Consider the following 138,710-nt stretch of genomic DNA (forward strand, 5'->3'; position numbering starts at 1 on the left):
TTATGCTTGTTAAGATTTTGTACTTTGCCAGTAAATGTCTTTATTGTGATATCAACTCTTCTCCTGTGCATCATTGGGTTGTCAAATGTATGTTTGTTATGCGTGTGTGTAAGCAAAACACGGATATATTTAAATGGCCAAACAGGTTTGAAAACTACAGAGCCATGAAATGCAAATATACAGTAAGATTAAAATCAGAATTTGCCTCACTGGCAAAACAAAAATAATTAATGGATACTCACAGATACTGGGAAGTGGTAGTTGCAAGTGATCAGGCAGTAAAGCAAAAATTAAAGGGTTATTTATGTAAAAAAACAAAGAAAAAACATTTTAATTCACTCCTGATAATTTAGCAAAGCAGATCCACTGCAATGACACAATATCTTTTCTATTCAAATGTTGCTAAACCAAATAAAAACCAAATGGTTGCCTCCCCTACAGTGGAACCGTGGACTCAGTGTTCCCAACTAATACACGTTTAGGTAATAACACAATTACACTCGAGTCAAGCAGGACCCGATCTTGTGATAGCCACTCTTGTCCTCTGGGGGGCAGCAGTGCTTCCTCTCAAAAGTTGAAACAAGCAGTAGAAGAAGAGACGCACAGAAGAAGAAGCGAGAAAGCAGCAGCAGCAGAAGAAGAAGAAGAAGAGGCTCACTCTCAGTTCCTGTTTACATACAGTAATGTTGTCAATATGAAACTGTAGAGAAGTGAGTGAACTCGGTGAAAGAGGGAGGAGGTCGCGGGGATGTGAGCTCCTGCTCCCACTGTCAAGTCCACACGAAGATGGACGAGATCAGGTCAGCACCTCCATTTCTCCACACTTGTTTATAACGGTGTGTTCTAATTGTTCTCCTTTTAAAGGGTCGTTCATGTTCTGGGGATCAAAATATAGGTTTGCTTGTTAGTTTGTCTACACAGCCTGCTAAACATGTACTCGCATCTCTCAAACTACTACATGCTGACAGGCTGTCAAACCAACAGAAATGTATAATAGCCTATATTGTACGAATAAATATAGTGTACTTTAATGGAAATGATATAAATGTCAATACTGTATGGACATGAATCGAGCACTCAAAATGTACAGAAACTGAGCAGCATGAGTAGATGTGAATGTATGAATAATTCTATTGCAAGAATCATAAAATGCAACATATACAAATAATAACACTTAAAGTTAGATTCATATTTGAGATGAATTGTTCTAGGTTGAAGTTCTTTCCATTTCAATCAGAACCTGAATATTAGTTCACACCATTGTGTTTTAACCGCAGGATCAGTTTCAGTTTCACCTCAGTCCTTGAGCAGATTATTACTGACATCTTGTGACTCTCTCTGTGTGTGTGTGTGTGTGTGTGTGTGTGTGTGTGTGTGTGTGTGTGTGTGTGTGTGTGTGTGTGTGTGTGTGTGTGTGTGTGTGTGTGTGTGTGTGTGTGTGTGTGTGTGTTGTTGTTGGTTTGTTGTGCCTATTTTTATTGACTTGTGAGTGAATCAGTTGCTTCTTATAGGTGCTATAGATGGACTTGATGACTTTATTTACTACAAAATGATAAAGTTTGACTCGCATTGTTTGTTGTTGAGTGTGGTGTAGAGGAGATTTAATGATAAAGGTTTTTCTAAGCCAATGCCAATCTTTATCACTATAAAGTGTGTAAAAGTGTTAACCAATTCACTAAACCTAACCAAACCTAAGTGTGGTGGAACAGGACTCTTGCTGTGCTACCCTTCTTTGGTAAAACTATAAACGTCTAAAAAACAAAGTCATTAAAACACAAATTAAGTTGATATTAAAATTGAAGCATGTCATTCTAGTTGGTCCAGTGTTATTTTTTCTATGTCTGATTATATTCATCTGTCGATCTCTGAGTCCACTGTGTGTCATATTAAAGAAACTTCAGTGTTTAATTTCTTTCATTTTATTGTCCACCACAGTCCTTTGTTGGCCAACCAACACCAAGAGGCGCCGGACCTTCTGTCTCCAAACCTGAGGCCGAGACACCAGGAACTTATCCCAACACCATGTGGACCAGTGAGATGCTCTTCCCTTGTTATCCCAGTACCAAAGCTCAGGTTCACTTTTATTTGCACAGAGTTACTGTTATGATAAATCACAGTGCAAAAAGTGTGACAGAAAAGTTTGATGATCCAAAAAAAATCCAAATGATTATTACTGCTCCAACTTAAAAAAAAAGCATTATCCCTAAAACATTACATTTAACCAAATTAATAATAATTGGAAACCTTCCATGGGAATTAACGGGAATTATCTATCAAAATTGAAGGTTGGGAACTTAAATACAGTTGAATGTTAATGCTATTCCTCTATCACAGGCACATGCAGGGCTATTGAGGTGTGTCATCTCATGACAAAAATGTTTCTATTTGTGTATGACAGTTTCTTTAAATTATCCAAGATTTCCAGTGAATTATCAGTCATTCCCATAAATTCCCATAATTTCCATACTGTAGAAAGTTTCCAATTTGGAATACTTCCAAAACTCCCCAACTAACGTTTCCTAGAGAGTTTATGGAAAAGGGGTGTCCAAACTTCTTTTTAATGAGGGCCAGATTTGATAATGTGAAGATTCCCAGGGGTCAAAGGTAATTTATTTATTTATTTTTTAAACACTGAACATTAAATACAAATGTACAGTTTCATTATAATTTTATTTTCATGGCCGGGAACAACTCCTTACCAGCTTACCAGTTTATGGGGGTGACACTAGACCAGGGCTGAAGTGTACACAATCTGATTGAGGGCCGTGATTGGCCCGCAGGCCAGACTTTGGACATACTTGCTATAACCAGTTAAAGCTTAACCCTAACCTTAACCTAACCACATTACACAATGGCCCTTAACTTACCATTTCCTCAGAAATTAGGTTCTGCCTCATTAGGTCCAGGTTTTGGTCTCCATTTTGATCTTTGTTTATGCCAGGAAAAGTCAAAAGAGGTAACAAATACAAGTACACACACACACACACACACACACACACACACACACACAGAGTGGCAGTAATGAAGCTGTTTTGTGTGCAGTACTTGTGTAAATGATGTGCTGTTCATCTGTCTTTTACTCATCCAGATTCATCAGGAAGATTAACACAGTCAGGCAGCTCTTCAGTGAGCGCTCGATTGCGTCCACATTCTCAATGTTGAAACTTGATCACATGAGACTAAAATAATGATTTAAAAAAACATGATTGTGACATCCAGGTCAACATCTAGCAGTAGAATCCAGACTTTTTAATGTGCGTCCTCTTGGTGTTGCCAGCTGTCATGCTGCTGTGTGAAGCTGTTTTAGTTTCACCCTCAGGTCGATCACAGGTTTTTTCATCATCATAATTGTTGTCTTACAGATAAAGCCCTGGTCGGAGCTGTCATGTCTGGTGAAGCTCTACTTCTGCTTCACCATCGCGTCTCTGCTGGCGCTGCTGGGCGTCACTGTGACCAGCATCTACAAGCAGCGCACGCACACAGACGAGTCGGAAGAGGACGACTTCACCGTGTCCCTCATCCAGCTGGTGGGAATACGTGAGTTCCTCTATACTTGCAGCAGGGCCACAGGTTTACGAGTTTCCTTGTGAAGAAAACTGTGATGAAATGATCACAGTGTAGACACATGCAGAGGAAACTTCTGGCGATTCATGAACTAACTTCCTCATTTCCTACTAACATGAAGTAACTATCTAATCAAGACTCACATTTCTGGACACATCTTATTTGTTTCCAGGTTTTTTGACTTATAGTTATAGTTATAGTTTATAGTTAAACCTAAAGCTATCACTACGATTTCTAGATTATTTCTAGATTCATAATTTGGTCTATAAAAAATGTTTCATGCATTAGTTCACAAAACAAGTTCCTAGAGTTTGAGCTGTTGTCCTCATTTCTCTTCTTCAGTTCAGGTTTCTTCATGTGAAAATGCCATTAACTATTATGTTTAAACACTATTATCAGGTTTAATCATTATTTGAAATGTACCCTCTTTTGCTGCAAAAGAAACATTCATATATATATACACACACACACATATATACGGATACCCTAAAGGGACATGGAGGAAAAAAATAAAGGGACATGACAGGAAAAAAAATAAAAATAAAAAATGTTTGCGTTATCTCGCAAAGTTTTGCCAATGCCTCCTCACCGCAGCCCTCAAGAGTTATGGCTGTCAAATCTCCTAACACTGTAACAGTCCCACAGGTACTACATATATATAGATAATACATATATTGTATATTGTATAGATACCGATTTATTTATAGTATTGAAAGAATTTATAAAATTGTGGGTATGGATGTGTGGAGAGAGAGAAGCGGAGCTGAGCGCAGACGGCGGCAGAAACAGCCGAGTTCATTTGTTTTCTACGGAGCTCCTAAAGCGACATGGCTCGCTTGGATCGCGGCTCGACCAAACCTTCCACAGTATCCTGATGTCGATGAGAGTGTTTCACTGATAACTGTGGGATTCTGGACAAACTGTTACCTGGGACTTTGGTGTTGGCTGATCGCGGCTTTGATCAGTGTGGGACTTATGTGCGCCGAGGTAAACATCCCTGCCGTCACAAAAGGACGCTGTCAGCTGGATGCAAGAAATGTGGAGAGCACAAGAAAAACTGTATTTAAACATTATTTTGTCAGATAAAGTACAGATTCACATGGTGTTACCATGCAAGGATGAAGACACGGCATCTCTTGATAAGATTGTGTCTGTATGTTGTGCTCTGACAAACATGAGCCCTAGTGTTATGCTGAAATAAATGTGCATTAAATACAGCCATAAGTGTCTGTTGCATGTGAGCTTCCCACTCACAGTTCGTTCTGGAAGGACGGAGATACGTTGTTGTTTGCGTAAATAGTCTGTTTATTGTCGGCAATAACGTAAACGAATGAACTCGGCTGTTTCTGCCGCCGTCTGCACTCCGCTCCGCTTCTCTCTCTCCACACCTCCATACCCAGAATTTTATCAATTCTTTCAATACTATAAATAAATCAGTATCTTTACAATATATAATATATGTATTATCTATGTATATGTAGTACTTGTGGGACTGTTACAGTGTTAGGAGATTTGACAGCCATAACCCTTGAGGGCTGCGGTGAGGAGGCATTGGCAAAACTTTGCGAGAAAACGCAAACTTTTGCGAGATAACGCAAACTTTTGCAAGATAACACATTCCTCCATGTCCCTTTAGGGGCTCCATATATTATATACACACTCCTGATCAAAATTTTAAGACCACTTGAAAATGTCACACAGTAATCTTTTGTTTTCCCCGTGAAAATGAGAATAATGGGGGACCCAATTCCAGTCAAAATAATCGCAATTACATAATTAAATAGTTAAAGATGTTGCGACAAATGGAGTGCAGTGTGAGGCCCATCGTGAGATGATTTCACATTCAGACGCACAGAGGTTGACAGATTGAAAAGATGAAAATGAACACGTGATGATTGTGTGCCTCTGTCTCCTGCAGTGTTCTGCATCTACTACATCAGCCGCGGCGTCCTGCAGGAGAACAGACAAGAGCTGGTGGCGTTTGTGCTCACTGTGTCAGTCGTCATGATCCGATCGGTGGTCAACTTTGTCGTGCTGGGGTCACAGAGCAAACAGGAGCTGCTGGTAGGTCGCCCTCTCGTGGACAGTTGTGAAAAAAGTATTTACGGTGTTGTGTCGGTGATTAAGTTTATGATCATTTAAAACACAAATACAAACAATGGCCTAGACAATGATGTTAAATCACTGTAGACACATTCTTAAAGTTATTGAAATCTTCTGCAATACCCTTTTTTTAAATTGGTTGGATAAATTCTGAATAGACTCAACTGAAAAAAAGCACAAAAAGTTATTTCTTAACTGTTGTTAGTTATGGATCAACGACACAAACCTGAATCACAGAAATAACATATTAATAAGAGAACAAGAGTTAAAATTAAAATCTAAAATTCAGTCATTATATTCAAATTCTTAACTCTTAGCTCTGGGAGCACATGTTAAATTAGTGTTGAATAATTCCTTAATTCATGCAGTTCAGTTGGCACACTGTTTCACAAGTGAAGCCACAGTTACACTATTTCTCAACACTTGGTCCTGAGGACTCACTTCCTGCTCCAACACACCTGACTCACATGCCAGCTCATCAGTGAGCTCCGTAGAAGCCTGATAACAAGCCATTTATTTCAAAGGAATCTTGTAAAACAAGCAGGACAATGAGTCAGAGTGATAAGGATTGAGGAAACCCTGCTTTACAGCAGCAGAACATTTATTTATTTTTATTTATTATTTATATAACAGTGACACATATGAGTCTTAAACAGCTTCGATGAAAAAAACCCCAAACATTTTTGTAGACATTCTGTTACTGATCCTCAAAGGTTGTGATGTGGACTTTGAACAGCAGCAGAAGACCACACCCAACACTTTATGCGATCCACATAAACAAGTTTGTACACTGAGATCACCTTATTTTTATTTTTATAATATAATATTTCTAATCATAAGAAAAGGTAAAATGACTTCTGTGTGTTTTAGAGACATTTTAAGAATGTGAAGCACTTTTTTTTCAGAGCAAAATATTCTTCCTCCCTGTTAGAAACCTTTCCACCACATGGTGTCACTGTTGGATGGAAGGAGGGAGGGATGGATGGATGTTTGATGGATGATGGAAACATGTATGGTTGGATGGATGGATGGATGGTTGGATGACCTGAGTCATGTTTTTGTGTCGCAGGTCCGTTTTGCCTGCATCATGTGTCTGGGCGTGGTACATGTGTTCTGCACGTCGCTGCTCATCCTGAGGCCCAACATGATGGCGTTCCGTGTGGGCGGTGCCTTGGAGAGGCTTCAGGAGCAGTACTTCTTACTCAACCTGTGTTTCTCCATGGTGACCTTTGACCTGCAGGCTCAGGTATGTTTGCATTGGCCAATTACTTTTGTTCCTTTGATTTGTTTCTTTTTTTGACACTAATTCTTTGCACTTCTGGTCCGAACTATTTACTTAGAGGGCTAGGGTTAGTTTAGGTTTAGTGCACTAAATTAACTAACCTTTTATTTACCTTTAACTGACCTTTGATGCTGCTGTGTGGCTTTATTTGTCAGACTGATGTCGTATTGTTCTGATAATGAACCACAGAATAAATAAAGGTGGACACAGTCTTCCAGTTTGCTAGTTGAGGCCAACCAAGAATAAAAATGGAATGTAAACACCTGGGGTGACTCCACTGTTGGAAGCAAATGTCACCAATGCTTAACCATGTCGGTAAATGGTCTTAATGAAAAGGATTTTTTAGGTCTTCAACAGAACGTCAGTTTGATAAACGATGCTCCATTTAGTCGAATGACAAGTCACAACGCATCAGTGTGAATCTGTGACTCGTTGCAGGTGACGTCTGTTCAACGTCTGTTTGAAAAACCTGGCAACAACCAAATCACAAATCTCTTCAATACAGGGATCACATTCTTATGGGTCAAGTCACAAACTCAATTAGCCTCAAAGGGCTTTTCAGTCAGTACAGAGAGTGACACCTTCTCTTAGACCCTCTGTCCTTAGCCCTTCTGACCTTATACTCTCTGTCCCTAGACCCTCTCTCCTTAGACCCTTTGTCTTTAGACTGTCTCTCCTTAGACCCTATGTCCTTAGACGGTCTCTCCTAAGACCCTCTGTCCTTAGATCTTCTGACCTTAGACCCTCTGTCCTTAGACCTTCACATCCAGTGAGGAAAAAATCCACAAAAACACTTGTACAGGGGTAGAGGGGGCCACAGAGGGGGATTCCTCTCCCAGGACGGACAGATACAGTTTGTGTCACATGGTTGAAATCACGTCTCGTTGCCACTTGGTTTTACCTGGTTCTATCAGATAATAGATCAAATTATGTTAGCACCTGTGTTTTTCAGACACAAAAATCAACTGTCAGATTGGAAAATGCCTCTGATGTCTGAGAGGGAGGCTTTGAACAGGCCTCGGAAAACATGTCAGGACCTGAAATGTCATGATCGTGAAAAGAAAAATCTATGTGAGCAAGGTTTTCACATCTGTGTGTGTGTCTGTCTCTCTATGCATGTATTTACCTCTGTGTTTGTGAGTGGACAGACACTGACTGAACCGCTGACTGACTCTGTCAATAATGTGTTTCAGTTGTGTCTGTGCATCCTGATCCTGACGTCAGATTCAACCATGTCTGCTCACAACTCCATCATCCTGGGTGTGGGAGTCGTCTGGGCCTGTCTGACCGCGGCTGTAGGCGCAGTCGCAGTGAGTTTGCCACCAGTGCCCTAAATATTCTGTAGGAGAACTGGTTAACAGCTCAGGGTGCACATAGCCACAGGCCAAAAACAGGATGTGGTTGTTTTTCAGGTCTTGAAGGAAGCCAAGGTCCTGGTTTGGGTCTTCATGGTGCAGAACCTTCCTCAAGTAGCCTTCTTTGTGTATCTAATGTATACGGTGAGTGCAGAATATGTTTTTCAGATTTATCTTCAGTGTGTGAGGACGGTGACAGTGCCAGCTGAAAAGGTTTCCAGAACCTTGACATCACAGGATCTAGACTCAAACGCCTTTATTTATTTGTTGTCATAAGGGGAAAAATTACCTAAAAAAAAAGCATCCAAAAAGCAGCATGTCATGGGATCTTTAAAATGTCCAACAAGGATTTAAACGTCAAGCACACAGTCCGTTTTACTTCATGTCCTGTGATTAAACTGTTCCTCAAGACGTTGGTGAATATGACTTCAAATTAGTGACAGTTTTTAAACACACACACAAAAATAGAAAATCTCGCAGGAACAAGTGAAAGTCTCGTAGTGACCAAAGCAAACAACATACAGAAAAATTATTGTTGTGGAGACTTCATTAGAGTGAAGTTGAAAAGATTTAGTTGGGCATCCTCTGTCATTCTGCCTGTGAATCTCAGAGTTATGGTATATCTTAGGTTAGACCAAACTTTTTTTTTAAAAAAAAAGGTCAGATTTTGCACGAAATAGTGTAGTATGACATTGAGGTCGACGACATAGTATAGTATGATGTTTTGTCACATTTTGGGCTAACAAAAAAATTTCAAGAAAATGTATCGCTTTTGGACGACATAGTATAAAATGATGTCTTTGTTCATTTTGGACCAAACTTTTTTTTTCAAAAAAAAGGTCAGATTTTGCACGAAATAGTGTAGTATGACATTGAGGTCGACGACATAGTATAGTATGATGTTTTGTCACATTTTGGGCTAACAAAAAAATTTCAAGAAAATGTATCGCTTTTGGACGACATAGTATAAAATGATGTTTTTGTTCATTTTGGACCAAACTTTTTTTTTCAAAAAAATTGTCCGATTTTGCACGAAATAGTGTAGTATGATACTGAGGTGGACGACATGGTATAGTATGAAGTTTTGACACATTTTGGGCTAAAAAAAAAATTTCAAGAAAATTTACCGATTTTGGACGACAGTATAGTATGACGTTTTTTCAAATTTTGGACCAAATTTGTTTTTTCAAAAAATTGTCCGATTTTGGACTAAATAGTGTAGTATGATATTGAGGTGGACGTTTTGACACATTTTGGGCAAAAAAAAATTTTCAAGAAAATTTACCGATTTTGGACGACATAGTATAGTATGACGTTTTTGTCAAATTTTGGACCAACATTTTTTTTTCCAAAAAATTGTCAGACTTTGGACGAAATAGTGTAGTATGATATTGAGGTCGACGACATAGTATAGTATGACGTTTTGACACATTTTGGGCTAAAAAAGAAATGTCAAGAAAATTTACCGATTTTGGACGACATAGTATAGTATGACATTTTTGTCAAATTTTGGACCAAAATATTATTTTCAAAAAAATGGTCAGATTTTGGCCGAAATAGTGTAGTATGATATTGAGGTCGACGACATAGTATAGTATGACGTTTTGACACATTTTGGGCTAAAAAAGAAAAGTCAAGAAAATTTACCGATTTTGGACGACATAGTATAGTATGATGTTTTTGTTAAATTTTGGACCAAAATTATTTTTTTCAAAAAATTTGTCAGATTTTGTACGAAATAGTGCGGTATGACATTGAGGCCAACAACATAGAATAGTATGACGTTTTGGTCACATTTTGGGGTAAAAAAAAAATGTCAAGAAAATTTACTGAATTTGGACGACATAGTATAGTATGATGTTTTTGTTAAATTTTGGACCAAATGATTTTTCAAAAAGTTGTCAGATTTTGGACGAAATAGTGTAGTATGACATTGAGGTCGACGACATAGTATAGTATGACGTTTTGGTCAAATTTTGGGCTAAAGAAATTTTTCAAAAAAAATATCAGATTTTGGACGACATAGTATAGTATGACGTTTTTGTAAATGTTTGGACCAAAATCTTTTTTCCTAAAAAATTGGTCATATTTTGGACGAAATAGTGTAGCATGACATTGAGGTCAACAACATAGTAGAGTATGACGTTTTGGTCACATTTTGGGCTAAAAAAAAAATTCCAAGAAAATTTACCGATTTTGGACGACATAGTTTAGTATGATGTTTTTGTTAATTTTGGACCAAACTTTTTTTTTCACGAAATAGTGTAGTATGACATTGAGGTTGACGACATAGTATAGTATGATGTTTTGTCACATTTTAGGCTAACAAAAACATTTCAAGAAAATTTACCGATTTTGGACGACATAGTATAGCGTGACGTTTTTGTCAAATTTTGGACCAACATTTATTTTTCAAAAAAAAGGTCAGATTTTGCACGAAATAGTGTAGTATGACATTGAGGTCTACGACATAGTATAGTATGATGTTTTGTCACATTTTGGGCTAAAAAAAAGAATTCCAAGAAAATTTACCGATATTGGACGACATAGTATAGTATGATGTTTTTTTTTTAATTTTGGACCAAACTTTTTTTTTCAAAAAAATTGTCAGATTTTGGACGCAATAGTGTAGTATGATATTGAGGTGGACGACATAGTATAGTATGATGTTTTGTCACATTTTGGGCTAACAAAAACATTTCAAGAAAATTTACCGATTTTGGACAACATAGTATAGTATGACGTTTTTGTCAAATTTTGGACCAACATTTATTTTTCAAAAAAATGGTCAGATTTTGGACGGAATAGTGTAGTATGACATTGAGGTCGACGACATAGTATAGTATGATGTTTTGTCACATTTTGGGCTAACAAAAACATTTCAAGAAAATTTACCGATTTTGAACGACATAGTATAGTATGACGTTTTGGTCAAATTTTGGACCAACATTTATTTTTCCAAAAAATGGTCAGATTTTGCACGAAATAGTGTATGTAGTATGAGATAGAGGTCAACGACATGTTTAGCTCAGATGGTAGAGCACCCAACCTACCCCATGTGTTGAGGCTAAAGTCCTTGCTATAAATGACCTGGTTCAAATCCCACACCAAGCCTTTTTTCCTGCATGTTGTTCCCCACCTTTCTGCCTCCTGTCTCTCTCCACTATACTATCAGTTAAAAAGGCAAATAAACTATTGCCCAATCTTGGACGACATAGTATAGTATGACATTTTTGTCAAATTTTGGACCAAAATATTATTTTCAAAAAAAGGGTCAGATTTTGGACGAAATAGTGTAGTATGATATTGAGGTCGACGACATAGTATAGTATGACGTTTTGACACATTTTGGGCTAAAAAAGAAATGTCAAGAAAATTTACCGATTTTGGACGACATAGTATAGTATGACATTTTTGTCAAATTTTGGACCAAAATATTATTTTCAAAAAAATGGTCAGATTTTGGCCGAAATAGTGTAGCATGACATTGAGGTCGACGACATAGTATAGTATGACGTTTTGGTCACATTTTGGGCTAAAATAAAAATTCCAAGAAAATTTACCGATTTTGGACAACATAGTATAGTATGACGTTTTTGTCAAATTTGGACCAAAATCTTTTTTCCTAAAAAATTGGTCAGATTTTGGACGAAATAGTGTAGCATGACATTGAGGTCAACAACATAGTATAGTATGACGTTTTGGTCACATTTTGGGGTAAAAAAAAAATGTCAAGAAAATTTACCGATTTTGGACGACATATGATGTTTTTGTTAAATTTTGGACAAAATGATTTTTCAAAAAAGTTGTCAGATTTTGTACGAAATAGTGTAGCATGACATTGAGGTCAACAACATAGTATAGTATGACGTTTTGGTCACATTTTGGGCTAAAAAAAAAATTCCAAGAAAATTTACCGATTTTGGACGACATAGTATAGTATGATGTTTTTGTTAATTTTGGACCAAACTTTTTTTTCAAAAAAATTGTCAGATTTTGCAGGAAATAGTGTAGTATGATATTGAGGTGGACGACATAGTATAGTATGATGTTTTGTCACATTTTGGCCTAACAAAAACATTTCAAGAAAATGTACCGATTTTGGACAACATAGTATAGTATGACGTTTTTGTCAAATTTTGGACCAACATTTATTTTTCAAAAAAATTGTCAGATTTTGGACGCAATAGTGTAGTATGATATTGAGGTCGACGACATAGTATAGTATGACGTTTTGACACATTTTGGGCTAAAAAAGAAATGTCAAGAAAATTTACCGATTTTGGACGACATCGTATAGTATGACATTTTTGTCAAATTTTGGACCAAAATATTATTTTCAAAAAAATGGTCAGATTTTGGCCGAAATAGTGTAGTATGATATTGAGGTCAACGACATAGTATAGTATGACGTTTTGACACATTTTGGGCTAAAACAAAAATTTCAAGAAAATTTACCGAATTTGGACGACATAGTATAGTATGATGTTTTTGTTAAATTTTGGACCAAATGATTTTTTCAAAAAAGTTGTCAGATTTTGGACGAAATAGTGTAGTATGACATTGAGGTCGATGACATAGTATAGTATGACGTTTTGGTCACATTTTGGGCAAAATAAATTTTCCCAAAAAATTATCCGATTTTGGACCACATAGTATAGTATGACGTTTTTGTAAAATTTTGGACCAAAATCTTTTTTCCTAAAAAATTGGTCAGATTTAGGCCGAAATAGTGTAGTATGATATTGAGGTCGACGACATAGTATAGTATGACGTTTTGACACATTTTGGGCTAAAACAAAAATTTCAAGAAAATTTACCGAATTTGGACGACATAGTATAGTATGATGTTTTTGTTAAATTTTGGACCAAATGATTTTTTCAAAAAAGTTGTCAGATTTTGGACGAAATAGTGTAGTATGACATTGAGGTCGATGACATAGTATAGTATGACGTTTTGGTCACATTTTGGGCAAAATAAATTTTCCCAAAAAATTATCCGATTTTGGACCACATAGTATAGTATGACGTTTTTGTCAAATTTTGGACCAAAATCTTTTCTCCTAAAAAATTGGTCAGATTTTGGCCGAAATAGTGTAGTATGATATTGAGGTCGACGACATAGTATAGTATGACGTTTTGACACATTTTGGGCTAAAAAAAAAATTTCAAGAAAATTTACCGAATTTGGACGACATAGTATAGTATGACGTTTTTGTAAAATTTTGGACCAAAATCTTTTTTCCTAAAAAATTGGTCAGATTTTGGACGAAATAGTGTAGCATGACATTGAGGTCAACAACATAGTTTAGTATGACGTTTTGGTCACATTTTGGGCTAAAAAAAAAATTCCAAGAAAATTTACCGATTTTGAACAACATAGTATAGTATGACGTTTTTGTCAAATTTTGGACCAACATTTATTTTTCAAAAAAATTGTCAGATTTTGGACGCAATAGTGTAGTATGATATTGAGGTCGACGACATAGTATAGTATGACGTTTTGACACATTTTGGGCTAAAACAGAAATGGCAAGAAAATTTAACTGATTTTGGACGACATAGTATAGTATGACGTTTTTGTAAAATTTTGGACCAAAATCTTTTTTCCTAAAAAATTGGTCAGATTTTGGACGAAATAGTGTAGCATGACATTGAGGTCAACAACATAGTATAGTATGACGTTTTGGTCACATTTTGGGCTAAAAAAAAAATGTCAAGAAAATTTACTGAATTTGGACGACATATGATGTTTTTGTTAAATTTTGGACAAAATGATTTTTCAAAAAAGTTGTCAGATTTTGTACGAAATAGTGTAGCATGACATTGAGGTCAACAACATAGTATAGTATGACGTTTTGGTCACATTTTGGGCTAAAAAAAAAATTCCAAGAAAATTTACCGATTTTGGACGACATAGTATAGTATGACGTTTTTGTCAAATTTTGGACCAACATTTATTTTTCAAAAAAATTGTCAGATTTTGGACGCAATAGTGTAGTATGATATTGAGGTCGACGACATAGTATAGTATGACGTTTTGACACATTTTGGACTAAAAAAGAAATTGCAAGAAAATTTACCGATTTTGGACGACATAGTATAGTATGATGTTTTTGTAAAATTTTGGACCAAAATCTTTTTTCTTTTTGGTCAGATTTTGGCCGAAATAGTGTTGTATGATATTGAGGTCGACGACATAGTATAGTATGACGTTTTGACACATTTTGGGCTAAAAAAAAATTTCAAGAAAATTTACCGAATTTGGACGACATAGTATAGTATGATGTTTTTGTTAAATTTTGGACTTAATGATTTTTTCAAAAAAGTTGTCAGATTTTGTACGAAATAGTGTAGTATGACATTGAGGTCGACGACATAGTATAGTATGACGTTTTGGTCACATTTTGGGCAAAATAAATTTTTCAAAAAAATTATCAGATTTTGGACAACATAGTATAGTATGACGTTTTTGTAAAATTTTGGACCAAAATATTTTTTCCTAAAAAATTGGTCAGATTTTGTACGAAATAGTGTAGCATGACATTGAGGTCAACAACATAGTATAGTATGACGTTTTGGTCACATTTTGGGCTAAAAAAAAAATTCCAAGAAAATTTACCAATTTTGGACAACATAGTATAGTATGACGTTTTTGTCAAATTTTGGACCAACATTTATTTTTCAAAAAAATTGTCAGATTTTGGACGCAATAGTGTATGTAGTATGAGATAGAGGTAGACGACATGTTTAGCTCAGATGGTAGAGCACCCAACCTACCCCATGTGTTGAGGCTAAAGTCCTTGCTATAAACGTACCTGGTCCAAATCCCACACCAAGCCTTTTTTCCTGCATGTTGTTCCCCACCTTTCTGCCTCCTGTCTCTCTCCACTATACTATCAGTTAAAAAGGCAAATAAACTATTGCCCACTTTTGGACGACATAGTATAGTATGATGTTTTTGTTAAATTTTGGACCAAATGATTTTTTCAAAAAAGTTGTCAGATTTTGGACGAAATAGTGTAGTATGACATTGAGGTCGACGACATAGTATAGTATGACGTTTTGGTCACATTTTGGACCAAAATCTTTTTTCCTAAAAAATTGGTCAGATTTTGGACGAAATAGTGAAGCATGACATTGAGGTCGACGACATAGTATACTATGACTTTTTGACACATTTTGGGCTAAAAAAACAATTTCAAGAAAATTTACCGAATTTGGACGACATAGTATAGTATGATGTTTTTGTTAAATTTTGGACCAAATGATTTTTTCAAAAAAGTTGTCAGATTTTGGACGAAATAGTGTAGTATGACATTGAGGTCAACAACATAGTATAGTATGACGTTTTGGTCACATTTCGGGGTAAAAAAAAAATGTCAAGAAAATTTACTGAATTTGGACGGCATATGATGTTTTTGTTAAATTTTGGACAAAATGATTTTGCAAAAAAGTTGTCAGATTTTGGACGAAATAGTGTAGCATGACATTGAGGTCAACAACATAGTATAGTATGACGTTTTGGTCACATTTTGGGCTAAAAAATAATTCCAAGAAAATTTACCGATTTTGGACGACCTAGTATAGTATGATGTTTTTGTTAATTTTGGACCAAACTTTTTTTTTCAAAAAAATTGTCCGATTTTGCACGAAATAGTGTAGTATGATATTGAGGTGGACGACATAGTATAGTATGATGTTTTGTCACATTTTGGGCTAACAAAAACATTTCAAGAAAATGTACCGATTTTGGACAACATAGTAGAGTATGACGTTTTTGTCAAATTTTGGACCAACATTTATTTTTCAAAAAAATGGTCAGATTTTGGACGCAATAGTGTAGTATGACATTGAAGTCGACGACATAGTATAGTATGACGTTTTGACACATTTTGGGCTAAAAAAAAATGTCAAGAAAATTTACCGATTTTAGACGACATAGTATAGTATGACGTTTTGGTCACATTTTGGACAAAAAAAAATGTTTTGTTAAATTTTCCAATTTTGGACGACATAGTAGACCATGACGTTTTTGTCAGATTTTGGACCAAAATTAAAAAAAAAAAAAAAAAAAAAAAAAAAAAAAAAGGTCAGATTTTGGACAAAAAAGTCTAGTATGAGATTGAGTTCAACAACATAGTATAGTATGACGTTTTGGTCACATTTTGGGCAAATCTTTTTTTTTTTTTTCGATTTTGGACGACATAGTATACTATGAAGTTTTTGTCAAATTTTGGACCAAAACATTTTTACCAAAGAATTGTCAAATTTTGGACGACATAGTATATAGTATGACATTTTTGATCAATTTTGGACCAAAAAACTTTTTTACAAAAAATTGCAAATTTTGGACAACACAATATAGTGACGTTTTTGCAAAATGTTGGATGTTTTTATTTAATTACAGGTGATAACGCAGTGGTTTCATGACAGCATCTACACGCAGGAGGCAGCTGCAATCACCGGAGCTCTGATTTCACTAGTGATTAAAGTGGTTTTATTCTGGGGCCTCATCAGACTCGTGCACAGCTTTGGTCAAGGCCTGAGGGAGAGAAGTGAGTTGATGTCACCACTTTTTCCTTTTCTTTCGTTTGGAAATTTTTACTCTTGTGGTCAGTAAGAAGTGTGCTATGTTGAGGCATTATATAGCATAGCATTAATATTAAATTGTATTTGCATCAAACCTGATAGTTTGAGCCAAGATTGTTACAGTACATTATTTATCAACTTCAGTTTTGAAAATTCCCAGAATTTCGCAATGTGATGACAAAACAAGCATCATGCAGAGAAAAAGATACACCTTTACTACTTACAGTGACTGGAAAAGCAGCTGAATATCATAATTTTTGTTGTACATTTTACTTACCTTTTTCCCCTCCCTCCACAGTGTTTGCATCCAGCAAGTGATAAAACACCCTGGTGGTGAAGGAGCAAGGACACAGCTGCACGCCGAGGGCCTAATATCAAACATCAGCTCATGGTTTTGATGGCAGATAATCCAGATATCTGTTTTTTGCACTGAATGATCATTAGGTTGAATTTAAATTAACTAACATCTGTTCTGTCACTGTGCCTGTTGTATGTGAAGTGCCACAAATAACACTTTCCTATCAAACTACATGAAATGACTTTTTTAGCTTGGACTATTTAAATGTATAAATGCCAAAGTTGCTTTTTATTTTAAAATTGCAAAACCTTAACTTAAATCTCGTCTAAAATCTAAACACTGGAAACATTTTTAATGATTTTTTTTGTACTTAACATTCTGCTGCACCTTTATCAACTCTTTTTAATACATGTTTGTTTGTTTTTTAAATAAAACTTTAAAAACAAGAATGGGGTTTTGATTTGAAAAGACACGAAAACAGCCAACATGAAGGACCTGAGGGCCGTTATGAAACACTCGCTCACATGGACAGATACCAATTTTCTCTGTTTATTAAAGTGCTCTGGAAAGAAAAATAACAGGATTCATATTAGAAACTTTAACAAACTCAGTGATACAAAAGTCAAGTGTTAAGAGACAGAATTACAAAAGTGAAAAGCACTTCGAGAGAAGAGTTGATGGTTCTTCATAGAAAAGAGAAACCAAAACTATCTGTTGGCAGCGTCTATCGTTGAGACATTGACGTTTTCCTTTCGTTCAAACATCTGTAAACTCGACTTTATGAATAGCTTTGGCTTCATTTGAATAATCTCGCACTTGACCATGCTCGCTGTAAAAGTACTGACCGAAAATCGAGTTCTGGGATCAAAACTGATGGTTAAAAAAAAAAGAAAGAAAAAAAAGTTTCTCCATCAGTGAAGAATTCACAACTGAGGATCTTATTCATGGAACAAAAACAAAAAAAGTGACCAATATTTTCAGCAATGATAGATTGTAAACTGGTTAATAAAACATCACTCTTATGTACAAACTCAGAGTTAAAGGAATGAGAGCTGCTTTCACAGCTCGGTTGGTCCTCGCGAGTTAAAACAGGTTGTTGCGATTGTCATCTGTTCACCCCGACACATTGTGTTAAACCAGCTCACGATACACTCATGTATATGTATATATATTTACACATCGACGTTATATGTAAGACAGGCCTTCTTCAGATATTCAGCAAAGGCTGCGCAGCAGCAAGTCGTTGCAAAGGAAACTCCAAAGTCATCAGCGTAGACATGGATCATCTCATCCACACTCAACAGACACAGGTCAATAAAAAGTACACAGCACAGACACACAGCTATCTTAGCAGTCTTTAAGAGGACTTTAAAAAAATGTTTTTTTTTTTTTTTTTTTAATCATCATCATCAGATGCATTCACGACACCATAACTGCAGGACAGACGGACAAGAGAAGAGACTACCACACTTTTCAGACAGAAACTTTGTAGTGGAAAAAAAAGAACGCACAAATGTGTGATTTAAAAACTACCGCGATGTAAACCGTGAAAAATAACATCTCTATACATTAATGATACCAGTGTTTAAGGCACAGTCTGTACAGTTGGGCCACAAATTGGCAAATGTCATTCACTGACTGCATCAAACTGGATTTTCCTGATTTGATGGACAAACATTTCTTGTTGTTTTTACGAAATATAACAAGAAATGTTATTGTTTGTGTAATAAAGTGGTAAATGTGTCCCACAGATTAGAAAGTAAGAGAACAGACTGCGCTTTAGCGATTACTGTCATCAATAAACATGTTTTAGTCCAAGATCGTTCCCAACTGTTGAATTTACTTTTGAGTGCGAGTCAAACAACTGCATTTGTGTGAAAAACTGCATTTCCTTGTGCAGTTTTTCACAGCACAGACTCAGAAAACGGAGACGACCCTGGAGCAACAGTAATGCCAAACTCCATTCAAAAAAATCCACCATTTCGAATCAGTTTATATCTGAACGGTTGCTAATGTGGAGGATATTGACAGATTCTGTGTTAATGCAGAATTTTTCCAAACATACACTTTAGTGTATGTAGAAAGACTTTCATTGGGCTCAGCGTTCAGAAATGTAAACTGTGGAGGCCCAAAATGTTCAGTAACTAAATTACATCATCGTAATTATGGTACATAATGGTATTATTTGTGTTATTATTAGCATTTTAAATACCAACCTGTTTTTTTAACCAAACTGAGTTAGTTAACTGGTTAATATTTGTAAAACTTAATATACCACAATAAAAATTAAATTAAACTGTTACAACAGTAATGATTAAAATCCTAGTGATTTCACTAAACGTTTTCATAATTTTCCTTTTTCAAGACAGATTTATTTCTGCTAAAGTAACAACATAAAAAGCAGTAATTTACCATAATATTCAACGGTCTTATTTGAATACATGATGGATAATGATTGGGCTTTTTTTCTGTTTTCAACCGGTTTTTTTTAAATCAAGTTTGGTGAGCCTTTCAATACAATGAAAAACAAAACGGCACAGAGCGTGGTCAAGTTAAAACCGAGACTATGGAGTCACCAAGTGCGAGGAAAAGACCTCGGAGGACGCGGAACGCGCCTCAGTACTCCTCGTCCTCTGAGCTGAGGTAGTTCTGCTTTTTCCTCACGTTCCAGTGCAAACACTGGGCCAGGCTCTCGAACCAGTCGTTGACCGGGTCCCGAAAACAGATAGAAGGAACGGGGAAGCAGGAAGTGGTGATGGTAATGCTGTGAAAGGGATGAGAAGGAGACAAAAAAAAGGGTTTCATAATTCAGAGACAAAAGCCTGAGTGAGGAAAGAAAAGGGCCAGGTGTTTGTAATCACAGAGGACAAGAGAGGAGGTGATGACATAAGATGTTGTAACAGAACTTCCCCCTGAGACAACACTGGGTGTTTGTTGAGAACGACTTCAATAACTCGAACTGACAGGTCGTCTTATTTCAGGAACGAGGAAGGGGATTATCTTTGGGCGAGTTACATAAAGGAAGAAGCACAATCTGGCACAAAGGACACTTGGATTCAAGCCATTTAAGCAGGTTGATAAGGTTACATAACAAAGGTGCTGAGCCACCTCTACTTATTACCCACGATTCACTTTGCTTTCTTTGTTGTTACGTGTTGTTGTTGGTGTACGTGGACAAACCTGTCACCGTGGCAGATCTCTTGTCTCTTTCTTCCATCGAACGACACCCACGCCGTGTTTCTGGCGTCACACGACAGCTTAATCTAACAACAACAACAACATAAAGACAAGAAAATTAGATATTTCGACATTTTTGTGCCCTCACAACTTGACTAATCGTAATGAAGCGTTTGCAAAGTGGCTTGTGAAAGAAGACGACGTGTCAAGAGTCATTGACGTCTGAACAGACCACGTCGCTGACGCGTCACGCTGTAAATACCTTCAGCTCCACACCAGCCGGCACCACGATGGGTCTGAAGGAGAGCGAGTGAGGGCAGATGGGGGTGATCATGATGGCGGGGACGTTGGGATGAATCATGGAAGCTCCAGCTGCCACAGCGTACGCTGTACTTCCTGTAGGTGTAGACACTATCACACCTGAGGACACACACACACACACACACAGAGACGTCACTTTAAACTCAGAAACAAAAAAAAAAATACAGTTAAACAATTAATATATCGATTTTTTTGTGACAACTTCATTGTCTTGTTAGATTAAGTTCAATTTGGTTTGATTCACTCACTTTTAACATAGGTTATCATTTTTAAAATACAAATCAGTGTGCTTATTATCAGACACAGACAGAGAAAGAGTAGATAAAGAAACATATTTGACGTTGGAAATATAAAGAGAAGTCTCTCCGGCAGACTCTGGTGCCTTACTTTGGCGGGTTACAGAAATATGAAAAAACAGAGAGAAGCTTTAGCTCTTCATTGCAATGTACAAAAAACTAAATGAAGGTAAAAAATTTAACACACAGCAGGAATAAGAGCAAACTGAGAAAAATGGAATATATTCTGAGTGAAGGTTCTCAGTGCTCCAGGTCACTGTATCTTCAGTAGTTAGCTGTAGGTAACGAGACTTGCTTTAGTTAAGGCTTTCACCTCTCGTCCAGGAGGTTTGGTCGTTTACTCTCTGATCCAGTTTCAGGTTTATTACTTTCACTCGAGTCGAGGTGTGAATGAGGATCGTCAAGAGTCTCCTGTGAGACCCAGTCTGTTCCGCCCGTAACGACGACAGACACGAGAAACCGCCGACTGTGCACAATTAGTACGAGCAGAGAAAAAGTAAAGGACTGATGCGTAATGTTCTGAAATAAATGCCCCGAGTGAGTTTGTCATGTGGGTATTACTCAAACACACTGTGCTCTCCTGACCACAGTCACTGAGCTAAAACAAGAAAGCTTAACCTCTGTGGTCATGGCTGTCAAGAAAGGAACAGCACAGCAGCTTCATCAGACTCATTAAAAGACGGACATTGATCATCTCATTTATAGCAATAGCAAAGTACAAATAGACAGATGTATATGTATGTATGTTGTATGTCTGCTCCTGGTCTCTTTCTTCTGTCTCTACCTCTCCCCCCTTTCTGTCCCCCATCTTCCCCATCCGGTCGACGCAGACACTGCACATCTTTGAGTCTGGTTCTGTCAGAGATTTCTTCTTCTGTTAAAAGGGAGTTTTTTCTCTCCACTGATGCCTAGTGTTTGCTTATTGTGTGAATTGTTGAGTTTCTCTGCTCTGTATGATGTTGTCTGTGTACAGTGCCTTGAGATAATGTATGTTATGATTTGGCACTATATGAATTGAATTGAATATGTATGTTTTTCTTGTTTCTTTTATTACATCCAAATATTAACACAGAGAAAGAGACGGAAAGAGTGAGACGAGATGCTGACTTCGGATGATGTTATTGCTATGCTACTTTGGTCAATGATCTGTTGTATATCTGTCTGAAATAGCATTATTTGTCCGGGCTGCATCAAAGGAACTTCTTGTTTCTTCAACTGAGTGTTGAAGCATCTCTGTTGGCTGAGCATGCATTTTCAATATCGGGCAATCACATTCACGAGAAGCCACAAATCACCATGCGATAAAAGCCCTACCTAACACCCAGGCTTATATTTAGCAGTAGAATCCACAACTGAAACCTGCTGAAAAATGCACTGTGGGAATGATGTCACCCCAGACACGAAAATAAAACAACTGCTAATACTGAGAAACACACAGAGAGTTGTGTGGGGCTGATAGGCTTAATCAGCAGTGTGTGAACAGACATTTATTGATATAAAAAGATATGCACTGCACCTTTAACTCTAACAGTCTAAATACTGATTAACCACATCTGACATGGAGGTGTCACGCGTCCTCTAATACCACTCGCATGTTTGACATTCTTAAAAACAAACAGCACATTTTTCCTCATCTCTGAACTGAACTCACCATCTCCCTGTACTGTGGTTATGAGGTGTCCGTCCAGGAAGAGGTCAACATTGGAGAGATAAGACGAGGGTCCTCTGTCCACCACCACCTCATTTAGTACCTGAAACACACAGAGAAAACAGGTTTCAATAACAGAACATGTCATAAACCACAAACCATGTTTCCACACAAACATGTTTTAAAACATTCCTGCCACTCACTAGCAACTTTTTCTTTTTAAAGGATCAACCTGTTTTACCTACTCGCTAATGCAAAACATCATGCAAGCCAAACACATGGCAGCAACTCAAGCTAGTCACGTAGACGCATGAGTTCAAACATCAGTATCAGCGTAAAGAACAAGGTTGATTTAAGTGACTTTGAATGTGGTGTGTGTTGTCCCATTGTGAGTATTTCAGAAACTGTTCACCTGCAGGGATTTTCACACACAACCATCTCCAGCGTTTATAGAGAATGGTCAAAAAAGAAAAACTATCCAGTGAGCTTCAGTCCTTCAATAAGTGTCATCAGTACCTAATAAAATTCTGGTGAGTGTGTTTAACAATGCACACTGTAATTATACACAAAGATGTACAGTACTGTGCAGAAGTCTTAGGCCACCATTAGAGGTGTTGTTTTAGCAATGCTATAACAACAATAGAGGATAATTATTTCTATTTCACTTTACTGGAACACATCCAGAAAATAGCATCCTCTACATGAGTCTACAGTATTTAGCATGATCTACCCTTACACTTGAACAATAAAACATCTCTGTTAATACTGGAGTGGAACCTTAATTCATGTTACTGGTAAATCCTGTGTTTGTCCTACTATTTCATTTAAGGAAATATCTGCTGTAAAAAACGTCTATTTTACCAGGTTTAATCAAGACATGCTTGAGCATCACATACCCATGTTGCATGAGTTAAACTCATTGACAGCTCACTAATATATAAGACCAGCACATCACTTCATTCCAAATTCCAATGATCACAGAATTTGACAGACAGAAAAAACAACAGAGCTGGTGGTACCTTTGCACAGTACTGTATGTTGACAGAAAAAAAGAGACTCGTAAAGCTCTAGTCTAACCTACATACCAGGTGACACCGCCGTTGATTTATGTTTACAGTTGTGTGCACCTTGAACAGACATCTGTGTAAAAAGTCATTATTATTATTATTTTTATTATGACCTCTGCCCAGGGGACGTTATGTTTTATGTTTCAACTCCAGGGTTGGTTAGCATCCAACAAGATGAAAGAAAACATAGCAATCTTTCCGAGCGTGAAAGAATAATTTGGGTAACATGAGACTGGTAGGTGTCTAAGAGACATTAAATGTGCTCGCATGCAAGGTAATCAGTCACGTCATTAAAACAGGTTTGTAGAAGCCAAGAAGACATAAAGGTAAAGAACAAGTGAAAGCTGCACTCACTGTGCTCTGTCACAACATGAGAAACCTGTTTGCTGTCGTGATTGATCAATTCATGTCTCAGTATTGGTTTAAGACACTACCTGATACTGCATGGCCTTTTGGTTGCTTTCATTGTCCCCATTGGTCAGGATGATACCCTCTTCATCCACTAGTCTGGCTTTCTTCTCCCTGTTCTCTTTAAGCACTCGGACTTTCAAGCGACTTCGCAGCACAATGGCAGCATTTCCTAGTGACAACACATATGTAAAATATGTAAATTATAATAATAAGACAAAACAGGAGCACAGCAATACAGACACACATGGGAAACAGGTTAGAGAATGTTCACTGTTCACCATACCTTCAATAATTTGAGTAACCTGAGACTGGTAGGTGTCAAATTTAAAAGGAGTCAAGAAGCCCAGGGAGCCCAGGTGGAAGGCCATAACTGGTGGAACGCTCTCCTTAAAATATGAAATGAGAGAAAGATTTGTTGCTGTATACTGTTCAATCTTAAACAACAAAAAAACATGGGATATTTACAAAGTGACAACAGCTGAATACCTGGAAGAGCGAAGATGCATACAGCAATGTTCCATCTCCACCAAGACAGATGATGAAGTCGACACGATTTGAGATGTCATCAAGATCTAAAAGAGAACAAAAAACATGATATTGTATAAAAATGTTTTTAATGTATATATATATATATGTGTGTGTGTGTGTGTGTGTGTGTGTGTACACTAATGAGTCACTATAAACATAAGTGACTGATTTACCTTCTCTGAAAGTGCAGAATTTCTTGGTAATGGCCCCAAAGTTTTCATCTGCTGATATGGCTGGGTCATCCAGAACTTTCTTTTCTACATAAACAATCATGTCTTTCACCTTTCAATACAAAATGATACAAGGTTAGAAATTGCAAATATATATTTTTAAATATAAATACATTCAAAAAATATGAGCAGAATCAAGTCTTAGTTACACAAATGGGAAAAGAGATTATTGGTTCGAGGTACACTGGTTTGAAGGTGTACCTAATAAAATCAGGTTATCAAAAGCACTCAAATGTTGTCATAAACTCCAAACAACCCCTCCCCCTCTGGAATGGTGTGAACAGTCAATCAGCTGTGTGACAATAGTAGGACAGCTGAAGGAGTATCTCATATCCTCCCATGTATAGTTTCAGCATGAGTGTGTAAAGGAGTTTGACCTGATTGCAACAAGGAGGTCATTAGCTTGATCCCTCATCAGCTTCCCACCCACAACCACAACCGCTTAAGTCCACTCTTGGTCGTACCTCTGAGAGAAACATGCAGAGCTCTTTGAAAGGCTGAAACAGGCTGGCATCTCGGATCTTCTTGATGACAAGGACACTTTTTGGTGGCTTGTTCCATGTCAGTCGCTGACTGGCGGGGTCCTGAAAGTGCCTGGATACACAAAAACACAACTTTCATGTTTTTGAGGGCAAAACAAACTCAACAGTCCCCAGTCAAGGATTCCAAAACAAAACAAAAAATGCTAAATTACAGTTAGATAGGGTAGATCCCACTGAAACGAGGACCTAAGCATGAAGCCTCAGAACTCTGGTGATGTAAGGTCTGTAAACGAACGGTTTATCATAACCACAACTGCTAAGTACATATCCAATTAGAGACACCAGCTTAAAGTCCAGCTCTGTTGTCACATAGTGTACTGAACTGCCGACCCCCGCGAGTCGTCTGCAGGGCTTTCACCTTAACTCATGTCACAGACAGTTTAATATCAATAGCACTAGTAAAACAAAGACATACATCAAGATAAAAATGTGAGCAAGAGCAAAACGCAAAAGTCAGCTCTTAAAGCCCATGGGCATCCTGTGGCAGCAAACAAGGAGCCACGAGTTGTGACAGCAAATGTTCTCAGAGTAAAAATGCCACAAAACCACTCTCTCTTGACTTGTGTTAGTTTCAGCTCAGTCTTACAATCGGCATTAAGAAGTGGATGATTGTACTACAGACGGAGTCTGCTTCTCGTACAAGGCTTTGTTTGTGTGATATAATTAAGGCTTGAAAGCAGCCATTTTCGAAACACTTCATTCAAACATTTTAGCATTAGCTCAGTGTCAGTATTAGTGGGTGTCATGATAATAGAATCTGTATTTGAACTACGTTCAACTACCTACTAAAAGGTACAATTTGGTCAGTAAATCAAAAATGAAAGACTATTTGTAAATGTTTTAGATTTTTTCATCCTTACTATAAGCATATATATTTGTAAATACATTTTCATGACATGACATGAATCAGACAGATACATATATATATACGTATATATATATATATATATATATATACATATATGTGTATATATATATATATACGTATATGTATGTGTATATATATATATACACATATATATATACACACATACATATATATATATATACATATATACATATTTATATGTATACATATACAAACAAAAGAGGAAAAAGTGCTCTTATTGCAAAAAAAATAAAAATAAATCCACGACAGACTGACTGACTTGCATCAAAATCCTGGTATCTGCCCCAAAAGAAAAATTCAGTATTGGTCAGGATCTAAATGTCAGGACGTATCCCTCAGAGCTGAAAGTGAAGGTTCCAATCGGCATTCAGCAATTCTCTAATTTTAAATGTGACATCATATAAAGTGAAATTAAAGCTCCACACTCCACACAAAACACTCCTGCTATGACTTTGCAATAATCTATAATGGGTCTCAAATTATGTTTACACTCTCACACACTCAAAGCCAGTTCAACTCGATGGCCGTAATGACAGTTTCAAGTGTAAAAGCAGCAGAGTCAGTTTCATTGAGATTGAATGCAACAAGTCATTTGACTCAAATGACTGACATCAGAAAACAAGTGAATGGGTTAGAATCGCTGTTCTGTTTTGTTTTCTCAACAAATAGCCTGAATCTGTGCCATATACAGTATATTGCAGTAATGGCAGTCACCACCTGTCATCCATGTATGAACCAATCTGCTGCTGTTGCTGTGGTTGTTGGTGGAATATAAATATTAAAATTATCAGACAAACCTCATGGCAATTACTTGTCAGCACCAGAAATTAATCCTTCTCTTTCAATCCTAACATGACCTACATAGTATAATAACGAGACTGTGCGGGTTTACACTCCACCTGAGGACCTGAATGTATCTCGCCTAACAGGTTAACAGAAAAAACCTACAGTCCAGAAAGATCATGACTCAGATAAACATCATACGTGGACATAAAACTCCAAGCAAACAAATAACACAAGAAAGAAGAACAATCAGAACATCTCCTGTTCCTCTTTTTGTTCACTCTCCAAGTATCAACTCACCAAAACTCTATATATATACTGTACATGAGAACCAAAACACATCACTGCCATCGCAAAATGAAGTGGGAATATTGCCACAGATGATTCACAATAGCAATATTTTTTGGTATCAGGTTGCATTTATGTTCATCCCTGTGGCAGGGGATGAACTTTTTTTTTTTTTTTAAGTTGCCAAACAAAACATATCCGACATTAAGTGAAACAGAATGACCCAAAGACAGACAAATACTAGGAGAAAACGAAACTGTGTGAGGCCGGGGACACAAATACAGGAGACAAAGCAGAATGTCATTAGCTTGTGAAACAGCAACGAGCTGTGATCTATTCAGGAACATTTTATACTCAGAGCATATATATATAAGTTAGGTCACCATTAGGATTTGTTGATTCAGCAATGCTGTACTGCCCACACAGTATAATTAAGTGTCAATCGCTTTGTTGGAACAAATCCAGAAAATATGAAACTCATTGACTAACATATAAGACCAACTTTCAGTCACATCATTCCAAATGGCAATGATCACAGAATCTAACAGACATAGAAACAACAAAGCTAAGCCTTTTTCACAGTATTGTACATTTTCTATATAGTATCTTAATTTAAAATGAAAAGACAAGGAAAAAAACTTGTTGGCAGTGATCCATGCACTGCCTGCAAACCGGCAGTTAATATTTTACCCATTAAACACTTCCTGTGCTGGCAAAGACTCAAGGAAGATGATAGACAATTTTTCTCACCATTTCCACACTTTGTTGTCGTCCTGCAATTGGCACTGGTTGAACTTCATGACTGTGTACATGTACAAAGAATGCCGGCTCAGGTCAAATCAGCTGGAGAACGACACTCTGTTCATTCTACCTCTAACAAATTTCTCAAACACAGCTCATTGTAGAGCAGCTGCAGCAACAGAGAACGATGGCTTCTTGCATTCAAGTGGAGAGTGAGCAGGCAGCTGTGTGACAGGCAGACAGAGGCAGAAGCAGAGGCAGAGGCAGAAGCAGAAGCCGAGGCAGAGGCAGAGGCAGAGGCAGAGGCAGAGGCAGAGGCAGAGGCAGAGGCAGAGGCAGAGGCAGAGCAGAGTGTGTGACGCCGTCAGCCTCCAGTGTCAGCTACAGTAACATCCCCTCCAGCTGGAGTCACTGTTCTAGTCAAGACTAAACCTTCCTGGTGAAGACCGCTGCTGAATAAAAGCTCTCACTCGACTTAAGGTGACTTCATCTCAGCCCCCGCCCACTCCACTGAGCTGACCACGCCCAGTCCACAAAACAACTTTCCTCATTGGACAGGACAAGTGTGACTTCTCAGAACAACAACAGTGACACACCTGTTTCTAAAACTGGCATATCCATTGTAATGACAGGTATTGTCGCGAGTTAAGTTTTGTTCCAAAATATAGAGGAAAATATATCTTCTGACTTTGCCACCTCACAGGGAAATGTGATACTAATCACCATGTCAACTTTGAATGATTAAAAATATCACAAAGTGTTTAAAAATGAGGTTTCATATGGGGCTCATCTCATGGAGCTCTCAAGCCCAATTCAAAAGTGTTGGAGCAGATGCAGTTACTCATGAGTGAACAGTAAACTGCTGATGTAGTACATTAATGTTATTTTGATCATGCTTAACATTTCCAGTTTTTTATCTTTACCTCATACTGTAATTATTTACTCTTAATGTGTAAAAAGGAGAGACTCGTCGTTTGCTTTAAATGTACTTAAGGTTTGGTATCTCTCCTTTACACTCTAATAAATGAATAATCTGAATGTCTGAATGTGAAACCATAAAAGGAGTAACCCTTCATGTCATTTTGTGAACAATATTATCAAGGATGGGAAAATGCAGGAGGAGGAAGTAAAATTACGTCATGAATTACGGGACTACAACATGATCTGATTGACTTTCTTAATGTTGCATCACAGTCACCATAAGGAAATAAACATACCTGCTTTTTTTAAATGCAGATTAGTTTTGAGAAGAAACTCTAAATTGTTTTGAAGTATTCCTCTTTATCGAGAAGCTGTAGAAGATTCTCCTGTGTGTATATGGAATGGTGTAACATTGAAATACTTTTGTCTTGCAAGAGGAAAAGTGTGCCATAAAGCAGTGGTTCCCAAACTCTTTATATGGGGCTCCAGTAGCTGATGTCATGCAATCTCATCTTTGAACCAAAACACCACCATTTTGGCAGGAAGTGCTGGGTTTATGTCAGGCAACTCGACTCTTCACAGGATGTTTTCATTAAAAAAAATTACGATGGTGGACAGCTGTCATATGCCAGGAAGTAAAGACAGTCGTGGACAGGCTAACGGAAGAACATTTTACCGATTCACCAAAGGATCGATTGCGAGGATCTGATATATTAAATCTGTCAGGTTAGAATAGGATAGATAAAATAGAGGCAATAGGCCTGCAATCCAACAACACAAGTATATTTGCACCTTCCATAGAGCTCTTCCTCGTACCCTTTATGAAGACAGCCTGGTTTAACTACTTTAAAACCTGTTTAGCAGCTTTACGGGACTATAGGAGTAAAAAGGTCTGTGATCTGACAAAGTTTTAACAAGATGTAGATATAGATGTAGACGTGTTTGAGCAGGTGGAGACATAACAGCAACATGAACTCCGTCTGTCTATGACCTAATCCAATCCAGCATATTTACAACTGTTTATCAAGCAACAATTGATCAATTATTAACCATGAGTAAATTAATCAACAACTATTTTGATCGTCAATAAATCTATTTGTTTTTATTATTTAGTTGGCAATCCATGGACAAAACAAACAATGGATTCATTGAAAAATAATCTACATATTAGTTGATAGTGGAAAAAATAAATAAAGCTATGGCCATAAAGTTATGGCCATAGCTGCAACAATTTAATCCCCATGTACCTAAGGGATGGATTATGTTGCCAAGTAATTTCATGAAAAACAATTATTTATTTGAAGTTATTAAATGTATTAATCAAACAAAATGATTAAGAAAATAGTCATCAGATTATTTATGATGACAAAATGTGTTGATTCATGGAATAACGCTCTAATTGCAGTACGAGTCAATTGTGTATGGTGGTTTATTAAAAACATAGCTACAAAAAGTGTAAATACATGTTGTTTGTACATAAGATCTCTTAAGTCACTGTCTGTAATCACCCTCCAAATAAACCCATTGGTGAAAATTCTTCTTGTGATCAAGAAATTCTGAACTTTGTCCAACTTACATTACAGTGTTTGGATTCTGGAGCATGCATGCCTTTGGGCCAAATGTGGTCACAGGGGTTGGTCCATGAAGTGACTGAGTCATCCTGAAACAATCCACAAAATGACAAACATTCAGGTTTAACATACAGAAAATGCTTTAAGTATTCAATTTACAGCTGTTTCCTAAATGAAAAAAAAAACACATTTTGAGTCAAGTTTCTGGTCAAATAATTTCACATTCATTCATCATGTTCTTGTTTATGAAAAGGTGAAAAGTGATTGACAAATTTGTAAACACGTCACAGCTGGTACATGATGTGTTCACATTCTAGGAGATTCTGAAGTGTTTCCACCAGTCAAACCAGCCTGGGGCCAAATTCTGGAGGAGAATACATTTCAAAATTGTTGTTAAGTAACACCAAAGCATTGTAAAACCAGGACAAACCCAGTGTCAGTAAAATACTGACACAAAACATTTACCATTTAATAACCATTAGCATGAACACATCAGGTGTCTAGAGTTGATGTCAGGCTGCTCTCTGCTCTCTGCTCAGTGACACTGAACTGTCGAAGAAACCAAAATGGTTGCCTCTCACTACAGAGGCTTCTGCAGTGCATCACATCACTAGGCCGACAAATCCTCTTACATGTCTGATTCTGCAAATTCACCATCTGCTGTTACCTGGTGCTTAAATCTGCATTAGTCAACATTTTCATATCAATGTGACAGGGGTTGCTCATGGTAACAACAGGAAATTATCACAAACACTGACAATTGGTTTTCAACCTTTTTAAGCTGATTATCTTGGTATTAGTCACACAATCAGAGACAAAAATCCACAGTTCTGACAATGGCTGGAGGAAAATGCTGGCCAACACTTCAGTTATGACACAAATAGATGCATGTTGTGTGACAATGTCATCAGTAATTTTACCAATATCATTACTTTAAATTTAACATTATTGGTTACTGTTATCATGGATATCCAAATACGAGAACATACCCAGAGTAAATGTGACCTGGGAATTTTCATGACTAAATTATTTTTATTTAAGTTTAGTTTAATTTTTAATATTTCTTCTCTGAATCTCTGATTTAACTAAGCAAATGTACATTCATGTAAACTCCTAAGCACCTTTCAACCAAAAGAACCAACTTCCCTGTTGGAAAATACCTGTTTTTTTTTTTGTTTTTTTTAAGAAACTCTTCAGACCTCACCAGCTTCCTGTTCTGATTGATTGAAAAAGGAGAACTTTGGCAAATGTCCAAAAAGGAGAAGTTTCATTAACAAATGAGGGAAATCTACATTTTAAAAAGGTCTGTTTTTGGGCATGCATTTCATCATGTTCTACATATGCAACCTCTGATGCTTTATGGACACACTTAAGACAGACCACTCTCGTTTCACTTCTATATGAAAGAAACCTCACCACTGTTGCCTAAACACACAAACTCAGCCCTTGTAACACAAAAAGTGAACAAACACTTCAGGCCATTTCAGCTTCTACTTCCTTGAAGTAACTGCTGTGGGTATTGTGTGCCATTGTTGACACATTTTTAGAAATGACTGGAGTGGTGCAACGCTTATGTAACAATGCTGATTCAAGCATTTCTCAAGCAGCAGGTGTTCTCAAAAACCAAAGAGGGGGTTATTATGCAGTGGCTATTAACACGGTTACCCTTTGATACCAGGCCGTGGTTGAATTCTTCTGAATTCCTTCTTCCATCTCTTATTTTGTCAAGTGAGTGGTGGTGAAGTGTTACTTAAATTATTCAGTCACAAATAATGTAAAACTGGACTGTACCCTAAACAGTAACTCTGAAATATGTACACAGACATCCATATTTTACACAGGGGGGAGAAATTCGGTCAATATCAACAAGGATTTGGCTGAAGGCTGATTCTAAATGCGCCAGTGAGGCCACCAATCATCTGCAAATACCTACATTTTTAGGAATATAAAGAATATAAAGTGATTCAAACAGCATTTCATAAAGGAGTGACATACTAACTTAAAGTTATCTGGTTAATATTGTCTTTTGACTCCAAATAAAGGAAGTGAACAGGTCACCAGGTGCAGGCCTGGATGTTGTGCACCCACCTGTACTCAGAGGAGCTGCTGACAGAGGAGGTACTCAAGCTGCGGGTCTTCCTGCGTCGAGCCAGGCTGCGGCGGGCGACCTCTCCTCTGTCATAGGTGGTGCAGCGGTATGGGGTTTTTTCCACACGCCCCTCCTCTCCACCCTCCATCTCAGACAGCCAGGCTGCACATAGAAAGATAGTGCACATCAATCATTCATGAAGCTGAAATTAAATAATAGGAGCCCAGTAATCGTCAACAGTCCTTTTACATAAATGACATCTATTATTAAACAGACTCACATAAAGCAACACACTGACAGCTCTGATACAATCACTTCGACTTTGTGGAAATTAAGCACGCCCCCCCCCCCCCCCCTCCGACTGCAAAAGTCAGTCGATAATTCGGCACTTGTTTGATCAACCATTTCACACATATTATGCTCATTTGTAACTGAAACACCCGTGTAATAGCTGTGACATACCACATAAACACAACAGTGTGGGTGTAAATATTCAACAAGTATCAGTATTTCTGCAAAGTTATGACAAAAATATTTTGTTATGTGCGAAACAATAAATTGCTGGAGTTGTAATATTTTTTTTTTTTTTTTGCTTCAAGTAAAGTGTAATAAGTCTCCCATATCACGTGAGGTTAGTTAAGGTGACTAGCTGAATTAATTACCTATAATGTATGTATGTAACTATATGCTAGCTACGTGTACAACTAACGTTACCACAGAGGCTAAAAGTCGTAAAACAAGAAGCTTTGGGTTTTTTTTTTTAAAGAAAAATAAGCAATTCTCGAAAGTCAAATGACACGGTATAACACGGTAGTTACAATTCGACCTGGTTCGTCTGCGGCGCCGGGAATCCACAAAATCAACTGTGAGCTAAGAGTTAGCAAGCTAAGCCACTAGTTTGTCGTAGTTATGACAAAGCGTTAATCTCATCCACTTGGCACAAAGTGTGAGTTACCCACGGTTTTACACGAGATGACACGAATGTGCTGCAGTCAGACCGCCGCGGCCGTAGGTGGGTCAGTGTGACGCCGTCCATTCACCGCAACAACAGCAGCTACAGCTTCGACTTTAGCACCGCCACCGAGAGCTGTCAACACTTCCTGACTGGCACTCAGCGACCAATCAAAGACTCGCTCCTCTCTGACGTCATGTTGGACGACCTCACCAGACTGATCAGAACAAAGAAAAACAAACGTGAATTATTAGCAGTTTTAAAGCTCACTATCAGACATTCTAAAAGATACAGTGACATACTTATTAATGAAGACTAGGTCATGTAAACATCTTCACCAATTAGATACATACAAGATAGTGTGTGTGTGTGTGTGTAATACAGTATATCTGAGACAGATACATAACTGTAATCACATGTATTTAATAAGAGTAAAAAAGTAAAAGTCATAAATGAACAGCTGCCACATGTGATTCTATCTCATGTTCACAGCTGTTTCTCATATGTAATTATTGGGTGGATTAATTCAAGTGTTGTGATTGGTTGGAATGACGAGTCACCATTAATTTGTCCCTGTCCCTCATTCTTTAGTAACATTATTTACTTTGTGACATAATAGGTGATAACTATGACTTTCTCCCTCTTTAATCAAAGGCCAACAATCTGATCAGCGGTTTATGTTTATACCATGCACATGTTGCATATTTTTCTGTGATCTTGAAAAAGCGAGCTCCATGAGCCGAGGCAATTTAATCATTTTCCATTTTGTTGGAACGACAGTGACGTAAGTGCTTTCGGCTGATTGACTGCAGTGGAACTGGTTTTGCTCAAAGTTCTCTCCTTAAGTTGCAGTGGTGCATAATAATGATGTCTCACCGGAGGCAGAAGTCAATCATAATCTCAGATCTCACACTCCACTTCAGATTCAAGTGGCCTCTGTTAGAACAGTGCAGTAAAACCTGCCTTTCCTGCTCTGACCCTTAGACCGAGAACGACCTTTGGTCCAAATTCAAACTCCAACTTCAATGCTCCCTGTGATTTTAAATGTAGAATAAAGGACATGTGTGAGTGTGAGAGTGAACGGTTGTTTGTCTCTATGTATCGCTCTGATGGACTGGTGACCTGTCCAGGGTGTGACCTCACCCATCGCCCTGTGTCAACTGGAATTGGCACCCGCGCCTGAGTGTCCAATTTACCCATTCCCCTAATCTGCATGTTTTAGGGCTGTGGGACTAAACCTGAGAACCTGGAGAAAAGGAGAAAACTAATTAACTTATAAAATAATGTCCCATTATTGCTGTCTTGTTCTTCTTCTGGTGTTATTTGTTGGTGTTAACATGGTTGTTTGATGCCACTCACTCACACACACACACCATCCTGACTAGTTTTCACATGTAAAGAAGATTTTAACCCCATTGTGACTTCATGGTAAAATTAAGGTTAAAATGTGTCCACTAGGGGGCAATATAGACGGTGAAACGTTAGCAAACAAATGCATTGAACTGATATACACTAACACTAATGCTCCATATCTGCTGTAAACATGTCCACCATTTAAGAAGTAGATACATCCTCACAATATCTGCTCTTAAAAGAACACTCTACTGTGTTTATTTACACCCAGTGTAAACATGGATGGATATTCAACATGGCTGTCTTCAAACACACACACGCACGTGCACGCAGAAACACACAGTAAATTAATGCACAGAGGAGTCAGGCTGATTCAACAGTGGATAAGAAATTGTTTATTTGACTTAAACATAATTACAAGGAAACCAAAACAGTCTGCAACATTCTAGCTTCAGTGGGAACCGCTATAAGTGAATCACACTCAACACAGTAGGTCATCTCAAACTGCTTTTTATTACATCTTAAATAACAGTACATTTTAATATAGTTTCTATCTTGCATCCAGCTTTCGGTTGTACACTGACTGACATTAAAATTAAATACAAAAGGTGAAAAGGGAACAGTGGGGGTGCAGAGCTCTACAGTTATTTGATGGAGAAAGAGAAAAGGAAAGGGAATTTAATAAATTTTTAATATTTTTTATTTCATTTTATTTTTTGCCAACTCCAGGCCTAACGCACAATTACAGCACATTTTTTGTACAGAATGTCGCAGAGAAAAAAAACAAGAATGGAAAAAATGTCACTACTGCTAAAGAAAGAGCGTCTCTGTTTACAAGAAGGGAACAACAGAAAATTCTGCCATTCAGATGCTGCATTTTTTTGTATTTTTTAATAAAGGACAGAAAAAAACCTGTTATAAAATGTTTTTCTTGTAAGTGGAATTTTGTTTGCTACAGTAGGAATGACAATTTATTTGTTCCATTGGAGATCGTGTGTATGTTTAGGTGAATGGATGTATGTATGTATGCATGTGTGTACAATTTTAAACATTTACGTTACTTCTTAATTAGTGGAATCCCTCCCAAGTATGGACCAAGTAACCATTAATGTTGCAGGGTTTGCTTCTCAAGTGCATAGCTTTGACATTGTAGTTGAATCATGTATGCACAGAGTAGCCAAAAAGAAAAAGAAAAAAGAAAGACAAAGAAAAATATAAATACCATTGTATTGATATATTCAACAGGTTATTTTCTTAAAGAAAAACATCAAAGGACTTAATTCCATATGCACCTTTTTAAGCAATTCTACAGCATGCGATTCTAAGAGATAACCCACCCATGGCAGACAACCAAAATCTTTTTTTTTCGTTTTTAACTTAAAAAGTTTCAATATCATTATTTTCAAACATTGATTTATACAACATGTCATTCACAGAGTAGTAACTGCATTTCCAAGCACGGAATGGGCACCTCTGTTATAAGAGAAACGTCCGGATCGCAAACCGGGACGAAAGTGGAGGTAACTCCCTACCCGACCAAAATCACATCACCGGTCCCAACCACGGGCAACAGAAAACCAGGGAAAAGAAAAAGTAAATTAAAAGGAGAAAAAAAAAACTAGTAAAAAGAGGGCAGGGTGGATTATGATCCGCTGGGTTAATCTTCATTTAATTATTCTACACTGTCGCCAGACAAAAAGGTGTAAGAATGGTTAAAATGATTTGGTATTTTTTTGTTTTTGTTTGTTTTTTTTCGTTTTAAAAACGAGCATTCATTATCATAAACAGCATGTGCTTGGTTAGTTAACTTTTTTTTCTTTAGACATTATTCTATATATGCAAAGTTTAATTTTTGTGCAAACAAAGATTTGTGGACTACACTGGAGGAAAAAAAAGAAGAAAAACAGTAAAAGTATCATGGGACTAAATATACAGCAGGGCCAGAAGTGGCTTGAGGACTCCCTGTTGAAGCTCAACTCTCTCACTTTGTTCTCCAGTGGGATAAAGCTGGATTTAAAATGACATGATCTGGAGGTTCTTTTAGTTTTTCCACTTAAAAACATTCTCTAAAATGTGTAAAGACTAGGAAATAAAACAAAGCTTTGATCCTCATTTTAAACATTAAACTGACAAGTTTGCTGATCTAATTCTCTTTCACTAGAAAAAAAACCAAAATAAAAATAATGAAAACAACAGAAACAAAAATAGACATGGGCCAAAAAGTTAGATCACTGTCATGTTATAACCTTCACTCACACCTGTGATTCATGAGGATGTTTGCTTGGTGGTGGTGGTGGTGGCAGCGGTGTGTTTTTTTTCCCTCTCTTTTTCACTTACTACAATACCAGACCATGGTCATGGGAGGAACGCACAATTTTCCCCTCTGCTCTGTTTGGAAACCACCAATTCTTCCGAGCTTTTTTTGTTCCCCTCTCAAATGTTTTTGTAGCTGAATGAGTGACAGACAATTGTGCTCTTTTAAATGAGAGAGAGAGAGAGAGAGAGAGAGAAAGAGAGAGAAAGAGAGAGATAGAGAGAGAGATTTTTTTGCCCTTGATATTTCTTTAAGGGGGGTGGGGGTGGGTGGGGGGGGGTTTGGAGTCAGTATCATGGTGTTTTTTGAAAAGATTGGATATGCAATAAAATTTAACAATGTGATGTTGGAATGGTCTTCCACTCAATTTTGGAGTCCGGATGCCATCTGGAGGAAAAATAAAAGAACAAACAAACAAAAGACATTGTTACGGGTGCAAATATTCACATGTACTTATTTCTTAATGGTTAAGATAATAATAAAAAACATCATCACTCAAGTCTAGGATTTGACATGAAATTCATATGTCATATGTACATTCATCATTGACCCCCAGATGGCAGTAAATGCAAACTCTAGCCGAGGCTCCATGCTGGGATGAAAGTGGTGATGAGGTGGTCACTGGAAAACATTCCTCTCCGCTCATTTACCTTCAGACTCTAGTTCCAGATCTTGAGGAAGCTGTCCCAGGACCCTGTTGCCACTGCCATGCCGTCATCGGTCACACCCAAGCAGCTCACCCGGTTATCATGACCAGCCAGGACACCTGCACATCAGACAGCAGAGGCTCAGACACAGCAACCACCCTGCTGGCATGACCCATATCACATACTAGCTTATGTAATTAGCAATATCGACTGGTATTTTTGGCAATATCACCCAGCTGTAACTAGATATTAGGGAAAAAAAGATTACAATTCCAAATGGCTACACATTAGGGACATATCTATGGAAATCTGTGCTCACTCCTATCATGTGAAACATGTGGGAAAGGTTAAGTTTCAACATTTCAAATAACACCTGCAGAGTGTATGGACAATTATTGCACACTTGTATTGATGCTATGTGCTCATAATTAATATTACATGGAGCATTTGTGCTTAAGTGTGTGTGTGTGTGTGTGTGTCTGTGTTGTATTTCAAATGGCCTGCCTCAATTGTGGGCCGCCTCTGATCCCTATCCCACTATGTCAATATCTGTAAAGTATTCATGCCTCCACAGGGGCTCGTCACTGCAGGAGCAGGTGACGCTTGCTGCTCTCCCAGATGTACATGCCTTTTATACACAAGCTTATGCTCTTCTAGTGTCAGAGAGGACTAACTAACAATACTCGGATAAAAAACAAAACAAACAATTATCAATATCAAATCACTTGTGTCATAATGGAACTCTGGAGACGCCGTTTCCCTGAACAGGTGTTAATGATTTTGCAGCTTGTCAGGCAAACAAGATACCATCTATCAAAAATGTTTATACAACGCATCAAACACAAAATCATGTGAACATATGTGTATTCCACTGTTGGCCTTTAGTAAAGAGCAAGTGTATAGATTTGTGTGCGGCACAATAAGAGGCCTAATTATGCTGTAAGCTCAACTAAAGCTAGAACATGAAAATATTGCGGGACAGGCGACCACGATAGGAACTGAAAGGAAGATTATTGTCTTAATTTTGCCCATTTATGAACCAACAGGGGGGAAAGGGACATTTTTAATCCCATTCTACTTTGAAAAAACTGCTTTAACTGTAATTGTTTTCTGTGGGAGTAGTTTGAAAATGACCACCAGGTGATGCTGCAAACATCAGGACACCTCAGCATCACAGGACGTTTCATTGGGACTGTGAGTAAACGGGAACATTTAAATCCCAGCCACATGTTCTAGATTGAACTGGTCTAAACCCTGATGTTTCTCTTTGACCATCACAATCCTTACAGATACATTTTTTTTTTTAGCTCTAGACACACTGCGTTGAGACATGTGAAGCTTCCGCGCATAGTAGTTGTCCTATTCACGTCTACATCACACTCATGGAGTTTTGCAGCTCCGTCAGTGTTTAGCCTTCCAGCGGCTTATGTGTATTCTGTAGTATATACACAATCTTGAAAGACTTAACCATCTTTACCCAATTTGTGATAATCCGGTCACTTTTCACAACTTTGGAAATGTCTGGTTGCCTTAATTTAGTCTCTGCCAGGAAATTGATTAACCAATCATATAACCATCCAAATACAGATGTATGCAACAAAAATCTGTGGTTACTTCACACAGCAAGGAATACTTTCAAATACACTGGAAATGCACACACTGTATGAGCCTGTGTCTCACACCTGTTAGCGAAAAATGTGAAAAATCTATTTTTATTTTTTTTTACATCGTCCAAACAAATAAATCCTATGTAAAATGTATTAATCGCCCAGCCCTACTTCACTTCCATATTCACTGTGTTACTGTTTTAAAACAAGATGGGGAATTACAAAACAAACCCATTGAAATGTTAACTACTAAACTATAATGCAAGGATAAGAACTTAAAGATAGGATTTCTTTCCTTCAAACCGTCATTGCAATTTCCATCTAGCGTAAAACAATTAAATTGCAACATTTGTGATTAGCTAATTGCGTTGTTTCACAGACATTGAAACTAGACATGGGCAGATAACCGTTTATAAAACACCAAGGTATTAAAAAATAGTCAAACAGTTAGTTTGCATCATTGAGTAACAGAATCCCTCCCCTACAAGTTAGTCAGCTGTGTTTTCAGTGATATGATGGCTGAAGGCAGTGACAGGGCTTTTGGACTGTCACTGCCTGTCTTGACTTGTATATTGGTAGAATCTCAGACCATGCCTTGCTGAAACTCGGATGAAGGATCACTTTTGTTGACCATTTTGAAGCAAATAAGATGTTTTCAGGCCAGGTAATCAAAGAGCTAAAAGTATTACCACTGTCACTTTGCTAATGAACCCAAAACCTTTTCTTTTAATTGCACCCAGTCTCCACCGCATGTTTTTGATGCTTCTAGTGTGCATTAGGCACAATTACGCCCTCAAAAAAAGGAATCTTGAAATTGCCTGTATGAAGTAGCATGGATATATCAGCCAGGGTAGTGCGTTTCTTCAGCTGAGCTCTTCACACCTGCACAGTGCCTTACCTGCACGGTCAGCCTTCAAAGTGTCCCACACGTTGCAGTTGAAGTCGTCGTAGCCGGCCAGCAGTAGGCGGCCACTCTTGGAGAATGCCACAGAGGTGATTCCGCAGATGATGTTGTCATGTGAGTAAACCATGAGCTCTTGGTCAGCACGCAGGTCAAACAGCCGGCAGGTAGCGTCGTCTGAGCCCGTGGCAAAGGCATTGCCATTGGGGAAGAACTAAAATAAAAGGTCAAAAGAGTCTTTCAGTTGCCAATACACGCCTTTATATAGTAATAGTGATTGAAACTGTTTCTAGTATGAACATGTATTTATATATTAGCAGAAATGTATGATTTATGTTACTCTGAAATGGCTCATCTATGCAGGAAGCCGCTTTAACAGATAAACATTTTAATATATGTAACGATCACCAACACCAGACTTGTAGAAGCTGCCTCTTTATTTGCACTTAGCTTAAAAACTTGTGACTACACTTGATCTTGCCCTAAAGGACGCAGCTGCTCTGACACACTTGACTTAGATTAGATTAATGTCTAGCAACATGATACTAAGTATACAACATAAAAGGGAGTGAGTGTGTGTGTGTGTGTGTGTGTGTGTGTGTATGTGTGTGTGTATGTGTGTGTGTGTGTGTATGTGTGTGTATGTGTGTGTGTGTGTGTGTGTGTGTGTGGCCTTACGCAGATGGCGTTGATGTCTGACTCATGGCCAGTGAAGGTCTGTCGGCACATTCCTTCTCTGATGTCCCAGAGCTTGGCTGAGGCATCGCAAGCTCCAGACACAAACAGCCTGGTGTCAGGTGCCAGAGAGAGACTCATGACATCACCGGTGTGACCAGCAAATGTAGTTGTCTGCTGACCAGTCTCAATGTCCCACAGAGCACTGCAAGAAAACAGAACCATCATCATGCAGTTACAGCTGTTATAATACAAAAGACCTGAATCGTCGTCATCGAGGAAAGAGATACTGGTGGCTGAGTGAAGTGCACATAATACTAAAAGTTGATTCCACAAGTGTGATATAAGTTAGTCCAGAGTCACATATGTAATGTCAACCTTTTAATGCTATTTCAAAAGAGTAATTGTGTGGTCGTGTATCCAACTGAGCTAGGTGCAGTTTCATAACTCACCAGGTGGTGTCTCCAGAGCTGGTGACAATCTGGTTGTCATCCAGGAAGCGACAGCAAGACAGGTAACCTGTGAGGAATCAAACATATTGACTTAATAACTCATTCATTACCTATTCCACACTGAGGGGTGTACCAGTTCCATTTCCTTACCATATGCATAGAGAAAAAAAACATTCCAAGAAAATTCAGCACCTCTGAGAAGGCTGTCTGTCTAAATGTGTGATGAATGGACCAGCTTACTGTCGGTAACAGGAAAAGAAATGTGTCTAATGGGTCATGACTTGTTTCCATGGCTCATCCTTTACTGGCTGGCAGAGTGCATGTACCCCTCCCTATAGTGAGGGAACTAGAACGAAAACGCTGACACACTTCCTGCATCATGTGACACTGATCAGATGAATGCTCCTCGTCTACACTTTCATTACTTTGAGCTGGGATATTGCTCGATCATCTCCCGTTTTTGGTTTTTCCTTCTTTACAGACAGACAACATCGGACTTGATGTGAAAATAATTAAGGTGACAAGCGCATTTGGATAACACAAACAAAGGATTTACTGCACTTATTAATATAATTGCTAAAATTTGACTGGTTATCAGTATCAGGGTTAATAATTACATAAATGCAAAATACTCTCTACAGTTCAGGTAAAGTGTCCCATCAGTCTGTGACAAGTGAAATTATCTCAGAGTTTCAAACAAATTCATATACACAACACTAAACTCCTCTCATCCTAAATACATTTTTTGTGTAAAGCAGCAAACACAATGGAACCTTATGTTTAGTATTTTCCCATTAATTCTCTCAGAGAATTCTCTAGAGAACTCCATATTGCTAAATGGAGGATTTATACAAGGGTGATTTTTTTTGTTGCTGCTCATTAAGAGCACACATTTGTTTAAATGTGTTACTATAGTTACATTTACACCTGCCATCCAGATTACTCTGGAGTTTCAGAGCCCCTGCATTGGAAAACTTCAACTGGACGTTCAGCTGCTGGCCTTCTCTTAGTTTGCACACTGAGAAGTGGAGTTTTGGTTTGAACTGGCTCAAACAGACACCTTCAGGACCCATGATGCAGTGTTTCACAGTCACTTCCTGACTGGTACGGGATAACTCCAAACAATCCACTTCCTGTTTACGCGAGAATACACATACCGACGGTAATGTGATGTGCATTTTAAGGTATGTTGTTGTAGATGGGGACTTATTCTGATACTAAGCTAAAAAATGTAGTTTTGACAGAGACTGTATGTTTAAAGTAATGTATGAATACAAATAAATCTTACAGCTTACAGAGTACTTTAAGAACAAATTCTAACAACTGATAGGTCGTTCTGATCATCGAAAAAATCCTGGGACTGACGGGTAAAGGGGACCATGCTAAGCAATATGTCCAGCTTACCTGTGTGCCCAGCCAGCTCACGGCTGACACGCACATTCCCCTCACGGGTCTTCAGGTTGTAGATGGAGCAGATGTTGTCCAGGCCTCCACAGGCCACGTAGTTCCCAGAGGGGGCATAGGCGCACGTCATCACCCAGGAGGAGCGCAACGGGATGGCGTGGACCTGTATGAGAGGAGGAAGATTTAATATTAGATAGTATGCAGTGACAGATGGAAGAGAGAGAGAGAGAGAGAGAGAGAGAGAGAGAGGGGAGGGGAGTGACAAAGTCTGTCGACAATATTAACTTAACCTTTCAAGGGCACAAAGCCAACTATAAATAGCATTACTTGGCGCCTTCAAACTCTTGCAAATTGTTTTATAGTGAACACAGCATTTTGTCAATAGAAATGAACCCAGCTGCCCAGGGTGTAAGATTTAATTTCAACTCTGTTAAATCTATTTTAATGCCAATATTTGCTTTAAGTTCAATTTCTTTATTAATTATAACTTGGGAATATTATTGTTCAAAGTGTCACCCAAAGGTAACTCAAACCTGTGGCTGATTACAACACCTGCCATAAGTACAGGTACCTTTTTCTTACAAAAACATAGTATAACACCACACAAATGACAGGACATTGAGCTATGTTTATTTTCTTTACCTTGTTTGTGGTGTAGCTGTCCCAAATAATGAGTTTGCCATCCTGGGAGGCACTGACCAAAAGCCTAATAAAAAAAGAAAGACAAGGATGTTCAAACCAAAGAACACTTTTAAATGACCAGTCCCCCAACTTTCATTTCAGCTTGACCAGCAGACTAATAAGTAAAGAGGACTGAAACATGCAAGTCATGAATGGCTAATACCCACTAAACAATATAATTTTTATAGATGTTTTATAATGATTCTATACTTCTGTATATCTATTTTCAGGCTGTCGACATCCCAGTATAACACAGGATAGGCCACACTAATCCTAAAAACAAATGATTCAGAGAGATGAGTGATTCATTTGTCTGTAATTATAATAAACTATTAGTGTTTTTCAAGATCATTTATTCACTTTCAATATTTTATGTACACAAAAGCAGCCAACAAATGCAGCATGCAGAGAGGACTCTTGGGTACCTCTGTGGCTATGCTATCTGGGTGACTCCAATAAGAGTAACCACAGTGATAGTCCCAATGCACACAGGAAAAAGAGTGAACACACCAAGGCCTGGTGGGACTAAATCTTAACTACCAGACTGGCAGGAACGCACTTACATGTGCACACTCTCTCCACCACATCAGGCCAGAAGGGTTTGTGTTTTCTTTCAAAACTAGAAAATTGTCCCAACTTCAGAAACAATACAGGTGCACATGTGTGCATCAGCTACAAGTCTACAATGATACACTTTGAGCTGCTTATTTTCTTAAATAATAGAACCATACATTTTGATTATGAAAAACACTTTTACAGTGAGACATGAGTTATTAAATTTGTTTTAAATATCACACAGCCACTAATGTTCTTTCTTCAACTAATGGAAAACCATTACATTGAAATGTTTTCTCATGGCCATCACCATCAGACTTAGACAAGATAGATCAAAATGCCATTTTGTAGGTAGTTTAATACATTCCCCAACTTCTGACAAAAAGAACGAGCTGATAAAAACAGAGCTATATACAACCGAGAGGAGGATGATGAGGTGACAAAGCAGTTTGCACTAGCCTCTCTATGGACTGACATTCACCAGCACCTGAGTGATTAAGTTGCTGGTTGCTGAGGAGAGGGGTGTGTACAACTCCAGGGAAAACGGACGTTTAGGTGAGGAGTGCTACTTCATCTGCTTCATCAGCCTCAACACAGCACTAACAAAGGCTGACTCCATTTTGAGTATTTTCCCTACCCACATACCCCACCCCCAATGCACACAAACACCGCAGACAGACACACAACACAGTAGACACACTACAAGAAGAGTGGATGATAAAGGCCCAATATACTTTAAACAACTCATTGCCTGTTGTGCATGAACACAAATATACCAGTGTGGAATTGTTGGAACACTGGGCAAATGTAAATCTGACAGATCGATGTACACACATGTATGAAAAGGGTTTTATGACAAAAAGAGTGAGCTATTGTGGAATGTCATGATTTGACAAGGACCCTCAGGGAAAATAAACGCAAAATAGGGCAAAGATGAATGAAATTACCTCGAGTCAGTGCCCCAGTGCATGGCATAGATTTTAGCCAGATGCCCCCTCAGTGTCCGTCTAGTGCGCATCTGAATTCGGCCAACAGGGTCAATGTTAGCTGTGATCTAAACAAGGTTAAGACGGGGGGAAACGGAGACCATCAAAATTAGTTTGCACTTAGATTTCATCTTTGTATTATTTTAAAACAAATCATAGTTGAACATTAAACAGTGATAAGCCAATATCATGGCATGAACATTATTTCTTACCTGAGACAGGGTAGCATCCGCACACGCTTTCCTGGCATCCTGTAACAAAACAACCCAGTTAAATCTGATAACATCTGTGATTTAACTACACTTTCGGAAAACCAGAAACTGCAAGTGCAACCAATACACTGAATTAAGTGAACAATGCCCCCATGAAAAACCATCATTGATGGGGGTCAACGGTCATTTAACACCTCAATATCACTATACAGTGGCACAACAGTATGGAGGATTCTTATATGGTTGCATATCACCATGATGTTGATGAGAATTTTGCACAGACATTAGCAGGTGATGATATTGCACGATATTGCAGCAGTGTTTTGTTGTGAAGATTGGTTGGATTTTGTGAATATTATTAGCAGTGTCACTGGATATAAAATGTGTATTGGATTTATATCTCTAAATATTTAACATTGACAAACTGTTTTATGTGGCTTATCAACAATGACAATCAATTCTAATATGTGCTGCGCCTTTATAATGACAGATGTAGCACCAATATCATCAGAATGATAGCTTCTCAGTGAAAGTGGTTTTCAACGCAGATGTGAAATAGTATAAAAGTTACTTAACAAAAATACTTATTTGTTAACTAGTGGGAAAAACAGAATAGCAAACAAGCAGACCTGAGGTCAGTGAAGGACTTACTCTGATCTGGTTCTTGAGCTGCTCAGCCTCCTGGCGTAGCTGATCCAGTTCACTCATTTTCCTCTGCTATTGGTGTGCTTCGCTCCGCCGCCTTGACTCTTGCTGATCTGAAGACAAGAAATGGAATGCTCAAGTTAAACACAAATGCACAAAATGTATGAACAAATAGCTCATATAGACATATTTTTACAATGAATGATGGAGAACTAATTACATGAAAGCCACTTGGCCAATTGTAAAGATACCATACCCTCCAGCTTTCATGATAATTTGACAACCATGCCTAATTCAACAAAATGCAGCTGTGGATCACATACTGTCACCTTAATCTAATATGTAGGTTCACAATAAGTCAGAGAATTGGAGTAGTCCGACACTTTCTTGACAGCTCTAGACTTGTCCTTGCCAGCTCGAAACTGTTACCTAGCAACAAGCACTAGGACAGCTACTTTAAGCTTAAGATATCAATTTTGAGGAAGATGTTGATTTAGTTTTCACTCTCGAACAGAAGCAAACCCTTGCTTAAATATCTTGCTAGGCTAAGCAGCTGATAAGCATTCCTCAACAGTCTAGGGAAAAATTAATGATAAAACATTTAAGAAAAATATACTCCACTAACAACAGACCAAAATAAACCACCTATTGATCGTCAAATTCAGGCAAGTATTAAGATTCCAGATATGATGAAAGCCGAGACGCAGAACAAGAAGCCAACTTTGGTTCCCTTGTACAACTGGAACCCCAAGGAGCTCAGCTGGGCAGTGTCTGCTGAAACTATCAATGCCCTGGCCTCTGGACTCTAAACTCTCCTCCAATGTCATTCTGTAATCCTGGGACACAGTTGATTCAGCTCCTACAGCAAAATCCGGTTAAGACAAAACCTGCTGATGATCCTAAAAGCAGTGGCTTTCCCGCTGACCCCAATCCTCTGGTTGACGCTCTTAGTCCAGACACTTTCACTCTCCCAACACAGAAGGCAAATTATACTTCAAAATTGTACTGGAACAATTATGATGTTTGGGTTTTGGGGCCCTGAAGCATCCTCGACACTGGATAAGCGTGTAGTTTGTAACGTCACCACTGCTTTAAGTGTCAAAATAAATCACATCGCTTCAGCAGGTAAAACTTTCCACGGCAACGGTGAACAACAGGATGATAATAATAATTTCATAGACCACATCCTGTTCAGTAAATTGAGGAATTGTCGTCCGTTTATGATTTCTCTTTTCAAATAGACATGGACAATTTAACCCTAACAATTTGTTTTACAGCTACATGAAAAAACTGAACAGCGCTGTTTTTTTTAATGTCAAATCCAGTATTAATACGGCAAACGAAGCTTACCTCCCTGTTTCTCTAGATTTCGGTATAGGTCCTCTGTCCTGAGGAGTGTCAAGACCTTCTGAATGAATACCTTATCCTTCAAGCGCCTGACATCCCTGTAGCTACCTGTCATCTGATTGGCCAGTGCTGATAAATGGGTCTGCATCTCAGCAAGGCGTCTTACCCTCATAATCTTGGTGATAAAAACGTCTCATGGTAATATCACAAGCTAATTCTCGTCTTCTCTGTAACAGCCCTCTGTGTAAAAGACAATTAAATGCTAACACAGACGGCCAGCTGATTTTACCAAACATACTGTAATTAAACATCAGAACATTTGTACATGTTAAGGGATTTTTAAAAATAAAAAATAGACATTTAACAATTCGGGAAGACAGATGGGTATAATTTTTTATCACAAAAGCCGTTATCAATTTCTTTCTCAATTTGTGTTTTTTCCTCATTTAAACTAAAAATGAAAGTGTTTCTGAAAGACATAACTGCATTGTGCAGACACCATTAAGCTCACCATAGGGATGGTGGTGCATGGGCATAAAAGTAGACTGCATTCATCAAATATAGTTCTTGACATTAAGGCATTGCTGGCGACTTTGCTTTGAATATCTATGAACATTGTTGTAATCAGTTCTTGAATGAGCTTTGCATTGTGTTGGACAAAGGTTGACAGAGCCACCGATCCTGCTTCTCTCACATATTTGCACCTTGTGTAGAGTTTTACAATGTCTGAGGAATGATGGGGTGGTGTCTGTGGTGTCTGCATTGCATTGCGAATGTTCACGGGCTACGGGGATTAAATATTTGGAAAAATAAAAATAATAAAGTAACTGGATTTTTTTTTATGACTTATGACTGGTGTTACTCAACAATTTGAGCTCCTTCAGTGCCCTCTTGTCTTGAGTTGTCTTTTGCTGTAAGAAATAATTAAAAAAAATAATGTAATACATAATTTGAGTTATGTGATGGAAGGCCATCACCACCAGGGCTGCAACTAATAATTATTATTATTTTAATACTCAATCCGTACATTTTTGTTTGGTCCATAAAGTGTCAGAAAATATTGAAAATCATTGATCAATTTCCCAAACCTCAAAATTATTGTGTCCACAATGTCAAGTTCTGATTAGCCTGAACCCGAGTGCAATTGTAGCCTTTGAGGTAAAAAAATAACCAAATATAATCAACTCAGTTACTGGGCAATTACCAGTTCACTTGGTTTGGGTGGACATCACTATTAAATGGATCAAATAACTTATACAACAACTGAATGGAATGCAGCATTTGTGAAATCAGAAAGACTCCAGGCAAACTCCATAAAAGCCTAAAATGAGAATGAAACATCTATATAACTCTACGGCACCCAGTTCCACTTTCACAGGTTTTGACAAAGTGATCCCCACATTATATTGATCAATTCAGTCCCATTATACCAACTGTGATTTGATGTATACACTGCCCGACCAAAAGAACTTGCATACTCAGTTACATATTTTGTTTAGTACCTAATGTACTAGCCAGCTGGGGCAGAGTTATGATCTGAGGTTGTTTTACTTGATCAGGTCCAGGTTCAGCAATGTTACAAACATTAGGTCAATGGACTACATTAATATACTGAATGAGCAAGTTTTTCAGTGCATATTCCAAGATAATAATCAGGATGAATGAGGCTCAAATTGCAAGAGTCCAGATAATCTTAACCCATTGACAGTCTTTGGGATGTGCTGCAGTAGATCCAACATCCAGCTCCACCATAAACTCATTATCTCTGTGAAAATCTACAGCTAAAAACAATACATTTTGTCACAAGTAGTTTAGATACAAGTATTTGAATCGTAGACTCATTTCTGATGTGGTGTAGTACCCGTCAATGGTTAGTAAACCAGCTTTCCAACTATAATTTGAATTTGATTATTTATAAATCAATAATGGGTCAGTGTAAAAAAACACACTAATATATTAACTTAAATCAAGTCACATTTAGTTACTTCTTTAAAAAAAACGTCATAAATCATTGACAAAAGCAATATACTGGCATCTTTCCATGGCTCTGCTGCAGCAATGTTCACTTCTCTTGTTTTAGGGATGTTTGTCGTCACTGTGGTTCAAACAAATTAAACAAGCTCAAATGGAATGAGGTCAGGAGATCAATGCAGCCCATCAGGAACATTCCAGTGTTACGCGTTTAAAATATTCCTTAAATGGTCTTTTCCAACCGCTTTGTGTCAGCTCATTACAAATCTTTGTCTTTTACCAAATGAATCAAAAACCCTTGGCCTCTACCATGCAAATATTCTGACCAATTGAAAATGGATGAAGAATGAATTAATAACTGACAAACATAAAATAAAGCAATCCACTTTCACTGGAGATTAGTAATAGAGGTGCGATTCAGAGGACTATTTTTCTCTTGTGCTGGTGGTGTGGGTGTTGAAACCACTGGCAGCCCAACAGATAGAGCCTCGACTTCACTGCCTTCTCTTTCTGCCAGCTATTTTTAGAGAGGTGGTGGGGGAGGAGGAGGAGAAAGAGGAGGGGGAAGCAGACTTCACATTTTCCAGCCACTCCTATCAGCTCCGACATCTCAAGCACAACACAGTCAGGAGAGAGGAAGTGTAATTCGACTCCACACAAATGCACTTCATTGGTATTTCTCCTTTCTATATGATCATGTAGTCACCATTCATTATCACACCATCTAGACTTGTAAATGTGTAATCAGAAAATATTTCATTTTTATTTTTAGATGTCAGAAAGTAAGAATATAACTGGCACATAAGAAATGTTAGTAGACCAAACTGTAACTGAAATGAAAGTGCCATTTAAATAATTGTATTAAATATTACAAACTAAATGAATGAAAGGTGAAACAAAGGCTATTGGACAGCAGGTGCAAAGGCATATAATGTATAAATTGACAGAATGGTCTGGTGGGGTTGGGCAGCAGATTTATGGGAGAAAATGAGACTCCACCCTTATGACATAAGGAGTCAAGGTAGGTATTGAGATGTTCTGTGAACAAGAGGATAGAGACTAGGGAGGGAGGCTGGAGGACAGAGCCAGATTAAACTAATGAGAGTGAACAAGCAGAGGACAATTGGGAGAGGAGCTGCTAATTAACCCCTTGGTGAAGGAGAGCCAGGCTCTATAAGCTTCCCAGCATGAATTATGGCACAGGAGGCCTACTTATTTCTTGCTGGGTTTATTGAAAATAAATATTAAAAAGTGATATTTTCTTTAGAACAGCATAAAGGGGAACAAGTGTTTTAAGTATAAAAAACAGCCTACAATAAAGGACCACCTTTCTGAAATGCATCACTTTTTTTAATCAAATGTAATGGTGACCAATGACCATCTCTGAGGTTGAGGGTTTGTTGCAGTTGCACAAATATGGTGGGTTTGTCATTTTTATACCTTCGCAGGAGGCACAACCTAATAAATACTTTACAACAGAGGCAACATTATTATCAGAAAATTGTTATGGTTTTTGAGATAATGTATGTTGCGATTTAGCACTATAAAAATGAATTTTATTTAATTTATACTGTAATTTTCCACTCCACACACGATACTACAAGTCAAGTCGTGACTCTTGTCTATCTGTAGGACATGTTCAGGTGAACAGGATAAAACATTGAGACTAAATATAGGATTCATGATTACTTTTTTATATAGTGCACAGGAATCATCACTACATTAGGGCTGAATACAATTTTTTGGGCTTCAAAGCTTTGGTGTAATTACCTGCAGGTAGTCAAAGTAAAACACTGAAGTGGGCTGTCAAAGTCTTTGTAAATAATAAGAAACATGTGAATACCAGTCCATTAAAAAACCTGCATCTTGTAGCCATACTAGCCCTGAAAAATTTCTACTCCTGCATCCGTTATGTGATGAGAATGCTCATGATTGTGTGCAAGAGATTTGCAAACACACAACAAATTACAAACAAATTGCTACAAAGACTTCAGTTTGCGTCCATCAACGTTTTTAAGGCATCTCGACATGGTCAAGATGACCTATTGAATTTCAAACTCAGCATTAAGTCACATGGCTGTTGCTGCCAGGTGGGATGGTCTGCTCATCTACTGCGATTTTCATCCAAAACCCATCTATAGGGTTAACAGAGAATGGTCCACAAAATAGACTATATCCAGTGAGCAGCACTTCTTAGAGCAAAAGCCTTGTTGATGCCAGAGGTAAGGCAAGATGTGAAATTCAAGAAAACACAAACTCAACAATTACTCACAACAAAAATGCACAACAAATCAAACCTTAAAGCAGATGGGTTACAGCAGACCTTACAGGGTGCCACTCCTATCATCTGAGAAACAGAAACTAAAGGCCACATTATACTTCTCCGACTGCGTAATGCGTTATCCGACTGCGTCACCACGGAGACGCCTCGAGCCTTTAACTTCTGCGTCGTGGTGACGGACATGCGCTGCAATTTCCCGCCTGATCAGTAGGGGTCACTGCGCAAGGTTGTTGTGCTTCTGGCTACAGTGAGCAATAGTGTCCGAGAGAAAGAGAAAGAAAGACTGTGGTTGTTGAAACAGTGGCCGTTTCTCACTTTTCTGTGTCACGAAACGCAGTTTTAAGATAATTTGAGGTGAGAAATTGGCCATTTAGAGTCTAAACACGTGCTGTGTGTATTAAGATATGACGTATTTATAGTTTGGCAGCGACGTTGTCGGCGGGGATGAGCTCCGCCTCTGTGGACGCTCGGGTGCGCACTGTGAGCCGGCACAGAGCAGCGTTATCTCGGCCTGTTCTGAGGACCAATCGCAGCTCTTGCCGTCTCCGTTGTCCTTTGATGGAGTGACAGACACTTAAAAAAATTTTCGGGCAGTCGGAGACGACGCAGAGGCTCTTCGACAGGCTCTACGTCGACGCAGAGGCTCAACGTCGACGCAGAGTCTCTGCTTAACCTACGCAGAGCACTTTACGCAGGAGTATAAATTGGGCTTTAGGCTCAAGTCACTTTGCAGGCACTTGCTATGATTGGACAATAAAAGAGTGAATAAATGTTTTGACAAACATTAAGATGACAATTATGTAGTGTATTTTGTGTAAATGACATGACAGCATGTATACAATCCTGCCATGTATCAAAAGATCAGGTTGTTCAGTTGCGGTGATCAAATGGTGTGGGGGATATTTCATGGCACACATTGAGCTCCTTTGTACCTAATGACAATCATTTAAATGCCACAGCCTACGTGAGTATAGTTGATAATCGTGTTATCTCTTGTGACCAGAACCTCCTGATTTGTACTTCCGACAGGAAAATGTGCCATGTCATAAAGCTCAAAAATCCCTAACTGGTTTCCTGAACATGACAAGGAGTGGACTGTATTCAAGTGGCCGCCAGTCACCAGATCTCACTCTGATAGAGCACTTTTAGGATGTGGTGGAATGAGAGATGGGCATAATAGTTAGAGTTGTGCATCTTCACTAGCTTAACGATTCACTTTGATTACAATTACCTGGCCAACGATTCAATATCAAGGTGCATCATGATGTAATGCACACAACTATGTTTACAGCCTATTTGTTAGCCGCTTGAAACTCACACGATGACTGTCCACTCATGTTTTCCTTTACTTGAGAGACATAGTGCTCCTCTATACGAAGTTTGAAACTAGCCACTGTTGATGCTAGCTCTCTCAACTGGAATTTTGATGTGCTGTCACTGCATAAATGCCAAAATCATCCGGTCTACATCTTTAAAATTATTATTTAACACCCCTACTTGGATATGCAGGCAACACATCAGAAGCAATTGCGTGATACCAACGTTATTACAGACAAAAATGTCTGAGGACTTAACTCAATTATTTAATGCCACAAAGAATTCAGGCAGTTCCAAAAGCAAAAGGAGGTCCAACCCGGTTTAAGCACAGTGTACCCAATACAGTGGCCAATGAGTGTACCCACAAGTGCTCAGCAGTGGGACACGGACAGTCGTGTATTAAGTTAGTATTTGAAAGGCGGGGAAGAGATGGCTGGGTTAATAATTTACGCCCTCCTGCTTGGACACCAGCTGCCACACCCCTTGCCTTCTTGAGGTTTGCATCCTTCTAACTCACTTCTCTATCAAGCCCTGTATTCTCGTGCTTCTGAGTGCCTTTTAGCTTGTGGCCAATTTCCCGCTCATGGAAAAGTACAGTATGAGTGGTACAGCAGGATATGGAGGGGACTGGTCTTTATTGCTAGTCTACCAGTAGCTGGCTGTGTAGTGACTTGACTATTGATCATCTGTGTCAGCATGCTGCCCCCACTTTAATACAAGCATAAAGTCTCTCTAGGCAGGCGTTTCCTTTTTAAGGGTGTTTCCCTAGCTGTACTTGTCTTCTCTCTTCCCGTTGTCAAAACATTCAGCGGATGTGGCGACAGTACACACACTTTACAAATACACTTGCTCTGTGGTTTCTGCTACAACCATTGCACTTACCAGAGTCCATCCAGGCTATGTGCAATTGGCTGCATTACAGTGAGATACACAGGGGATCCTGACAGGGAGGATCATGTTAGAAGACAAATGTAAGGACAAAAAAAACAAAGACAGAGATGGGGTTGGCACATCGCACAAAATTGGGTCAAACAAATTTACATTAGGCCACACTCATACAGGTGAGTGCATCTTGCTAAATATACTGAAGACGCCACCAACTTTGTTTAGCTACTGCTGTGCACTACCGAGTGAAAGAGGGAACCAATAGGTAAGAAACGGACCTGACACTTAAAGTGTTTATGCATATTACATGGTAGAAGTTTTTTTAGGGGGTGTAAAGTATGTTAAAAATGTGCTAATGGTCTCAAGTATAAGTGACTGTATATAAGTACTATAATAATAAAGAAATAATAGCATGAGCTTCAGTTCTGTGCTCAGAAATGTGTTGATGAACGCGAGCATTGCCAGATATCCAGAGATGACCTGATTCAAAGATATCTTGATGCTCACCGTTTTTGTACCTGGTTTCATTTTTAAACCATCCATTGCAACTAGACTGAAAATGCAGACAGTATTTAAGTATGTGGCTGTAATCACAAAACAAAATGTATAAAACAAATACAAATCTGTTAAATAATGAACCAATCTTATGCCCTCGCTAAGGAAAGGAGGAGAAACTGCACTAGCAAAGGCAAAGTAGCTGGATCATGTCAAAGCTCAAAAAGCTTGGTGCAAGAAAGTCTAGGGGATGTTATTTTCCAATGTCATTTATTTACATGATCACACATGTTGCACCTTGGTCAATATCAGGTGTAATCGCAGGTAGCAGTAAAATCCCTTTTCCTGGGTTTACACTGGAACTATACTTACATGTCTCAATACAAATGGGATGGCTTTTAAAAAAGCACTATGCCTGGAGAAAAGCAACCTTATTTCTTCCTCTTCTATCCATCCATCTTTCCAGGAGAAGAGCACTCTTTGCAATATTTACAAGGGTTCCACCAGTGTGCTCTCTCCATCCCACTGAGTGAGGCAAATCTCTTTTTGCCTCAGCATCTCCCGCCATGTTAGACCACTAGTGACAACGTAACCACAGAGTTTATTCATATACCAAGTTGTTGGTCAATCAAAGAAATGTCAACTTCACAACTAATAGTAACCTGCCCTGAGCCAAATCTCAAGGCTCTAATGACAAATTCTCCTGGCTTAATGGTGAGTTTTGAAAAACAAACAAACAAAAAAAAAAACAACAGTGATTCAATAAAAACAACACATGCTAATACAATTCCTGTTAAAATGATTAACTTGTGTTCATATATTTGAACTGTTTTATAATATATTTAGATTTTTTTTTGCCAAATGATACTGTGAGAGAAAATAGTGTGAGTGTTTTCCCCCTTTTTGGTCGAGTCGATTGGTGGAGGTCCATCTAAGTGCTGTGGGGAAGTGGTGCATGTTAAATGAAGCTGAAACACAACCAGGTCACAAGGACGGCGGGAACAAGGGGGCTGATGATGCGGCAAGAGAGGACAGAAGGGTATTGCTCCTGGACATTTCTTAAAAGCCTCATTCCAGTCTCACTCACTTTGTCATTCTCTTCAACAAATACATCCACTATGTGGTCTTACTCTCCCGCTCTGTCTAGCATCAATATGAAATAATATATTGTGAAATGTTTCACTGTTAATGTTGGCAAATACTGTAGCTTCAATGTCAAAACCCAACACAGTCAGTGTAACTGACCTAATAAAATGCTTTTTGATTATATTTCTCTGTTTAATTCTATGTTCTCAATTGGAAACAAAATTAAATCTAGTTAAGTTCAGCCAATACAGCAAATGACTAACATGCCACGGGCAAAAAGTGAGAACCTATACGTTTTAGGACAGCATCATATTAGAAAATCATGTGATTGCATTGCTGAATATTGTGGCACAAGATCACTCACAATAAAAGAATAGAGATACAAATAAGTGTTGGTTTTGTTATGTATTGATATACAGTAAACAATACATTAAGGTGAATACATTAAGGTGAATATATATATGTATATTAAGTTTCTATTTTGAAAAAAACACCAGTTTGTGTCATTTGTTTACAGTTTATTTTTGTAACTTCTTTTTAACTTTTTTGTACAGTTAGTTTTTATTTGTTTTGAATGAATAAATGTTAACTTTTGTCTTAAGTTTGCCTTTGTGTGATCAAATTATCACATTTTCTTATACAAACTGTATTGTTTTCATGCCATAATTTGCCTTAACACACTATGCATTGTATACATTTTTGAATCGAGAATCGTTTGATCGAGAATCGATTTTGAATCGAATCGTGACCCTAAAAATCGGAATCAAATCGAATCGTGAGCCACCCAAAGATTCACATCCTTAGAAAGGAGTGAATGACGTAATGACGCATAAGAGAAAATAAAAAGAGACACAGGACTGTGCATGAACATTGGCCAACCGGCCAATTGTTCTCCACAGTCCTGTGTCTCTTTTTATTTTCTCTTATGCTGCACAGCAGAGACACTCATAACCACTTGGTTACATGATTAGAACTTTAATGTCATGTATAATAAAGGATGTCCCCGCAGCCGCAGTGGGTTTTTCAGATGCAGCACAGCTGTGTTAGCTGGTTCATCGAGGACGAGTGTTCACATGCGCTGATATTTCAGCCTGGTTTAAACTCATCATTTACCCGAGTAAACTTTCACTCCACTCGGCGCTCACACATGAGATACAGAATGGGGAGTAAGAGGGGAGGAGTTTATTTCTAAACTTTAGGGCTTCATAAACGAGGTAATGGTGCAGATACACACCAATAAACAACATTAATTGGAACTTCTGATCTATGGGAGCTTTAAAAACCCACACTGTTCAATAAAAAAGTGGCAGAAGAAACACTTATCCTGTTGATATTAATCAATCAGTAATATGAACAATCTATAGACCAACACGAATGCTGGGCCCAAGTCACCTGTCCGTCAACTATGATGTTGCAAATTCGTGAATGCTTGGGGGAAAAAACTCTGGCAGGAAAGACCTCAGTGGCAATGTTATGGTGGTCACAGGGGGAGTATAACATATTCCCACTAAATAATGAAATATTGCACAAATACCTAAATCAATACAAACAGTTATGGGTTTCAACAAAAAACATTTTTAATTGTTGACCAATAATGCTCATTACTTAGTGCTACAACCATTTAGTTAAATAAAACCAGTCATCACTCAGTGTTACCAATTATGTAGACTGTGGTGGTACGTTCTGGTGGCAATTCTAATCTCAACACATTTGTTGCGCCAGTTTCAGTGATCCAAAAATATATAACATACAGGATCTCCAACTGTGTTTAGCATGCTTGTAAAGCTGCGTGCAGCACTATTTGTAGCTCTGTATTTCTCTTGCTTGTACTCGCCTGCTCAAAGTTTTTTACCATCCAAGCAGTTAGACCTCATACTTTCAGCTGTTACTGTGTTCCTTCCCACAATGGGCATGCAATGCAGTTCAAGGACTTCTACTTCTACTGGTTGGTCTACTTGTCAACCGGGCTCTGTTGCACATGGGAGCGGACTGTGTGCATGCGCACCCTTGCTACCTCCACTAAATCATTGTTTAAGATATGTTGTTTTGTCCAACAATCTTGTCAATCTGGCTTTATAACAAAGGTCACAAGGGCTTGGTTAGTTCAAGAGAAAAAAGTTATCTTCAAAATTATCTTCGTATGCGTCTTTGATGGTCAGTGCCTTTGAAAAAACATGGGATGTTCCACTGAAGGCACTGCAAAGCAGACAGACATGTCTGTTTACATTCTGGATTTGCATATTTGATCTCTTCTCTAGCATGCTGTCAAATCAATGCAGACGATTGCAAAAGAGCTTTGTAAACGAATCACAGCAAGGCATGTTTCCTGAGGTATTAGTGATATTTACACTAGCTATGTTCTGACTAGGGAGCTGATTAGAATCCAAACTTGTTCAAAAATACACTGAAGACACATACATGGTTGCATACACCACAACGACTGAACTAAATGACTCATTGGCACTTGTTGGTCATAAAAAAATGGTAGACCATTCTCATTATAAACATCCATATTCTTTATGCACCAGGTGAGCGGATCTAATGTTCAATGTCGAGCAACTAAGTGGTATTTGGACAATTGTTACACCTCTGGAAACAAACAGAGAAAGTGTAGTCGTGTGATGAGACTTGGCCAAATAAGTGGAACTCAAGACAGAAGAAAGAAGCTTCAGTTTCCTCTCAACCACCAGTACCACATGTACCACACATCCATGGGCCATGACTATATTTTAAAAACAATTCAAACCTAAATTAGATATTCTTAACTTGATAATATCAGTTATTCATTAACTACAGTATTACATAAGGATCGAAGTCTCAATGGTTGGTTCTTTCATGTCAATGTTGGATTGACAAAGAGACCATGAATCTTGTCCATTTCTCAAAAACAATGGGTCAAATTTTTTGTGTTCACACATAGTTACTATGTGCAATGTCTAGAAAGGCTCAGGGCTGCAGTGCATTCCTGTAAGCAGCTTTTGTCTATCACATAGTGCACAGCCTGCATCCAAGTATTTAAGTGGAAGAAGAGAGCAGAAGTAGAGAGCAATGCCTCTTGCTTGCAGAGCATCAATGCCAATTCTCTTCCAAGGAAATAAGCTAATGCCTCAGGAAACAGTTGTCTGCTAAACTACTAAAACTACTAAATCACTTGGCCAGTCAACTAAGGGTGTAAGTTGATTACAAACTCACTTACACATGGATGTTCAGAAACGTGGCACTGAAGTGTGGCTGCGCCAGCCAAAAATATGGTTATTTGACACAAATATTCCAGTGGCTAAACTTGAAATCAGATTTGCCTCAAGAAGCAAAGAGGAGCATCTTGTCTACTATACAGTAAGAAGAAACTGTCAAAGTGTAGATTGTTTTTAATCATGAGCAGTTGGTGCATTTCAAACTCACATGGATCTCAGGAAGTGTGGCTGAACTGAAAACAAGCAGCCTCAGGCTGCATAACCTATTTTTCTTGACCAAAAGTAGAGCAAATTCCTGGGGCTACAAATGAGTATACATAAGCAGATACCATTATGGACATGATGGTCTGCTCTGTTTTTCTGCATAAGTACCGAGACGAATGAAACTGTGAATTACAGCACTTTCTCAAACTATAAGGACAACCTTCACATTTTCCCTTCTGGTCTAAACAGAGTGTGAATGCACCAAAAAGATGAGTGTCACTACTCTTGTCAAGTTAATATTTGGCCACTGAACTGCCAGAGCAGACAAACGTGCTCAAAATAATGACATGCATCAACTAAACACACATTTGCTTCCAATGCTTTCAGCTTGTGGGATATCATATCCACCTCATAGATGAGGAGGGATGAAGGGCTGTCTTTAGAGCAAAAGGGGGGAGCATTTACGGGACACATTGTAGCTGTGTGCGTGACACAAAAACCTTTCCACATCAGTGGACTAAGAACCAGTGTGTTTTGAAACCCAAGCATTTCCTGCACAACAGTCACACTACTCAAACTCTAACAGTCAGTAACATAATGCACAGTTACCCTGCCTGTTACTTATAGTTAGATAGTTCATGCTTGTTTACCCTTTTTACATTGTTTCCGTTTGGCATTGGGGTAGGCGTATTTGTGACTACCTTGTGCATATGTAGCTGGGAATACGCATCAATTGGGGAAAATATAGGTTACTATACAGGTGTTAGTAATGACATACTGACAGCATTAATTTTGAGGGTCCCACGTAGTGCCTCATGTGAGCCATGTAAGATTTCAGCTGCTTATGGTCCTGCACAGGTTAAGCATGTACGGCTGGAATGTGTGAATGTTGTTTTGGTCAGAATAGAATCCGAGCTAGATGATGACCAATAGATCAGACCAACTATTGCCACTCGGCTGACAAAATGCTGATTGGAGAGACGGACTACAAAAGTCGCTCATTCAATAGCAGTCAACCATCATATTATGAAAAATTTGGTAGGTTTTAGTGTTTTTAGTGCTTTAAATATAGCTGAAACGTTATGGCTTGAAATGTACTTGGACTGACCTATAAACTTAAGTAAAGCTAAATGTGAAACTTAGTGTACCTGTACATTTAACTTGGGAGAGAAGTGTCCCGTGTCACTGTCCTGTCAATGTTTGATGATAGAGGACATAACATCAATGCGGTTGCCAGTCGAGTATAATTGATTGCTCAGTAAAACATTCCATGATGTGGTGCTCTTCCTAGTTGGTGGGAAATGGCAGACACTGGATACTGTATGTGATACGACTACATGATCACCTAATCTCAGTGGCACATAGCTTTTACCTGCAGTACTATGTGGTAAATGTATTCTTAAATTCCACAATAATCACATAACTATTTGACTTTTTTATATCAAGTATTTGAAAAACATGACCCACGTCAACAAGAAATTGGCAACAAAACTGGTTAAATTACAAAAAATAGTTAGTTATAACACAATACTAACGCCAAACTGATCCTTCAGGTAAGAAGTAATGTTGACTGTTAGATTAAAATAAGTTATCACATAATGGAACGCTTTGTGCTTTGGACAACTGCACAACCAGCTTTTCATACATGGAAATTAATTTGTTTGGTTAAAATTGAGAGGGAAAAACGAAAGGAAGATCAGGCTAGCCCAAAGCCAAAAGCATGATATTTCCTGATCATGAAACACACTCTTTTGATTGCATTAATAATCATACCCCTCCCCCATGCTTCCCCTCCGAGCGACCAAGAGAAGAATAAGTGTGCGTGTTAAGAGTCACATGACAGCTAGCCCACTCTTTTTCCCAAGTGACTATGAGAAATTTAAAGAGAAATCTTGCTATTTCTGGTCGGCCATCCAACCATCCCGGGATTAACATTTGGTCACACTTTATATGTGGCAGTCAAATCTAAGGGCTACAATGTAAATGATATGCACATGTGAGGTACTGCTAGGAATTGTGACTGGCTTTCAATAGTGTTACATAGCCAGAGTGGTGACAGGAGTAGTGACAGACTTGTATGTGGGTCATTACGCTGCCCTGGAACCACTTACTTTGACTATTCAAAACATTGGCCAAGACGTTTTGGTGAGTGGTGACACGCTATGGATACAAAACAGAACCTACAGTCAAACCACACACAAATCTACTCACCAAATTTCCACTGTAATACTGACCCTGGAGCTTAAAACATGGAAATAAAATGAAATATTTATTTAAAGACAAGTGAGTTTGGCAAGCCAACATGAAGAAACCAATAATTAGTAAAACTCTCAGATTGAGTATTTCAAGTCACGAGAGTCATGGAGCATGGCAGAGTGGTGGTCAATATGCGTGACCAGTACACAGACACTCCTTATGGTCTGGTCAATAAAAGGGCACACCAAAATGTGGACCTTTGTCACTTGTCAATATGCCACAGATGTCACAAATCATGAGGGAGCGTGCCATTGGCATGCTGTGCTGTGTTGAGCGTTACAGCTGTGGCAACACAACTGAATGTGCATCATTCCACGATCGACAACCTGGTGATGTCCATGTGTCGCCGGTGTACCGATCTGCGTGAGGCTAATGGTGGACACACGTTATTGAAGTTCATCGACCCCTATTGTGTTCTTCCTGCCATTACTTCAGGACTTTTGTTTTGAAATTGATCCTAATTCTCGCAAATTAACGCCACTTTATTGATAAAGTTGTACTGTTATTTTTGGATAGTTACTCCGTTTTGTCAACAACTACAAGTTTTTCTTCGTGCATTTATATTTTTGTTGAGTGTAAGTGTTGCAAGTTAAACAGTTTGGATAATCAAACAGCATTTGAAATGCACTATTGGCTTATATTTTCAACGAGGAAGCACAATTGCAAACAGTTGATTTCCTCTGAGGAAACTAATATCTTGTCGTATTAAAGTGAGACAGGTGTAACAGGTTTATTGGCTCAGACAACAGTCTTTCACATAGTTCCATAGACTTACATTATCAAAATAAATTAATTCATTATCAATATTAATTTTCAGATTCACTCTGTCCTGTTGTCCAGATATGGATATATTTTTTCCCCTAACTCGCATTTTCTCTGTCTCTCATTGAGGGCATGTTATTTATTGGATAACATCAACATCATCAAATTAAGTGGAGAACCTCTCCCAGTTCCCTAAGGTGTTAATATATCCCCCTGATTTGCAAGGTTACGATAGTTTAAAATTGCAAATGTGGATATGTATCACCGACCTACAGCACAGGAATCCATCTTTTACCAGCTGCTGTTTAAGCAGACACTGAAGCCAAAACCATGACCTCCTTAGTGGAGGTAATAACTATTTGTAACTATTTGTGTGGGTTACATCATACCTCGCATTACAACCAGTTAAATTACTGAATTGCATCCTGTATAAGGATCACATTAAGTGTCCGTAGCAGCTGTGCTCTTGTAAAAGTTGTTTTCATTGAATCATTCAGACACAGATGTTTGACCCGAATCTGAATGGGGCAGATCATCTGATCAACTACTTCACCTTCAACTTTGTCGTTCTTGTTTATGAGGTCCAGTTTTAAGAGAGCCAGTATCGGGCCATTGTTCAAGCATACGGGTCAGTCACACAACAACAAATACTTGGCACTTTAACAATTTTTCCCCCTAAAAATTTGTTATTTTAAAACTACATGTTTCCTGTATTTTCTGACTATGTTCCAATAAAGTGATTGAGAAATAATTATACATTATGGTCATCATACCATTGCTAAAACAATTTTATTGGTGATCTCAGACTTTTGCACAGTACTGTACATTAACCTGCAAATGCTTAATCACAGCTTCAGTTACTATTCACTGATTGGTAGAGAGTTTCGTCACTGGAAGAGTCACGAGCGCAATGCCTGACACAAGAATCAAACCAAACGATGCCAAATTGTAGATCAGTCAAAGAAAATCCGAAAAAAATGCATTAATCTCCGACATTTAGCAAGGAAATTTCAAAAATCTCTATAGAGTCTGGTGTATTTAGCAACAGCACTGCCAAAAGCTGGTGATCATGAGCCGCATCACAACCTATATTTCAGTTCAGTGACTGTGTCAGACAAAGTCTGCGTTCCGGTCATGCAAAGATTCTGTGAACAAACTGTATTAATCAATATAAAACGACATTGCGGGAGTTATGCTATGACGACCCCGCCCATGTTGAGGAATTAGGCTTTACTTGCCCCCCCGCCAGGCTTTGTGTTGCTTGTTTATTTATTTAAAATAGATTTTTTTTATACACCTCGGCTTTTTCTATACCGGGGAACAAGAGCGCACGTTCCCCCATGTAATCCGCGCAGCACACGCTTGTCCAGGTGCCGATTAATACCCAAGTCACACCATCAAGTGCGTCATTATCACGGTTACAACGTTCTTGTCAATAAATATGTTATATTTAGGGATGCACCGAGGATTCGGCGGTCGAAACACAGCTACAACATGGCGGAACAGCACCTGTTAAACGCTGAAAAGTCTCTTCGCAAAAGCGAAACTTGGCTGCGTGCGGCACCGATTATGAACTCCCCGCAACATTCACTTCACAGAACATTCTCTGTCTTTGAGCAGTTAACTAAAGACATCAGCTCATCTGATGCATCTGTTATTCCCTTAATTACAGCGTTAAAGCGTCTTCTTTCACAAAGATTAAGACCACGGAGTGAAAATGATGAAAAGTGCGCTCTGATCTTCAGAGTCTGTCACCAAGTTTCACTCAGATCACCTGCACTTCATCGGGACTGTACTCCATCCTCGTCATAAAGATCATTATTTTTATGTGGGGATAAAACATGTAAAAGAAATGATCCAGTCTGCTTTAGATATGAAATAAGCGCTTGGAGACGCAGGGGAGCGACGAACAGCGCAGGAGAGGGAGAAGAGAACAGCGCAGGGGCGGTGCGCAGAAATAAAAGGGCCGTTTGTCTGCACCAGATGAGGCGGATGAGGGGGCACTACCACTTTTATATTTATGTTGCTTTATCTTACTTTTAAATGAGTAGCAAAGTATTAAAGTAAAAAATTGTTGCAACGAGATGCATTATACATCATGTGATTAAAGTATTTTTAAAAACCCAAATGTAGAAACAGAAAGCAACAATTATGCAATCTTTAACCCCACATATGCCTATGGATGTGCAATACACCCTGATGAAACCATTTCAGTTGTTTTCTGTAGGAAGCTTAGTGAGTGGAGAGGAAAAGGGGTTTAGGTTGCTTCACCACAATACACTAGTCCTAAGAGTAAAGTAATGGAAGACATGATGCAGAGGCCACCACTAACGGGCCATTAAAATTAAGATACAACAATGAGATAAATGATGAAAACCATTGAGGATGAGGAGGGCTATGTTCTCAAGAGCACAGAAGAACAGTTCAGCCCAGGCATAAGCAAATGTTATTCCAGGGTGTTCTTTCCAGTATTTAAACCAACAAATTTAAGTGACACAGAAATCAGAATGAGGAGTTCCATTTGGTACAGTGCGGTTTGGAATGGTAAAGCACTTGCCCAGCAGCTTTTTTTTCTACCCCAAGGTAAGGGTACCGAAAAATGGAACAATTGGAGAAAGGTATTTTGGTACTATTCCGAAAAAATATGTACTGTACCGAACCATTTCATTAGGTGGAAAGCGGCTGGGTGATATGCCACCATTTCTTCCTTAATCCACAAAATGCCAGTACTTTAGTTTTAAAATGATTACAACATCTGACCAACATCTTTTGGATGGAGCACTTTTGTATGTTTCTGCCTTTGAAACCTTGGGTACAAGGCTGATCACTGTGAGGAGGAGTGAAAAGAATGTAACTTTTTCACAACATTAGGGCTTTTCTAAATGGAGTAAAAAAATACTAATTCCGTTCATAAAGAGAAGATATGGAATGTGCATACTTATATTAAAAATTTAAAAAAGGCAATATGATAAGGATTTTAATAATTAGAAAGAATGTGCGCAACATGTATTGTTCGTATTTACATCTAACATGTATACTCTGTGCATATACAAATCAGTGCATATTTGACTATCTTCAGGTGATGTGTCTACATATAATACAAGTATTATGAAATAATGACCCACTGCTTACTCCCGTTCTAATGTTTCTGTCCAGTGTTGTTAATAGGTTGTACAACCAGTGCAGCCATAGAACAGTAAAAGGATTTCCTTATTAATAAGAACACTAAATGACAACATAGTAACATTCAGTCATGTCAAAAGTAGTAACAGTATTTTTAAACAATCATATGGCAGTCTCTTGGGAATCAAATGCTTACGTCCTTAAATTGCCACAGTTAGGTTGGTTGAATTCGTTAAAATTCACATATTGTTCAGGTAGAGTTGGACAGAAAGAGCACTGCCTGTGATGAAAAACCAAATGAAACTGCCTGAAATGACAACCGTAAAACATAAAAGGCTGCATGTGTATCATGAACAAGTCAGGAGTTGTCTTCAAGTGCATTGGCAACATCCTACATGGGACAAGGTGCTTGTTCTTGGACAACCCACAAATCACAGCTAGAAAGTAACCTTTCTACAACTGTCAGTTGCTTGGACTAATGTTCAATACGCTTTTTTGCTATTGTTACATGAATACAAATGTACTAAGCTAGTTGTTGCTACACTTATCTTACCATGTTAATTATGTATCGCTTTCACTAACCAAAGCCATATAATCCCAAAGATTAAAATCCACAGACTGAGATTATAATCCTATTCATATCCTGTGCTAGCAGATTTAAAAAAAAGAAGAAAAAAAACATTAATGAGATGAAAATCCTGAATTGAAAACACAATAGACTTATGATTAATAATAAACACATGGTCATTACAGTGGTGACACACATCCTACTGACAAGCTCTAGCCGGGTACACATCCAGAGATAAATGTTCTTCAGATACACATCACTGCCTTAAGACAGTCTCATCATAAACCAATTGTATCACTGCATAGGTGTCAAAACTACTTTTCATAAATGTCCACATATGACATCACCGTCCACCAGGGCCACTGGATAGTATCATATACTGTTATACTGTAGGTGCCAGTACAGGTTTTGCTGCCCTTGGGTGTTACAGGTTGTTCTCAAACCAAAACTGACAAATATAAAATAAGTTTGGTCCAGTGTTTTGTTTTCTTCTGTTTAATTCGGAATGGATTACAGGATTGAGAGCAGTAAAGCTGTAAATCGTATTCAGCCACACAGAAATAATGTGATTATCCGCCAACAAAATATTAAATTACAAAGATGCTGAGAAGATGTCAAGAAATATAGGGGGGAAATACAACACATTTAAATCTAAAAAAAAACGTTTCTCGAGATGTTATAGTTTTAATTCAAACAATTTAAAAAATATATGTCGAGAAATTGTGAACTTTGACATAATTAAAGATGAAAAAAGTATGGTTAATATCTCAGAGGTGTGGTTACAGATCCTTCAAATCAGACATTAATTTAAATATTAAATTAAATTAATTGTGGTCAATTATACAAATATTTATCCTTATTGCCATATTCCCTGGTATTAAGGTTTACAGTCAAGATGCACAACACCCGACCCCCACCATGTTGTCCTGCATCTATGAACACACATAGATGCATCCGAGGAGAAACGCCATCGGCTTTAAAAAACGTTTTAAAAACACAAATGCATTCCTTGCACTTTTTACGACAAGTGAAATCAAAGAAATCTTTCCTGCCAAGCCTGAACCCATCCGATGCTCGGCAGCTGTCTCCCTCAGTCTGAGAGAAAGCGCTGATGAAAAAGGCTTTGAACGCCATCTTGTTCATTGCAGCTGCTTGGGCCCTGAATACAGGAACCCATTCATTCGAGGAGGCGGAGGGAGGGGGCACACTGGCAAAATGAATTCATCTTTGTGAACCAGTAAATACAAACAGCTCTTTTAAGACACAGCAAAAGACACCCCGGAAGCGACTAGCGATCGGCTATTTTCGGATAATATTTTTTAAGATGCAATTGCTAGTTATTAAGTTGGGGTGAGCGGTATGGCTGCTTGTATCCTGCCTCAGCGCTCAGCTCGGCTTCATGCGACAACACGTCTGGCTCGTTGCTTAACCACCTCCCGCAATGTCTACCACCGAATAAAAATACAGAAAACACATCTTCTACGTTAATGCCTCGATGCTGGTGCGCTCGTCCACATTTGACGCTTCGTCGGAAATTAAGCGTTTACAGGACTGTGCGGGCAGCGCGGCCCGGTGGGGCACACTTTCTGTGGCTGCCTGCTAACAACTTGTCCTACAATAGACCCGTGATCGAGATAAACAGATTGTTAAAATCCAATTAGACGATCTCGTTTTCACATCGTTAAAACGACGAGTTTAAATAAAGGCCGAAGTGTGTGTGTGCACACAACCTGACGCACGTTTAACACTCGCGAAACTAAAATGGCTATTATCACTATCGTGTCCACAGCGGCGCTTATTGTCATTTTCCCATGTGATGTCACAGCTGTTACCAATTGAAATTAAAGGGTCATTTTTTATTACTTATTAATGCTTTACGTATTCCATGGAATCACTGCGCTAAAGTGTTAGCTTTTCAGCTTTCAGTACAATCCAGACTAAACATGGGAGTGTTAACGCATAGCTACAGCTGTGACATTCGATAACTGAGACGAGAAGGTTTGCTTTCAGTTTTCTGAATTAAACACCGATTGATCGACTAACCCGTTTAAATGGGGTCTGGCAAACGAGTGCCCGCAGCCGGGACATTCCGCATTACGTAAATAACTTTAAGCAGGCAAATAATAGCGCTTCAGTGCACGAGTTTTACATAGAAGCGACAACAACACTAGCGTTTGCAGGCACTGAGGATATAAGCAAATTGCTCTGGCTGCCATGTTCGGGATATACACACCCAGAGCAGCCATACCAGGCTGAGGCCACTGCTGGCTAACTCGCATGGACTGGCTACAGAATAGTGGGAGTGGTGGTGATTCTGCTGGGGAAGTGGCCATTTTTAGATTCCCCTTTCCTTGACAATTTCATGATGCCACAGATTTAAACGAGTGGAAGTAAATCCAAGCTCCGTTCACGTGTATTTGAGTTATGCAAACGTAAGAAGTTTGTGACTGTGTATTTATGATAATCAGCTCGCCTGGGGTTAGTCATCAACAAACACGAGCAAATCCACCACCACTTAGCTTAAACAGGCATCGTTTACTCCAACGTATAAAACAAAGATGCGAAAAATATGGGCCGTCAATCAGACCCAAAATGTTGCCAATAGCTGGGATGCATGTGATGTGGGGCGTGTGACTGCACATTTACACAAAACTGTGGAAAATTAGCTCCTAAATCAGTGCTGACACAGTTTAACCTCGGCAGCTTATTTAGTGAGAAAGGGACAGATAACCGGACGCAGGAGAGGGGTGCTGGCTAACCGACCGAGCTGTCACCAACTATAACGCTAATTAACATTATCACTGGTCGTTAACTACACCACTGCCGTGTCGTACAGTCGGCAATAAAATCATTTTACGGACGCTCCGTTTGATTGAAATATTGGTTGATGCAGTGCGTTGAGTTTCTCCAACAGTGGCCCACACCCACTCTCTTCTTGGAACGACTAGCTTAGCAGCAGGCTAACACCAGCTAACTCAAACGGAGAAGCTCTCAACCCAGTTTAACCCCTTTCGCTCATCTTCCTTGATCGGCAGAGCAGCCTACTGCACACACGCTTCATGCATTTTCTAAAGCACAATTTTAATTATCAGGGTACATCCTTACCCGCTTTCAGTCGAGGGTGTCCGTTGTTTAAAATCACATTGACTGGAAACGGCAAAATCTTGTCTCTCCTCTCTCCGCCCAGGCGCTCAGATTTAGCTAGTTTAGCTACCGAGGAGCGGCACTCCCCGAACCCAGTTTTTGACCCGCCGAGGGGGAGACACACCGGCACAGAGGCGCAGAGACAAGGCGGTGTTTCACCCAGATAAACGTGTCAGAGTCCTGTTTGAGAGTTCTTCCGTTTCAACTCAAATTCCAACTCAAAGCAAAAAAAAATCCCTTCTTGTCGTTCCCACCGTCGTCGTCCCTCGCTTTTCTTCCTTCACGCCAGGATCTCAATCGCTTCTTCCTCCAGCCATCAAACAGCAGAGATGGGCGCGGTAACCCTGCACTCAGCTCTGGGAAACCCCACGTTACGGCAGCGTCACAACGCACGGCGAAGGGTCGGCGACCACTTTAGCAAACCAGGAAATACTGCCATCTTTGGTAACAACAGTGCACCTAGAAGTAACATTTTACTTCTGAAGACGCATTTTAATTCCTTTAAAACCGTTAAAAAAGAAATGTGATACGAGCATGCCAGAGTGGGTGAAGGAAAACAACAGAAAGACAACAAGAGTCAGTGGTTCTGAGATTGACTTGTTACACATGTATTTTAGTGGGAATCGTTGATTATATTTGGAAATTAATAATGCCCATTGTTTGATTTGACTCATGTTATTATAGAATCAAATCCCAAATAAATGTGCTCATGGCTTCTTATCGTGTGAGACAATTTTTATTATTTACTGTAGGCTAGGGTCTTCTTTATGAAGGCTGCCATCTTTCACCTTGCTTTTGGTAAGGCTGGGCGAGATACAGAGCTGCAACTAACCATTAATCTGTTGATTATTTTCTCGATGAATCGATGAATAGTTTGGTCCATAAAATGTCAGATGATGTTAAAAACTCGATCAGTGTTTGTCAAAGCTGGAAATTATGTTCTTAAACGTCTTTGTTTTGTTCACAAACCAAAACGATTCAGTTTGAATGATTTCTTTGTTTATGTGGAGCAAAGAAACCAAGAAAATATTCACGTTTAAGAAGCTGAAACAATCAGAAATCTTGTTTTAATCATGAAAAAAGCTTCAAACCGATTATCGATTCTCAAACTAGTTGGCGATTAATTTAGTAATCGGTTAATAATCGATTAATCGATTAATCCGTTCAGCTGCCAAAATGTTATCACATCAAAAGTTTAATATCAGTTGATATTGGTAATTATTGTCATCAAATTTCAGATAATATAAGATTTTTGATCCCGGATAAAGTTGAAGCAACCTTTTAATTGTGGTTCTAAACTTGTTTATGGACAGAAAACAACAGACACTTGTATAACAGACTCCACACGTTTGAGGCAAAACCTTTAAAAGCAAACAAGTGTTGTGTCTGAAAGTGTTTGTACAGTGCATTATATGATGCTTTATTGATATCTGATATTGAAACCTTGTCATATTATTAAATTATTACCCAGCTCTATTTTCTGGTGGTGAAGAGTCTTCCATTCACTAGTTAATGTCGTTAACTCTTACACATTAGTCCTTTAAGTTCTATGAGACATAATAACACAGGGTCAAAAGTAACGTTAGCGCATCTGTCATGCAAACATGTTTCAGAACTCGCTTCAGTACAACAATGACCACAAGGAAACTACTGTCCAAACTCTCATTTGCAATCCAAACTAGACGACGCCACAGAACAGTCGTGCGTGCACTCCTCTGCTCAGGTCAGCAGACGCGGCATTAAGTCCAAATCTAAAACCACATACACAACACAATGTAAAGCACATATTTAGATGCTGTGCATGATCTTGTGGCTTTATTGTTTATATGAAAAAAGAGTTGAATAGATAAATGAAATAAACAGTTGTTACAATAAAAACACATCACCTAACCATTTCCGCCGACAATAATAGTTTAGCTATGATGAATAATTCACAGTGTTCCATTAGTAATCCTATGACACTCATCAATCTGCCGACAGAAATAGGATCAATAAAACAGAAGGTCTTGTTGTTACTCTCAGGATATTTACTTTGCCATAATTTATGAAACAATATGACTCGTCTTCTAGTTCTGCTGGCTAAGAAACGAGAGGAGATTTACTTCCTCTGCAGGTGGACTCTTACATTAGCTTGTGTCGTGTTAATGCTCAGCGGGTTAATGCGTTTCTTGGAGACAACATGGAACACTTTGACGTCCACCGGGACAACAAAGTGTGCATGAAGTCGGTCCGATGGGGGAAGACGACAGCAGCCTCAGCTCGGGTTTGGACGAAGCCTGCTCCTGAGAGAGCAATGTTATGTCTACTGTGGCCCAGCATTTGGGGATCCACTGTTTGTGCCAGATCTGTTTTGATGTTGTCTTTTTTTTACATGCACAATTTAAATTGGCAGTCCACACAGTTTGAGTGGAATATGAGGTAATGTGTTTGAAATATGTTCTTAAATACGAACATTTAGGGGAATAATGGAATAAAAATATCTTATTGCAGCATCCAGGAAAGCAGACATCATTATGTATGCAGTATGTGCTCTTTCTCAGGCATTTGGTGACTGTGCAATTCCGTATGGAGGTGTGTGCATACGTGCGCGTGCAGGTGTAAACCCGGCAAACCTCAAAGACAAACATTTGTTTAGTTTAACCGTTTGTTTAATGGTGAAAATCTCTGAAATAGGAATAGAATTGTTCAACATTGAGCAGAACAGTGGTTGACAAACAAAGCACTGCCCTGTGTGTGTGTGTGTGTCAGGCAGAGTTCTAGGTGTGGGTTTCCATTGGGAATCATTTGCCCAGGTGAATGCTGCTGAGATTTAGTTACCCTTGGATACACCCCTGCCTGTCTGCATGCATGTGTTGTGAAGCTCCTTCAGCACAGCCTCAGACCACCCAGGGGAAAAGGCTTATTGTCTGTATTCAGCCTTTTGATGAGGAGAATGGAAAGAGAACACAACCGCCTTGATGTGTCAAATAAGCTCTAAATGTGTTTTTATGTTTAAAATGACAGCTGTGATCATTAGGAAACCAAACATTATTTACTACAGGGCACTAAAAAAAAAAATACAAAAACACTCACTCTCATTTTGTGCCATTTTGAATGTTCCAAACTCATTATTGAACTGAACAGTACGAGTGTATGTCATAGAAATGTTCATTTATTTATCTGTAAACAACTCTTGCAGGGTGCTTTAACGCCGTTTAGAATAAATGAATGGTCATGACCTGCATCAGAGTTGACTTTTATGAGCATTTTACAGTGTTTGATTTATGCACGAACTGTTCATTCACTAACAGACAACGCAGGCCGACCGACACAGACACCGCTCGACGGTGGAGCACGGGCCCTAAGTAGCACTATCTCACGGTATTAGCCGGAGATCAGAGGAGAAATCAGATTAGAAAAAAAAAAAAAAAACAGGCAAAACAGCGACACAAATATCGCCTAATATGATGTAGTGCGTTTCATAAAACGAGTGACATTACACGAGGCTAAGCTCATAATGACCTTGCTTCTAATAGGCAGGTTGGGGTACAGTAATCTGATTTAACATAATCTCCTACAATCTCTGATAAATGCTTACAGCATGTATCTCTGAGAGAGGTCAGGCCCTATTGGTCCGTGTTGAGGCATTAGTGACATCTGCTGTTCTACACTCACACAAGGACACACACACACAAGGACACACACACTAGGACTAAGTCCCAGTTTAATGTGACAGAGAAATGCAGATTTTCGTTCAAATAAGATTATAAATGGTCAGAATGCTTTGTCGAAGTTAGCGAGTGTACTTAATCAAATCCAAACCACACGTTGCATGGAAACTAGTCAGCAATAAAGTAATATGGACAGACAGTCAACATAATTAGCAAAATAAGATTTAGATAATAACTTGGTTTAACAAACAGTATATGTTAATCAATGAGTATAACATATAGTGTGACTGGAAGATGGCTGTGTGTGTGTGTGTGTGTATGAATAAACACTGACCTTGTCAGGACCAGCAGTCTTCCTGGAGACCTGAAAACCTAGTCCAGAACCTAATTTCTGAGGAACTGGTTATGTTTAGGATTAAGATTTGAGTTGTGGTTATATGATTATAGTTAACTGGCATAAACTGGTTTTGGTTAAGGTCAGGGGAGCATTTTGTGGAGGAGCAGTCGGCCACAAGGGGCCCTTAGTCACAACAACACCTGTGAAGACGGAATCTGTTGCTTTATTCCTGTAGCTGTTTTTTCTTTTTCAGGCTCTTGTGTGCTGTGCCTGTTATGTCTGTCTTTTGTACGTTTATTTCCATGCAATACGTCCAATTCTACAGTCCAATGCTGTTGTGCTCAGCTCATAATTATTACGAAACAAAATGAATGATGATGTAGTTGTGTTTTTATAATTCAAAATGTACAATAACAACAATAACATACATATTTCATATGAACTCTACATCCTTTAACTACACGTACAGTTACAGTAGCAGCGATGTTACAGTCTGTACTGTACACATTTGCTGCTTTACATCAGCTGACACCCATTAACCAGTGGCTTCCTTGGCATTGCACGCTCCCCCTGGTGGTGGATACAGGTCTATTCAGCCAAGTGCTGACGATGGAAACAGACCCGAGGCGCTCCATCTGACATGAAAACATCTGAAGCAGTGCTGAGCCCATACTTAAACACATATTAGGTCAATGTAACAAATAAATAATCACTAATGTGAAAATATATAAAAAAAGAGATAAAATAGCAGCATACTTGTGACCTATATTATAAATCTGTAATAAAGGTAGTGCATGGTAGTGCAATAATAACAATAGAATTGTCTATTTCAGGGTTGATTTTATAATTTTATTGCTAATTTTTAAGGTTTGAAAAGGGCTGGATTCAACCTATTAATGTCCTCAAGGTCCTTAAACCAGTTGCTCTTGGATGTTCCTCGAACAAGGTGTGAAACCAGAGGTTATGGAGCCTTTTCAGTAGCTACTACGTCTATGGGATGGTTAAACAAATCACGGAAGAGCAGCCCAGACCCGAGAAACATTTAAGTCCCTCCTGAGAACAAACCTGGTCTCCTTGGCATTCAACTGAGGATGTGCTAGACAACTTCCTTTTCTATTGCACTGCCTCATTTTTATTATATTATATTATATATGTCTATATTAAGCTTGCTTTGTAATTAGTCTTACTGGCTGCACATAATGGGGTTAAATGTTCTCCGACATAAGCACAAACCAGTTCATGAATCAGCTTAAAAGTGACTACTAAAATGTTAAAATGTTTATTTAAAGTAAAAGGAAAACTGTGAGTGCTGTAAAGCTTTGAGGGATCGTAATATAATAACAATAATGTCTCTCATTGATGTTGGTTCCATGTTCAGTATTTTCTTGTGTGTGTGTGTATGAGACCAGTTCCCCACACTGGCCGTCGTCCAGGTGCTGCAGAGTTCACTCCGCAGAGTAGGAGACCAAAGCCATCAAGGTGACTTTGTAAACGTACCTCTCATCTCCCTTCAGGGACAGGGACACACATGTCTGCACTACATCATAGGGCTGAAACACACACACACAATTTTTGTAGAACACAGAAGACACCAATTACAATCATATGTTTTGGGAAATTTTAAGTCTTAAGTTATAACTGACTAATGCACTCTCTCCAGATAATGACACTTTTCCAGTTAAGAACAGTTTCTCCTTTTGTAAAAGAATTACTAGACAGAAAATGTCGGCACACTTTGTAACATTGTGAATATTTTTTAATGACCCTTAATCTGAGTCTTAATCATTTTGGGAACATCACTGAGTATTAGAGCCACAGGTTGAAAGAAAGAAAACAATAATAAAACAATATTAATTCTGAGAAAAAAGTGAGATTAAAGAAAAAGTCAGAATTCATGCTGTTTTTTTCTTCCACATGTGGCCCTTATACTCTTCCGTATAATAGAGTTTGATGAGAGCAAAATACATTTAACAAAGTAAATGAAGGCACTTATTTCCCTACACCTTGGAAAAAAAAAGCTTCTCTGTGGATTCTGTGCTGACGTATCTGCAACTGAGATGCAGTTGCTTATTTGTTTTTGTTTCGTGGAAACGTGCATTGTCAGTGTGACCTTTTTTTCATAAAAGATAACTGACATTCAAAAGAGCAGCATCTCTTCCTCACCTTGTATCCACTCTGAGGCGTCCACGTGACTGTGATGGTGCACTTCTGGCCTGAATCCACAGCACCTTTGCTTGGCTCCACACTGAAGCCTTGTTCCTGGAGGGCGCCCACATCATCCCAGGAAAACTCACCACTCTAGGAGAAAAAAGAGAAAAGGCTGAGAAAGCTGTTAGAAATGCTTGCTCATGCATTCCCAGCTAATAATAGTGATATTAAATAATATTAGCCCTTAGACCACAGAGCATTTCGGCTAGAAGAATGTGCAATATACTTTAGAGCGTCTTATATCCTTTTTTCAGCACAACCTATAGGCAATCTGATTTTCTTCATTTTCACCAACTATATAACTATTACACACCTGAGCAAAAAGTACTCAAATCAGGTTGAATTTGTGAAATTTGGAAATATGTCACAGTTCAAATCTCACTTGGCTCATTTTTATGAACAAAAATAAAAGAAAAACAGTCTATTTTTGTGACTTCTGCACACTTATTGCTACTTTATATCACTACTAAAAATGCGATATGAAATTAATCATAACTGACTCAACAACACATAAGAAGACACAACTGACCTATAAACACCCCCCCCCCCCCCAGGACGTCCATATAAGGAGTTGTGTATTATTCCCACAGCAATTTATCAAGGGTGCACCTGTGGCACTAAGGTTTAAAGTTCTAGTGGGTAACATTTTAACACAGAAATGACACTGTACTTCTGTACTAGAAGTTTCTAATCACTTTTGAAATAAAAATTAATTTGTTGAAGCCCAATGGTTCATTCCATTTACCAGTTGGAACTGTGAGTGACGCGGCGCGGCTCTTTTCCTTTATACAGTTTCACGGCTCGGCTCAACTCTACACGGTTTTGGGTCGTTTTCCATCACTATAGAAGCACTTCACATCAGGGCTGCATGAAAATGCCGTGCTTTTATACGAGACACAAACACAAACTAGTGACTTTTGTTTTCGGTGTAACTGAATCATTAGAATCAGTTGATTAAAAGGATTTGTTCACAGAATTGTCCAGTACTTACTGCATGACCGGAGCACAGACTCCGTCTGACACGGTCACTGAATTGAAATACCACTGAATTTGGGTTGTGATTCAGCTCAGGCTTTCAGCAGTGCTGTCGCTAAATACACCAGATTCCTCTGTTAAATATAGACATTTCATTTGCCAAATGCTGGAGATTAACGCATGTTTTCAGGATTTTTTAAGTGATGTACAGTTTGGCACAATTCTTGTGTCAGATCAGTGGCTCACGACCAATCAGTGGCCAGCCGACGTCTGTTGAGGTCACATTTTAGTATCAGCTCAGCTCCCTTAGAACTTCATCAGAGCAGGTACTAAAAAAAACAAACCAGGTACCAGGTAAAGAAAACAAACAAGCAAAGTCAAGCTGTGCCGTGCCGAGCCATGCACCAACAGTATAGTGGAAAAGCAGCATTAGAGTTAACTGCATTCCAACTGAGAAGTCGGAAAAAGACATGGATGCCAATGTATTCTGGGCTAGCCATCGATACCAATGCTCTACACAGTATTCTGCATACGCAGCGTAGTAACAATGTCCACAGATAAAACCTGAGCAGTACTATCTGTACCACTGATTTACTGTCAAACTAATCAGACAGAAGAGATTGCGCTGACTTTCTAAGAATCCAACTACAACTGGAACGCACAATTAGAAAAAAGCCTTGAATATGAACTCTAGCCAAGGGCCTTGCTTTACAGAGGCCGCCATTTTGTGCTGCCATGTTCGTACAGCAGAGCGAATGGACGTCCATCCGTACGTATGACAACAAAGTGAGACACACTTTAAATTGTGGAAATGTTCGATCTTCATCGCTGTCTAACCCACAATGCATCGCTGCACCTGTTTGTTTGCTGTGGATGTGTGTGTGAACCTATTGCCTGTGTCGGTCCTGCTGCAGCCTCAGTACCTTCTTACTGTGCTGTGTGGAACAAACACATCCCACCTGCAGCTCCCTCACTGCAGGTATGACAGCACCCCCGCTGGAGCGAGCACACAAGGTCACCAGTACAGGGATGCCCTTCTCCCCTGATGCTGCTGGAAAGAGAGAAGGTCAGGGCAACACCTTGTTCCCATTTATTAGAACTTAAATGAGTTTTCACTCAACTTTTAACACACACGATGATAATCAATAGAACTTTCTGGCACTGTTCATTTGGCATTTAGATAAGATGTTGAATAAATACATTTGTCAGTGTTTCCCAAAGTGTGAGATGCAGCCCACTACTGGGCCTTGAAGGTATTACAGTGTAAAAATGGCAGAAAAATCTAAATGACGAAGTATTGAAATAGTCTCATAAAATATGGTGTCACTTTCTTAGTCACACCTTAATGATATATATGATATTTACGTAATATTTTTACGTTAAAGTAAGCACAGCATATTATGAGAAAATACTGGTCCTATGATTAATCAGGGTCTCTGCAGGTCTCAACAAGTCAAATTTAAGACTTTTTAAAGACCATAATGAATACAATTTAAGACCCATTTCAAATCCATACTGGCAAAAAAGTACAAAAGACATGAAGGAAAATTGGAGCCACAAATCGTTGAACTTGTAATTCGGCTTAGCTGTGGGCTTTCATTAAGTTTTCTCCGCTGCTATGCTAAGCTGAGAAGTAAGTAGCTAAGTAGAAGGAGCCTTATAGCCATAGCAGTTCATAAACTATACATTTAAATGAACTGCAATAGCATATTTCCATCTAATGTTCAGTGTGATGTTTTCCACAACAGAAGCAAGTTGTAAAGCGAAATTTACAGCATCACATAGAAATGAAACGACAAAAAAACACTTTAAAATCTGAGCTGAAAGGTGTAAAAGGTGTAAAATGTGTATAAAGGTGTAAAAGGTGTATGAAGGTATATAAAGGTGTATAAAGGTGTATAAAGGTGCATGAAAGGTGTAAGAACGGTGTATAAAGGTGTATAAAAGGTGTAAGAACGGTGTATAAAAGGTGTATGAAGGTGTATAAAGGTGTATAAAGGTGCATGAAAGGTGTAAGAACGGTGTATAAAGGTGTATAAAAGGTGTAAGAACGGTGTATAAAAGGTGTATGAAGGTGTATTAAGGTGCATGAAAGGTGTAAGAACGGTGTATAAAAGGTGAATGAAGGTGTATAAAGGTGTATAAAGGTGCATGAAAGGTGTAAGAACGGTGTATAAAAGGTGTATGAAAGGTGTAAGAACGGTGTATGAAGGTGTAAGAAAGGTGTATAAAAGTGTAAGAAAGGTATATTAATAATGTGTATAAAAGGTGTATGAACAGTGTATGAAAGGTCTATGAAAGGTGTAAGAAAGGTGAATAAATGGTATATAAAGGTGTATGAAAGGTGTAGAGTAGAGGAGATGAACACATAAAACACATTCTCCTGTAATAACATCTTTCTTGAAAACAGACTTCAGCAACTCTAATCACTGTACACTGAAGAAGCAGGTGTGCCTCTCCTGGATTTTGCAGTGAAATATGATTCGACTGCTGCTGGTGACAAGCACACAGGCCGAGCGCATGCTGCAATTACTAAAAATTACTTCACATATGCTGCACATGCTTGCATGAATCGTGGCATGTGTGTGGAGTCATGTTTTTATCCTCTCTGCCTCAGAGTTGCTCAGTATCTTAGAGGAAAAAGCTGAATCTAGAATAATGTCTGTTCAGTAAAATATGATGTTAGAAAACAGGAAGAGTTGATGTATGTTGTGATGGACTGTTGTTTGATCTTTGACTCCTTCCTGTCCAATGACAACAGAAGCTGCACCCTGTCCTTGTCAATTAAACGCATAAAATAAAAGAGAAAATAAAGAAATAAGATAAGCTGGAGGTGTCTGCGTCTGTACCTGGGAGTGGAGGGAGAAGAGATTCAATGGGCACACTTAGCACGTCTCCTCCGCGTAAATACATGTGTTGTGAAGAGCCCGCACCCTTCAGATCCATCTCACACACTTTACTCTGAGAGACAGAAACACAGAGCATGTAACATCATTAAAGACAACAGAGGACACACAGGTGAGGACAGTGTGAGCCTGGGGCGCGTGATGACTTTTACAAACGGTGAGGATGGCCAAGGTCAGGTTGAGAAAAGAAAGCTGACCTTATTCATTAGCTCAATGGTGAGTTTGTCAGAATAGTTGACAGACGGATGGTCAGGCTGAAAGGTGATAGTGACGTCTTGACTCTGTCCTGGAGCAATGCTGCCCTCTCCTGGCACTACGCTGAACACGCTGAGCCCACTGTAGTTCTGAGTTCCTGAAAGGATACAAAGTATGTACACAAAGTATTAAGTATCTCAGTGGTCCTGATTCTGAATTTTGCACCACAGACTCAACGAGGTACCTCAACATTCAAATGTGCAATCGTCGTTCAGACCTGGTATTAACCCTTTAACACCGAGCGTATCGCAGATGACACATTTGCATTACTGCTATTACGTGATAATTTGTGCTACCGGACAAATTGAAACGGTTTCTGAAAGCTGAGAAGTTGCACATCAAAGCCAACATGTGGTTATTACGGTAATTTCACTCACGCTGTTGCAGGAAGCCGGCGAATCAGCATCTTTGTGGAAAGAGTTGGAAAAACGCCTGTGCATAGTTTCCATTATTTTTGGCTTGTTTGTGGATGAAAACTTGAACAAATGTAATTTTAAATTTAAATTACTTTTCAAATTTAACACAAAATCTGGTGTTTGTGTACAACTACATGTTTTTTTTCCTCAATGAAACTTCATTTTAAATTGTTAAAACACAATTTTAACATGCAGTAAATTGTAAATAACTGCCAGATATTGAAAGTTATTCAAACGCACTTACTCACATGACATTCTCTGGCCCTTTCATGGTTAAAATAAGCAAAAAAAAGTCAAGACGGACATTTAGAAGCTTGTGTTAAAGGGTTAAAATCTGTCTTCAGTGATCCGATTGCATGTGGACAGCTGTAAATACAACTATCCACACCTGACATGGATGTGTCCCCTGTGAGCACATCAGATCAGATCTAACGTCCCCGTTCTTCATTCAAATATACACTGACGTCATGACTGTGTGCAAAAACAAAATTATATTTTTTTAATGAGTTTACAGATTGTGTGTGTGTGTGTGACAGAAAGCAAGAGATTAAAAAAGAGAGAGTGAATCAAGCTTTACTTATGCTGCTGTAGCATGAAGTTTTAACCATTAGAAAAAAGAAATCAGATGTTACTATTGTGGTAAATTAATCAAAATCAGACAACATCACCTGAGGAGGCAGTCTCTAATCTCTCCCGAGGACAGATTAGATTCATGTAAGCTCAGGAATGTGGCTGCATGCCACACATTCAAGATGCATTGGAAGTGTTGAGACCTGTACTGAGCATGATCTGCCTGTGCTCATATCACTCAGTATGGATGTAAACACCAGTACTGAACGGGGTCATATCTGTTATGTCATATCATTTTGGGAGCAGTTTCAAAGAGTCCCTGGTGAACTGGCTGCAATGATTATTATCATAACTTACCTATAGTAGGCTGGACCTGAGAGTCTGTGTAATTGCCCAGCAGGATGTCCACAGTATCGACTCCATCCTGAGGTCTGGATAGAGACATACTGGCCAACAGCGTCCTGAAACCCACTTCTACCACCGAGCTGTTCTGCAACTGCAACCAAATCTGGGCTTAATCAATGCAGTCAGCTCATAATAACAGTCAACAAAGATGTGGGATTTGTCTCCTTCACAAACTTGAATGAATACATGAATTAATATCTTCATTCTGGTTAAAACATAAAGCAAGATCATTTAACACAAATGTGCCAATAACAGAAAAAGCAATAGGCTCACACGCGTTTTCAAACTTTTATTGAACCCCAAAAGAGACTTACACCCATATTTTATACACTCTTAGAAACAAGGGTTCCAAAGAGTGTCATTCTACAAGGGCTGAGGTTCTACCTGGAACCATTTCCTTCTGAAAAACCCTTTCCAGAAGAAAGGGTTTTTCAAGGGTTCTTGGTAACACTAATGGTTCCAGTAAGAACCATTTTGATCCAGAGAAAAAGGGTAAAGGGTTTTTGGTGGAACCCTCAAAAGGGTTCCAGGTGGAACCTTTATAAAAAGGTTCTACTTGGAGCCAAAAATGGTTCTCCTATGAGGACAAGCCGAAGAACCTTAAATGGTTCTATTTAGCACTTTTATTCCTAAGAGTCTAGATATAATCTTGTCCTTTGCTGATTCGCACACTCTTGACTGACCTGTACGACCTGTGAGGTCCTGTCCTTCTCAAACACATAGCCAAAGTCAAGAAGTCCTCCAGGGTGAGACGACGTGACAGTGGGGAACACGCCCTCCCCACACAGAGTCAACTCCAGGCTCATTTTAGCGGTGTTGATCTCCAGAATCTCACAGTGCTAGAGAATAATGGAGGAGGTCATTGAACAATGTTCATCCATATAAGAGGTGTGTTAAAACATTCACCAACTGACTGAGGAGCAGCGTTTAGCCTTGTCGTGACATGATGGTGGAAAAGTGCGACTCAACATTACTGTAGGATCGAACAACAATAACCCAGCGCTTCAAAATCAATACCAACCCACCTTCTTCTCCTCAGCAGGACTGAAGGCCAGAACCAGAGTGCGTTTTCCTCCAGGTTTTATGACTCTGAGGGCATTGAGGAGGGAAAATGGACCCAGTGTATCCAGCACTGATGTCCTCAGCTTACAAAAGGTCAAAGAAAAACAGTGCAAAAAAATATCTATTTATTTCTTATACATGTTGAGGTCAATGATAGGACTATGGATTAAGATTAGGCACATGTGTAAATGAATTAGCAGATGTTGAATGTCTTTTCACTGACGGTGACATCATTTGACCATTAGTTCTGTAGAAAGGATACCTCCAATGATTCCTCTGAAATGTTCTGAACTGTAAACTTCTTTATCACTGTCTCACCTGCAGAGGACACGCACACAGTGAGCCGTGTACACAGATATAAACATTTCGCGTATGTGAAGAACCACACAAACGTTCAGAACGACTCACCCACTGACACCTGATGGAAGTCTACCATAGTTTGAGCATTGTTGGACGCCACCATGAGAGCGGGCCGGACAGCCGGACACTGCAGCTTCAAGTAGAGCGAGTTGAAGGGACTGAAGTGACATTAGACACGTCTAAGGATTGTGGGTAATGGCTGATACTTCGTTCAAACACTTTTGAGTCAGGAGAATGATGGCTAATTTGGCACTGACTGATCCAGAAGGACACAGATCGGCTGATTTGAGTACAAATCATTTTAAATCAAGTTTAACTTTGTCAAATATGTTGGGAACATAATTTGGTGAACATGACATGGAAATATAAAGATATAATTAAAAGTAAACGTGCTACAAGAAGCATGGGCATTTAGAAGATTGGAGGGAGTGGCCAACCAGTTTGAATGTCATCATAATTTGCATAAATAAGTGAAATAGAAAGTTCACATTATTGCTGTCAACACATTCTCAGGTGTGGTGTCCATCACCCAGTTCATCTTAGAGTTTATGGGATTTCAGTTTGGTAGAGCTGGATTCCCCATGAGCCTCAGCAGAGATATATTCCACCTGCTGTTATTTGCAACACGTTTACTCCACACTCCTCCCCCGTTTCATGCCGACTATCCCATCCAATGCTAAATGCACAAAACAATTTCTTACAAAATAAATTACAGGATTTAGTCAGAAGCACAAAAAGAATCACTGTGTTTCACAAATGTGAGTGTTAAAGTGATTGGATTGATGTTTCCACTACAGCAGATATTCTCCGTTGTTAAATAAAGTATGAGCCTGGCAGCAAACATCTCAGCTCATGCTGCTGGTGGACATGTAACCGCAGACTTTTTTTTATATAAGAAGAGAGGCAAAATGTACCACTGAACCACAGAATTAAAGCTGCACTCTACATGACGTACACCTGGGCGACCTCGCACCACCCTCACCCCTCTGCTACTCAAATGCAAGAGGCATTTATCCAGGTTTTCACAGTAAAATCTACTTCTGAAACCTTCTTTAGTGGGCGCTTCTTGACATTTTCAGCCATATTGGAACCGGTAGTTACTCTCATAAGACCTCACCGTGTGCTTCCATCAGTCTTGAAAACAAATAATTTCCTGTGTACAGAGCAGGAATGTAGGTTTAATCAGAAATGTGTGGAACTCATTTGACAATGGCTCGAGTGGGATGGACATTAATTTAAATATAAAATGTACTAACTATAGCCCTTCAGCCTCATTTTCTGAAGAACAACATTTTCTGCTCTCCTACAACATTTTATCCAATCAGGGGCCATAACTCCGCAAAGAAGTAGTTTTCTCTGATTTTTAGGTGAAGCTGTTTGTCGTTGAATAAATACATAAATACATTGACAGCACCAATCGGCAGGAAAATAGCCAAAAGAAGACACTACTGACTGCAGTGTTAACCCTTTAACACCAAGCGTATCACAGAAGACACATTTGCATTACCGTAATTACGTGACAGTTTGTGGTATCATAAAAACTCCAACTGTTTCTGAAAGCGGAGAAATTACCAGTCAAAGCCACCATGTGGTTATTTTATGGTAATTTTCCCTCGCGCTGTTGCAGGACACCTGCAAATCAGCGTCTTTGTCACCTTACAGGAGAGGGTTGGAAAAAAACATAGTTGTCCATAGTTTCCATTTTTTTGGCCTTTTTTTGGACATAGAGACAAAAGACTCAAACAAATGTTATATTATATAAATATTTTTTTTATACTTTTTGAGGCTTATGTGTTAAAGGGTTTTTTACAGAAAATGTTTGGTATTTTTGTCAAAACCAGACTATTTCGTGGCCAAGTGCAGGTGAATTATGAGTAGGCTGAGTCTGTGTTACCTCCATGTGGGCTGGGCTTGTCTGTCTTCCTCAGGCGGGTCTCCGTCTGATATAAAGCAGGGTATGATGTACTCGTTGTAGCGTGGAGTAAAGGAGTAGAGCAGAGAATCCCTGGCCTTCTCATACTGCTCCGACCTAGAAGAAGTACAAGACCCCACACATTTAAATAAAACAACAAACCGCTTGTTAAACTTTTCATCAAGGTTTTCCAGCTCCGTCAAGATCATAGCGGCTCCTCTGAGACACTACAGTATGTATGGCATGATCTCTGCAAACCCAAAGAAGTGAGGAACGCTGAGGAAAATCCACTTTAGAATTGGAAGAAGAGAGAATGTACAAGTAAAAGCTTTGTGTGTAATTTATATTTCAGTGTTGTTGGACCAAGTCATTAATTGGGCATAGCCTACTTACAGAGACAGGACGTCAGGGAGAATTTGAGAGAGATTTCCAAAAGAATAAGTCACTCTCTTTTTGCAGTACTAATCTTTGATATTTTGGCAATATAATATTTATGCATAAATGTATATTTCATGCGTCTCAAATGCATTTTAACACAAAGTGAGGAATGATAATAATAAAAAACAGGACATCTTACCCTTGCTGTATGTCGTCAGGTTTTGGTGATTCGATGCGTTCACATGTGGTTTGTTCGTCTGACATCTTGCGTTTCGCAGATGTTTTTTTCTTCTTGATGTCCTTAGCCTTAGCACGCACACACATAACATAGCTGATAGATTTATCTACAGTTCCACAAATGTAGCATGTATCGCCTAATATGGTTGTGACAGAGGGAAAAAAACACACATGTGTGTATGGAGTAATACCTCCTGTTCTTTTATCATATTCAACTCCTTCTCACGGAGTAACCTGGCTTGTTGGTGAAGACGTATCACTTCTTGTTTGATTTCTTGCTCCAACAGCCTCGGTCTGAAAGTCACCTGAATCAGGCATTTCTGGTAAGAGGAGAAATGGTGTTAATATCTGTTAATATTACTCACACAAACACATATTCAAATTGTAGAATTCTTCCACACAAGCACAGTTTTTAATCTGAGCTCTAATCCATATTTGAAAATTAAAGAGTTTTATTCTTTGGGGTTGATCTAGTGAGAACAATTGAAGCGGATTGATACTTGAAACATAATAATCTCTCTGTTGTACAATTGCAAAGTATTTATTTGATTTTCTGCCAGTGGGTCTTTATTATTAAATTGTGAAGAATATATTATTCTTTTCTATAAATAGTTTATGAGGCTTCAATAAACTGCAATAAACTGCATTAATATTCAAACTCTCTTTAATTTAATATAGTATCAAATTAAGATTCAGTGTTATTTGTATTGTGCGACTGTCCTCACATAGACAGTGTTCACTTCCATTGGTTGGCCAGTAGAGGGCACCATTACACTATAAAGTCTTCAGGTTTTGGTGGTTCCTTGTTTGAATGCAGTTGTGTGCATCTCTACTGACTAAAACGGGTTTTCCTTTGAGATCTGCTTGCTTTTTTGTGACAGGAGTATGAAAAGAAAAACATAAGGAGACCATAAAGACCATGATTAAAGCCCCACTAACAAGACAAGAGACAAAAAAACAGCTATTCTCACTCCTCACAAGAATCTGCGTTTTATTTGTGAAATTGGTGGAGTGGCCCTTCAAACTCCAGAGTGTTTTACTCACCTCACCTGGGAGCAGGCGTCCTGTGGCCGGGGCGATGCTGACGTGTAAACACTTCTTGGGAAGAATGAAGGAGAACAGCCGGGGTACTACAGAGGGTGTCAAAGCGTCCTTGGCCACTGCTGTGACTGGTGGTTTGGACTGGTTCCGGCTGGTGTGAGGGTTAATCAGGTAAAGTACAGCGGTGGAGTGATCCCCTAACGCTGTGGCCCCAAACTTTACCAGTGAATGGGAAAGTTCCAGTGGAGGGCGGACGCCCACTGCTCGGCAAGACAGCAGGAAATCTCTAACAGCAGAGGAAAGTACATTGTGTTAAGAATGAATATTGCAGCATTATACCAGACACAAATCAAATTAGAGTTCATTTTTCTATCTGCCAATGTCCTGTCATGATGGTGATATTAAATCTACACAAAATGAAGGCAAACCTGTTGATTCCAGACTTGCAGTGGAGCTGGAAATTGTAGTCTTTGACCTTGCTGGGACTGAAAATCAGATCAATCTGCAGAGTTTCTTGTGGGAGCAGAGTACCAAAGCCATCATTGGGCTGGACCTCAATGAACTGTAATCAGGGAGAACAAAAACAAAAACAACACTAAGTGCTCAAAAAGCCATTATTGTAATCCAATGGGATTTTACCTCACAGCTGCTAAACTTAATAACTTCATACTTCAGCTGTCTGAATTACATAAAGAGGCAGAGCTGCCAAAACTCGACAAAACCTCTGGGCAACACAAAATCAAAGTAAACAGATAAGTTTGAAAATTCAAATATTTTATCCTGTTACCAATAATCATGTTATTTACAAAGTGTGATGTTAGAAACCCAGGTTATAATTTTTTTTTTCCAGAACAAGAATTTATGTTTAACTTTATTATAGACGTGGCACACTGGTGATGCACTGCCATGAGGATGTAAGACCACTTGACATACCTCGGGGACGTCCAAGAAGCCAAAGTCCTGAGGCAGTAGGGACATGTTGGTCAGGCGAACGCTGCTCTTGACTGACTCGAAAATGGAACAGTGGCCAAAGTCCACCTCAGTGCTATTAAACTGCAGGTCAGAGGAGGTCACCACCGCGTGGACTGTTAAATGGACTGGCTGCACCTGAACACACCAACACAAAGCATTTGTACAACAGTTCCACATTCGATCTAGTTTTCTCTTGTGTTTTATCCAGCCGACATAAGACTGTAAACATGTCTGTAAAACATCATGATGCTTTGATTCGTATTTATAAAACACAAATTGCCCCAGCAGAACAGTTGTGCACTGGTATGACATTCTAATAAATCCTAAAATAGTTCCTTTTCATATAAGCACAAAAGAAAAGAAAGACAGCAACAACATTCAGAGAGGGAACTGACATCAGGAGCTGATGTTTCCTACATCCTCACAACAGAGACATTTTATGAATTAATTAAAAGTTGAAGTTAAATGTAATGTTTAAAACATCATCGTTCATCATGAAGTGGTGTGTGTTGTGTAGGCTTCAAGTAAGATGAACTACAGAGTGTGTGTTCATACTGCAAAATGTGAAGCTGTTTTTGATGAATTTCATCAACTATATCCCTCTAAAGGCCCAGTGTGTAACTTTTAGTTGGGTTTTATTGGCAGAAATAGAATATATATTGTATATAATCACTTCATAGCCTTAAGGCTGGGTCATACTTTCTGCGTCCACGTGTGCACAGAGATCTACTTGGGTCAGCATTGCCAAATTAATCTTAATTTTGTGCGTGGACTCTCCACGGGCAAATTCGTGCACACCTCCAGCTTTATTCCACATGGAGCATAAGGGCATGTTCCCTGTAGTACAACACTATCCAGTGCAGAGACAATGAAGAAGACGTTTACCATGGAAACCTGCTTGAGGTTATAGAAAAGTCCGCCAGTACCCACACAGGTCAGTGCAAGTCACCACTCAAAGAAGACAACTGATTAACTGATCTACAGTTCCGCACTGTTCGGCTTGAATCTTGTGTCGGACATCTCTTCCTGTGACGGTACTCTGACCAATCAGTGGCTGGCAGTATCTACTCACCTCGCCAGAGCAGGTACTAAAAGAAAAGTACCTGGTACCAGGTACTATGCTACAACTTAACCGTGCCGTGCCGAGGCAAGCCGGTGGAAACCCGCCATTAGATTATATCCACACACAAACGGAATGAAACCTATCTTTTTCTCTGTCGTTTGGAAAAAAGTTTTCCATAAACACGACACAACCCTGTTGTACATATGCCAGGCCTGTACGTGGCGCTGTAGCACTGCTACACTAAAACCCGATAAGCCCGTTGAGCATGCACATACGCGAATAAACTATTATTCGAAATAAGTATACATTACAATGTACAATCACAGAAACGGACAGAATGGCGATTAAAACAAACTTTTCTTCTCTCTGATGTGTGAAGGTCACTGTTGTTGCCTTACTCGTTTGGGAAAGGGAGGGGCGAGCGGAGGAGTCCTCGTTTGTGCAGTCTCAACATTAACCAACAATCAGTTTTTACACACCTTTAACTTCCTTTGAGTAAAATATATATATATATATATATTTATGTAAATCAAAGTATACCAAGGATTTTGGGAGAGAAGCACTTTCTCAAAATGTCATCCTCTTAAGCCAAGTCAGTGCTCAGCAGATGACCTTGTTTACTGTTGTCTGCACAATTGCTTTCTTGGCTGCTGGCTACACACACACGCATGCACGCACACACTGTTGTATGTGTATGTGTGTGCATGGTGATGGTTTAATGCCAGGAGCCCAGTCTTGGGTGGAGGCAACAGCTTTGGTGCTCTACAGGAGCATCCTGGCCCTTTTTTTGGCTCCTCATTAGACTCCCCGTCCCCCACAAACCTCTCCTCCCCTTGTCCCCAACAGAGACAGAGAGAGAGACAGTGAGAGAGGAAGGTGAAGAAATGGCAAGAAGCCGGACCAGATTTAGATTTAGTGAGAGAGAGAGTACTGGCATCAGTGCAATGCAAATGTTTAAGCAGCTGATGTGTATTTTAATAATAGCTGCTGCTGATAAATTGAAGGAATTTGGATGCTGTCAGCATTTTCATTTGACATCAAACCTGATCTTTTTAATATTTCAACATCCAAATTTTCCCTTGAACAGGATATTTTTTATATGCACCTTTGGAAAGGAGGTTGACTATCGACCGAGAAGTGTCCTCCACACATCATGATTCTTGATAAACACCATCACTTTACTCTTACTTTTTTTCTACAATTCACTGTGTTTTAGGACAAATGCAATATTGTATTGTGTATTGTTCTGCAGCGGTTGAAGCACTTTTTGGGGAAAATACAGTATGTATATCTGCTTTGATTAAATTTGACATTTTCAATGGCAAATGCATGATATGACGGTGTAAATTCAAATTGCTTTATTTGTTGCAGTTGGAAACAAACTGTTTGACACCACTGTTGTCAATTTTGCAGCTTGATTACAGACTTCTAAAAAGTGTTATTGACACTGTCTGCTTGTCCTTAGCAGCATGGGTAAAGGACAATTGACTAAATGTCCCCCACGAGCTGTGATGAACTTTTACATTAAGGTACAGTGTATAAAATTCAGCAAAACATTAATTGGTAAAGCTCCATGTTTTAGCTGGATATCCCCTCACTATTATAAAAATATGGTGACCTCTGTACGGCTAGAAGCCTTATTTATACAGCAAATTATATAATAAGGTGACTTGTATAATTATTTTATCTTCAATTTCTGCCAAATAAAACGTATACACACACAATCACTGGACCTTTTACAACCTGATATTTTTTACGGATATTTTTAATACTATAAGAGTTTGATGCCAATCAATAATAATCAACCTAAGACAACCTTTACTTCCAGTTTAGTGATATAATACATATGATAATATATGTTATAACGAAGGCACTATTAAATAGCGTTCCCAATTTAGTAAAAGCTTGACTTGCAGGTATATATATATATATATATATATATATATATATATAAAAAAACAGAAATATAATAATGTTTACACATTACATAGCCTCAATGGGATAAGAGAATAACACATACTAAAAACTTACAGCATGATTCCTGCCAGCCTCTCAGCTTCTGGAGTCATTTTCAGTAAAACAATGTGGAATGACCTTTATGCTTGGCTTATTGATGCCCATGGAGGAATCAGGCTTGGGAGGTGGGGGATAATTTTAGCTTGTTACCAGTGAAATAGGTTAACCCTCTGTGACTGTGTGTTTCTGTTTCTGGGGACAATGTAGGACATGAGCCCTGCATTGTAGGATGACGATGCTGTTGCACATACATCTAATAACCTGAAAATACAATGAAATGTATAGAATGTATGACCCAAACCTGGCCTGCTACTTGCACTTCTGCTGGAACCTCCAGGACTCCTGTATCACTGTCAAAACACGTCTTGGCATCTTTGGATAGGGAGAGTCTGTAAGAGAGGTGAAGAGAAGAGGGAGAAGAAAGAAGAGGCAGGTGTTCAAGTAAGTGCGAGAGAACACGGCTTCATCCTCACATCACAAAGAGATCAAAGACACCAATTAAACGTTGACAACAACCATGAGTAATTCTAGGTTGCTAATTGTTTCTTTTTCCGGCACATCAGATCCAGGCAGTCAAAAGCTATGAGCCTCTGTCGAGCTTTTCAAAGAAAGATAAAGAGGCAGACCCTGAAGACCCATTACTTTACTTTAACCCACGACTGTAGGATCGGCTCGCCAGGGAAAGCAGGAGAGAGATGTAGAGTGCGCCTCCACACTAGTGTAGGTTGTAGCCATGGTGATGGGAGACGTAAGTATGATTCAAAGAGGACCAGTAGTCATGCACAGGCTTATGTAAAATTCCAGTCCCTCAGTATTCTCCAGTGTGAGGGAGCTGCTGTTGTGATGACACACACAGCATACATACACTAAATATATGTATCGTTACATTATCATGTAAACACTGGTCAAATGTCAAATGCAATTTGTGGCTCAGATCCACCCCCATCTCTCACTTCCTCCTCTCTTTTCCCAGCATCCTTCTCCCTTTCCCCCGCTTGTCCTTGCGTTCCTTCTCCTTTCTGTTTTACCAGCCGTCTTCTCTGTCTTAATGCTGGTTGAAGGCTCGAGAGCTAATACTCTAAATGTCAGTGGTTTTAAGGCTCTCCAGATGTCAGTGGTTTTTTTTCTTTCTTTTTTTAAACCACTACAAATGAACCTTGCCTTCAACAAATCTGTCAGCTTCTGATTCAGGGACAGCTTTGTTTTCGTGCTTCAATTCTGCATGCAACTGCTGTGAATATTCTGTTCTGTTGCTCGCACATCAAGTTGTAATCTCTGCTTCTAAGACGAGCAATGTTTCCTCCTGCAGCTTGACCATTGAGCACACAGGATGTATTTAAAGCAGCACTCTTGTTTCGCCTGTTAATAGTATCACTGCTGGAGAGTCACTCTTGAATTAGCTTGGCAGGGCAGAGTGGAAAAGCCTGGTGGGACGTCGACAGGCCATATGCTCTGAAGAATTCTGCGGATGGATGGGGTTTCAGATTTGTCAGTGTCCTGCGTAGATTCACTTGTGTGCTCCTTTTCTCTGGTGCCAGATTATCCACAGTCTCGTCCAAAAGTAATTGTCCTTCATAGTCTTTGATGACACTTCTGACACGAGTAGAAAATGGAAATAGTCGTTTTAGGCTTGTGGTAAAAGTGAGATAGCCGTGGTGGATATCGCCAAAGGAGTACTTTATCTAGTTTTATCTATGTGCATCTTTACCATATCATGGGGACGACAGCCACCTAAACCTTAATTTTACCAGATGTGAATTATATGGAGTCCAGTTTGAACTTCACTTCACCCTTAAAAAAAAATTGCGATGACGAACAGGCAAAAACTGCAGCCATGAAATAAGATCACAGATTTGATTGATTGAACTTGCAGTGACAGGACTGGTACTGAGCCGATCACTTAATCTGTGGTAGATCACCCTTGTAATCTCTCTTTTATCAGCCGGAAGTGCCAGGCTGGGACCCACAGCTTGCTCGTCAGAGATTACGCCGATGATGATGAGCTTGTCATCAGCAAAAATAAGCACAAACTTTCCTCCAGTCACTGCTAAATCTATTAAATTGGAATTTTATAGAGGCAGTTCTGAAGCTAAAATTCCAGGACAAAGTGAGCCACGTCATATGGCTAAGAAATGCCAAGTAACATTAATTCAACTTCTTAATTCATCATTTCAGGGTAAACAGGTGAAGTCAAACAAAATTTAAACTCTGCATGGTTTTGTTCTGAGTCTCTATGCGAGTGTGCTGTGAGGAGAACTCCTCTGAAAAGGATCACACTCCTGTGGACCACTGGCTATGATCCAGTATGATGCTGAGTGTGTAGTGCATGGAACAATGCTGCAGATATGTAAGGGAAATATGTGGGCTGCATGGTGACAAATAAAAGTGGAGGAAGTGAAGGATGAAGAAGAGGAAAGATGGTGAAGGGTGTGGGCAGGTTGAGCGCAGTCCTCCAGAGCAGGAAGCAAGCAAAGCCATGTGGAAAGGAGGCAAGGAGTGAACACCTGTGTAACAAATGAAAGCTATGAGTCATCTTGGAAATAGAGATTTAACAGTGTGAGTGTGTGTGTTTGTGTGTGGATGACAAGGTGAGTGAAATCACGGCTGCTAATGAGGATCCGGACTGGGAAAACTTGGCAGTGCCATTTTAAATGACACAGATTGGAAGGAGAGATCAAGCTTGACAGAGATGACACGGGAACTGGAACATTTTCCTGACATCCACGGTTTGTGCATGTTTAAACAGTCAGGTCCATAAATATTGGGACATCGACACAATTCTCTTCCTTTTTGGCTCTATACACCACTACAATGGAATTTGTAATGAAACAAACAAGATGTGCTTTAACTGCACACTTTCTGCTTTAATTTGAGGGGATTTACATCCAAATCAAGTGAACGGTGTAGGAATTTAAACACTTTGTATGTGCCTCCCCTGACTGTGTGTATGTATATACATATACATATAATATATATATTAGGGATGTGAATCTTTGGGTGGCTCACGATTCGATTCCGATTCTCAGGGTCACGATTAGATTCAAAATCGTGATTCTCGATTCAACCGATTCGATTCATACGAAAACATTTATACAATGCATAGTGCGTTAAGGCAAATTATGGCATCAAAACTATACACTTTGTATAAGATAATGTAAGATAATGGGATCACACAAAGGCAAACTTAAGACAAAAGTTAACATTTATTCATTCAAAACAAATAAAAAATGACTTACTGTACAAAAAATAACTTGCATAATTAAAGCTGAGGCTAGCTGCCTTTTTCTCCCAGAAGTTACAAAAATAAACTGTACACAAATAACACAAACTGGTGTTTTGTGTAGTTTTTCTAAATAGTAACTCAAAAGTCGATTTTTGAAGTTTATGAATCGATTCAGAATCGTGGATGATTAGAATCGCGATTCCTATGTGAATCAATTTTTTCCCCCACCCCTAATATATACATATACATATATATATATAAATGTATCTAACCCATTTAAACTCAGCTTTAAGTCGCATCACTTCATGTCAAATTCCAATGATCACAGAATTTGACACAGAAAAAAACAACAGATCTGGTGGTGCTTTCTTTTTGTTAAAAAAAGAAAAAAAAGTGAACTTTGAACTGCAACGTATTTCCTAATTTCACAAATTCCGATTTGAAACATTTTGAGTACTTTTTGCTCAGGTGTGTATATACTGTGGTTGGTGAAAATGAAAAATATGTTTCATCAGATTGCCTATAGGTTGTGCTGGAAAAAAAAGGATATAAGACACTCTTTCTCTATTGCACTGTATTCTGATAACCTCTGTATATACTGTACGTTTTAACATGGTTATGGGGAAAAACAGTTGAAATGGGCTGTGTTCTAAGGGTTAACTTAGTCCAGGGGATTTAAGTTTTTTTTTTTTGCTCTGGTCAGTGCTCAGGACCGAAACATTCTTCATGAACAACAGTGTTGTGAATAAATGAGAGTACAGAAAACTGGGTCTGGTGTCTTAGGTTATGTAAGCAAAATCAGGGCGTGATGCATGGAGGGATGAGAGCTTGAGAATCACAGAGAAAGGCAGAAGAGATGCAGTTGGAGGTATAGAGTGAAAACGATGAAGAAAAGTGAAGGGAAATTTTGCGTGGAGACAGGAAAAAAACTGAAGAGAGGGAGGTTTAGTTGAGCAAAGAGGTGAGAGGACAAAAAAAGACAAGTATGTGAGAGAAGAGGAGAAGACAGCACACAAGAGAAAGAGAGAGGGACAGAGATTGTGATAAAGTGTGTTACAAAGGGAGGGAGTGAGGGAGTTAGGAAACAGACTGTAGCTGTGTTAGTGCATGTGAATGTTGCACCATCATCATCATCATCATCATCATCATCATCATCAGCAGCAGCACGAGTAATGCTGTACACTAATCCTTGCATTAAAACCTATGCCGATTCACGAAGGCAGATTACTGACATTCCCTCTCTCCTGCTGAACCATGATCGGTTCATTTCACCCCCCCCCCCCAACTTTTGTCTTCATCATTATCCACTTCAGCAATCAACACACAAAGTTGCTAAACTGTTAAAGGAGCAAACTAAAAAACGGCGGAGGGTGGACAGAGGAATACGAGCGCCCACGCTGAGTTTTCATATACTGCACACGCCTCTCACATCTGCCCTGGGGGCCCTGGTCGACTCTCCTGGCATTCAAACCGCGGCTCAACTCCTGCCTCTACATCTAAATATAGAGCCTCTATTACTGTAGAAAGAATTACACCATGTCCTTCAAAGTCATTAGAAACCATTATCAGAAGCCTTTGTGCTCCTGCGCTCAGAGTGCAGGTGCTGTAATGTGGAGCGACTCTTTCCTGTGGACTGTCTGTAAATCACTGCCTTGTGTTTTCTCTGTAAGAATCCACGCTTTCATATAGTTCATATAGTTTCATAGCTGTTGTTTTTCATTAGCCCAGAATTAGCCTTTTATATTAATAAAAGGAGCCAAGTCAGCTCTACATGTGTTTTTACAGTAGCCCACAATAAACAAACATTAACAACAAATAAACATTTTTGAGTTTTAATGCTAACTGAAGGCTACATCATTTCTCCATCACACTTGGAAAGGAAGAGTGAGGTGAGCTATATTTAGCTGCAACTTCACCAATACATGTTACTAAAACACACGCACACACGCACGCACGCACGCACGCACGCACGCACGCACGCACGCACGCACGCACGCACGCACGCACGCACACACACACACACACACACACACACACACACACACACACACACACACACACACACACACACACCTAAAATACAGTACATGACTCAGTGCGTCGAGTATGTCTCCTTTGACATGACAGACTGACACTGTTTTGACTTTCATAGAAGGCTGATAGAATCTTAACAAGCTGAAAGTCCAAAGACAAGATTATAAATGCTCCAGCGATTCCATTATTGCCACACCCTTTGCGTGTCCTTTCTTACCTGGGCAGGAACCTTAGTTGAGCATTAAAGCTTGCTTGGTCCTGGATGTAGCCGGTCTTTGGCACGATCTCCATGTGTTTCCTCATTTCCGGGCACACCTCAAAGGTCACCTTCAGCGCTGTGGTGGCTCTGACATACAAAGTATACGGTTTCATTAGTGTGATATATCAACTCGTCTGATGCAGTCACCTATGACAAGGGTAACGTCGACATACAGCAGCACCCAGACCATAATGCACAGGGACACTGTAAAATGTTGAGAGGCATTAACGTGAGTTCGTGTAAGGTTAGGGTTAATAAACATAGGCATGTGTGCCACAGATACTACAGAAACGGGCAACAACACATCTAGCTATAAAGCACCATTAGTCAGATCGCCCGAAGATTTTGGATATGGGTTGAGCATGGCCCGATGGTGTCCTTCCTTGATTTTCACAGTTTTTGGAGTAATTTTAATTTTCATTGATTTATCATGCTGCACTTTCGCTGATTTATCATGCTACACCAGGCAGTAGGCAGTGGCTCATCAGCAGCAGCAGCGCTGTCTGGAGCAGGGAGGTGGGAGTGAAGAGGCTGTCCTCACGGTGGGTGAGACATTTTCACACGGTTCACCGCAGAACATGGTGTTATACTGAAACGACGAATACGCAAGCACATATTTATTTAGCATTAGCATGCTACTATTTTGCGGCTAACTTGGCGAACACGTTTGTAAAGGTAACCTAGCGAGGCTACGATTAGCATTAGCGTAACTAGCTGTTTTGTGACTGTCAGCCACGCTAGAATCTCTTTACAAGGCATAGTTGATTTGCGGTGTGCACATAATTCCTATGGGCACTGCACAAGTTTTTGTAAACACCAGTAAAGCTACTTGAGTTGAATTGAATCAGCCGTATTTATTTATTTTAAATCTTGTTTTTTAAGACTTTCGCTACGAACTGAATACAATGTAATGTGACGTAAGACAAGATAAAAAATTATTTCAAGAGTGTGGCTTGGTTGTATTGATGGAGTTAAGACTTAAAATGAACTATAAATATGAGTGGACTGCGAAGTGAAACAGGTCTGATTTTCGATCCATCGCCATGTATGCTATAGGTGAATAAACAAAAAAAGAATAATTAACTTATTTGTGCTTTATATTTACATTATAATATGTATCATGCTTTTGGGTTATTAATTATTGCCATTGACACTAAGTGGTGCGGGTAAGAGTAACAGCACTAAACAGATATTCTGGAGGCTTTGCCTGATGGACATCACAGAGAAAAACTCTAATCCTTTGAGAAGGACAAGAAAAAGACTGTATTTGACTGACACCTACAGAAATTGCCTTATGTGGGGTGACGTACAGTGCGTCGAGTCCTAATAAATGAGGTGACCCATTTTCCAGGAGCTCCAACAGATGGTTGTGCCTGTGGCTACGAGCCTCAGTTATAGCCTCGGATAGTGATATAAATGGTTGTTCACCTTGGGGATTCTCCGACGCGTCCAACCACAGCCCACACTTACACACCTTCATAAAGCAACGACAGCAGAAACACGCTGCAGGTGATGCGCAAATACAGTGATAACATTTTTGTTATGTCTGCTTTCATCCTCAGTGACTCAAAGGTAAGCAATGAATGAGCTGTGGCCAAACAGAGACACACTTTATCTTTCAATTCCCCTTTGAAAATTAAGCGACCTAATTTAAATGAGGTCAAACAGATGGTTGTCTCCCTGAGGCAAGGACTCTCAGGGACACTTGGGGGATATTAAGTGCTTTCTTTATTCTAGCCAAATAATAACCTTCAAATGTTTCTTGGGGGAATATTCATGGATACATAACCGTTTAGGGTAATTTTAATTAACTGGGGCATTTAGCTGATCCTTTTTTAAGTTTGCCCGTAACCGGTTTCTGGAGTGATGTTAAATTATTTACAGCCAAGTTTGTGGCAATCCACAAACACAGTGGTGCTGATTATGTGACCTCAATAGTCATAGATTTACGAAGTTCAGACAAATGCTACCATTTCTGTTATTCATGAGTGAGTATCTAAAATCGATCTGGAAGATTTTATTTGAAATCTCTAATATGATTGCCATTCAATGACCCTATATGGGCCAGTACACTGAATCTTTTTGTTGCACAGCACTTTATAATACTTGAGAAAACAACACGCTTCCACAACTGTGGCAATGGTTTCGTAATGAATTGTCTGTTTCAACACAATAATGCCTTTATAAACAGTGCCGTAAAGAGTCCATAAATAAAGGTTTCCCCAGTTTGGTGTGGAGAAGAATGACAGATTCTGCTATTTTCAGCAAATACATCAAAAAATCAACGACAACAAAGTTCATGGTGTATGGCAGAGGTCGAAATGAACAGAGGGGTCAAACGTTGAGTTGATTTTAACAAAGATCAAACATCGTAAGAACACAACCATTCCAAAAGTCAGTGTCTTTTGTTAGATAGTTCAAACAACTGTTGCACTTTATTGTTGCAACAGTAATGATGACCACCATTACCATATTATGCTCTATCCATACTGTCAGAATCCAGAGGAGCATTTCCGCCTGGACTTTTAGCAACCTGCATCCATACAACACACAACACCTAAAAACTGGAATGGTCATGTTGTATACATGTATACAACATGACCATTCAGGTACACTGGGCATGCACATGCTGGTGTAACCAGGAAGCTGATCTTCTCCTCTTCAGCTGATGTAATTTACTTTCACAAAGTTCTATTGATGAAAAAACAAACAATGGTGAAAAGTTAGGAGACAGGTGGCAACAAGGTGAAACAGAAATTTAAAATTAAAGGTCACATAGAGTGGTCCTGTCGCACATAAATGTTAGTTATGGAGGTCTACTTACATATATTAACTTGTTTTTATGGTCAAAAACCTCCTAGTTTCTGTAAACGAGCCGATAGAAATCCTCTTTTCTGACGGTGTTTTTCTGCTGCGAGATTTCAGAGTGAACTTTCACCCCCAGCAGACAGAGTCTTGTGATTGGCCAGTACTATCCAGCACATCCGTTCTCAGAAGCGCAGCACCCCCCTCTGGAACGGTGGATGCACTGCTCCTCATTATCAAAACATTGTTTTAACAGTGTTTAAAAATAGCTTCGTCACGACTCCCCGCCGCAGTCCCTTTTATGACTTTAAACCGGAGTCAGACCCAGAGTCAGAAGACACTGTTGCTCGTGAAACACCTCCACAACGGACATTATTCTTCTTCTGCGGTTCAATGTACGCAACCGGATGTGCCCGGACTACCGCCTGGAGCAGGACGATCGGTTGTTCAGGAGAACCGCTGCTTACGTAACTATAACGGGATTTTCAGTGATCTCGTTGAGCCCCAAGATTACAATAAAACACAACTTTCTCAGCAATGGCTAAACTGTTTGTTTCAAATCGTCAGGGCTTCATAAACAAGGTAATGACGCAGATACACACCAAAAAAACAGCGTTAATAGGAACTTCCGGTCTAGTTCCGCTTTAAGTGTTAATGAAGCTTCATTCTACAGGTAAGAATCAACTTCATGCTGTTTACTAGCCTCATCAAAGTATTATAGAACGTCACTTTAAGGTGCATGTCTTTAAGGTGAATTAGGAGGCTGACAGAGAGTCAGGTCCTATTGTCCAGCATCAGTGGCTGACCTCTCCATTGTCCTTGTTCCTATAGGGGGCAAATAACTACATTCAGATTTCAAAATAAAGCACTCCCAAACGAGTGGAGGCTGTGGCAGCATATGCAACCTTAAACTGTCCAAACTCTTTACTGAACATCAAACTGTTCAAAAGACATTAATTTAACATTGTGTGAAAGACATGTAAGACAATGAACTTGGCCTTTCCCCTCAGTTTGGTTTAAAGTACCATTTCCACATGCTGGATATTCCACACTATGAGCGCACACCCTATATATTTTAGTCAATTATTCCCAATAAAATTTATCTCTGAAACACGACCATGACATGATTTCCCCTCTAGTTTGAAGAAGCTTACAGAAACATTTATTTGACTGGGAACCGCTGCTGCATGTCACAGCCCCTCACAGCTCCTCGTGTTACTATATCGCTGACAAAATGCCTAAAGATAATTATGAGGGAAAAACTGCAGTAAACTGAGGCTGACTATGACGACAAATAAAAATCCCCTGACATTTAGAGAGCCTAACAGTTTCAGAGAGATCTCGCACATGTCGAGTCCACATGCAGAGCTGAATAAGTGGACTGTGAGTGCCCACAGCTGCAGCAGTGCCTCTGCCCTTTTTAGAGAGGGCTAGGTGGCTGCACTTACTTACTTATACACACGTACACCAAAGTCTTGAGGGATATACCAAGTCTTCACAGCGAGGCTTCTAGGCAAACGCCCACACAATGCAGCACTGTCAGCTCTATACTCGATACAAAATAACCAGCTGGAAGAACAGGGCTCCTTTTGCTAGTCATCTATCTTGCTATAATTCCAAGCCAAATAACAGATGACACAGGTTTGGATTCAGACAAGGTACAGAGGGAATATCAGAAATGCAGTAAACAGAAACTGAGAACAGAAGGCTTTAGGGAGCTGGTCGGTTTTGTTTGTTTGTGGTCTAAATTTGGGCAGGAAATCTTAACTCCCCCAGCAGGTGCCAGTGAAGCAGGGTTTGAAATTAAAAAACAAAATACAAAACGAAACGCCGTTCCAAAAAAAAGTACAACTCTGCCAAGCGAGTTCAGTATATTTCAGTATATTAATCATTGGCTCGCAAGCAAAAGTCAAAGACTGCGCATTTCATAAGCCTCTTAAAAATTATTTCACGTCGCATATGAGGGAAACCACTGGCTCGCAGTCAAAAGGACATATTCAATAATACATTCTCCTAAAAACTGTCACAAACTAAGTGGGATATCATCCGCTCAAAGGAAAAGTGACACGCTGTGTGGTGAAAACAGCAGCTCTCCGATTGTTTCCTCAAAAAACCTGCCAAATTGTGACACTGTTGGAGGAAGAGTGACATATTGCATGGTGTGCTCGTGTCAGCTAAATTTCTTTTCTTTTCACAACTTCAAAGCTGCTGTTCACACTGATGCTGTCATCGTCACATGGTCACGTGTGCTGCTTTGCCGGCGCAGCAGATGGCAGTTTTCAGAGTTACACCACCCCCACACATGTACTTCCTCCACAACATGATGTGACACAATGACTGGTGAGGTGATGGACCACACGCCTGTATATGTTATAGACCTCTGGTGTACTTTTAACCTCCTGTCAATGTATAATCACATAATGTATCACATCCATGATTAAAAAAAAAAAAAAAAGGATTTACTTTTGCTCTGTCGTATGAACCAAAGAGGATTGTGGGGATGTGGGCTTACTGCCTGCTCCCTCACATCATCCTTTGTTTAGGAAGATTTATCAGCTAATACATCTCTATTCTGTTATGGCTGCTTGTTAGTTGAATATCTCAATACACATGGTTCCGAGCATAATAAGCTGGGGATGTTTTTGCAGGCTGAAAACTAAGCTGGCCATGTCAATTTTGAAGGATTTCCATGAGCTGTTTTTCTGTGGAAACGCTTGCTCTGGCAGCGAGTCTGAGTGTTAGGGAGTTTTATTATTTCATTCGGCAGATAAGCCGACATGCTACGTCAGCAGTCCGTGCTTTTCAAACTGTAGTCCTAGGGAGCTAAAGCTCATAATTTTCTGTGTGCTGTGTTTGTGTCTTTTCCATCATTGTTCTACTTAATTTAAATTGTATTGATGATGTTAAAAATAAAACATGTGACATTCTTGCATTAAAACATTCATGTTACATATATATATTTGTTGAGTAGTGTGCATTAGCTAAAATGTTTCCAACAGTCTTTAAATTCACAGAAATCTGTATTTCTATTCAAGGGAGAGACAAGAGACAGAGCAGTTTGAGGTTGGAAATATTTGGCACTATTGGTTAGCCAGTGTGTTTTTTTTTTTTTTTTCAATTTTATTATGTGCATTAGTCACTAATGGATCACAACTCCTCATTGCTTTTTGCTGCATGTTCTGCCACCAAAGCGCTCCCCGTAAAAAAAGCAAAACTGCACATGGGAACCAAATGACAAAAAGACAATAATTCCCATGATCCCATGCTGCTTCCCAACATCCTTAAAAAAGATGTTCTGCATAAAGCTCCAGTGAGAAACTTCTATCGCCCCCTGAGGACAACTGAGTAATTACTAAAATACTGCCAGCGTACTTACCACTTCTCTCTCTCGCCTTCATTCTCAGAGAGAGAGAGAGAAGTGGTGCTATCTGCTGTCGAGGACATTAGATTTTGTTTCTATGGCACTTTGATAAGTTATGCGTGGTACACTACTCGTCCAGACTGAGCAGCATGGTATAGGAACAGCAGCAGCTGTGATTGAACATGCCGACATGCAATCGGGCAGTTGTTAAGGGTGCACTTGATTTGCTTTGTGTTATATTGGTGGAGCATGGATTCTAAATATTGGACAACCACTTCTGCAAAAAAGCATGATGTGTGAGCACGATTAAAATATGATTGTGAAGTCCGACTGAATGCCCATGTTTGTTTTTAGCAGTAGAGTCCACTTCTGAAACTTTTCGTGGGCGCTTCTTGGTGTTTACAGCTGTCTCACTTTACTGCCACTATGTAGCTGTTGTGCTTCCGCCTGGCTTTCATCAATTGTGACATTTAATGTGTCGCTCTGTGCGCAGCATTGGAATGCCGCTGGGTGACATGAAAAGAAAACACTGCTGTGCTGAGAAACATTTAAGAGAGTCATGGGGAGCTGATGGGTTTATGAGAATTATGTGGACTCATTTGACTTTGACTCTGAATGTAGTGGACATTTGTTTACATTTAAAAGCAACACACTTGAGCTTTAAGTGGGTCACACAATCAGAATGATGGTCATCCCTCACTTGTTCCCTCAGACATTTCACTGTGAGCTGTAAAGGTCACATAAATACATCTGTAAATGCCACGGTGTCTGGCTCTGAAACCCACCTGCTTTGGACTGTGATGGTGTCTTGATATAAGCAGTCGAACATACAGATCTTCAGATCAATGTTGGGCTGAATCACCCACACAGGAATGCTGACTGTAATTCCCCTCACATTAACGGGTATCTGATTGAATGATATAAGTAACTTCAGTCAAAAGTAATTTACATAAAATGTGGACAAAACCAGTTAATATTTATGGCTCATTAGGACTTTATTCTCTGAAGTTTCCAAGACTTACTGGTTTACTGGATGGGTGAGAGAACTTGATGAGAAAGTCCAATTTGGCCTCTCCTGGAACAGTTGGAGTGAAAATAACTTCCAGTTTGATGCTTTGAAAAGGTCCAATCTCCCCATCTCGAACCTGCGGGCGTATACATCACACACACCGTTCAAACACCTCATTTTGATTTAATGGCTCAGCACATCTTCAAGACAGAAACTAGGTTAGTCTAAAACCTGGACTGTAAAGTGCAGGGACATTTTGGTGAGGCTGTTTTATTAACAACAAATGAATTATAAAAGCATATAGGAATGAATGGAATTAATAGCAAAAATATAAAAACAAAGAAATCACTGAAAATGATGAATGACAAAATAAGTATATAAAAGGGACCTAAATTAATTCTATGAATGGAAATGTATGGAATCGAACTACAGTAAAAGGCAGTGCAGGATGTTTAAAAGCATCATGTTGATGAGTGCATTAACAAAAAAAAACAAAAGAGAAGAGTAAGTCATCCGTACAGCCAAAGACTCAGTGCTGTGAAATCACGATAGCTTGATGGATAATCTACCATTTAAGCCTTCACCAGCCTTCTTCTATACAATGTGAGATCATCAGTCAAAATGCCAGCATATCAAGCTGCGAGCACACAGGCACACGCAACACACACCCATAACAATGCAGAGAGAGAGGCAATACACCATTAGCCCCCCACTGAAGAGACGCAATGATCCCTGAACAACTCCAGAGCTTCACATGGGCCACATGGCACATGCAGCATCAGAGCTAAGACAGTGACTGGCAGAGTCGTCTACAGATGGAGATAACTGCCTTATCAGACACAGAGAAGGTGTCTCCACTCATTCAGTTACAGGATCGGCTCCATTATAACCAATTAATTTATAGAAAGTTGTGGGTTTGACCCTGTGAGCTGGATGGAGTCTTTCTGTCCAGGAACTACCAACGTCTGCTAGGATCTGCAAAGTGTCCAATTAACCTCTGCACGTTTTTGGACTGTGGGAGGAAACAGGAGTACCTGGAGAAACCCACACGCACACAAAACGAACATGCAAATCCGGGCCTATTTTGTTGTGAGGCAACAGCGCAAGCCACTATGCAGCTTTCTGGCCTCCAGAGTTTATCGCACAAGTGAGGCAATGTTTTCATTCAAAGTGAGTCATTTTGTTTAGTTATAAAGCAAATCATAAATAACCTGGCATCTACAGGAGCTCCTGCTACTATCCAAATGTCATTTATCAATAAATGACATTTATTGTGAAACAAAGTTCTATATTAGCTTTACTAAACTCTGTCTTATCTGAATATTCCCTTTGCATATCATGATATGCAAAGTGCTAAGTACTATGATAATGAACTTACATTTCCTAGACTTATATCACTGGTGTCTTGGTGGCTCTCGTCATCGGTCAACACACGAGCTCCACCAACAGCTTCTGTTCCTGAGAAGCAAAACACAGAATCACAACACAAAGAAATTTGTGTACCTCGGAGGAAAAAGTGTAAACATGTATATGGGGAGAAGAAAATTCATGCTACATGTCTACATGCGTTGTATAAAAATATGACTGAATGGTTGGATGATAAAAACTGTAAAGCAGCTTTGAGTGGTCATCAATACTAGAAAAGTTCTATATACTCAAATCAGGAAAAAATTTAAATAACACACATGCATGTGTCGAATACTGTGAGCCCCAGTAGAAAAACAATACAATTTGGCCAACAACACCATTTCCAAACAGAAGCAGGTGAAAAAAAATGAGAAAAAGCCATTTCTATAGAGTTTTTCCAAAAGCTTGCAGAGCAGAAGCTAAAAACTGAACAGCTTATCAAAGCATCAGAGGAGGGAAGTGCTGAGTGCAGCCATCTGAGGGAACATAAAAGAGAAGAAGCCTCCCTGTCACCAGCTGTGAGTGCAAGGTGAACCATCTGAATGAGTTTGTGTGTGTGTGTGTGTGTTTCACTTAAAGGAACCAAATGTTCTAACAACAATGGAAAGAGGAGGAATTTCTTTTTAATTACTCATCCTGTTTTTCAGTATGATTTTAGGCAAGGATGTTAGTTAAGACTCAGGGTCTCAAATTCAAATGACCTAGGGGCCACATGAACTTCAAGTGTGGTCAGGAGGTCAAAAAGGCCAACTGAGATGGAAGAAAACAACTGTTCTGTATATGTCTGTAAACATAGCTTTCCACAAAGTAGGGGTGGGTGATATAAACTCAATATTATAACAAGATATTCCATCATGATATTGCATTCATTTCTTTTTTGATCACTTTCATGTGGAATGATGTAGAATTCACAATAAAAAAAACTAATTTATGATGCAAAGTGAATCTATAAACACCAAGAACACAAACATTAAATCAATTAGGAGGACTGCCAGTGGCCCGCGATACCTCTGCTCTAGAATGTATAAGAATAACATGTGATGCTAGTGCTTTTGTGACCCACTCCAAATTGCTGCAATGGACATGTTGATGTTAGCTCGACATACTGTTTTCCTTGTTCACAATATTAGTATTAAATCTAAACAGGAACAGGTGGTGCGGACGTAATTAACTACACTAAAAATCTGATATGGTACATTTATGGAATCACCACATATGTAGGAATTGATCACGATGTAACCAAACCCGAAATCTTATGTCAATCCATCCAAAATAGCCAATATCAGCACCAGACAGGTTCATAAGGAGCAAAAAAGTGGAAGTACAAGTTCAGGTTTCAGTCCATGCCAAACTTTGGTTTGGGGTATAAACTGGTGTAAATAGACTTTATTGAGCATGTGTGGATATGTACTGAAAAATACCATCACTTGATTTCTCATGCTGTGTTGCCTCAGCCGGCCCCTGACGCTCTGGCTGGATTTCTCCAGTGTCCGTGGATGTGGAGGTCTTCTGACTGTCAGATGTTGTGCTTTCACCATTTGTCTCCTGTCAGCCAACAGCACATGCATATTATTTATATCTCAGACGTCAAAGAAGATGAAAATGTTTTTTTTTTTCAACCTGCATGATTTGCATAAATACTAGAAATTGGCCCATTAAAGAAACTCTGAGGCGTTAGATCAACAGTCTGACCTGGCATGTGAGAGCAGAGTCTGGAAATGGGGCCTGGACATGGTGAGTTTCTGGAACGAGACGTGTGGACGTGTCCAGGCTGAAGAGGGTGCCCAGTGCACCCTTATTCATCAAGGTGATAGTCCGTGAAATAGTCTGGCCCACCACGTGTGAACCAAAGTCAAGTAACTGCCCGTCAACCTCCAGCTACAGAAATAATATATTTTCATGGAGCAACATATATACACACACATATATATATATATATATATATATATATACACACACATATATAGAGAGACATGTATATGTGTGTGTAAACATAGCTTTCCACAAATGTAACATACAGTATGAAAATTTATTTAAAAATGTTGTTCCTACATTATTAGCTATGAGAAAATAGCTTTGGCTGTTGCACAATACTCACTTCACATTTCTTTGTGGTGCATCTGACAGGCACAGAGAAGGAACCCGCTGCAGATGTAAACAGGATGTGTCCATCCATGTCCTCGTTAATCTGCAGAGATCAGATAATGGACAGGAAAAGAAAAGATGTGCGACGACTTGTTGCAGTTGTCGCACAAATCTAATGCTCCCGTGTTTCCTACTGAGTTTATTTTTCCCCAAAGACACACAGACTGAAAGATCGACAACATGATTAAGTGCTCAAAGGGCATCAACACCACACAAAAAATATAGATTTGAGCCAGATTCTCTTAACTGTAACATGCAGAGGAGAGGTGTAACGAGTGGCAGTGCAACTAACCATAGGTTGAAAAACTGCCTGCAGGTCACAGGACATCCCAGCAGATAAAAAACCTGGAGACTCAAAGCTGAAACACAAAAAACACAGTTAATAATTTGACAATTTGACATCCTACTGATTAAGCTGAGGATTAAACAAATTAGCTAACACTGTTTTGAAATACTGTACTTTATTTGACCTGACAATTAAAATAACTTTATTTTCAAGACTTCATGTGCACAACAATAACCTATAAATATAAAATAAAGAGAGAGCACTGCAGTGTGGAACAGAGTGATCTGGTATTATTTCACAGCCTAGTCTTAATATATCGCACTGCATGTTCCATACCACAAACAGAAAGTTTATTTCCAGACCAGAAAAGAAACATGAGGCTTGTGAGCTTCGGTTCAAAGCAACATGTGCATCTTAGAGCACATGTTTATGCAATAAGTGAAGTTGCCCGGAGGAGCTTAATAAGTTGCTGCAGTTCCAGAGACACAGGAACGAGGTCAATAAACACAAACATGGCAAGCAGCCAGCCAGAGAAAACAAGGATTTGTGAAATTGAATACATAAACAAAAACGATGCAGCCCATGCAGCAACACGAGCGATAAAGAAGCATACACATTTATGGAATACAGCCTCAGTGTCTTAAGATGTTATATTATCCCTAAAGTTAAATTCTGAATCAAAAAAGTTAATTAATTCCTTATTTATTAACATTGGCAAAATAAAAAAATGGTGCAATGGTGCATCTGCACATCAATCATAAATGGGATGCAATTCTGTATATTTAGAAAAGACAAAGCTTTTGACAAAACAACTCTACACAATATTAGGCTTAGGAATACAAGACATCAAACAAAAAAGCAATTAGAAATCTGAGTAAAATGTTATCAGTGTTCTGTCAGTGTTTGGTCTGCAGGCTACCTGGATCCAAGATCCAGATCACCACAGTGACGTGGAAGTGTCAAAAACCAGTCAGACTTGGTCAGATACATCATTTAAGTCATATTTTACTTTTATAAGAATTTCTTTTTCAGTCCTGGCTGATATCTGTCCTCATCGGAACCATCGTCTTTCCTAGTTACAAAACAGGTGGTCTGAAAAGACGTGAAGAAAAATAGAGCAGTTCACTTGGGATTAAACGCTGAGTGAGCCAGTGTTTGGAACAGCGTGCTACAGCCCTCCATAAAAAAGCTGCAAATGAGGCCACATTGTAGAGCAAATCCATCGCAGTGATGACGTTCAGACCATAGCTGTACAGTACCACTAAGTGTGCCATGTATTCTATAATACATTTCAGTCGTTCCTGCATTGGCGTCGCCTGAAGTAAATCAACAAGCATTCTGACTCTGTTACTGAGCTAAATCCCCCTCACAATCTACAGTGAAGAATCAAACTTTGACCATGGAATGTTAAATGTGTAACAACACTGTTTAACCTTGTAGCAGATCAATATCCTAATACATTTCAGTATGACTTAAAAAATGAAAAGATGGATGGATGGATCTTTGTCCAAATTAGTTAAAACAATGCTGATTAAGATGTGCATTTCTCAGTACAGCTGTAAACAGTCTGGAATATGACAAGGAAAAGATTCAGAAGTGAATTCGACTGCTCCATAATCCCAGTTGTTCAGCAATATAATCGGGATTAACACTTCTGGGTCCTGCACTGTAACTGTATACACACAAATGCTCCCTCAGTTAGGTCTGATAGTATTGCTTGACAGAGCCCATTTGCAGATATACAGTAAATAATGTGACACTGTTTCTGTTCATGCAGACTCAACTGAGGCAGAATGCTAACAACAACGAAAATCGCCCATATTTACGTACTGCAGCTTTAAATGTTCCACTTTAGAACGATGTTTAAAGGTGCCATGTGTAAGAATGTGGCCAAAAACGGTTACTACATTCAAATTCAAAATACCAAGGTCTTTTAGGTTTCGTTTTCTGACGTAACTGGCAAGCTCGGCAGCTGAGACTCTACTGACTGCAATGATTGGTAGACGGCGCCATATGCCAAAACACGATTTCAAAACATAAACATGATTTGCAGTCTGCAAAATATTTTTTTTAATGCAAATATTTTGGCTGTACTGTTGTTGGTGAGTTCAGTTTGTTATATGAACATTATTCCTGAGTCTCTGTGACATATTAGGAGGATTTTATGGCCAGTTGCTTTAGATTTATTACATAATTCACCTTTAAATGTATATTTTGTAAAATTAATTTATTGGTGAAGTTGTATGTTGCAGCTGAACATCCCTCACCTCACCCTTCCCTTCCAAGAAGTGTTGGAGAATCATGCAGGCTTCAGCATCTTGTCCTGGGTGCCACCATTTCTATCTACTACAGTCTCAGGCTGTACCATGTCAGAAACACACAGTCCACAGAGGGGTGTATTCCTCTCAGCAAATCCTTTTCCAATACATGTGAGGAAGTGATACTAACTGCCAAAGTTCAGTTTCTGTATGGCTTTACACCAAGTCTGGCAAGCATGCACTGTTGTGTTTTTTGTCCCAGTAGTGAAAAGACACAGCAGAGCCCATTCTGGCACAGATGCACCTACGCTGGGAGGGGTAGAGGGATGTGGGGAACCATTTTTAGAAACTCAGGGGGCGTACAGGGAAGCATGGGTTGGTGAGAAAAAGCCCAGTGTGTTCCTTTTTCCATATTTCTCTCTCCTGCTGTGTTGATGTTTAATGTTTTTCACTGGGTGTGCCATGGAGGCTTTAGAGTTGTCACGACTGATCTCAATATTGTAGGTTTTTAAACGTGTGAATAAGCAGCAGGTTTTACACCCAGAAGATGAAAAGAACAACGTGTGGAAGTTATAGTGGCAGAAACAGGATGCACATGATTCAGTTCAGTTTTCCCCCTCACTCAGATAAATACATTATCTCAATGAAAGAGAAGCAAAAGATCTGCTCATATAGAGCTCTCAGAGGATTTAATGTCCTTTGAATGGGAGGTGTGTGGATCCCTTCCTTCTCTTTTACTGTGCTGAAGGTTTAGGTCCAGCAACCTTCTGGGTGTTTTCATTGGATGTTTGTGGCATTTTTCTGTTTTTCACCTACAAACATATTTCAAAAAAACATTAACTGGTGTAAATAATCAGTAAGATATAGAAATATTTGAGATATATGACAACATTCAAATTGTACTGCAGTTATCAACAACACAGGATAATGACACACTGAATTGTGCCGAAATTTAGGAAGTAACAAAAAATTACTTTTTCCTTTCAAATGCGGGATTACAAAATAGACTTTAATCTAGTCAGAAAACCATGTCAGCTTCATCAGTTACATAATCTGCAATGACTGTTGTGTCTTAAGTTTGTTAACAAAAAAGTTGGCGTTCATTGCTGCATAACTGAGGGTACAACCAGACCGAGACATGTCACGGGGAAAAACACTAATTCATGGCATAGGTATAACACTGCGTAAGCAAAAAAGGGCGCAAGAGGGCTGAAGCTGCACGAAGGACAGAGATAGTGATTGGGGAGGTTGGGACTAAGTTACAATTCTCAAAAGCCTGGCATTGCAAGGAATCATTATTACCAAATTTAAGTAATGTTAGAAACATATTTATGGGATTTATGGGAGGATAAGATACGTCCTCCCATAGAAACTTCCTGTTATAGATGTCTAACAGAATGATTGATAGTATCATGATCACCATTAATTATTGACCACATTGTAAATATCCTGTCCTCCAGTGAAAAAATAAGTGCAATGAAAAGAGATGCAGCAAAAGTTATTCTAACAAATGGTAAAACATTTAAAAAATAAAAGGTAAAAATTTAGTAATAATACTTGCTGTTATTATCTACATACATTTGGTCATTATCTGCATAAATTTAGGTTAAAATTATATTGACTGTTGCTTTTTCAGCGACATGAATCAGAGAGCGTGAATGGGTGTAATGCGCATTATTCCGTATGAGTACATTCATCAATTTGGTGAGATGTGTGTTTACTTCAACTTAATAGCTATAGAAAGTGATATGTTGTGACAAGTGGTCAAGCACGAAGGCTCAAGACCAGTCTCGGTTGCTTTAAACTTGCCCTGCTTGAGGGACCGTTCACTCAGTTAGGCGGAAAAAAACAAATCAGATGAAGTAACCACATCAAGTCATGGGGAAGCTAATGAGGAGGTGATACGCAGTGAGTGACCAGGAGAAGAGTACATCTCTCCTCGGCCTGTAGGCTGTGAGCAGGCTGAGTGTGAGGAGATGGCAGAGACACAGAGTGACTCACAGAGCTGAGTCTCACAAGAGAAGCTGTGAGCGTGGTGAGCTAAGCTGGCGTCCATATGTGGGAGGACAGGCTTTGCTTTTCACGTCCACTCCATCATCTTTCAAAAATGACAATAAGAGCTTGTATTGGAATCCTAAGTGGTGATCCATACGCATATGTTTCCATGGGATAATTGAAGCAGTTCAACATACAGAGAGGACAGAAGGTGTAATGCAACAAATGTGGATGCCAACTGCTGTAAAACAACAATAAAAAACTAACATGAAGTAAAACAATGAGCGAGAACTCACATTTTAATACCTTGGCTAAATTATAGATCAGTGATTCTCTCTTTTTATACCATGTACCACCTTTTATATGTATATACATATATATGTGTGTATATATACGTGTATATTTATATATACAATGTATATATATATATATATATATTTATACTATGTATCTATATATATATATATTTATACTATGTATATATATATATATATATATATATATATATATATATATATATACACACACACAAATATACACACACATATATATTATACTAATTCCTCAGCTCCACTCTGATTACATATCCTGGTATATACAGTAGTGTATATTTTCATCAGTATTTCTGATTTTACTACAAGTACTACCACGTACTACTTGTGGTGCACAAGCTTACCACAGTTTGAGAACCATGGTTTTATGCCGCTTTTCCACTACATGGTCACGCCACACAACTACATGGTTTGGTTACAATATAGCTCCTCCTCAACGTGTCATCATGGCACGGCTGCATGAAACTGCCGTGACTTCGTTTTACACACGCACAAACGAGTGTGGCGAGTGATCTGTAAAGCAGTTGTTTTCAGTGTAACTGAATCATTAGAATCAGTTAATTAAAAAGATTTGTTCAGTACTTCCTGCCTGACTCCATCTGACAGAGTCACTGAACTGAAGGAGAGCGGCAGGGGTTGTGATGCGACATTTCCTTTGCTATATGTTGGAGATTAACCCAAGTTTTGAGTATTTTAAGTCTTTTAAATTGATCTACAGTTCGGCATTGTCTGGTTTGATTCTTGTGTCAGATGTCGTACTCATGCCTCTTCCAGTGACGACACTCTCTGATCAATCAGTCGACGGCAGACTGACTACGTCACGCATAGTATCGTCTCAGCTCGCTTGGAAACTCGTAAGAGCAGGTACTAAAAAAGTAACAAGTACTATCGCTAATGGAAAATCGAAAAACCGTGCATGTGTCTCAATTTCAGGTTGGCTTTGCACTATACCAAGCTGCTCTAACATAATATTTAAGAATATTTCTCAACTCTGATAAAGTAAAAACCTTACTTGATAGAGACAAAATCCGTCAGCCTTGTACACATTCCCAGAAGCTTGCAGTGGTTCGTTGTGTAGCCAACATTTGTCAGAACAATTTTCTTCTTATACGTTTGCCCCACTTCAAAGTCCTAAAATGAACCATTTAAAATACAGAAAATCATTAAACGTCTGCGGTAAATAATAAAAACTCCACAGTCAACTATCATATAAATGGAGAATTATACACTTAATTCAATTAAATTCCAATTCCTGCGAGTCAGACGTGACGTGCTTGATGCGATACCTTGAAGAGGATGACCTCTGGTTTACTGGTGAATGGAGCCGTTTTCAAATCTTTTCCATGAACTTTCTTAGCAGGTAAACCAAGTTTTCCACACACCAGTGCAGGTTCTTCCACCTCCACTTCTGTTTGCACCACTCTAGTCTTCTCATTCTGGAGCATCTGTAAACACACAGTGTAGGGACAGCGACACACATTATAATAAATCTGTGCAACTTCAGGAACAAAGCAGGTAAAAAAAAAAAAAGTAACTCAGACTTAACCCCATTACCAATAACTCCACATAGAACACACAGGAAAAATGAAAAGGCGGTTTCACCCATTTTTTCACTTGGTCAAGTGAAGAATAGCTTGACATCATTATGATGTTGCTGAGTTTGTTTTATTAACATGCTAATACAGAGTTGGATTGTTTTTTATTTTATTTTTCAGCGCTTTGGCTCATAAAACTTGACAGAAACACAGCGTAGGTCTTAGGTTATTTTCTTCGAAGGAAGTGACTTTGACGTCAAATTCTTGTCAGTTATATTTATTTATTTCAATCCCAACTTCCTCTGTTGTTGCGGGAATGAGACACGCCTCTCAGATCCACAGTCTGATGATCGAATAACACATTTATCTCTGGAAATTAAAAAAATCTATATCTTTTATGGGTGAAGTGGCCCTTTAAATATACTAATGAGGTTATGGTGTGTAATATTCTGATGTAAAAAAAAATCACTTAAGTTTGCTCTAAAGTGTCCTTGTTTTACTTTACATTTTTATAGTTTATTCTCTGTTATGTTGTTTCTATTATTGTAATGCAATTGAAATAATCCTCTTAGCACTGCATGGAGATGTGCATGCTAGGAGTAGAGCGATCACTTCCACTTGACTGTGAAAGCACACTCACTCGCTCGCTCTGAGGCCTCAAAGGCCACCAGCACAATAAGAAGTGATGCCTGTCGTCCCATATTTCAAGTGTTTATGGGGTTGCTGGAAGAGACAGGAAGTAAATTTACCTACATGACAGTGAACTAAAAAACAAACTGAAAAAACAACCCTTTAACTGTGGCATTTTGATTAGAGGGTGTATTAATATTGTGTATTATTGTGTATTATATTAAAGAATTGTCAGTTGTATTATGGATATGGATTTTTTAAGAACTTGGAAGTAGGGAATATTGGCATGTTTTCTTGATAAAAGACAACGGATTGAATTTAATTAACTGATTGTTTCACTACTTATCAGTTGCAATTGTAATTGTAATTTTTAATCTTAACACAGGTTTACATAAAAACTACACTTTGTAAAAGCCCCAGTACTTAGATCTCATGACTGTGGATGTATTGTTAAAGTCTTGCACTGCCTCAGTGACAGAACGTCACAATTTCAACTCGCCTGCCCTAGATGCATGTGGCTCCACCAAATATTCAAACTCTCGTGCATGAGCATTCTTCCTCATCTGCTTCCAGTGTGCAATCTTTGCATTCTCTGTTTATAGGAATGCATTAACAAGATGGATGTTCAGCTACTGGGAGCTGAAATTGTGTTTTGTCGACTCTGTCCCCACGTAACCTCACTCCCCCCAACTTTAAACCACCCTGATTATATTAACATAAAAACGAAAAACCAGTTAGCTTAGCTTTGCTGTTTACATCAGAACTGCTAAAATATGAACTTTCAGTGGGATAATTTATTCATCTCTCTTTGGTAGGAAACACATGCTCAAAAAAATGCAATAAGTACAGCCACAGAAAAGTGAAATGTCAGCTGTGAATAGGAGATGATTTATGGGTGTTTAATTTTAGCAGCTTGCAGGGATTTGCTTGTGGTTGTTATTGTAGCGCACCTTGTAGTTCTGGTCCCACAGCCCAGAGAATTCAGGCTCAGCCAAGCTGTCAGCGAGCCTCTGGTGGTCCACTTCCTGTAGTGTGGTATCCTCCGACTCCTCATCGTTAGAGGAAGCTGATGATGAGCTGCTGGTGTCACTGAACTGTCTTGACTGCTGTACAGAGGAAATTTGGGTAATACTTGTTCAGAATGCACTCAGGCTCTATATTCTGTCACTTCACTAACAAACCACTCACAACTGTGGCTCTCTCCTCTGTGGCTGATGGGGGGCTGGGATCCAGGTAGTGCAGGAGATTCTCGCTTGCCTTCCCTGGAGATGGCAACCTGTCAGCGGTTGAAGGTTTAGGCATTTTTGCTTGATGCCTCTTACTGCTCATTACCAGTTGTTCCTCCTGAAGCATTTTTGCCACAATCTCCACCTTCTTTGACTGCTGTCTCTCTTTGAATTCCCTGAGAAGAGAAAAATCAACAACACTGCATTATACTGAAACGGGGTCATACAGCTATTGCTCAGTGCACACAGCGAGAGAAAACACCCACACACTGCTGCATGGAGTGGGAGTGGAGGACAAGCATGTGGGAGAGGAGAGGAGAGGAGAGGAGAGGAGAGGAGAGGAGAGGAGAGGAGAGGAAAAGAGAACGCACAATTGTTTTTGTTTTATCTCCTCTTGTTTTTTCTGTAGGTACATATGCCTGATACTGTTCATGTCTTGGGTCTGCAGGGATTCTTTCAGTTGTCTCTGTTGCTCTTCTTTCTTCTGGGCATTTGCTTTAACTCTGATTTGTTGGACCCGTAAGGTTTCCTGCAGAATACATGATTAATTTTTATTTGAACACATTGCATTGGAAACTTATGCATGAAACTGATCATTTGAAGAAAGAGAGGAACCATTTACCGAAAACATGAAATTAAACTGTTGAATATTCATTTGGAAAACAGAGAAATAAGCATGATAATGATAGCACAGCAAGAAGCACTGAATTTACACCACCAAGGAAAACATGATCTCTACTTCATGTCTGTCATAGCTATGGAGGAGGATGCTGAAGTGGTTGTAATCAGTAATCAGTAATAAGTAATCCAGCTCCGACTGGTGTGTTTCTCTGTGTGATGGATAATGAAGTTGACCAAGTGTTACAGTATGGTTTAAATACACCTGCTATTTCTGCACAGACAAATTCATTTGCAATGTATGGTTGAAGTCATCACAACTTGCAACTTGAAGAAGTCATGCTGCTCAAGCCAATTTTCCACCTTCCACCAATTTTTCCACCTTATACTAAAAATAACTAAGTCCCTATTGCATTTATTTTGTTAATTTTTCATAAATGTTACCTAAAGGAAGATGTGAACATTTTACATGACTGCGGATCAGTTTAACAAAGTCAAATTTACTTGTAGCTTATATGACACACAGTAAATTAGAACACACGCACGCACGCACGCACACACACACGCACACATACACACACACGTAACACTACACTAACAATACATCAGCACTAATAATCCATATTCAAAATTCTCTCCAGCTGAGATTTAACCTCCGATGGATACGTATAGGCTAACATGTTTATAAAGTGCTCTATCTGTGAAAGTTCCATTAATGGTCTAGTTTGAAAAGTCACATTTCCACTAAATTGTGAGCACATATAAGCGTTATGCTTAGTTTCTCACATAAATGTAAATACATTACATTAACATGCATTTATGTTGATCCAAATGTGCTTTAAATATTAGATACAGTTGCATCACTACATATTTAAAGCCCTTTCAGTCTGTTATGAAAATCACTACTGTACGTATATACGCTCACAAATGATCTTATACTGTGTACTATCCATACGGCAGCTATATCGAAAATATGAATAATGCATCAAGCTAAAGCTCAGTTTGCCATAATTACTTAAAACACTGGTATGGATGGCTGCAGTTTCTTACTTGTGTGGCTGCTATGTTAGATTTCAGTGAGTCGACAGCTTGTATCCTCTTCTCCAGTAACTGCTGGTTCTGTTGCTCCTTTTCCGCCTCTTGCTGATGGATCCTGAAGGAAATGGAGGACAATCACAAAGCAAATGCATGACGAGTCAAGTAAAGAAACAAACACATGTAAAATAAACAACGATTAACTAGTATATGACTCAATTATTTCATGTCATTCATGTGTAAGTATTTAATTTAAATGAATCATCATGTATCATGACAGGTGAAACTGTTTGGACTTCAACAGATGTGTCACGATTGGCTGACAGTTTTAGCTACTTTTAGTTACTATCTCATGTCTACTTTCACTTCTTGAAGCCCAAAATAATGATGATCACAGATAGTGTCCAAATAAACAGTAATTATCTAGGAACAGTTGACAGGAATTTCCATTTCATATTTGTTACCATCCATTTTTGGTCTCCACCTACATCTCTATACTTTGTCCAATGATAACTACGTCCAGGTTATTTCCCACTATGTATTATTGTTTAATAAAATGGAGTTGTTGCCTTTTGTCATATGCTTCAAATAATTCCGCTTACATACAGATTTAAGGCAACAGTGCAGGTAGTCAGCATTCTTAACTGCGCTTTCTGCAGGCAATGCACACTTCCAGTTCCCTTTTGCTTGTCAGATTGTCAGGAGTTAAGCGTGTTCATCCAGGGCAAATTAAAACCAATTTGACATTGAAAATCAACCATAGTGCCTGTATATGTGGACAGTAATGAAGTAACAGTTTACTCAGTGCTCCACAACAGCTTAATGTGTATTCGGCATATTCAGGAGTTTAAATGGAGGCAACTGGACTTGCTTTAGTTGAGTTGAACACTCATACAAGTGTTTTTCACAGTTCAATAACTGGATGAGACGTGAAACATCTTCAACTTGCCTTTATCTGAACCCAGGGTCTTGTTTTATTCGATCCACTGAATAAAACAAGCCCTGGAGTTCAGATACTCCATGACTCTCATGTGGAGGATAAAGTGTTAGACTAAAATGTGAGAGTGAACTCCACGTACAATGTTTCCATATAAATTTGAGGTCTATATGTTACTACATATAACGCATAGTATATTTGAATGTGACAATGTATGGGTCCTGTATGATTCATAATATTAATAACACTTTCATCACCTTCTCGTGGACTGCTTCAGGTACTTGGCAGCTGTCTTGCGGTTTGCCTGGCTCTCTTCAAGTTTCTTCTGACTCTCTTGCTCCTCTTTCCTCATCATCGCAGCCTGTTTACTGTCGGAACACAGTCACACACACACACACACACACACACACACACACACACACACACACACACACACACACACACACACACACACACACACACACACACACACACACACACACATTCATGAAGTCTTTACATTGCTTTTCCGGGTTTAACAGGGAAATATTAAACCCTACTTCTCCAAGTTAACCTAGTTCCCTGGTGTCCTAATGAACATGTCTGTGACATGTCAATCAATCACCCTGCCAAAACAGCCTTGTTCAGAACGCTCTGTTTAGTAGTATCTCTTTAGGTCCACTTTAAAAAAAAGTAAAACGAAACTTAAGGGACACGAAATGACATCAGTCACAGAGGCTACTGGGAGCTAACAGCAGTTAGCATTTGGAAAATTGATCATTTGCAGGCTCTAGCACTCACTTTGCTGTCATATATAACATGTATCTAGCCTAGAAATCTAGACGCCCCTAGCGGCAGCAAATGTAATTTGGCTGGCGGGGCAGTCTAGCTACGCTCCATTGAGCTTGGGAGCTGAGAAATCGAGAAACGGACGGCCCAATCACATCGCGGTAGGCGGGCTTAACGTTATGACGACCATAACCGCTTAGGTTAGAGCGTGTGTCTGTAATGAAAACCAGGCTATTGTACACTGTCACATGATATTACAATATATGTAACAATACAGCTCACAGTCTCTTTTATCTGCACCACCTTCTGCTGCGGAGGCTTCCACGTCCTTTTCGTCCTCCACCCATTTCCAGTACATCGGCAAGTCACGCTCTAGTCTCGACAAAACGGTGAGACACCGCTGAAAAAGTATTTTCGACTTTGCCAGTGTGTCACCTATCGCCACTCCAACATGTTGTAATCTCTCGGCAACAGGGCATTTTTTTCTTCTGTCTTTGAAAGATGTTTGTTGAATGTGCAATGAAGCCCGAAATCCTCAAATTCCTTTCACAAAAACGGCAACAGTCGTTGATCTCCATTACAACATTTGATTACGGCATGTCTTCACCAAACAGCACATAAACACAGAGCACTCCCACACCTAATTTTTCCGTCGCTCTGACTTCGTCACCTCCTTCGTTGCTCTGATTGGTTGTAGCGCTATCCTATTGCGTGGAGAGGGAATTTGAAAGACAAGCGTTAATCCCACCCCTCCGATTGAGCCCTGCCTATGGAGATTTCCCAGACCCTACATCTTGATGTGGGTCTGGCTCGTCAGGCTAACATGTATCCACTGGACAGATAAATCCTCTGAGGCTGGAGGTTTGTGTAGGACTCTATGCTGCACTGTAGAGCCAAGAATAGAACTTTTCGCGGACTTCCGGTTTTTGGACCCCGTTGCCCTCGCCAGCACTCACGCGTGTTTTACGGACAAAGCGGAGCTCCGCGAGACTACAATTCCAGGAATTTAGCGCATTGTGACGTCCCAATGAGTGCAGAAGTCAACATTGCGTGTTTCATCTCCTGTACTTAGACTGGGGAGTACTAATTGTGAGTCATCTTTTTTCACACTTTGCCGACTGATAGGGCCTCCAGAGTCCCAAATATAAGGATTTAAATGATTAAAAAGTTGATTTTGCATGTCCCCTTTAAATAGCTCATTATCTACTGACCAATACAAACCATAGACTATGAGACTTGTTATGAAAAATGTACTTCATCTGTGCACAGATTAAGAACTCTCTTTCTCTTTTACTGACTTATTTATGTATTGAGGTCAATAATTACTTTTCTGTAAGATAGAAAAAAGTACTTGTCACACAGTAAACGAAGAAGGTTGTAATCATTGTTTCCCTACTCTCTGAGATGCTGCATCTTGAACTGCAGTTTTTGGCCGGCTTCCCTCGCCTGCTGCAGCCTGGTTGCTGCCTTCTGGGCCTTAAGGACCTGGAAGACTCGCTCTTCTTCCTGAACCTCCTGCCGAAGTGAAGAGAACCTGCCAAGCTCTAACTCCACTTTACTCAGCTCCAGTCTGAGGAGCCAGGACACAGAAGGAGATGGATGAGAACAGAACAAGAAGATGAAAGACACTGACAGCTGGTGTGTATGTACTAGAACAGTCCTTAGTCCTTGTGCCTTCTGTCTAGGTTTGTGAACTTAGCCATGTGATTTTGTCCTATATTCTCTTACCTTTTATCTTATGAGTGTCTTAGATTAAAGTTCAAAGTAAGGCCTAGTCATTACTAAAACACTGTTAATAAATGACAGATCAGTGAACTGCATCAGTTGGTCTAAGAGGCAAAAATAATTCCCAATTAATTGTTTAAAAAGTCCACAAAAAAGCAGTCATGCCATCTGATGAATTACAGAAATATACCTTTAACAGACAGCGAATGCGCACAATGTGAAAAAATAATTTGCATACAAACTTGCAAAGAGATTAAGCTAAATTGCCCCACACAAGACTTAATTAGTTTGTCACTGCAGAAGATTAGCAGGCATGTGTTTGAGAAGTTAATAAACTCTAAACTACTTTATTAAAAAAATAAAAAAATAAAATAAATAAGGGGGGGGGGGGCTGCTTTTTTCTATGCAGTGCAAAATGCAAATTACGGTCAATTTCCCCTCTGACTCACTCCAGCTGCTGCAGCTCAGTGTTGATATGGCCTTCCAACTCCTCTTCACTCTGCAGCTTTTGACACAAATTCTTATGCTGGGCTCGTAAACGAAACACAGCCACGCTGCAGAATAAAACAAACAAAGAGTGGAGAGAGGAAATGTGTCGCACACAGTTTGAATGTACATAGGAGACGAAGTTTGTTGTCATCTTGGAACTCACCTGTTGTCTGCTGCTTTCTGTTGATCTATCGCCTCCTCCAAGTTATCCCTCTGCTCCAGCAAACTTTTAATATTCTGGCGACACAGGTTCAGCGCTTCCCTGGAAAGCAAACAAAAACACCCACCTTGTAAAAGACACAAGTCAGTTGTCAAAGAGAAATGCTACATATCAAGGTCGGTCTGATCATTTCCAAGGCTGTTTAAGTGCAGTATGATCAGAGCATCAGAGTAATGGATTTCCTTGTGGCTATTGCAACAAATGGTGGGTAATTGTGTCGGCAAAAAACAATGTAATGAAGATGATCAATAGCTGGACACACAAACACACACACACACACACCTCAACAGCCCTCAATTGCCCATTGTTCCTTCTGCCGTCTAATGGCGTGCAACAACCTGTGATGGGAGGGAAAACTGTCACAGAGAATCGTGGCACATGGTACAGTAGAAACCGTGGACCAGTTAAAAGCCAGGTCTTCTCCGGTTCCATTAAACTTGCGTTTGATCAGAGTGCAGTGCAGCTCCACAATGACCTCTGACGTTCTGTACTAAAGGAAAATGACAAGCCATTTTTGCCGTGGGACCGCATCACAGTTCATCGAGTGCTTAATGGCTCGTGCGGCAGACAAATAAAAAGAGGGAAGAAAATCGAGGGAGAAAAGACATTAAGGGAAATGTTCTCTCTTCAGTTGAAATGATTTCCTGCAAATTGCTGAATCAATTGGCGAAATGACTTGTTCTGTATGAGGGTGAAAGAAAGTGACAGACCTGAAGAAAAGGATATTTCCTGAAACTGACACTGTGATGTGTAATGTCACACCCTTTTTTTCTTTTTGCTTTTTTGGGGGGGATTTTTTTTATAACAGCAATGAAAAAAGGACATTTGGGAGATACTGGGGCTATACAAGTGTGTTGTTTGGCAGGTTCAGACCTGGCTTTCAGCACGTCATGCTCCTTCTGTTGGTTAAATGAGTCCAGCTGGTCCAGGTTCCGCCTCAGCTTGAACATCCGTGCAGTCTCGGCATAACTCCTCTTCTTACCATAATCAGCCCCCACCTTAAAGTCACCCTCACCATCATCCTCTCTAGTGACAGACACACAATGATATTGAGGAAAAAAAGCTGCATATTTAATTTATTTAATACAAATAAGACATAGAAACCATCTAAATCAAAACTAAATGTATACCTGGAGTCATTTACTGGTATCTTATCTTTGCTAAATACATAAACATCTGTGTTTCATCATTAAGGAGAGACAAAAGGGGAAAAATACCTACTCGGACAAATCATCTAACCAATCCAAATCAGGAGGAAGAGGAAGCTCCTGGTCTGACACTTCACCTGAAAATACAGTACATATTGACAGAAGGATATTCAAGACTCTTCAAACCATGGTAAAACATCCAGTTATGTTTATATGTGTATCTTACTGAAAGTGAATTCTCGAGATGAGTGTAACATGTGCTATCACTCACCCTCAGTGTCATGATCAGAGCTAAGGTGGACACCCAGCAGTCCACTGCTGTCTGACGTCACACCACATGAATCTTCCTTTTCTTCTTCACTCATTTCAACTTAGTTATTGATGAGCAAATGTTACCAGACCACAGACCTAACGAGGGTAAGGAGGACATTTATATGACTGAACACAACTCATGTTCCCATCACAACAAACAACGCAGGCCTTCTTTTAAAAGTTGATATTTCGTTTACATTTTTTTCCTGGTTAATTTCATATATACCGAATTAAATGTTAGACCTTATAAAATAAATTACACTCACGCCACGTATTTGAGATGCGTAGGTAAGTAAGTATACGTAAGACAGCATTAAATAACCAGTTTTCGAAATGGAATCTGGCGTGGAGTGTAGTTAGCAACTCATTGGGTGCTAGCAAAGCTTGGAGCGCGATAAAAAAAAACAAAAAAAAACGAGGCAACTCATGCTCGGTCAATGCCGAATAAAGGTTGTCGGCAAAGTAATTACCTCGAATCGTCCTCCTCCAGGTGCTTAAATATCTTCTCAAAACTCTTCTTTTTCTCACAGCAGTCTCACAGTGGAATTCATCCGTCTCCGTGGAGACGGGACGCAAGGGGGCGTGGCCTAGCATCCGTCCACAGTTGTCAAGGAAGTGAAGATTCTACTGTTACCACCTGCTGACGATGATGAAGCTACATATAATTCATCATGAAAATACAAATCTGCTAACCTCATTTATTGGATTTTGTTATTAGATATTCACACGATTTTTAAATGTGATTTTTTTTTTTTTTAAATCAATGTTTATTCATTTATATGTCTATTTCTTCAGGCTATGTTAGCTGAAAACATACTAGAAAATGTGTGCTGATGCCTAATTATTGGGAAGATAGATAGATAGATAGATAGATAGATAGATAGATAGATAGATAGATAGATAGATAGATAGATAGATAGATAGATAGATAGATAGATAGATAGATAGATTGCATGTGACTTAACTTGTCTTTAACAGAACATTTACAATTTCCTTCACATCATCCCTGGTTCATTTATTTAGTTTTTTGAACTGATATCAGTCGAGCCATACACAGCAGAAAATTCATCCGCTGGTTCAGGGAGAATGATAAATCTGTGTGTTATGCAAAATCTTTTGTCAGGCGTGCCATATCTGATTTACACTGGAAGAAGACAGTTTTTGGTTGATCATTGTTGCATTTGCACAGATGGGTTTTCTTTTTTTGTTTATACTGGAAAGCTTGTGTTATCTCTTCTTTAAAATAATGTTAAAGAGGAAACCAGATGTATGTGGAGGAGAGAAGTGTGGGCTCAGCTGTATCACACACTGAAGCCCTGTAATGCAGGGATGTTCTGTTATCACCATGGGAGACTGAATAAATAAATAGCACGAACATGTATGTGTGTGTGTGTGTGTGTGTGTGTGTGTGTGTGTGTGTGTGTGTGTGTGTGTGTGTGTGTGTGTGTGTGTGTGTGTGTGTGTGTGATGTAAGATAACAGGTTGGTTTTTGTTGGAGAGATAAAGGGAGAGCAAAGTAACTGCGAGGGAGACAAATACATAAAGAATAGATCAACAGGAGGGGAAAACAGAACGAGCAGAGAGAGACGCACTCCACACAAGGATGTGATGAATAAACAGAATTAGAAGTGTTTGAGTGACAGAGAATACAATCCCACACAGTTCACCGCAGTGTGCGCTGGAGCCTGGTATCATCGTGTCAAAAGAACTTGCTGTGCAAAATCCAAGTGGGGGGGGGGGGGGGGGGGAAGAGACGCTGTTGTTTTAAATCCACAGTCACTGACTTTGGGTCTGTCTCTGCTCCCCAGAGTGAGGCAGCAGAATCCAGGGCAGGTGAACTGCTGCAGCTACACACACTGAAAAACTCTTCCAACTGCACAGAAAAGAGGTTAGGCCTCATTTTAATGAGGTAAAAAATAAAAGGTGGCACATTTTCACAGAACGGAGGATTTATTTCTTGTTATAACTTACAGTAAATGTCCTACGTTAGTTAAATCAGTGGAGTGGAGATTAAAATGATTGCGGGGATTATAACCTGACATTATATAATATGGCAAATCCCTGGAGAGTTCAGTGAACGATTCCTAAGATGGTGAGTTGTGTTTTAGAGGCACATTGTGGTGCTTTGTATTTGGCTCTGGTCACCTTATAGAACTCCATGTGATGTGGAAACAGATCTGAAGCCCAATGAGAAAATGACCCAAACATCCAATGATGATTAGAATGAGTTTGTCAAAACTGGGTCACTGTAAAGTAACGCTGTCATGTCAAATCAGCTGATCTCACTCAGGTTCAGGTTTGGTATATATATATAACTATATCTGTCTGATATATATATATATATAATATTGTATCAGAATCAGACATTTTTACTGTCATTATTTGAGCAACGAAATTGAAGGCAGTCGATCGAATGGCACACATCAAAAGATAAGAGAGCCAAGAGCCGCTGCACTCCTGTGCGCCGCCATCTTTATGTAACAAACAAAATAAACCTGGCATAAAGTAGCAGCATTTGAAGATGTGTGTTTATGCAAATGCACTGTGCAATATGTGTGTGGGGTTAATGACTGTCACAAACTGCCTGCATATTATTAGCAGCAGTTTTTCAGTCGCACTGCACTGCTCTTCAAACGAATACAGTAAGTCTGTCTTCTAATAACCTGTCTTCTAATAACCCGTAACACCCTAGTAATAATATTCACACAACAAAACGTAGACTACATCATTGCATTGACTTACAATAATTTCCTGGAGACTTACTCTAACCCTAACCATTACCATCCTAACCCTGACCCTAACTTTATCCTAACCCGACCCTCAACCCAACCTTAAAACATATTTTCTTCACCTTAAAATAGTCATTTACCTTATGGGGACAAGTCCCCACACACACACGTTTGTGCAGCATTTATAGTGAGGACACTGATCGACGTAATGCAATCCCTTAACCATCACAAATGAATGCCTAACCCTAACTCTAACCTAAACATAATTCTAAATTAAACCTGAACCTAATGCTAACCCTAACCCGAAAACCAAGTCTTATCCCCCAAAAAGCTCTTTTAATAAGGGGTGACTGAATGTGTGGACTAGCCAAAATGTCATCACTTTCCCAATATTGAATTACTGTTACTTCTTATCAACTTGAACCGGGAAGTCGGGTCAGTCACCTCTGACCTCAGATTCTGGCACCAGCAACCATGTCATGTTCAAAAGTGGCTCAAATCCCTTTTCTTTCCCATTCTGAAGGTCTAACATGAGTTTCCCTGCTGATGTCATGACGTCATCAAACTCAAATATAACCTGTGATGTCCCTCATGTCCCAGCTCATGGTTTGACAGCGAGAGAAAAACACAAGTTCATCTCAGACACTCATTTACCAAGTGGGGATTATTCAGATTATTCCGATTCAGATGTCTCTAACATTATGTAATACAGTATGATGAAGTCCTATGTTCGTGACAACATCACCCCCCCCCCCCCCCACACACACACACACACCCGACCGCCTTCTGTGGCCAGATTGGATCTGACGTTTAGAGAAACGGATGGATCGACAGATTAGTGAGTCTCTCTCTCTCTCCATCTCTCTCTCCCTCTCTCCCTCTCTCTCTCTCTCTGTTGCTGGGGGACAAGCGGCGGTGGATGATCGGTGCGTCGTTGCAGTCAAATCAGGACTTTTTTTTTCTCCCCCCAGGTGCGCTCCTCTCTTGCGCGCCCCGTGGACCTGGAGGAATCCGGGAAAAAACTGATCATGGGGTCACCGTCTTCATCTTCATCATCACCAGCATCATCATCCTCAGCATCCTCAGCAGTATCAGCGCATCACTTTACTTTGAGCTCGGCGGCGCCGGATCATCACCAGAGGAGCGCACTGAAATAAAGCTGTGGCTTTGCGGCTGATTTACTGTCCGGGAAAGTTTTTCCCCCCCTCTTGTGAAAACTGTTATTGATCACAAAGCGTGTGGAATGGAGCCCCCAACTTTCCTGCTGTCGAGTCTTGCTGTGCTCTTTGTCGGAGGAGACATCTTCACCAGGTGAGCGCAGCTTCTTTTTTTTTTTTTTTAAAAATTATTATTATTATTATTATTTTTTACAATTAGGTGACACTTGCAAACACATTCGCTGGGTCACCCAAAATCAACCGTTCTTAAAATAAACATGAACGCGTGGAAGCTATAAGAAAATCGCTGTTCATTCGCTCTGAATCGCCTCCTACAGTTTTTTTTTTTTTTTTTTTTTTTAATACCTCGTGTTGCCTGGAGCTGCCATGGTGAAATTAAATTTACACTTTCCATGTTTATATGTAAAAATACTTCACACCCACAACCTGAAGTGTACTCTCTGCTCTGGCCCGGGCAGACAGGTACATACAGTAGGTCCATATGGACCTGATGACATCATTTACAGCCATGTACTGTATATCCATTAGGAGGAGTGATTGTTGAGGACAGGCTGAGGTGAGAGGGTGAGGTGAGTGGGTGTATATGTTGTGTGGCACATAATGTCACCTACAGTCAGGCCTGCTGGTTAGGGGTCAAATTTCAGATGGTGCGATGATGAGAAAAAGGCCTCTGCATATACTGTACATTTAAACAGAGCTGCTCCTTTTTTTTTATATGTAAACATAACAAACAGCAGATCTCAGGTTCACCTTCACTGAAAACATCAGCTTTAGTGCCTTTAAAATGAACCAGTCACTAACCAGCTCTCTTTGTAACATCTAATTAAGGCTGCAACGATTCATTGAATACTTATTGATTACTAAATTAACTATTTTGATAATCGAATGATTTTATGAAATTGTCTGGTTGCTCAGCTTCTTAAATGTGAATGTTTTCTGCTTTATTTACTCCATAAAACATGAACAATTAAAAGTGAATAGTTGTTGTTTGTTAGAATCCTCATTTCCAGGTTTGAAAAAATGCTGATTGACATTTTCTTCAACATTTTTCGGATATTTTGCAGCCCAAACAAGTAATCGATTCATCGTGAACTTTGACAGATTAATCGATTAAGATAATAATTGTGAGTTGCAATCTAACGGTGAGATTACAACAAACGGAGGGCTCCTCCGCTTTCACAAGCACGTCAGGGAACAACGGTGGCTTTTGCAGAAGGAAAATTGCTCTTCTTTAACTAGTGTTTTAAACTTGTGGCCTCTATTAAAGCAAGCACTACAGCTTCTTAAAATACATAATGAAAGGCTTATAATGAGCTTATACTACATAATTCAACACATGAATCAATCATGTTGAGTAGGTGGTATGTTACTAAATGGATTTTTTTTGGGACTCTGGACAGAAAAATAAGCCAACTATGACAATATTACACAGATTTCTCCATAACAGAACTCTATGCTTTTGTTATTATACTAAACCCATGTATCTCTAAAGCACATGTGTCAAACTCAAGGCCCACGAGTGATTAATTGGTCTTAAAAATCTGTGTTAAAATAGGTCTATGCTGCTTTAAGGCGTACGTTGACCATAAACTACATTTCCCGCAAAGTGACGGCACTGCCACTAGATCGCAGTGTATCATAGTATAGCAATACAGAAAATTATTTAGTAATATGTTACAGAGTAGTAATCTTTATTTTACACTATATTTGGTTACATTTATTCTGTATGACGGCTACATCTGGCCCTTTGAGGGTAACCATTATGCTGATGTGGCCCTCAGTGAAAATGAGTTTGACACCCCTGCTCTAAAGCATAAAGTGGATGTTCCTGCTTTGTTTGCTCTTTATATTAATCTGTCCAATATAGAAGCCTCTGAGTTTACTGTGTGGTTTTTGTCCATAAACGTTCACAGTAAAGCTTCCAGTTCAGAGGTGAACAGTCAGCACCAGCAGTGACTATAAAGTTTGCCTCTACTCAAATGGGCAAAGACTGAAAAGCTTCTGAAGCTTTGGGAGAGATTTGGCTGCATCACTTCTTTGTTGTCCCTCTTGGCTGTTCACCAGCAGAGGGAGTAACAGCTACTCTAATTGGATTTTCCTGCTCCCACAGTCACTGCTGTTGTTATTTTGTTCTTAGTGAAAATGCAGGATGAAGGTTTTTTTTTTCTTGCACAACATTATGCGTCATCTGTCTCTATGTCTCTATGTCTCTCTCTCTATGTCTCTCTCTCTATGTCTCTCTCTCTATGTCTCTCTCTCTCTCTCTCTCTCTCTCTCTCTCTCTCTCTCTCTCTCTCTCTCTCTCTCTCTCTCTCTCTCTCTCTCTCTCTCTCTCTCTCTCTCTCTCTCTCTCTCTCTCTCTCTCACACACACACACACTCATTTAACTCTTCATTTATCCATTTCATATACGTTGTTCAGCTGTTGTGAAGTCATGCCTGGCCAGCTGAAGTGACATTTACTCTTCACTTCACCAACACAACCTGCATATGACTGATGGCACAGTATTTGCAACAGAAAACAACAAGAAGATGTAACTGCACGTTGTAATAAACAAGTATAAGAGTAATAATTTCATTGTTTCGAGTCATTGTAAATATGAGCAAATAGTAAATAGAGAGAGTGATGAACCCCTAAAGAAGGAAGAAAAAGGGAACTTTATGAACAATAGGAACAAATGGATTTATAGCTAAGATTAGATATATTTATATTTATTGTCACAGGTACAAAATGCAGATTGCATCCAACCAGAAGTGACAGAATAAATATAATACGCAGTACAAATATAGTACATAGTACAAATATAAAGTATGTACAGTGGAACAGATTGTGAGTATTACAGGGAAAGTACAGTATGTACAATAGTGTGGTGGGGATGATTTACTATATAGTGTATATACACATAATGTACAATATAGTACGGTGGTGCAATAATTGAAATAAACTTGGATAGACATTATGTACAGTAGTGCAAGAGTAGTACATTAAGTATGGGAAATAGGGAATAGTGCGATGATGATAATACACTAGAACCAGGGAAATAGTATTGAGATGAAAATGGCTGTTAGGGATTGGTTGATACTCACATAGAGAATGAAATTAGACTTATAGACTATAGATCTGAGGTTTTCCCTGCAAGGGCATGAATATGAAACATGTCTGTTGTTTGATTTCACATCTTCATTCAGAAATGAAGATAGAAAGGGAGGTTGGGGTCAGATGCACAGTTCACCTCTAATCGTTGCTACATTTGGATGAAGTTACCAGTTTGCTGTTGACCTTGTTGACGACATGAATGTTTTTCCTGCAGCTGCACGAGTCTGTGAGTGCAAAGTTTTACTGTGAAGCAGCTGAATAAAAATGAAGTTTATGCAGCTGTGATTGTCGCAAAAAATGGCTCAATGTTAGGTCTGTAGTTTACCGACATTCTGCCAGTGTGACCAAGTTAAACGTCCCTTCACCGTGCACTGACTGGTTTTAGTTGATGATGAGGACTGTCAAAATGTATCCCTTAAAGGTCCAGTGTGTAAGAATGAGTGACATCTAAAGGTGAGACTGCAGATAGTAACACATAAGGAGAACTCCTTATGTGACTCTAGCATACCAGAAAGCAAGGTTGTGTAGCAAGTGTCCAACTGATCATATACTTAAACCAGGGGTCTGCAACCTGTAGAATCAGAAGACATTATAGCTTGTAGCATTTCTGAAATTTAAGAACTGCAAACCTGTTTTACCTGTTGGCACATGTAGGTTTATCTTAATAAACCACATAATTGTGTAGATCTATTTGAGTCCTTCTGTTATTAATGGAAACATGCTAAAATAAAAAGGTGACCCACTTTGAAATAAATAATTATTTGATGTAGTTCATGCTTGAGAAAGGCTGCATGTGTGTAGTATATGGATGCAATGATGCACATGGTTTCATCTTAGAGTTGGGATTGCCATAATATTTCAAACACAATTTGGAGGTTTTTAAATACTGATTTTGACGCAGGCATAGGATGTGTGTGTGCATTTAAAAAAATGGGTTCTCTGGTTTCCTCCTGCAGTCGAAAAACTGGGATTGGCACCAGTATCAATCAATCAATCAATCAATCTTTATTTATATAGCCCACAGTTTACAAAACATAGTTTGTCTCACGGGACTTCACAGGGTTGGTAACATCCTCTGTCCTTAGACCTTCGACCAGGGTAAGGAAAAACTACCAGGAAAAAAAAACCCCTTGTAAAAGGGAAAAAGGGTAGAAACCTTAGGGAGAACCACAGGTGAGGGATCCACTCCCTGGACGGACAGACGTGCAGTAGATGTTACCCAAAACATACAATACACAATGACAAGAATAAAAAGTGAAAAAAAAAAGTATGTGGAGGATAAAGTGGTAGAAAATGAATAAATGAATGAATGAATGAATGTACAGGTGGATGCTGTATAACACTTTGGTGCTGTTTAAATGGTATCAGTTATATGACATCCATATTATATTGAAATCATCACATGGGGGTTAGTCTGAGAAGTTGGATATTGTTCGCTGCATGTGTAGGCAATAACTGTATTTTAAGCATGCAATAGAGTAGATTTTTTGAGTGTATTTACAGTGTATTGTCACTCTCTCTCTTTGAGAAGCAAAAACACCTCGAAAGAAAGCCTTTGACGAGCCCAGAGAAACAACTGAAGTGCATTTTTATATCCCAATATATCTTGCATGATCGGGTTACAACCTAAATAAATATTATTTATAATACGTCGCCCCGGCCTTAGTATCAGCTATTTTCCATGCAGAGTTGACTCTGAGAAATCAAGTTAAACAAGTGAAAATCCATTATGTGTTATTGCTGTAGATAGTGTGGATGCATGTGCAGGGTACAGAGAGTGGGAGGAGTGGATGATGATCAGTGATCAGTGAATGCTATCCCTCCATAGACCTTCTTTTTCCCTGCAGCAGGCTCTCCTAGTGGGTTAATCTGTCTTTGCATGTTTAGTGCTAATAATCACCTTGTCCTGCAGACGACAGTTGAGAAAAGAGAAGCTACTCATAACCCGAATGAGCAAGTTATGACACGCCGCACGGTGTGAAGCAGGAGAGTTTAATCCCAATATTTCTGCATCTCTCTCACTCTCTCTCTCTCTCGTGCGTCACACTCATTCTCACACCTGCGCTCAGGTGACACACTTCTTGTCTTCTTGACTAATCTGTATGAGAGGCTGAGTCAGCGGGTAAATCCCTCCTACTGCCCAGAGAGGACACACCGCCCAATAACACAGTGATCTCACCGTGTGCTCATCGCTGCAGGGACACGTTTTAAGCTGCACGTAAGAGACAGTTTTCTAAGAGACAGGAATTAAAGCACAGAGAGTTTGTTTTTTTGTCACATTGTCATTTTGGGGGCATTTCTATTTTGCATTTGAAAACTAACCGAGTCAATAAATACGTAAATTAAATACATTCATATTTGATTAAACCAAACAAATAAAAGTAGGCTATTTCTCCCCAGAGCTTGAGTAATATACAGGAGATGACCTACTAGCACTGTTTTGCGTCAGTTTTTAGCCCCTCCCACCCTCCCAAATTTTACAAGCTTTTTCACCAAACCTTTTATAGGTGCCATATGTAAGAATGTGGCCAAAAACTGTTACTACATTCAAATTCAAAATACCGAGGTCTTTTAGGTTTTCGTTTTCTGACGTAACTGGCAACCCGTGGTTGCTCGGCAGCTGAGACGCTACTGACTGCAATGATTGGTTGAAGGATTTGCAGTCTGCAAAATATTTTTTTAATGCAAATATTTTGGCTGTACTGATGTTGTTGGTGAGTTCAGTTTGTTATATGAACATTATTCCTGACTCTCTGTGACATATTAGGAGGATTTTATGGCCAGTTGCTTTAGATTTATTACATAATGCACCTTTAAATATACGTACATTTTCACCAGGATTTATTCAGTCGCAAAAATCTGTGCATTTTGTGATATGTTCAGGCCCTCAAAAATGCGATTCATTTGGCGGAAGAACAAGAATAATAATCCTAACAGTTTAAAGTTTCAGGGTTCAAGCACAACTGTGCAAGAACCCTGAAACTTTAAACTGTAAGGATGTAATAATAATAATTATAATAATAATAATAATATAAAAAAAACACCCGTCATAATGAATTCAGAAAATACTGGTCAATGAAATGTACTGTACACAATCTAACTGTGAAGCAAATCACTTATATGACCACCGCTAAAATGAGACGAGTGGGGAAAATAAACTGTTTGGGTAAAAACACAAGATGAAACAGAAAAGCAGCAGGTTCATACATCTGAGAACAACCTCTGCTGCCATTGTTGATCAAATATTGAATCAATTCATTGATTTATAAAAGTAAGATTAGAGTTAATATCCTAAATTGTTTGATGCAACTAAAGTAAGCATTATAGGAAGAAGAATTCACTTCAATATGATATTATCATATAACACAGGGATTATATGGTAATATATTAGAATCACAATCACAATCCTGTTTTTCCTGATTTCTCCTTTATTTCAGACTTTCCATCCACCTTTATTCAAAAATACAGGAGCGCTGATTGTTCAAGATTTTTTTGTTGTTGTTGAAACAACTGAGAATATTCACTAACCTGAATATGAGCCCAGCAGCATTTTTTCTCTGATGCAGAGAACATCTCTGCTTCTCTCTGTTTCTGCACACTTCATCTCCTCACCACTGTCCTTATGCTGACCTCTGACCTCCCAAACAATGATTTGAGATTGTGTTATCACATGGTTCACTTGATTGGTAAAGAATCAGTCAACAAAATCCGTCTTTTTTTTTTAACGTGACAGAATTCAAATTGATTTTCTGTCCAGGAAAAGCGCTGAAGGCCGGCATAAAGATAAACAGGACTAATCCTCTCTGTCGCTTATCTGCTGTGGAAGCACTGTGTCCATCATGTACAGTAGCAGACTAACAGATACACACCTGAACCTGAAGACAATTAACACACGGTCACAAAGAGTGACCGTGTCCGGTCACAAACAGACTCTCTTTTTTTATTTATTTTTTTATTAAAACCTATTTATACACACGAGTAGGTAAAAAACAAAAAGTATTTTAGTCCAGAGTCTTGATGAGGCGTCTTTAAACTGCATTTATAGTCAACAAAAGTTTCCTCGATGTAAATCTGAAACCTTTCTACTCACTTTAAGATTTAATTAACTCACATCACAACATTTTGCAAGGTGGTAAAAATGTTCATTCTGATTTACAAAACATGAACAATATCCTTCTGCACGTCCCACTATTGCACCTAAAGTGAGATCAGTAACTGCAAAGCATCTCAACACACTTTGTAACAGTGTTTTGCCAGCATCACAATTCTCACTAATAATGGTTCACCAACTCATGCACGCGTTCACCGTCGAGTGTGTTTAACGTGACTCATAGCAATTTCCTGCTGATACTTTGAGACTATTTTATTTTATTTACTACACGTGCCAGTAGATGCAGCAATATACAGTCTACACAGTACCTACAAAGGTATAGCAAGCAAACAAAGAAAGTTTGAAATTGTTCCACAAAGTCGGTTATGGCATTGTTCAATGAGGTGAAAAACTAAACGTAAGCTGTTTTTGTAACAAAAGAATTCCTCATCATCATCATACAGAATCATATTCAGTTTCCCCATTCTCTGTGCAGCATCTTCTTTTTGTCAAACATTTGACCTTGTTGTTGTTGTATAAAAGTCAGAAGGATGTGGGTTTGATGGGAAAGAGCTAAATGTGTGCCAGGATGATAATTCATATACAAGTAACATTTCAACTCATTTAGCTTTGAAAAAGAGAATGTGTGTTCATTTCTTGACGTATTAAATGATCAGGGAATGTCGCAAAACTTTACTATCGTTGTAAAGGAACACAGTTCTAACGACATATCGTGCGTTTATCGATGCACGGCGTTGCAGCACGTTTACATTGCTCATCTTGTGCCAATGTCAACAGAGTAAACGAAACAGAGCGAGGATCAAGGTACTGACAGTCGACCCATGCTCGGGTAACTAGCAGTGTCACGGAATAAAATTAATTAAGCATGTTAGTGTTTGCTGCACATTATGATGACCAAAAAAATAGAGACGCCATAAATTTGAGTGAGGCTGCCACGATCTTGTCTTCCCTCTCCTCCTCCTCCTCCTCCTTCTCTCCCCTCATCTGTTTAATGTGAGCTCGTAAACAGACGAGTGCCGTTCCAGGCCTCGGGAGGGAGGAACGTTCGTGGAAAATAAAATATCTGAGGAAGAGCGGCGTCTGGAAACGCACACTCCTGACTCTGTTTGTCATGTATGGAGTGGTGAGAAAACAGGAGTGCGTCTCTACAGAGAGCAACCGAATGTTCATTTCTGTCTTTTTTTTTACTCGGCCGGCTGCACTGTGAGCTGTGTCTTCCATTTGTTTGGTGATAAACCTGCTGACTCAGCGAATGAAGAGACAAAAACACTGTGTCATGAGTTCAGAGATGAAAACTATATCTGTTATTTATCAGCGTGAAGGGACTTTACATTAACAACAAATGATACACTAGATAGAAAGATAGATAGATAGATAGATTTGTGTTATAGCAGTACCATAGTCTTACAATTTAAAATTTGGAAGAATATAAACATGAAATATAATGTACATGCAAAAAGAAGAATAAAAATGAAGTATCACAGTCAATCAAACTGCTCCAAACAGACGCAGCATGTTCATGTATGATTTAATATTAAATTACACTAACCTAATAAAGTAGATTCTCCCTCACTGTGTCATCCCTCCATCCCTCCATCCCTCCATCCCTCCATCCAAATGATGGAAAAGCTCTTTGTCTCCAAATTTAGAAACTGCCAATGAAGAGATCCAGGAGTCACGTACAGGGATTAATTAATTCCCTCACTGCCCCCATTTATATCAGACAAGACAGCGATCGCCCGCCTAAAAATACATCTGCCACTAGAAAATAGATTCACACAGGAAATGTGAGTGACACGGCAGAAGATGTCTGTGTCAGAAAAAGGAGATAATGTTTGTGGTTCATTTGTTTTCCATGTAACGTTTTGCTCTCTATAGTTGGTCGACTCTCCTCAAATGTCAGCCTTCTTTCAAAGGTCAATGAATGGCTTTTCATGGTTTGGTAATTAACGGCGGCGTCGATCCAGCCGCCATGTGGTCCATTTCCCCCATAATGCCACTGCCCGGGCTTTTATAACGCTGAATGTCACAGAGAACTTTGATTTGACTTCAATTGTTTCTGTCGCACATCAGTCACTTCTTCTCCAGTCACAGCGGTTCTGCTCCACAGTGTGTGTGTGTGTGTGTGTGTCTGAAAATAACAGTCAATAAAGCTGTGCGTGTATTTGAATGACAGCATATTACAGAGTCAGGGTGTGACCGGGTTGACATTCACACACATGGACAATGGTCTTCACTGCTGTGTATCTATCTGCATGTTGTCTGTTTACAGGCTCTGTTTGAGAATGCAAAGCTGCCACCTAGTGGTGTCAAGGCTGCGCTGCACTCGGTGAATCTCTGAGGCTGTGGCTCAGGGCCCCTCCAGCAGTCTCTGCAGGCTCCAGGGGGCCTCAGGGGAGACTCTTTATAGCAAAATATACATATGTTCTTCTATTTCACTCTCCACTATACCTCCGCTGACTGTAGTGGATGTTGCATAAGAACTAAATTATAACATCACTCTCAAAAAAACTAAAGACAGCGATATCAGATTGGAGCGAACTTGTTCAGAGTGAAAGCAGCAGTGGAATAAGAACCTATTTTAATTAAAATAATGTTCTGGCTCGGGGACTCAGACACAGTTGGATGTTCATTTCGAGCGGTTGGATATCTGAATCTACACTGGTGCAGTTGAATGTGCCTCCAGCTGACGGCACATTCAACTGATATTACAACTATTGCATGATATTACAAGCTATGTTCGAGAGGACAAAGGCTGTTGTTGGTTCTGTGCTCACGTTTGGTATTCATGAAGGTTTTCATGCAGAGATTTAGATTTAGATTTCATGGCATGTGGCTAATGATCTCGCACAGACATTTATACTTTAATAACGACACACGTCCGTCATGTGGAACACACAAGCTCCTTATTTTTTACTGTCAAAATGACTGAAATCTCCTGACATTGTAGAGCAGCAACAGCACAAAATGTTCAAAGCCTGGGAAATATACAGAAACTGTTCAGCAGTCGATCTTAACTTCAACCTTCGCACGACCCGCAAGATGTTTTGCATAATCTGTGAGTGAGTGAGGTAAGACGATGGAACAGATTTGAAACCGTTTAAAGGGAAATACAAAGATTTCATTCTTAGGAAATCTAGAAACAAAGTGAATGCTCCAAGTTACCAGGTAGTAGAGGGTCTATTACTTATTTGCTGCACTTTTGAAGGAAAAACATGTACATTTATATAATTTGTTACACCTTTACTTGACAAATGGACAGTAAATAAGAGGAAGCAGACTATTTCTGTTACATAATAATTTATGGAGAACGGGTGGGAGCAAATAAGTTGGACGAGTATGCAACTCTATTTGTTTTGTCTGTTTGTTTGCATATTGTGAATATTTTGTTTGTCATCTTATATCCAGTGCATATTTGAAAATAAATAAATAAATAGACATTTTTAATTTATTTCAAACATTTCATTTCAATAATATTAGTCACTGGAACATTAAGCAAAACTTTAACAGCACATGCTTTAAACAAAACAAAACAACAAATAAAAAAAACAAAAACATTTCTTCTTAATGTTGCAATTTTAAGCCAATTTTTTCCCCCTGTATTTTCAAGTCCAGCAAATAATTACATTTAATTAAATTTAAAACACAGATGAATCTGTTCTGTAGATATTAACATACCAGGTATTTGCCTTGTTGTTTTGTAGCAGTAGAGTAACAAGAAAATTAGCGTAAAGATTAAAGAAACTCCGGATCAATAAAGATTAAATTAGATTAAATCCAGAGAAGAAACCCAATTACAGTAATGGAATCAGCAAAAAGAGATGACTTAATATAAATGTAAAACTTGAATATATAAAAACAAGAGAAGAACTGTGCAGGGTTTGAATATATAAATGAATATATAAGGCGTCACAGTAAAGAACAGGTGTGCAAAGGGTGCAGATGTGATTGTATCATGCAGTGTCCATGGTGTGTTTTTGTGTCCATATTGTGTCTACAAATCAATAAATGTCTTAGTATGGTTCTTCTATTGATTGGAGGTCACTGCAGAGGACAAATCGCATCGTGCTCCAAGTCAAAGTTGCGCTTATCGACAAGAATCTAACTCCATACTGGGATTTTGCGTCTACTTTTTGTACATTTTGACTTTCATAATCCTTTTTTAAAAATGTAAACCTTTAACAGCAGCAGCAGCACTGTAATGGCAAATTTCATTTCTTTGTCTCAGAGCTACAGCTGCCCAACACCCCTTTCCTAACGTAAGATACCATGTCCTTTTGCGTATTCAAATTAGGATGTCTAGACTCAACTAACACCTAACTACAACATCAGCAGGATACCTCTGTGGGGGGCGGCCCCGGTACCTGCCATAGACGAAGGGGTGTGAGAGCACGGCCTGGAGAGGCAGACCCCTACCCAGACAAAGAGATCTGAAAGGGATGTTCCCCAGGTATAAATGTTTTGGTCTGACTATGCTCTGGGTCTTTCTTCAGCTACGACTACTCATGTGTAGATTGACCTTTTCTTTGCAAAGAAAATAAAACATTGTCTGTCGGCAGAAGTCTCTATTTCATTCTTCACCAGCAACAGAGAATTTCCACAACCACACACAGCAGCAGCAGCAGCAGCAGCAGCAGCAGCAGCAGCAGCAGCAGCAGCAACAGCAGCACGTACTGACAAAGTTAAAGAGTTGATCTGATGACCTTTTTGCAGCAGACAATCACTCATCACAGTTCACAACTAATATTCTCTTTTGTGTTGTTAAAGTTTATCTTTATTTTTGTGTCCCCTGCACCTGAGACTCTGCCAGGTTTCCCCCTGGACACACGGTGTGGCAGGACGTCCCACTGAAGCCTCCTGTGTTTGCTGTTTGTGTCTCTTTAGGGCCATGCTGAGTGACATTGGGGACTATGTAGGTACAGACATTGAAATATCCTGGTTACCTAATCTGGATGAGTTAATGAAGGGCTATGCCAGAAATTTTCGCCCTGGGATAGGAGGTGAGTATGAGATCTACTGCTTGTGGCATTGGGTTGCATTTCATCTCCTCACATTTACAGCCATCCTTAGCATAACCCGGAACCAAGAAACACCAATGTAGATGTTTGCATTTCACTTTCCAGGTCAATTGTCCCGAAATATGTCTATATTTTTGTTTTTCTCGTGCACCATTAGAAGAAATAAAGAACTTTTAAGCCTTCAGTTAGGTGTTTATCACAGATGAAGAGGGAGACGCGGTGCAAACAATGTGCACCGCCGTGGAGACGTTTGCTAAGAATGGCTGCAAGATGTGAAACATCCAATGACCACAGTGATAGATTTCTCAATCTCACAGCTTAACTCAGCTGAGCAGAAGGTGAAAATGTGGAACAGGAGCGCCGCTTTCAACGAACACACACACAAAGAGACACGCACACATCGCTTCGCTGGTCATTGTGTGGTCACTCCATTCATACTGATGTGACATTAGAATGGGAAATGAACAGAGAGGCTTTGGTTTTGACCATTGGGGAATCATGTGTCTTATGTTTAAGTTAATTCCCTCCATTCAGCTCATAACTCCTTTTGCCTTTTGTGTGGAGTTATATTTGTGTCTCTAAATTAAAATGTATATAACATACACAGATGAGGAGAAAACAGGACGAATTAAATTAAAACGAATTAAATTCATGTAGAAGTCACTTTTGTCCAAAGAGACTGATAATGAATGTGTATTTATTTAACCTTCAAAGAACAAGAACATGACGTCATTGAAAATGAAGAACATTTCCCAAAATGTGCTTTAAACAGCACCATGGGAATGTGTGGATTTTATTTGTTCAATGAATAACACATCCAAAGCTCGTTTTTTAATAGCTCTGGGATTTTTTTTTTGCAGTCCATGTTATTTGCAAATGCACGTTCACTGCTGCATTTGACTATGTCATTTGACTGTGCGTAATCTATGTTGTGGCAAAGTTTTACGACACGCAATAAACGCCGCGTTGACTTCACAGCGCATTCGCTCGTGATAAGCCACTATGTAAAAACGCTTGATGAGGCTCGTCTAAACTGTCTCCCGCTGACCTTGGCTCACAGTAAAGCTGCCACTCTTAATCACCTCGCACTATACATCAGGTGTCTGGTCAATAGAATATCATTTAACACAAAATGGTTATGGGAAGGTGTTAAATGGCCGGGAATGGAAATGTATGATTCCTTAATGTTCAGTATAAATAGCCTTTCTGTTCTGCATCAGTGAGCTCCCCTGCCGTCTCTGCCCTTGAGCAGCACAGAGACACACTCCATGCTAATCATATGGCAAACTGATGAGTGTAAATGAACGTGTGTGTGTGTGTGTGTGTGTGTGTGAATGTTGGCAGA

General features: G+C 39.2%; 5 protein-coding genes across 5 annotated transcripts in view; 2 read left to right on the forward strand and 3 right to left on the reverse strand.

Annotated features, from left to right (window-relative positions):
* Positions 1-669: 669 nt before the first annotated feature.
* On the forward strand, positions 670-17,533 carry LOC310931576 (uncharacterized protein). Its single transcript, XM_083894763.1, has 9 exons — positions 670-800; positions 1,936-2,032; positions 3,363-3,537; positions 5,483-5,628; positions 6,737-6,913; positions 8,143-8,259; positions 8,362-8,448; positions 16,715-16,862; positions 17,195-17,533. The coding sequence occupies exons 1-9, from the start codon at positions 787-789 to the stop codon at positions 17,212-17,214; spliced, it is 981 nt and encodes a 326-aa protein (XP_083750889.1). The 5' UTR covers positions 670-786; the 3' UTR covers positions 17,215-17,533.
* A 2,168-nt stretch (positions 17,534-19,701) lies between these two features.
* On the reverse strand, positions 19,702-32,856 carry nadka (NAD kinase a). Its single transcript, XM_083895154.1, has 11 exons — positions 32,696-32,856; positions 30,613-30,696; positions 25,337-25,466; positions 24,816-24,924; positions 24,601-24,686; positions 24,398-24,500; positions 24,138-24,283; positions 22,640-22,739; positions 20,634-20,791; positions 20,375-20,457; positions 19,702-19,958 (listed from the first exon to the last, which is right to left on the reverse strand). The coding sequence occupies exons 1-11, from the start codon at positions 32,842-32,844 to the stop codon at positions 19,811-19,813; spliced, it is 1,296 nt and encodes a 431-aa protein (XP_083751280.1). The 5' UTR covers positions 32,845-32,856; the 3' UTR covers positions 19,702-19,810.
* A 2,605-nt stretch (positions 32,857-35,461) lies between these two features.
* LOC310932041 (guanine nucleotide-binding protein G(I)/G(S)/G(T) subunit beta-1) lies at positions 35,462-69,021 on the reverse strand. Its single transcript, XM_083895306.1, has 11 exons — positions 68,675-69,021; positions 46,087-46,193; positions 45,436-45,474; positions 45,185-45,291; positions 43,644-43,707; positions 43,002-43,164; positions 41,598-41,664; positions 41,149-41,350; positions 40,468-40,684; positions 37,966-38,081; positions 35,462-37,702 (listed from the first exon to the last, which is right to left on the reverse strand). The coding sequence occupies exons 2-10, from the start codon at positions 46,141-46,143 to the stop codon at positions 37,975-37,977; spliced, it is 1,023 nt and encodes a 340-aa protein (XP_083751432.1). The 5' UTR covers positions 46,144-46,193; positions 68,675-69,021; the 3' UTR covers positions 35,462-37,702; positions 37,966-37,974.
* Positions 69,022-74,145: 5,124 nt separating this feature from the next.
* On the reverse strand, positions 74,146-121,286 carry cfap74 (cilia and flagella associated protein 74; the record flags this gene model as incomplete). The annotated part of the gene is made up of 38 exons (XM_083895423.1): positions 74,146-74,250; positions 74,864-74,998; positions 76,807-76,931; positions 78,733-78,844; positions 78,987-79,141; positions 80,388-80,526; positions 81,119-81,274; positions 81,461-81,580; positions 81,760-81,815; positions 81,906-82,015; positions 83,752-83,886; positions 84,347-84,453; positions 84,576-84,704; positions 85,429-85,711; positions 85,854-85,987; positions 86,359-86,532; positions 89,778-89,865; positions 94,951-95,079; positions 101,944-102,065; positions 102,181-102,303; positions 103,546-103,625; positions 104,996-105,119; positions 105,267-105,452; positions 105,673-105,762; positions 106,012-106,078; positions 111,603-111,721; positions 111,877-112,035; positions 113,706-113,861; positions 113,944-114,157; positions 114,353-114,510; positions 115,650-115,752; positions 116,829-116,939; positions 118,736-118,909; positions 119,514-119,618; positions 119,717-119,815; positions 120,647-120,799; positions 120,995-121,058; positions 121,193-121,286. The coding sequence occupies 38 exons, from the start codon at positions 121,284-121,286 to the stop codon at positions 74,146-74,148; spliced, it is 4,893 nt and encodes a 1,630-aa protein (XP_083751549.1).
* Positions 121,287-125,158: 3,872 nt separating this feature from the next.
* The window catches only part of gabrd (gamma-aminobutyric acid type A receptor subunit delta), a 20,253-nt gene continuing 6,701 nt past the window's right edge, over positions 125,159-138,710 (forward strand). Inside the window, exons 1-2 of the mRNA XM_083895099.1 lie at positions 125,159-125,273; positions 137,232-137,347. Coding sequence (XP_083751225.1) covers positions 125,206-125,273; positions 137,232-137,347 — 184 coding nt within the window. The 5' untranslated portion in view covers positions 125,159-125,205. The remainder of the gene's footprint in view (positions 125,274-137,231; positions 137,348-138,710) is intronic.

Source organism: Microchirus variegatus (assembly GCF_963457635.1).
Source record: "Microchirus variegatus genome assembly, chromosome: 9".
Lineage (NCBI taxonomy): Eukaryota > Metazoa > Chordata > Actinopteri > Pleuronectiformes > Soleidae > Microchirus > Microchirus variegatus.

Excerpts from the sequence above, each read along its gene's own strand:
- LOC310931576 (XM_083894763.1), top strand. Across the intron at positions 2,033-3,362 it reads TCCCAACACCATGTGGACCA|ATAAAGCCCTGGTCGGAGCT; the intron begins GTGAGATGCTCT and ends GTTGTCTTACAG. Across the intron at positions 8,449-16,714 it reads TTGTGTATCTAATGTATACG|GTGATAACGCAGTGGTTTCA; the intron begins GTGAGTGCAGAA and ends ATTTAATTACAG.
- nadka (XM_083895154.1), bottom strand. The coding sequence starts at position 32,844 with ATGGAGGGTGGAGAGGAGGGGCGTGTGGAAAAAACCCCATACCGCTGC. Across the intron at positions 24,925-25,336 it reads TCTGCATGTTTCTCTCAGAG|GTGAAAGACATGATTGTTTA; the intron begins GTACGACCAAGA and ends TTGTATTGAAAG. Across the intron at positions 24,501-24,600 it reads ATGCATCTTCGCTCTTCCAG|GAGAGCGTTCCACCAGTTAT; the intron begins GTATTCAGCTGT and ends TCATATTTTAAG.
- LOC310932041 (XM_083895306.1), bottom strand. The coding sequence starts at position 46,143 with ATGAGTGAACTGGATCAGCTACGCCAGGAGGCTGAGCAGCTCAAGAAC. Across the intron at positions 45,475-46,086 it reads AGCTCAAGAACCAGATCAGA|GATGCCAGGAAAGCGTGTGC; the intron begins GTAAGTCCTTCA and ends GTTTTGTTACAG. Across the intron at positions 41,351-41,597 it reads AGCTCTGGAGACACCACCTG|TGCTCTGTGGGACATTGAGA; the intron begins GTGAGTTATGAA and ends GTTTTCTTGCAG.